We start from the raw sequence: 144179 nt of genomic DNA on the forward strand, positions 1-144179 counted from the left end.
GTCCTGTGTTGTCAAAGTGTTTCACAGTGTCCCGTGGAAGCACACGAATAATCAGAGTAGGTGAGCTATAGGGCATCCAGGTGACCCATCTCCAGTGATCCAGGTGTTCTTTTAATACAATTACAATGTTATATCTTTACAAATCTGTGCTAGTTGTGTTTGCACTCAACTCAGGACATTTTTCTGACATTTGCTGGCAGTGCTGACAACTGCAAGTTACTGTTACTGTTTATTTAAGAAAGGGACAGTGCAACTTCATAGAACACATGATTACACATGGTTAAAAAAGCCAGAATTAGGCAGAAGGCTAATTTTCATCTGTAGTCCCCTGGCCATGATGTAAAAAAGGCAATAAGAAGCACACAATACATGTACAGTATAATACAAAATACATATACAAACACTTACTGTACAATTAAGAAAAAATACAACATCACACATGACATTTTATCATAGCATCAAAACATCACAGCATCACAACAGGCTTATCTTTTAGTGTTGGCAGCTGTAGGTGTTGATAAGCCACATTTTAAATTTTTAACAGTACTTTAAATTGAATAGGAGTTAGTGTCATCTTGGACTGCTGAAGTAATTAGACAATACTCTAATTACGAGCAAATGAAACATTACTGATTACAACAATAACTCAAACACCAAGGTGTTTCTTATTTATGGCACACATCTCTGAATGATATGTGTGGAGATTTAGTCTGAGAGATTTTGAAACCAGCAGATGTTCCGATACTTCCCGATACCGATTCTTATGCCTGACCTTTGCGTATTGGCCGGTCCCGTGCACTGATCTGATCACAGTGTCTTACTAAACTAATCAAACAACAACAAAGCAAACCCAAACTGATACAGTAATGCTACGAAATAATAATTTGTCTACAACAACCACAATTTAGTAAATTAAAAGATATTTAAAGCTGTAAATAGTGTAGTTTAAATGTGTTTTCCAACATTTGTAGCTCCAGTTTATATTGTTTTCCCCCCCTTGGCTTTGAGGATGTATGCCGTTTCACATGCTCTATAAGACTGTTGCTGTTGAAATTTGTGTCTTCGGAGTTTGAAATCTACAGCCTTGCATGCTGCTAGCTCTAGCTGACATTACATGGGAAGCAAGTTGCGCTGTTGTCACCGTCGACAACAATTTAAGAGATGTGAAGAAGTGCTGATTTCCGGTAGTGTAACGTCCACCAGAGCTAGCAAAATGTCAATTATTGACAATATTTTACATTACACCTGATTGGTGTATATGATGGTGCATGAGCTGATTCCCGGTCGTATGGGATGATCATAGTATCAGAGCAACTCTGGCTGGCATAATCAAAAATCACAATGATTGAGTTAGAGTATACATTGACATATAAGTCTATTTTAGTATTAAATATGGGTCAGATTGTTGTTAGTTGTGCTTTGCACATACAATGGGTCTAGAGCGTCTTTCAGCCATAATGTCTGACCGCTTTACTTCACTCCCACTGCTTTCAGCATTTTAAATACATCCTCTGTTTCTGCCCAGCTCCAAATGACAAAAAAAGATGGCCTAAACAACATTGATCATATAAAGTTCAGTCGGTTGATCTCCAATTTATGAATCCACTCATATGGCTGGTGTCTGTTAACAACCCAATACACTTACCTAATAGATAATGCTGTTGACACTAACCTCTACAAGACGGCTCAGCTGCCTTTGTTTCAGTTTTTTTAATTTTTTAGTTATACTGTAACCTGGATGACTAAGAATCTTCGCAAACATTTAGGCCAATTGTTATGCCACAAATTAAATTCCATGGCGGGGGACAGGTGGCTTACAGTGGGCTGCAAAGATGTACCTGTTGCTACAGGGAACAGGTTTACAGAGGGTGGAGCTGGTGGGCTGTAAAATCAAAACGGCAAATGAAAAGAAATGAGTGTATTCTGCTATGCAACACTGAAACATTTGCATGTTAAATATTGATTTATGCACCTTTAAATAAAACTAAACTTGCTAATGTGGCCACTCCATGCCCGCCTCCTTGGATGCCGCGTGAGTCTACCGTTAACTTGAAAATTTCTTCACACTTTGCATGAACTTGCACAAAGTACACTCAAACTTTTTCTTGTCTCCTGTGAGAAGATGCTGCCGCAAGTGCACTCACGAATAAAACTCCAACAAAGAAAGTTCCCATACTCAAACAAATACTCACAGTTACAATTATTCTGCCCAGAGATCGCATCCTGCCCGTGAGGAACACGTCCTTTCTCCAAATGGGAAAGTAATTGCAGTCTTTGCCACCTATACTCCCACATAATAGCACTTAGACCCTGTAATTTTGTTTTCACTCTTCCTCACGTCTCCATCTGCATATGTTAAGTCTAGCAATTACACTGGGAAATTGCTTCTAACTACATGGGGTTTATAGGATGGACAGTTTCTTTTCTTGGTAAGAGCATAAAAGGAAACAAGGGTTGGTACAGTTACATTGTTCTGTCTGCATTCAGCCATCCTAACTGAGTGTTTTGATTTTTTTGTATTGTTTTTTATATTAAACATATGTAAACAAATTGAAAAAAAAAAAATGTTGAATTTCACCTTTGATATATTAGCACGTTTCTTTGAAAGATACACAAAAGATGTTCTTGTAATTTGATGATGCATTTCATGCTTGCTTTAGGAAATGTTTCCGCTTGATGCTAAAAGGAAGCCGAGTCATTTACATACAGGTATCTATGGTTCAGTTTCCAGCTTTATACATGCAATGTGTCACAATATGGTATTATATGAATTTAATGCTGTTTCCTGACTGATTGATTCAGCCAATTTTCAAACTCTCTCCGTCTGCACGCACATTTCCCGGGCACATTACATAAGTCTCATACCTTGCCTCTGGTACAGAGTTCTGGTTTTATCTGCGGAGGTTTTGGGATATCCGTCTCTGAGATTTTGTCCGCTGCCTCTGCATAATGGAGCTGAGTGGAATTCGATTAAGGAACTCAGTCCACTGAAGAAAAAAATCCTTCTTGAAACAGAGTCACTTTTAATTTAGTCCTTACTTTTAACACGTTTCATGAAAACTACTTTCCGCCAAAATATATTTTGTCTGCGAACGCTGTCATTGCATTGCGGTGGGTATATTTCACAGTCTGCACAATTAAAACCTTAACTGTTAGCTGTATACTGCTGGAGGTCTGTTTGCTGGGCTGTATTGATTTTATAGATTTGTGCTGACGCTGCACATGTGACTATGCTCTCTCGCCCCTCTTTACTGCTTTTATGACTGCTACCGTTCATTGATTGCTGCTGCAGGACCTCCAGGCCTTTAGGACATTCTCCTTTTTGCGTCTCCAGTCTCTCTCTCGCGCGGTTGGTCTCTCCACCCCTCTGTGACCTGGGGATGAACGCACCAATGAGGAGCCTCACAGTGAGTCCCCCTGGTCCTCTTCCACCCCATCCTCTTCCTCCACAACACCTCAGTCACTCACTCACTCACAGAGTGTGTCGCATATATGCCTTGATGTCAGATGTGGTGGGCATTCCTGTCTCTATGAGCGTACTGTAGATGTGGGTAGTGTACTGTACACCATATAAGCCATGATGTTGACTAACTGTTGTGTGTTATTTACAGGGTATGCCTGATCGCATGTTATGTGCAGTGCTGGAGCAATTTCAGCTTTACTTTTCCCTTTGGTATGTGCGCTTTGTCTCCATTCAGAGTGTCATTTCTTCTTGTGTTCTTATGTTGAAACGGCCTGTACAGTTTTCTTTTTTCTGCATACACACGTTCATAAAAAGAAACACGTACACACAGCCACCGAAATGCACAGGTAACCGTGCAAGTCACACCTGCTCAGCATATTCTAGCGGCATCTTGGTGCTAAATACGATGAAGATCATGTACGATCTTTTGAAATGGTAAGTTACTGGAGCTGTTCCAAGTACACTTGTTCTGTGTTCCATGTGTGCTACGTTGTGTATCACGGTGGCCATTCAACAGTGCAACGCGTTTAATTTTAAACTACACTCATCTGCTCTGGCAATTCAAGTCAGGGAAGTTTACTTTGAGGAATAAACATCACAGTAGAGCAATATGCAACTACAACCAGAAGCCACTATTGATACACATCTTTTTAAACACTATACAGATTGGTTAACGTAAGATTTGTACTTGTGTTCATGTTAAAGGAGTGCAGTCCTATTTTGACGTCAGTTTTTATAGTCGGTTTCTTTGCAGTTAATTTATTTAGATCATAGTCCACGTGATTGGAGTTACAAAGTTGTACTGCCACTGCCCAGACTTGGATGCAGCCAGAGTGCTCCCCTGTTCCTCATTTAGCTTTGGTCACTGTGCCGTCCGCCTCCTTCTCTCCGTCAGATCCACTCTCTGTATAGCACGGCAAGCCCCAGCATGCTGAAGAGGAAACAGAGCTCACGGGTCGAGGCCCAGCCCATGACCGACTTTGGGCCCGATGAGACCCTTGCGGACAGCGCTGACATCTTCTGGATCAACAAACCAGTGGGTGCACTCGATTGTGGGTAGCTAATGATTATAATAGGATAGAAAAGAATATTGCCTCATTTCTTTTTTCTTTTTCCGTCCTCTTCCTGCAGTGGGTGCACTCCTTGCTGCGAGCCTGTGCCATAATCAGCGTCATCTCTGTGTGTATGAACACCCCGAAGACATTTGAGCATTACCCTCCACTGCAGTATGTGACATTCACGCTGGACACGCTGCTCATGTTTCTCTACACCGCCGAGATGATCGCCAAGATGCACATCAGGGGAATCATTAAGGTAGCTAATGGCTGAGTCTGTATGCAGTTTTCCCAGGAAGGTCACAAGAAGCACAAAACCCTTGATGATAGGAAAAAAGAAAAAAGATACATGATTGTATTTTTAAATTACATTCTTTTTTTTGTCAGTTTTCTATGCCACAAAATGGAAATATTTAATCAACTTTACCAACAAAGGTAGCTTAAACTGATTTAGAGAGTATTTACTGTAGAGGGTAAACTCCAAGTGAAACTAAAGTTAAGTGTGATGTGTAAAAAATGAGTTTTCCACTCTATCTCTCTATGTTTCTGTTAGTATGAAACTGGGCCCTGTGTTTCTGCTAATCTTCTGAACAAATTAACAGAATGCCCTCAAAGTATACACCAATCAGACATAACATTATGACCACCTTCCTAATATTGTGTAGGTCTCCCTTGTGCCTCCAAAACAGTTGTGACTCATCAGAGAATAAATATGTGCCTTCTAAGGGTGTCCTGTGGTGTCTGGCTACAGAATTTTGTTAGTGGGGGGTCTTTGGGTCCTATGGGTTGAGGGGTGGGGCTTCTGTGGATCATCACACAGATACTTGATCAGTTTGGAATCTAGTGAATTTGGAGGCCAGGTCAACACCTTGTGCTGTTCTTCATGTTTTTTTAAGTTGTTCCTAAGTTGTCCGTCTTTGTGTGTGTGTCTGTGTCAGGCTGCATCCTGCTGGGGATGGCTGCTGCCATCAAGGAGTGTCATTGCTATGGGGTGGGGGTGCCTGGTCTGGTCTCGGTGGGTGGTACATGTGTAAGTAACATCCACATGAATGAATGCCAGGTCCAGAAGTTTCCCAGCAGAACACTGTATTGTCGCAAGATGGTCAATGTTATTTACTTCTCCTGTCAGTGGTCATAATGTTATGCCTGATCGGTGTATATGCCTTTCAGAAGACAAAAAAATGGAGGACAAAGAAACTCTCTGCCTCTCTGACTTTTATGTTCTCTTTACTGCAAATTTCAAAATGTGTGAATATAGCAAGTGGATGAAGGTCAATCATCAAGACACCGAACAAAGAGAGTCCTGATTGGCCACATGTTGTTGCCATAATTCTCTAAAATGCTCCAATTTGGGTAAAATGCCAACTGGTTTATACTGTATTGTGTTCACTTTTAGATAAGGTCATACAAAAATGACTTCACCTCAATTGATTAAGCTGACAATGGATAATAAACATAATGTAAGTTTGTCAGCTTTGGATGTCAGGGTTGGAGTTAGGATTGTAGTTGTATTTTTTTTCTTCTTCTTTTTCTTCTTAAAAAGTTAGGAGAACACAACAATAATAAATGCTCTTCAAATTACAAGTTAGCCTTTCTTTTTGTTTTCTTACCATTTTGCAGAGTGGCCCACCGGGTTTGTTCTCTTTTGTCTGCCCATCATCTCAGCCGGTGCTGTTCAAACGCGTGCTAAGACTTTTGTCAGACTTGACGTTCGGCCTCACCGGCTATACTGAGATCTGAATTCACGCGAATCCGCACAATTCAAACTTGAGGTAGACCGACAATGTTCTGTAGCGGCACCCAGGAACAGACAGCTGGCAGATGAAAGGACCGTAATTACTGCCATAAAAAAGTGTGGACAGCTTAATTGGCAAATCAAGGATAACAAACAGGGTGGCACCGGAGGACACAGAATTAGAACCACCGGGGAAGGAAATCGGTATGAAACTGGAGAATATTTTCATCTTTCTTGTAGAGTTTCCTTTAGTTCTTTATTGCCCATAAAACCCATCTTTGTCTGTAAAAATGGGATGCTAGTTGACTTTAAATGAGGCATGTATGATGTATTTCATTTGAAAATGATTTAGATTTAAAGCTCCCCTGAGGAGATATATTCAGGGTACCTGTAATTTGATTTATTGATACTGAAAAGTTGTGTACCTAGTTGTTGAAAGTCCCCGTCCAAAACAAATGATCCTGATGAAGTAGAAAAGTAATTGTACGATTTTGTTCTTGTCAGTGTGGGTAATCAAACATGGTCCTTATCTGGAGAGTGTTTCAGAGCACACCCTCCTATTTGCAGCCTTTCTTCCTGTGGAAGACTGACCCCTTAAGAGCTTCTTACAGACTCTCTCTCTTCCTGTAAGTGGTAATTAAGTCTGCCCATTTTTTTTTTCTGGCCCCTTGACATTTCAGTTTGTTCACACAGCAGGGGCTTTTTTTTATTATTATTTTTTGGTGTTATCATGTTGAAAACAGGCTATTTGGATGTTGTGGTCAAGCTGTCAGAACGGGCACAGCAATTTAACTTTCTGTTTGTTGTTTTTTTTCTTTCTCGAATATTGCTCTACCATTAGTTTAAGTCACGCAAAGACTTTCTATCACAATAAAAGCTTTCTCTGTCAGATTTTCAGACGGATAAACAGAAGCTTTCGCAAATAAACGTCACCGAAGGCTTTGCGTGTGATAGAATACGTGGAATTTAAAACAGTAAAATGTGTTTAATCACGATTATAATCATTATGATTCACTGCTGATGTCTCTTCTGTCTCTGTTTTCTGTCGGCACAGGGGGATAACTCCTACGTGAAGGACCGCTGGTGTATGTTTGATGGATTCATGGTGTTTTTCATCTGGGTCTCCCTGGTGTTGCAGGTATGTAACAACATTTACGATTCTGTATTTTCTTTGCATTTGCTATAAATCCAATTTTTTCCCCTGCACTGATTTGCATAAGGAAAATTATTGGCTGCTTCAGTATAGTGTAATTTTAGTGTTATAATAATCAGCTTGTCTTTGTTTTAGGTGTTTGAAATAGCAGAGCTCGTGGATCAGATGTCTCCATGGGGGATGTTGAGAATCCCCCGAGCGCTAATTATGATCCGGGCCTTCAGGATCTACTTCCGCTTTGAGCTGCCCCGCTCCCGCATCACCAACATCCTGAAGTACAATACCATCATGAGCATTTATCTTAAATATGGTTTCTGCAATTAATGCACAGGGACACGTACGATATGACTCTTACTGTCCTGTTCTGTTCTGTTCTGTGCTTCCCCGCAGACGATCCGGGGAACAGATCTGGAGTGTGTCAATCTTCCTGCTGTTTTTTCTCCTGCTCTATGGAATTCTGGGAGTTCAGATGTTTGGAACGTTCAATCATCACTGCGTTACTAATGATACAGAAGAAGGGTAAGAAAGAAGTATAAATAAATTTAACTTTGAATGCTGTATGTCGGGATGGTTAGCACTGATGCCTCGCAGCAAGAAGGTCCCGGCTTCGAATCCATGGGCCGACTGGGCCTTTCTGTGTGGAGTTTGCGTGTTCTCCCTGTGTCTGCGTGGGTTCTCTCCGGATACTCTGGCTTCCTCCCACCATCCAAAGACATGCTGGTTAGGTTAATTGGTGATTCTAAATTGGCCGTAGGTGTGAATGTGAGTGTGAATGGTTGTCTGTCGCTCTGTGTTAGCCCTGCGATAGACTGACGACCTGTCCAGGGTGTACCCCCGCCTCTCGCCCGACGACGAAGCTGGGATAGGCTCCAGCAGAGCCCGCGACCCTTCACAGGAACAAGCGGTTACAGAAGATGAACGAATGAATGAATGAATGTTGTACGTTTCAGATCAGTATCTCTGCTGTGAACCTCTTTAACTGAGCAATTTTACTGATGGAAGCTATATTTTCCAGTACAAATCAGTCGTAAGGGTAGGAGATACATACATGCATCTCTCTGACCTAACACTGCGTAAGTAAAGTGATTGTCGGTCAAACCGGGGCCAGATGACATTTTTTGGGGCGCTACAAGCAGCTGCAGGCTTGTTCCAGGTGTTACGATAGCAAGACATGACTAATTTGTTGTTAGCCTGTGACAAATATTGGCATACAGATGGTTCATCCAATCACCTTCCATGGTTCCAGTGATGATTTCTCAGATGGCTCCACTTTAAAAACCACCTGGTGCCTCAGACAGATGTAAAGCTAAAGTCTATTTTATATATAATTGACACAATAATATATAATTTAACACAAAGACTCCTTAATTGTCTTCACTGTGTTCTCATCAATCAGAGTTGAAATGCTGTAGAAATTCCTAGTTACCAGCACACGTAGGTGTGGCAGTGTTCCAGTATTTAAGATCATTTGTGAAAGAGTTTGAATGCAATCACTCACTTGATGGTGATAATGATAATATGCAGAGAATAGAAATCCTCGTGGAGACAAAAGAGAGGAGGCAGCTATCATGGTTAAAGCACCAGGCTGCAGCCAGAGTTAACACTGATTATAATAATTAAAATTTCCTTCATTGTACAGCCTTTGTGTCGGGCTCATCTATTTGTCCTGACTGAAATTCGCCTAAATACAGTATATATATGCCGTTAGCAGCAGAAAAGAGAAGCACAGAACATTCTCATATTTATGTATAGCTCAGGCACCCCTCCCCAACGTCACATCAAAAGGGGTGTGCCAGCTGTGCATCTAATTTGATTGCTACTGTGCTCCTTTTACCAAATCCCTCATACAGTATATGGCCTAATGGTGTTTTTTTAAATATGTCACATGTGGGCTGATGTGTATAATCTCCATCCACCATATGCCCTTGGCACAAAACCAAAGCTCTATAGGTTTTCACGCACAAGGGATTTCATGGAATATAGCAGGGGGAGACCTTTGATATGGATATTAGGAGAAGAGGGTTTTGGATTTGTGAACAATGTAGAGTTTCCTCTTCTGAATGACCTCAGAGCTGTTCCTCCTTAACATGATTAACTTGCCTACATTTGTGACTTATTTCCTGTAGATTAATTTAAAAGTCAGTAGGTTGTTTGTATATGTTTGTGGGTTCGAGTGTTATCCTAAAGTTAAAGTCTTCTTACAAATATCAACAGTAAGCATCCATTAGACTGTTCCATTATGTGTTGAGCTACTTGTTTTTTTGTGATTAAGTGCCAACAGTGGATATTTGTTAGCTCAGGTGGGCGGAGGATGTTTGACAGGACCTCAATTATACAAAGTTTTATTATGAGGTGTAGTGTGATGAAATTACAGATGTAGAAAATCAATCATGAATCATTTCCTATTGCAAATATGTTTAGAGTTTCATTTGCCTCACACAGCTATCAGTATTGTCACTGTATTGCTTATTTGAGGCTTTATTTCCCTCCCCGCTGTCAACAAGTAAAGTGACTTTGTTGATAAGGCAGTATTATTCAGCTCGGCATAATTAGCTTTATCAGGATTCACCACTAGGCCTCTGATTGCTCTTTGTGATAGGGCAATAAATTATCCCTTCTGATCCCTTACCCCTTAATAAACAATTTGGATGAATGTCTGGGCAGGCAATTTGAAGACATTAATTTTCATTAGTGAAATCAAGCAGCTCCTGGTAACACCTGTGGCTACAAGACAAGGAGGCAGAGAATGTTATTCACACATGTCCCTCTTGCCACACACACCGCGCATATTACATGTGATTTATGAATGATTTTTTCTTCTTCTTCTTCTTTTTTTCCGGTTAGTAATGTGTCCTGGAACAGCTTCGCCATCCCAGACACTCATTGCTCGCCCGATGGAGAAGGCTATCAGTGTCCTCATGGCTTCAAGTGCGTGGACCTGGAAAAGCTGGGGCTTAGTCGTCAGGAGCTCGGTTATAGTGGATTCAATGAGCTGGGTATGAGCTGTACACATTCACTGATGCCTTCAAACAAAGACAAGCGTTCACAAACGTTCATTACGTGTGCATTTGTGATTTTTAATACAGTTTTGCAATTTACGTTTCACACACAGTCGGAGCATTTCGCCTGTATCTACAATATACAGTATTTTCCAGCTGCTGCGTAGCGTAAGGGCACAGTAGAATTGATGCTCCTTTCCTGATGAAACCATCTCTGGCCACATCCTAACAGTTCATTTGAGAACACATTAACGAGAAAAAAGCCGCGACTTTCATTTCGTAGATTGGCCGACTTACAACATTTATGTTAATTAGCTACATGAGATGGAATTTGTCAGCGACGGAGACATGCGTCGGAGATCAGTTCGTCAGGTTAATGAGTCTGCGAAAGAGCTAGAATTGTAAATCTTGTCATCATAACCGCTCTGAGGATACCCGCTTCTGCATTTTTAACTCTGTGAGCTGTCAGAACGTACATTCATTATAGATAAAAAGAGAAACTCGAGCTATTGTCTCTCTGAAACATCTAGTCTTAGGGGAGATGTAATAATTGGTGTGAGGATCACAGGCATCACTGTGTTCAGCAAAAGGCCCGATGCTGACATTTTGGTTCAATAACAATCTGAATCCCTTTAATCTGGCTTCCTCTCTGACTGTTTGCTTCTGTTTAGGTACGAGTATCTTTACCGTGTACGAGGCTGCGTCACAGGAGGGCTGGGTGTTCCTCATGTACAGAGCCATTGACAGTTTCCCTCGCTGGCGCTCCTACTTCTACTTTATAACTCTCATTTTCTTCTTGGCTTGGCTCGTCAAGGTTAGCACCAGTTGTTTGCATAATAATCTCAAGACGCAACAAAAGATTTTGCTTAATTGATCTAATTTAATATTTCATTGACAGATACGATGATTTCCTTGTTAGCGGCATGTCTTTATTTCACCCCCTCCGCTCTTCTCTTTTACAGAATGTGTTCATTGCAGTCATCATTGAGACATTTGCCGAGATCAGAGTGCAGTTTCAGCAGATGTGGGGGTCAAGGAGCAGCACCACCTCTACTGCTACAACACAGGTACAGCTGTCACACTCGCGGAGAGAAAACTGACAGAGCGGAACCTGCATCTGACCTGATTTAAAATATTTACTAGGACCTGTCTTTCTTTAAAGCGGCTCGTCTCGGTTGTTGAGTGCACAAAGTTGCTCATGCATCAAAGTTTAGTTCATCAAAGTTGCATGCATTCTGATAAATCAAAGGGATTAAAATGCAAATGCATTTTGACAGGGGTGGCTTTCTTGGTCGTGTACAATCAGATGTCTGCTTTTTTTAATGGATTTGGCTTCAATTACAACATGATCAAAGCAGTTTGATCACAAACAGTCCAGATAAAGATTACCTTCTTTCCACTGGAGACATTTATTTGGCCACGTGAGAAGTCGTCTCTCTGTAACAGGCAAAGGTTTGCGCTTTGCACTTGGCTTTTGGCTGTGTGAAATGCCAATTCTGTGTGAAATGAGGCTAAAGGATTTACCTTAATTCATAGTATTTACTCTGCAGTCACTCTCGGAGAAGGGAGGGACTCTCTTTTTTTTCTATTTTTGATAGAATTGTGTTTTGATCATGCAGCTCTTCAGGTAGAGAAATATATATTTTGGGGGGCCAGATAGATTCTTAAAGGAGATTCAGAAAAGAAAAGCAGGGTCTTGCCCATGTTGAGCCATAGCTGAATGGCTGCTTACTGTTTGTCTGAATTTGTGGAAGGTTTTCAGACAGGTTTTCAGTGGGAGTTTGTCTCATCCAAGATTATGCGTTTTCACCAATCCTGTTTGTGTTTTATCCAGTGGTGCATCTAAACACAAAATCTAGCAGCATATCTGTTATCTCTCCTCTCTTACTATTTCAAAAAGTGGTTGTCAATCCAGAGCTAGCGGCTTCTCATTTTTAGCCGCACGGACCTCTGTATTAACAGATTAAAATGACAAAGGCCACTGGTTGTTAATCATGTCAGCTGTCTCCGACTAGAGTTTGAGTGACTCACTAAAAATATGCGGCTGTTGTCAGGTTTGTGTGCTCTTTGCGAGCCAGTGACTGTACTTTGCCAAAGATTGCTTTATGAGATGAAAGAAAACGCCACACAAATGTGATTGGTCTGAGTGGTTCTGCAGCTCCGACAAATTCTCGGGACGAAGCTATAAATGGTTGAAATTATTTAATGTCACAGGATGTCTGGCTGTCTCTCTCCGGGAAAAGGCAAAGAGGCTGGGCCTCTGGAAATAGCTTGGAGGAGAACTGAGTCTCTTTGGCAGTGAAAGGGAGGTAGTTTGGGGATCAGATCAGCATGACTCCAGGACACATTCCTTTGGTCCAGAACATATGGAGGTATTATTCCACTGGGATCCATCACCAAGAGGTGGACAGAATATTTGGGGAGAAGGACTGCATACTTTAGCTTGACATTACATAGCTTCATTCTGCATTTGTAGCAGTGTGTGGAGTGGTGATTCAATTAAATGTCTTTGTGAAGAAGTCTTTCGTTTTTAGTTTAATTTATCCTCTTAAGAATTATAGCTGTGGGGCCACCCCCTTCTCCTTATAACAGATGCTGCTGCTGCTGACGATGATACAATAACAGCGGGTGGTGCATCTTGCATCTTTCTCTCATTTCCTGTCCAGTGTTGCTGTCTAGTAAATGCCCCCCACAATAATTGGATGCACCAAGATAGCCATGGTTGCAAATATTCGGGTTGTAATAAATCAACACGAAGCAAGTGACAACCCCAGTGGTAGAGTCATTGTGGGTTTATTATTAATTCTAAAATAACAACTTGGGTTTTTACTCGTTTCGACCAATATGGATGTTGGAATGAAAATTACAGAACCTCAAGTGTGTTGTGCTTGTGTTTCCCCTCATACTCATACTTTAAAGGGAAATGAAGATGGAAATTTGCAGACTTTAAGGCCCAAAAAACATTCACTCCCATCCACATATGATTTTAAAAGTATGATTTGAAGACAAAACCAACAATAATAAAACAATTGGGTAGTTTGTGGATTCCATAGTCAATGCAGACCACAGTCATTTACGTTAGCATTGACCTGGCTTTTTTAATCTGACAGAAATTTGATCACAGTATCTTTTCCATACATACAACAGTCTGGTAGAGAAACAGCAGAAAGGTTATTTGTTTTCGAGGTTAATGTCTTGAAAAAAATATATAAAAGATACATAAAGAGTTATGAGAGTTAAGAGTTATGACAAGGGTCTATTGAATCACTAATGAATTCAACAATATTTGCAACTATGTTCATGTGTTTTGCAGTATTGTGGCTTATAAAGAAAACCTTTCATCAGACTATTTCTGAACTATTTCTATTTTCTTTAGACATAATATTTTGATTAGAATAGAATCAGCTTGACAAGCAGTCATAATTTGCCTGTTGTTATTCCCTCTCAGTCTTTAAAACAATACATCCTGGAAAATCATGAAACTAAAACCTCTCTTACTTCGTGATGGAAAACAGGCTAATGACACCGGCGTACCGCAATGACCTTGAAAACAATTAGCCTTTCTTGCCATTATCCAAATTAAATGTAATCACACCGTCATGCCCCAATCTTTATCTTAGAGGGGGAAAAACTAATTAGCTACGGTGTAACACTTAACTGTCAATCACGGAGGCTGAAACAATATGATCCTTTCTTCGTGTTCCCGGGAGAGGAAGGCTGGTATAAGGTGGCCCTGGGAGACCCAGCCAAGCCACGTTCCCCATTCCCCTGACTTTGCTATACTGTCTCCAGATTATTGAGGCTTTTAACAGAGATTATGCTGTCAGGCTGGCTATGTTGATAAAAGAATAAATCCACCTTTGTTTTACAAAATCAGGCTTATCTTCTCTATTCTGGTGAGCAGAATAGACATAAAAAGCAGTGAGCATTTTAATTGAGCTTTTCCACTTAGTCTTATATTGTTGTTGCCTGCTCTGTGTGCCCTTAATTGCCCTCTGGGAACAAATAAAGTTTTTTTGAAGCTTTAATTAAGGAATGAACATGATGATAAATTTCATTGAACTATGCCTTGACTTGATTGAAGTCGACTGATATCAACCCTGTAACTTTGACACTGAGGCTGTAGACAGCATTGTCTTTGCTAGTCACATATAATATAATTATTTAATATGATAAAATAATAAAGACAAGATGATAACATCTGTGGACATCACAGGCTTGCTTAGGATCTTATCATGCAGTGATGCTTACTGTATGTGACAGGTTGAAGACAAAGCTGAAACTGTGTGGGAAGAAGGTATATAATGGAAGAGTGAAATGATTAATGAAGCAGGGAGGTTGAGGGATTCCTATATGTAAGAAGAAATCAGCAGCTCTCTGGATTGGTTGTCAGAGGCAAAAGGAATTTTAAATTTGGAAACTTCACAACTTCAGACACGGTTAATGATACACAGTGATTCAACCCACCGCCTTGAGCACTGAGAGTCGTTAAGTAAATCTTTAAGGACATTCATCCAAAGTAGTTCTGGTTTTCAGTGTCTACTAACCCACCAAACCTTAACGTTCCAGTTTACGTGGAGTTAGTTAAATTATTTAGTTAACATCCTATTGTCTGTTGGTTTCCCTTTGGGTTAGTCAGTGCTACACTTTGGACCAGCATTTTATTACAGACTTGATGATGTTCTATCTTTTTCTTGCTAGTGCCACCGGCTGGTAATTTGTGTTTCGTTGGATTGATTGACGGCACTTTGTACATTCATGGTTTTCATATGATGAATCCTAAGCTCATTTATGTGTTGTTGTTTTTTTAGGGTCTGTACTGTTGGATGACTTGATATTTGATACACATGCTTTGCTTTCCACAAGTTTTTCTTTAAGTTTTCCTCTTGCGCCACCATCTGGTAAACATGCTTGGACTAAATACCTGTAAAATTATCGACATATCCACCCTCCTGTAGTAACATATCTGCAACATATCCTCATTGTAAATTGAACCAAGTTGGTATGTTTACAGTAGCATTAAGCTCACAGTACTGCTGTCCTACTGTAAGTATAATGTCTGATTGAGCCGCTAGCATGGCTGTCTTAAGCTACGTTAATGCTTCTGCATTGGATCTATGTTGTGGCTACGGCACAGCTCTATACCCTACGCTGTGGTCTGAAGGGTTTTTCAACATTTCTTAGGTCCAACTCCAACATGAGTCTTCATAGTTTGAAGTACACAGAGAAACTCAGCAGTGTGGCAGTACAATTACACAGTTACTGGTGTTTTATGCATTATTACAGAATGATGCCAGCACACAAGTTGCATAGATTTCTCATGACTTATCTCACAAGTTTAGCATTCATGTTTTGCAAGACTGATATTATTGAGCGAGCCAGCTGTCTTGTGAATTTGAAGGTTCCTGCTGTGATACTGGTTTGTTTCTATTTCTAGCGTCACGTCCTTAGGCCTGCGTACTGTATTTAGCTGCTACCATGCTGTTTGTGTGTGCGTGTACACGTCTGTGGATAATGCCGTTAGCTCTATCGGGGCCACAGATGTTTTATGAAGATGTTGCCAACGGGTTGATTTTGTGTGTTTTGTCCAGTACTTTGAATGCTATTTAAGATTTTTTTTTTTTGTTGTTGTCTGTGTTGTGCCACTTATGTGCTGTCCTTGTGCCACAGATGTTCCATGAAGACGCTGCTGGGGGATGGCAGCTTGTAGCTGTGGACGTCAACAAACCACATGGTCGAGCGCCTGCCTGCCTCCAGGTAAACACACCACATAATAAATATGCTGCTTGTGTAAGCTGTTACTTTCTCTGTCTCCCTCGTATACGCGCATAATTTTGTGTATTAACAAAGAAGCAGTAAACCTCATCCATTTACCAATTGGCCACAGACGCATGCAGTATCACCTCATTGTTTTCACATTTGTCTCTGTCTTCAATGGCTGTGTCAAATGGCTAAGTGATGGGATTTTAAATGAGGGTAGGCTCATGTTTGATGTGTAGAGCTGCACTAATGATGTCGCTCAAGTGATAGATGAGTTTTAAATGACTTCTACATGATGGACGCTGCTGTTGCCTTGTGGTTGGTGTGATCCAAATGGTTGGGCTTTAAAGATAAGCTGAAAGCAGCGGGCACGGTTTACAGCTGGCTCACTGTTGATAGTGGTGTGGTGTGGTGTAAAAGGCCGGGCCCTTGCTGTGAGAGACTGCCAATGGAGTTAGCGGCTGTAAGAGGCAGGATAGCTGTCAACACAACCTCATGGAATAAATACTGCTCCAGAGCTAAGCTTTGCAGAGACACATGCACACAAACAGAGCGAGGAAGAGAACACAAATAGAAATGGAGAAATTAGGTAGAGAAGAAAAGGGAAGAAAATGTGAAATATGCAGTCTTCCCCTTAAAGCAGCATCTCCCCCAGAGCCTCATCATCACTAGGAGGAAAGATTTAGATAGAGGGATAACCAGAGGGATAAACACGGCTGGTTTCCCTCTGAGCCCTGTGCTGCATTACATGGAACACCAAACACTTCATTTGCCTTGTTCTTTCAGCACCAAATATCTATGATAGTCATCATGTGCTAACAAGAAGATTTTTGACAGTAGGCTGACAGAGAGCGGCGTTATGTCATGTTGAGAATGTCAGTAGTGTTCGGCCCAAAAACAGATATTCCGTTTCAGTGAAGCAGGGGGTCCCAAAGCACTGGGCTGCAGCAAAACAATGAAAATAGTTAAACCTTGCTTAACGCCAGTGTTAAAATTTTGTAAATTTTGTTTCTCCTTTCTGGCAGCAAGTGTAGTTACACACCCACGACTGCGACGAGGCTGTCAATTCATAGAACCCTTGTTACATTCATAACTCTCGTTCTTCCACCATAGGCTCTCCATACTCCTAGCAGGTATAGGCCGCCTGGCATTCATGTGGATGTTACTTAGACATGTAGCACCCACCTAGACCAGACCAGACACCCCCACCCCATAGCAATGACACTCCTTGATGTCATCAGCCGTCCCCAGCAGGATGCAGCCTGACACAGACACACACACAAAAACAGTTTAGGAACAACTAAAAAAAAAAACATGAAGAACAGCACAAGGTGTTGACCTGGCCTCCAAATTCACTAGATCCCAAACCGATTAAGTATCTGTGGGATGATCCACAGAGGCCCCTCTCTTCAACCCATAGGACCAAACAGCCCCCACTAACAACATTGTGTAGCCAGACACCACAGGACACCCTTAGAAGGCCCATGTCCATTCTCTGATGAGTTTTTGGGATTCAAGGGAGACCTACACAATATTAGGAAGGTGGTTATAATATTATGCCTGATCGGTGTATTTGTGTACATTTCAGAAAAATGAAACTCACTTATTTTAAACCCAAAACTAAAACTTATAGTGTGTTGACTCCTGCTGACCACTGGTACCACATCTCACAAAAACAAAGGAAGCATGCCTCATAATTTGTACTGGGAAATGTGAATACTCTTGAGACAGAGTATGTTGTCTTTTCTGCTCTAAAAATGCATAAAATAAAATGTAAAAGAACTGAATATTGTTGGTTGAGCAATGAAAATCCAAATCTCTTTGTTTGTCTGCTATTATTTAAATTTCCTCCAGCATTCGAAGCGTCAAACAAAGAAGCAAACAATAATCAAGAAGTCTATTTGTTGAATGGTACTGATTGACTTTGACATAGTGGCATCACACAGTGCCCAATTTCAAAAAGTCATCCATTGTTTTCCGTTGCCAGTCACACGCTGACAGCATTTTGTGGCATGTCAAGTTGTCAAAGCGCTCTGAAAATGTTTTTATTTTTTTTTTATTTATTTTTTTGATGTCTTCAAGAACGTTGTTAAGCAGCTGTTCAAACCAAAGCACGAAGGCCTAATCCGAGATCACAGTTTTTGGAAGTGAGGTAGTGTTTTACAGTTTTTGCAGATGATTTGTTTGAAGATTTTCATCTCATGTGAAACACAATTACGCAAAATGTTCACCGATAATTACATCGCTTTAATCCTACTGTGTTCCCGTGCATCAATCCACGTGAGCTTAACCACTAATTAACAACACAGACAACAAAAATCTGAGTAAAATGACTTCAAGGAACAGGAAATGGAAAGGTTTCAGTGACTAGACTACTATAAGAACACTGCATATGTAACTTCTCATTGTAGATGTTGCTGTGGGCTGTTATATTGTAATTTCTCATGTTGTTGTTAGATAGAATAGACCGTGTGTGAAGGCAAGCCATATTAAGTCAGTATCATATTTGATTAATGATTGATATCCCCTGCTCTCTTTCTCTAACGCGTTGCCAAACACCTTGTTTCACTGCTTTTTCACCCATATCAGAAGCACCGCTAGCTGACTAGAAAGGTAGAGTGAAGACAGGCAGTGAAGATCCAGCCTGAAGGGCCATCTGTGTGTGCTGGGGAAGTGAAGTGTGAGTTTCTGTTCTGCTCTGCCTGGCTCCAGAGTAATTGGCCGTCAAATGATTAAAATGTTTCAGGGCTGGCAGGTGGGTCTACAGATAGGCGGCCAGCGCGTGTCCCTCTGTTCATCTGCTGTTAGCGTTCCCATACCTGCCTTTTAAACCACCTTTATGTGTCTGGTCAGGCCTCTGGGCTTCCGATTGTCAGCCCGTCGATCTGCCTGTTGACGTCTGTCTGTCTGTCTGTCTGTCTGTGCCTGTGTGTCAGTCTGGGTCTGTCTGAGTCCAACTGGCGGCAGCAGTCGGAGATAGCACATAATTGATTAACCACCTGCTCTTTTTGGAGACAGAGAGGAACCGGCAGCTTTCTCTCCTGAGGGGCTACAAACCAAAATAGCCCTTAAAGCAGGGAGCGTCTCAGTTTTCTTCACTCTACTCTGACAGTTGTTTTTTAATGTTTCGATTAATCTTACAAGACTATAGACTTCATTTGTCCTCAGTGTTCCAGTTAGGTTGGACTGTGCTTGTCAGTAATTATGGCCACTGCTGTGACCCTGATAATTTTACTTTGTGCTTTATGATGATTCAGTGTAAGTGGTTCTCTTTTCTCATTCTTATTGCATCCATGGCGGCTGCCCGCAAAATCTACCTACAGTGAACTTGTAACTGCCGCCAACAACATTAATTCTATCTTTGGACCGTAGCGTTGGAATGAGCCAGGTTACCTGTTTCCCCTTCTTCTAGTACTTATGGGCAGCTGAGATAAGGATTTATTGGCTCTAGCTTCTTATTTAATTATCGACTTCATGTGATCTTCTCATCTGCAAGAAACTAAACATATTTTCCAAAATCTGTAAAGCCAAAATTACATCTAAAATTAAATCAGAAAAGTTCTAGAGACCTATATGTTTCTATGTACAGTACTTTGGCATTTATGCCCAGAAACTAAAATCTGCAGCAGAGTTTAGAATCAAAGCCAGCGAGACTGAACTACGTGATAACATGGAACGGTGGATAAATAGCTCGCGACTTCTGGCGCATTTCGAGTTTCATGGCTCATATGAGATGGGCAAGAGTAGGCGTCCCTTCATCGAGATCACATGGCACCAAATAACACAAAATGCATATTAATAGGCGACTTGGCTTGGCGTGTTACTCATACAGTGTTAGATGATACCAGGCTGGACTCAAATTATGGCTTTTTCATTTGAGTTATATTAGTAATATTGTCCTGTACGCCCCAGCTTGAATTCATAAGGTTAATTCATAGTGTGTTCCTATCAAAATGTATATAATGTTCCACTTTGCTATATTTGAATCCCATTTGCTTGTCTGCATTTATTCATAGTAAACAGTTCTAAGGGTATTCAGTGTTAACAGTGGGTTTGCTCACATGGAGGAAGTACTGTATAGACCAGTTGAGGTTAATGAAGCATCCTGCGTCTTTCCCCACAGACCTGCTCTCCTAATTAGCCCCCAGTGCTCCACTATTCCATAATTACACTCCAGATTGGTGCTTTGGCTACAATAAGCAAAACAGAGAATGGCTCTCTCTCTCTACAGGTGTATCCCGCTGGATTAAAAAAAATTAAGTATCTAAAATGCAACAGTGGCTAATTCCAGCTATGGAATTTCAGTTTCAGAATAATTAGGAGTGCTTCAAAATGTCCACGAAGGGAGGGAAGGGAAGACGTGATAAATGTTACCTGCTTCTGGTAATCCGGGAGGATCGTGTGATTAATTTTTCATTGTCTCTTTGGCGTGAACATCTGATGTTGCTCGCTCCCCTCCTCGTCCTAGTCCGCTGTCTGCGGAGCTAAATACAGAGTGATGGATAACCCGGTTGTTCACCAGAGGGGGGGTGCTGAGGTCCAATGAATTGAACACCTTTCTGACCTCCCCCTCCAGAGCCAGAGGTTATTGATTCTCTGGAACCTTCCTTTTCCTCCTGCCGCTGATCTTTACCCTCTGGAACTTCCCGGTGACACCACTTTAAGCTCAGGCTAACACACACTCACACCGCGTGTCAAGGTTAAGGTCAGTGTGGAAGGAGATGGGCGCCCGGAAAAAGGGGAAATTGGCTGGGGAGAGGATAACATGGGAGGAGGAAAATAATAACGAAAGAGATTATTGTCAGCGAAGAGCTGGGAGCATGGAGGCATCGTAAAGTAGACGTACTGTACGTGCATAATGTAAAATAAAATCGTCTGCAAAAAGAGAGCGATCAAGATGCCATAGGTCCTGCGAGATCAACATCGGATTTATTTTGTCTAGACTGCAATCAGCCTGATGTGCGAAGATATATGCTGTGGAGATGAGTTAAACCAAAAACTTCATGGGGAAGAATCAGACAGGAAATGGGACACAGAGGTGGCAGAGCATGGCAGATATTATTAAGAGTAGGAGGGTGCAGACGGGCAGACCATCATGTTTTATTAAGACCTGTTTTCCAGCCAGAGACATGAGTCAGCCTGCTCCAGTCGAGGCCGTAATAAGTCAAGGGGCTCCCACTTCACTTGTTCCCCAGCCCAGCAAGATTTTACACTCCCACTCCTCCAGCCAAAAGCTTTAGATTAAAATAAATCTGTGTTGATACCACATTTTGACATGAGGTTTCTCAATTGTGATGCCAGCTCTGCTCAGAGCTGTATAGTAGTATGCTGTAGTGGGAAAAAAAAAATAAAAAAGAAGCCTCCGATTATCACCATTTGTTTATTTGTCGTCAACAAATTTCAGTGCAGCGACTGAAGAGATCACTCAAGCGAAGCAGCCTGTAATACCACTGAGTTCCTTGTTAATCTCAGTAAACAGGAGAGAGAAGACTGTAGCGGGAGAAGGTGCCAGAACACGGCCCAGTCTGTTGGTGACAGTTCCTGTGTGAATACTGCTATATCCTGCCAGCTATGTGTACATGCGCTACACTCGTCTCATGTACCAGTGGAAAGAGCATTTGTCCTCCTTGGCAGTCTGGGAGAACAGACACACCACAAGGAAGCAGTCAGTCTGCTTCTTCTCTGTCTTGATTGTGTTACAGTTGCAGCCTCTGGAAATGTTCCAGGTGTGATGGATGTATCCCCGTCATCCAGAGAGTTAGCTAGCACGCTTATTTACCGACAACGGATCAGCGATGCAGGGACATCTCTCTCATAAGCATAGCTGAAAGATGTCTCACATCTTTGCTTCAATGTTTAAATTGAGTGGACATAATTTAGGTGATGGAGAACAGAAGTACTCAAGCCAGAATGTTTCGTCTTATTTTTAATAGTGTTTTTCATTTTTCACTGCAGGAAAGCACACCCAGGGTGCACTGTTTCCCCAAATACCAATTTGCATGCCACTTGAAATATCTTTTTCTCCACAACACTATTTGCATACATAATTTTTATCATGCACAGTCCGTTGCAGTTGCAGAAAACGAGAGCCGAGTACATGTTGTATTTTGTAGATGTACGGTGTATGTATAATATATCAGAAATTAAGCTTTGCTTAATACGGAATGATGCCAGGGTTCCCTGGATAAATGCCAAAGCCGCAACTTAATGTGTGGTTTCTGCATGCAGTACTTGACTTCAGCTTGTGTGTGTGTGTTTGTGTATGCTTGTGCCTGTGCACAGAGAGCACCTGGTGTTTCAAAGACTCCGCCAGAAGCAACACAAATAAATAGCATCCATCAAACAAGTGGGAAAGGATTTCAGAGACATCCAAGCTGAGAAACATCAAACGGCAGGGGAGAGCCATCTTGTCCCGCAGTTGATGCTCTTAAATTGATTCTGACATCTTGAGGCCATATACGCTATGCCAGTGCCATCAGCTGTATCCAGCAAACTAGGTTATTTTGCCTTTGGAACGACGTGGGGAGCGTTATCTGGTGAAATGCACCAAATCTTTAGCCGGTCTAGAAAGAAAGGGGAATATGAGGGAAAAGATGAAAATGTTATAGTGTGGCAGAGCCAGACGGGCAGACTGTATCTCCGTATGACAGAGGTTACAAATGCACATTGCTCCCCAGCTTTTCTTAGCAGTGTGATTTCCAACAACTGACAGAGAATATGGGCAAAGTCAGGACCTTGAGAAAAATCATCTGTTTCATACACACAAGCATGTACTTTCTGGTCTCTGTCAGGCTGCCTCTGTCTGTCTTGCTCCTTCTCTCACACACACACACACATACACACTATCACGCACACACACACACAGCTCCATTCAGCCAAAACACCCATGGGGGAGAGCGTCTGGTTGCTGGAAATGTCAAACTGCTTTGTCACGTCCAATCTCAGTCAGGGAGGCTAACCACTGCGTGTGCAGAGTGGGCATGTGTGTGTGTATGTTCTGCAAAAACACCCATCCCCAAGGCTTGGAGCTTTATCGGCTCGGGTATTAGCAAGAAACACATTTGTGACAAAAATAAAGAGTGAATTAAGAGGAAGAATTGGAAAGATGCAAGCAGATTTGGCTAGCCAGAGGCGCTCGCAGCCAGTGGTTTAACTTCCCACATTCTTGTGTCAGTCCATGTTCTTGGGAGTTGACGCAGGTCCAATAGTACACTTCTGATCACATGCAACACAGCAGCTGGATACAAAGAGGTAAAACCAAAGAGGACAGCCACATACTACAGCTATGCTAGCTGTATTAATTGAGGGAAAAGACTTAAAAAAGTGGAAGTGGGCGGCTGTGGCTGAATTGTCCTCTAATCACATGGTTGGAGGTTTGATCCCTGCTTCCTCCATAGGCATCCACCTGTCAAAGTGTCGTAGGGCAAGACACTGAACCAGGAGTTGTTGCCAGTGTTAGGGAAGCATGGTGGTTTGAGTATGGATGGCTGAATGGGAAACACTGTGAAGGACTCTTGAATGCTGCTATGGTTGAAAAGCGCAGTGCAAGCACAGACTGGTTACCACGTGTCAGCATGTGTGGTTTGCTATAAATGTGACTCCTTCCAACAACATTTTACAGTGGTAGAACAACCGTTGTCAGGACCACGTAGTGTTTGTTATTTTTTTCAGTTCAGTTGTCCGTCCCTTTTGTCACTTCCTGTTTTATTTTGTAGTGTGAGTCTCATGAAGTCTGTCTTCCTGTCTAGTTCTGTCTCTGATTGCTTTCCCCGCCCTCATGTGTTTCACCTGTGTCTCGTTGTCTCCCTCTCCCTCATGTGTTTAAGCTGTGTTCCCCTCTCCTTCTATGTCAGATCGTCTTTTTGGTTTTCCTGAAGCGTTTGAGCCCTTTTCTTCGAAGTTTTCTCTAGTTGTGACCTTAGCCTGTCTTTTTTACCTGAGTTTTTGCCTGCGGATAATTGTACCTTTGCCAGTATCCCGACTTCCTGGTTTTGACCCTGTTACTGAAATAAACGACCTCCGAGCTTGCCTGATACCTGACTCCTCCTTTTGTCCACCTGGTCTGTACCTGATAACCGTGTTACTTCTGCCTTACCTCAAGTACGTAATAAGAGTTGTGTTCATCAGTCTCGTCTCTTCTTTGAGCGCTCTCCAACAAATAAATCAATGTTTGTCCCCGCCATCAGTCTTTCTTTGTAGATTATAATTCTGTCTTTTGTATCTGGAGCATCAGACACGTTTCTTGGACGCCACTGACTTCACCATACCCTTGTTGCTCTAGGTTATTCCACCTCTATCACTACAAATTACTCCCCTCTTTAGCTCTGGCAAGCAGTAATTTCCGGTTGATGTAAAAGACCTCGCTTTTGATGTCCCATATTTAAAGCTCTGGTATTCTGCAAAATACAGAGAGATTTACCTGGCACGGAAAGCCTTACTCAGCATTTCGTGGACTCATTCGTCAAGGGCTTGAATGCCACAGATGTTCATTTATAAGTTAAAAGTCCTCCACTCTGGCTTTAAAACAGCCAGGAATAAATACTTCACGTAATTAACCCAAACATTTAAAGTTCAGCTGGATTATTTTATCCACTAACGCCATCAGTATCACTTGTTTCTAAAGCACTAAACCTGATTGCAGATCGGGCTTTCTAGACTTTAAAGAGTCTGTACTGTAAGTGCATTCGTGTGTGGGAGGATGGATGGCAGTGGTCCCGTTTTCCTGGGGCGAATTTGATTTTTCCAGCAATGCTGCAAACATTCTTCAACTGTCTTAAAGTCTTCCTCTCGTTTTTCACTTTTCCTTTCAGTCCTTCCTATTGCCAATCTCACATGCAAGTCTTTTTTTAGGGTGAGTGCTTCTACCCACTCACAAGCTGTGCGTTCTGCCATATATGTGCAGTTCAGGGCTGCGATCACATCTGTCACATTGTTTCCAAAAGAATGCATAGTTACCGCGTTTGTCTCGAAGAAGATTGTCTGTTTTGTCTCACTTTTTTCACATTCTTTTATGGCGTGATTGTTTCCATCATGCGATGTTGCTCAGCGCCACAACTATTCCAGGAACAGGAAATTGCATACATTTATTGCCCCTCTCCTTTCTTGTCTCTGGCTGTCTGAATACACGTTGATTCTGCTGCCTGGTTGGATGTTCCTCGCGGTAACTAATGAAAGGCTCCTGATTGCTTTGGATTTCATGCAGTTTAGCTGCTGGACCATTTGATCTGTTTCCACATCTTTATATACAGTATATAGTACAGTCCCAGGTTGGCGCATCCATTGAAAGGATCCACGCTCATGACTCTACCACGTGTATACGCTTGTTCTGTTTTAGAATACCTCATGTCTCATTATTTGTCATTCAATCTGTTCTCAGGGACACTTTCATTATGATACACCGATCAGGCATAACATTATGACCACCTTCCTAATATTGTGTAGGTCTTAAGGCCTTTTTGTGTTATTTCAAATCCACCAATAGAGTTGGACTAATGGATTGTATGTTATATCAAAGTCCATTGTGCTACTGCTAATAATTTGTTTTTATCAAATGTTATTTAGCCTGTTTGCAATATATAAAAGAAACAAATTCAATATATTATTATTCCATTATTCCATTATTAAGTTCACATTGCAACACTACTGCCTAAGCACTATTGCTTTCTGTGTTATTTTCATTGAATGCTTGAAGCAGGAGAGAAAACATGGTGAAAAGTCGTTTCTAAGTGAAGGAAATTAATAGAATAATCTGTCAGTAATAATCGTCTGTCAGTCTCATTGTTACCACCGTATTGCTGTCTGAAAACCAAAATTTTCATCGGACCGTTGGGAAACAAACGCAGAATGGCTTTTTTTTTCTATGCACTTTCTCTTTTTCCCGTCGCGTGCAGTTTACATTGGACACTGCTCTGTTTCCACAGCAACTGATGCGGTCGTCTGTGTTCCACATGTTCATCTTGAGCATGGTCGCCGTGGACGTCATTGTGGCCGCCAGCAACTACTACAAAGGCGAGAACCACCGCAGACACTACGATGAGTTTTACCTGGCGGAGGTGAGATGTTTTCTTATATCCCGCTATTTATTACAATTCCAAATAACCGCCCCAAATCGATTGCATCCGATAGCTTATTATTTAATTACCTATACATGACATTTTCTCAGTAGATGTATTTATCGGGAATCTCTGGGTAATGTTATTGAGTGATTTTAGGGTATGTGTACTAGTTTATAACACATACATGCACATAAACGGTCTGTATTTCTGTGTGTTAATGGGTACTTTATTTTTTCATTATTAGCATATGTGTGGCATTGCTTTGATTTCATCAGTATGCAGGCGGTAGAGTGTGCCCACTTCCCCTCTCTACGTATCTCACACACAGCTGAATGGAGGAGATAAGAAAAGGGGGAGAAAAAAAACATCCATATCATCCAGCCATCGATCTGTCGATTTTTTTCCAATCTGCGAACGCTGGGAGGGGAAAATAGGATATGGAGGCGCTGGGTTTAGAGTTGAATGAGGAAACACCCGTCTTATTGGTGTGCCAATGTTTTTCTCTCCCCCTTACAGTGCCTTCATTGGTATTCAGAGAAGTCCACTCTCATCTGATTTACTCTTAGATAAAGTTTGGAAATCAGAAGAGACAAATTTAGAAGGGAAAGAGGAAAAATCGTTGCAACAGGACCCGAGGTATTGTTTAGCGCCTACTGTAGGTTGAGTCCAAGAGCCTACATTTCCCATAAGGCAACATACTGTACAAGTAATGGTCTTTGACTGGTAAATCATTAAAGTCTTGACGTCATGTTTCTAAAACTGACTTTCCATTGAAAATCCCAACCAAGATTGGAGGCTGCAGTGCACAGTGCATTAGAATGTACAATTCACATTTATCATTAGCAGGTATTAACAGTACTCATCAAGCAGAGTGTTATATTATTAAATATATCATTGGTTTATGATCCTTCAAACTGGGGAATTTAAAGTTTCTTTATGGATCTCAGGCTGGTGTAATTTTTGTCTAATATCCATGTTAAATCATAATATAAAACGTTAAAAGCAACAGATAAATCTAGTGCAGTAAAAGATTAAAGAAGCAGGTCACATTTTTAGCCCAAAGCATAAACGTATTATGTGACTGGAAATACTGTATATACCGACTAGAAGTTGGTTCCAACATTGATATTTATTTTCCTCCTCCCATTCCAGGTGGCCTTTACTGTGTTGTTTGACCTGGAAGCTCTTCTGAAGATCTGGTGTCTCGGTTTCACTGGCTACATCAGCTCCTCTTTGCACAAGTTTGAGTCTCTGCTGGTGGTGGGCACCACGCTGCACATCTACCCCGACCTCTATCACTCACAGTTCACCTACTTCCAGGTATGGATGCACAAGGGAACGCATGCACATTCGCATGCCCTTTGCACAGATGCACGTCTGCACAAACATATTTCAGTCCCGTGCTGAACGTGAAAATGAATCACCAGCAATTTAGGAGCGGAAGCTATGAATCACTTTGTGATGTTTCTTTCCTGTTACTATGCATTAATGAGTTCAAATCAATCATATAACCGTTTTGTGTTTAGAAGCCTTCCTCTTTTCATGTAAAATGCTTTAAATGTACAGCCAACACAAATATTATATGTCGATCCAGCATTGGTGGTCCACAGTATTTTTGCAAACCCTGTTTTCTTCAGCCTTAGTGTGGGTGTGTTGTGACATCTTTCAAAGTGTTTTTCAGGTTATTTCACTTTGCAGTTTTCAGGTTACAAATGTGCATTAAGACCCATGTTGCCACAGCGCCTTGTTGCTCGAACAGAGCCTTTAAATATTAGATTCAGACCAAACGTGAACCCAGTAACCTTTCTGTGGTTCGTATAATGTAGCTCATGGAAGGCTCTGAGGATGATCTGATAGGAAGGGGCTCTTCAATGGGTTTTTAATGAGCCTTGACTATATAAGCTGCTCAGATCCCGTCAGACACTTTCAATAGCTGCCATCCACACATGTGCATAATGCATGAAGACGTTCATTGTAGCCGTAATGCACTAAAAAAATACAACAGACTTGACGTTTCTGTGATAGTTTTGAATTTTTATTTTTTTTGACGTATTGTGTATTACTGCAATTTTCCAAAACATACAGCAGTGCTTCTCTATAAGTATGATTTCCTTCCTTTCAAGCAGTCAATTAATTTTGCCGAGGTTTAAACCTTGCTTCAGGGATGTAACCAATTCCAGGTAGAATGCCTAAACCTTACTGCCCTTTTCCAGGTTACAATACCTTATTTTCTGTGCTGTTTTGAAAAGGTTTATGCTTTTATGTAGTACTATGGTGCATCCACGGGCTTGTGAGGAGCTCTGTTGTCCTAAGACGTTAGCGTTGGTTGCTGAACGGTGTTGTGTTCATGAGCTGTGGAGGGGTTTCAGGAATTTAGGAAACAGTTGAAGTGGATATGGGAGATGTGAATGAAATTGCTAATACTTTAATAGCATTTGCCAGCTAGATCTTTCACTTCTTACCCCGTGTCAATAACTGCAGGTGTACTACTGATCTTGCAGTTTCAGAATGGCATTTGACTTGATACTGAAAACCATTCATCTGTCTTCCTTCCAGCTACATTGTAAAATAGAATCATACCCTGAACACACACAATAATCAAGGGTTCATTGATGCAAAATCTATAACTGCATTTAACACCTTCTTGTCTAAAACTGTCTGGTGTTCAAGTACAAGCAATTGCGTCTCTAATTTTTTTAATAATGATAATACTGTTGGAACCAAACTTTGTCTGTTTTAACAAATACAAGGAACAGGCTCAGATGCGCAGATGGATATCGTATATGTTTTACAGCCTACATAATGTCATTACAATGTTGAGTCACAGCAATGGCCTTGTGTGCTAGCTGTGCACATTCGCTGCACTTTTTCCAAATGCAGTCGGCCTTCTGCTTTTGACTAATGAGCAGATTTTGAGAACGTCTGGGATTTGAGAGCCTTACTTATGCCTCTCTCACTGGAAGTTTCCAATATAAACAGGTGACATTTGGTCACAAGTTTTTATGCAGGAATCTGATGTGTGTCGAGGCATAGCGGAAAGAACCAGGCAAAGCAATATTTGTCTTTTGTTTCTTTTTTTAATTTTTTTTTATTTAGTAGTTATTCAACCAAGGGGTATCGACCAGCTAAAGGTTAGTTTGAGTGTGACAAAATGTCACATGCTTTAGAGCCCTACTTCCAGCTTTGAGACACACACATTATTTTGGCCGAATGATTTTTAAGCAGCACAATAGAACCCACCTTGACACTTGCTCTTTGTGTGTGCACCATTGAAATGACATCAGTAGCAGCACGCTTGAACAATTCAGTCACTTAATTCATTCAGAAAGGAAGGCCATTGTGTAATTTCTGGACCTTTTTACTAGGGATGCTGTGATCCAATTCCAGTTACTGGTATTTGGCCAATATGGGCTTAAAATTCTGGACTGGATATCTGTGACAACGACAATGTGACACACTACGCAATTCAATTTCATGTTAAGCATTGTTTTGTCTTCCAAGAGGCTGCAGCCAGAAGGGCTCACAGACAACACAGCTGGAGAGCCATTCTCTGAGTGTCGTTTCTGGTTAATCATTGATATTAGACACACAATATTCTTTGGGGAACAAAAACATGGTTTCGCTCACAGCCAGCAGCTGGAGCTCTGTTTGAAATAGCCTCAAGTAAAAGTGATTTGTTTCACATATTTTAAGATTGTTGCTCATGTTATGTCATTTAGGTGTAATTGAAATAGTAAAACAAAAAAATGTAATGTAGATACGCAAACAGCAAAGAGACCCTAAGTAAATAAAATACACCATATATACACCGATCAGCCACAACATTAAAACCACTGACAAGAGAAGTGAATAATATTGACCATAATGTGACAATCCAATGTTCTGCTGGGAAACTTTTGGACCTGGCATTCATTCATGTGGATCTTACTCAGACATGTACCACCCACCTAGACCAAACCAGGCACCCCAACCCTATAGCAATGACACTCCTTGATGGCAGCAGCTATCACCAGCAGGATGCAGCCTGACACAAACACACACTCAGAAGTGGTTTAGGAACAACTAAAAAAAAAAAACGTGAAAAACATCATAAGATGTTGACCTGGCCTCCAAATTCACAAGATCTGAAACTGATCAAGTATCTGTGGGACGATCCACAGAGGCCCCTCCCCTCAGGGAGGACGGGTGCTCGGTTCAGACTGTGTATAATAATGGACAAACTCTGTGAAGCTTGGTGTGGTGGCTCCGGCCTTTGCTGTCAATCCCGAAATGGGCAAAGAGACGCCTTGGCAGACAGCTAGTGACCTGTGACGGCGCCCGCCTGTCACTGAAAGCTGTCGCACCCTTAATTAAGCATAACTTGTTTAATCTTTAATGCAATTTAAACGTCTAAGTGATACAGTTGTCATGAACGGAGCAATCACTGTAAACATGTCTGTTTCTGCTGTAAAGTCGGGCATTTTAACGTAAAGGTCTTTGGGGACTGACTTTCAGTACAATCTGGAGTTTAAAGTAGTATCTTTCGATCCCATCTGTCCGTCATGCTGTGAGCATTGTTACAGTATTTATTCACTATATGTTTCCTTGTAGACCCGTATTCTGTGTCTTTCCTCTTTCCTCAGGGAACGGGAGATAGCCATTCATTTGGTTTAGCGTGGGGTTTTAAAAGAAAAATCTTTGGCCAGTGGCATCACATAGAGGGGCTCAATCAATAGCTACTCTCTGGATCCCCGATCAAAGCCTGACCAAGATACATTACCTTTTGCGGTTTGTTGTCACCACAAGCAATTTAGTGACTGAGCCCATTGACGGAGCACAGTATCACCACGGTGTAGCCACTGGATCAAGATCAATGCTCTTTCTCTTAAAATCAATGTATAATCGATACGCCACTATGTTTGCTTTTGATAACTCTGGTATTTATTTTCGACTAAAATACCTCCATTGTCTTTGGAAACTATGGATCCTATGGACTAGAGTATGAACTTTTTCACAAAACTCTCACAAGCAGCAGCCTTACACTCGCATTTTTTTTTCCTTTCCTGCAGGTGCTACGCGTGGTGCGTTTGATAAAGATTTCCCCAGCTCTGGAGGACTTTGTCTACAAGATATTTGGTCCAGGTAAAAAACTAGGCAGCCTGGTGGTGTTCACAGCTAGCCTACTTATTGTCATGTCGGCCATCAGCTTGCAGATGTTCTGCTTTGTGGAGGAGCTGGACCACTTCACCACTTTCCCCAGGGTAAGCAACCCCTTCACACCCACCCTGTCACCAAGATTGGTTGAAAACGCAGATTATAATCATTTCTTTGCATTTTTGCCTGATTTACAATTGTACACCAATGAACGAACCTTGAATTTTCATGCAATCTCAGTTTGATATATAAAGGTGTGTAGCCTTTTTCTCTAAAAAACAAAAACAAAACAAAAAAACACGCTAGGGAGTGCTTAATGATGGTGCTTTATCAAACAAATGCTGCCGTCCTGCCCATTGGTTTTGTTTCTATGACAACACTATCACGAAAATATAACGGCACTCACCAGAACGTTCATCGTCTGCTCCAGCAAATGGACTTCTATCGCTTTTGTTGTGGTAATTTCTGTCTGACACAGCCACGGCCAGGATAAGCTTCTCCTCCATGTTCCTGGCTGCCGTGGTGACGAATCAAACCAACATGATTGATAGCCTGAAAAACAGATGCAGTTACGGCACCTGGAAAGAAGTTTTCAATCAGAAGAGCTAGGAGGGTTTGCGGAAAAAGCACCCTTAAAAAAAAACATAAAAATGCCGTGCAGTAAGGCAGCAACCTAAGAAAAACACTGGCACTTACAAAAATGCTGCATTGACACCGTATCAAACCAGTAAACCTTCTAAAATGTTAGCAACTGGATGTTTATTGTCAACGAAACACAAAGTGTGCAATAAACTGAAAGATTTGGGTGTCTGAAATACACTAAATGGAAATTTAGAAAGTTCAATCGGGTACAAAAGGACACCTTTGACAATTAATAAGCAGGCCTGCAGATGCTGATGATGGGTCGACAGATGTGCTATTTCCTTTGATTTCTAAGCGCTCCTGAGCTCCTCGCTCTCTCATTACCAACATCTTTCCATCCTCTGTTTTTTTCCCTCTCCCTTCCAACATTTCACTGATCTCAGGCACAGCGGGACATGAAGGGCTCCTCGTAAACAGATGCCACTTGTATGCTGTGTTAGCCGTCCCTCTCTCATTTTCTCTCTGCTGTTGCTTCTGTTTCGCGCGCACGAATCTGCACCCGGACGCATCATAGTTAATGATGTTTGGCTGCGTTCCCTATGGGCAGACCTGTTGCTAGGTTTATCTTTATCCGCAGTGACTCGGACATGGTGGCGGGCGGGTGGGTGGGGCCGGCTGGGTTGGGGAGGCTGCTGTCTGGAAGAGAGATGCTAAGAAGAAAGTGCGTGCGTGCCATTTGACTCCAGGGGCCACTGTGTCGCAGCTGTCTCATCCCTACACCTTCATTTGACCTCTACCAAGTACATGAGAGGACGGCAGAACACAGTCCCTCACTTCTTCTCTTCTCTCCTTTGCTTATGTTTTAAAAAATCCCACTCGAAAGCAGGTGGAAGATGGTCTGAAGGGGATACATGCATCAGCCGTGTGATATTTGCTCTCCTGTGAAAAAGCATGTTTCAAATGTCAAATCTGTCGGCCTCTCCGTGCAATTTTCAGTCCTGTCTCTGTCTTTCCTTCCCTCCCTGCTTCCACTTGTGCACTCTGTTGTTCCCTTTAGCCTTTAGCCTCTCTCACTTTCTCTTATCCTTTGCTTTCCTCCCTTTAGGCATTCATGTCCATGTTCCAGATCCTGACCCAGGAGGGCTGGGTAGATGTCATGGACCAGACTCTGGTGGCTGTAGGTCTTATGTGGGCTCCAGTAGTGGCCATTTACTTCATCCTCTACCATCTGTTCGCTACCCTGGTGAGGAACGCACTGCGCTGCTTTAGTTGGATTTGTCAAACCAGTTGAAGAGGCAATTCATTCTGTGCTGTTAGGACATTATATATGTATGGTATAGTATTTTATTCAAGCTTCTCTTATATTTGTCAGCAAAACGATTAGGGGACAAAAGTGGCAAAAGGATACATGAATTTCTTTCTTAATGCATTCATTTAGAGCCCTGCCCCTTCATTGTTCTCTCAAGTGGCACATCTAATCACAGTTAATCAGACTTACAGGCGTAAGAAATGCTGACATTTCAGTGTTTGGCCTTCTGATACGGGGAGCCATCAGACAGCACGGATAGTCTCAGGATGACTCATGCCTCACTCCAGACAGGAAGGATGTTTTCTTGGACAGAACAAGCAACAAATACAATCAGGGAGCGGACTTTTGTACTTCGGAAAAGTCCTATTTTTATGATTATGGTAATAATGACATTAAAGCAAGGTGACGTGTTCACAAACATTCTTTCGCACTGCCTCCTGTTACATTTTAGATTCTGCTCAGTCTTTTTGTGGCTGTTATCTTGGACAATCTGGAGCTTGATGAGGACTTGAAGAAGCTAAAACAGGTAAGCTCATGTAACACTCAGGTTCATTCTAAGACACTTGAAAGTAGTCACTGACTTCTACAAGTAGTTCAGTTATTATATATAAGTATTGTCAGTAGTTGTATGCATGAATAATTCTGGTCGCAATGTCACATCTTGCAACTTTCACCACATGATCCCAGTTTCAGCGCAGTCAAATACAGTAAGTACAGACCAGTTCACAAATGTTTTGATGACATTCTTGGGCAGTTTGTGTCGCTGAACACAATGCTGCAACTGCAAGGCCTAATTTTCTCCTGTTCATGTCACTATATACCAACGGTTAAGAGAAATTTGATGTGCTTTCTAGACATTTCATGTTTTCCAAAGAGTATAGAGAGAATAATCCTGACTAATGACAGCTAAACAAGTGATGTGTATATGCTGTGTGAACTCCAGGACCATTTGTCTGTTCTAGAAAGGAGGACAATGGAAAACTGGCTTTTTTGCCAGTTTTCCACCAATTAAAGAAAAATGATTTCTTTCTCAATCCTTCATGGTCTTTCCAGGCTACAGCAAACAAAGCTGAACTGGTGATGTGGCCTGGCTATGTTACCGTGATTTGGTGGTCAAATCGTAACGCTCCTGTGTTTTGTCATGTCAAAGCGTTGTGCTGTATGTCCGGGAGACACTTTCAGCTTTGTAAGCAGATTTTTAGAGTTGTGTGGTTTCATGGTCGTTAAAAAGAAATTCAGCCGTTTTTGAAAAGTAATCAATGTCAGAATTCCATTTGAGGGCAGCAATTGTTTCAGTATGTTGCTGTGAACAATATAACTCTCATTATGTACTGGAGTCTTTTACTGTTTATGTTGGTGTACGCGACCTGCTTCAGATGGTTGGTTGCTGTGATTCAAATAACTTGGTAAGATATCCTGATTCTTGTATTTTTAGTTGTGTTTAATATTCATACAGACTGCTGATTCTAGCCTCTTAAAACAAAGAAGTGCCATCAGGATCAACCAAACTCTTATTTTTTAAGGCTAATTGCCCTTAATGGCTTGGTAAAAGCATAGACTGTATAAAGATGGAAGGCGGAACAGCTCCTCAGAAGTGAAGCCATAGCAAGTAGAGCTCCCCCTGGTGACTGGCTGCAGTATATGTCATAAGCTCCACCTCCTCCATGTTAGTACTTGGACCGAACTAAAACACTAAAATCCACGTCAACATTATTTTTTCGAGGACGGTATCTGTCAATTTAGGCAGTTAATATAATGCTGATGCATACTCAAGTGTCCATTTTTTGGATAAGTTTCGTTTTAGTTAATTATTTGACGCTGTAGTAACATGATGTGATATCATGATGACTACCAGTTGCCATGCCAACTGCTCTTTGAAGCGCGAGAGTTGGAAAAAATAAAAATAAAACAATTAATACAGTGTATAATCCAACATTTCTTTGTAACTGTTGGAGATAGAGCAGAGCGCAGTATTAATTAAACAAGAACGCGAGTGAGTCTGGCGGAAGTGTGGTCTTCGATAACGCAGATCCGCGTGTCTCCACTCTCGGACCGTACTACGCAGACTCTGGCTACACAGTCAATGGTGTGGAGATATACTGAACAACTCCACTGGGCCAACAGTCACTTTTCTTTTTTTTACTTTTTTTTACTTTGATCCTTTGACTTTGAACACCTTCAGCATACATTCTTCTTGGATTTAGAAAGTCAGTTTGGCCAATGCAATGAAGTGTGGACATGTTGTCCATATTATATGCAGACAATGGTGTGGAGATATACAGCTCCACTGGGGCCGATAGTCACTTTTCTTTTTATACTTTTTTTTGCTTGCATCCTTTAACTTTGAGCGCCTACAGCACACATTCTTCTTGGATTTAGGAAGTCAGAATGGGTGTGATTTACAAAATTGCCCTTTCATTAATCACAGCAAAATGGACTAAACCACTTAGACATTAAGGTGAGTAAGTATTCCTGTACAAAACCTCCAATTTATTACACATTCTGACCAGAATAATTTGAATACGAAGCACACAATGCACTACGTTTTAAAAAGCGACATTTTCTCCCTCTCTGCGTGATCTGAAGGGCTTTCTGATTGGTGTGATGCTTGACATTTCTGCTTGTTTTTGCTGCTGCATAGAAAAAATATGTAATAATAATTATATGCCCACTTCTGAGTAATTTCTTCCCTCTTACCTATTTGGGGATCTACTCCAGGTGATTGAGTAAATAACTAAATAATAAAAAAAAAAAAGGAATGGCACTGTACATCGGCCTTGATGCTGGTCACTGAACAATGGGTGGTCTTTAATAAGTAGTTTCTGTCATCGAATGCAAATTAAGTACAGTGGCGGAAACGCTAACTTCTCTAGGGTAATTGCACGAATGCTCACCTGTTGTTACTGTTTGCATCCGTACAATGCATTAACAAATGTTAATTCATCTATAGGATGGTCGACTGGAACCGCGTCATGCACACTGCGCGCTGTTTGCCCTCATAAATGGCAGGCAGGCAGGTCTCAGCCTGCTTGGACAGGTTATTTCCCACCCACGGCTGAGTGATTAGGTGCAGCGACTGTAAAATTGCCTATTTTACAGGTGCTTCAATCATGGATACAGGGGTGACTATAAATAAACCGTAGATGGTAATCACCCTCCCACAAGAGAAAGCTTCTGCAAACATTTGGCAAGAGCCCAATGACATGTCCAGCCTATCTATAAGAAATACACATGTGGCCCGTGAGGGATGAGAAACCAATTACAGTGCACGCGATGAATCATTTTCGCCTGCCGCTTGATGAATGACTTCGTTGACTCTCTAATGTTTGTTATTTATCATCAGCGTGGCTTCATGGCGAGCTCTTTAAAAAAGAAACAAATGGCCGCACAAAGAAATTGCCGAACTATATCTCTTTTCGGCTCAAGAGTGTTTTTGTTCCAGTGAGCGTCGTTATTATGCAATGGATACCGATCAATATTTAGAGTGAAGGTGTGACGCAAAAAAAAAAAAAAGAAAACACTTGTGTGTTCACTTCCCCGGGACATTTTTAATCCTTTCTTCTTCACAGTTCATGGAGCACACTTGACAGTTGCTGTGTTCAAATTAATTGGAAATAATGGAACAACAAATTGAAGCAGAATAAACTATTCAAGGAGTGAGTTCATGCAAATCATAGTATTTTTCTCTTGTATATTATTTGAATTCATTCATATCAAACAGGGCTACGTGTGTGTGTGTGTGTGTGTGTGTGTGTTTTCAGGGCCATAGGTTTCTCTGGTGGCACCTGGCTCGTAATTGGCGGCGTAAATAATAAATAAGCGGGTTACATTTAGTGGAAAACGGAATATTGTGTTTGCAATTTCTAAGCAGGAAACTGTGTTTTTGAACGTAGCTGGTGACAGCGAATCTCCCCCGCCGTCATGCTCCATGTGTGTCAGTCATATCAGTTGAAAAACATGTCAGCTCCCCTTAGACGCCATTGTGTTTTCCATCCGCCTGTGAAAAATGTCAGGCATCCAGGACGTGTGTGGTTGCAGGCTGGCCAGCAGTATCTTTGTGTGCTTTTCGAAAGGCTTCACCTTCACGGCCCAACTATGCACGACGCCTTGTTTCCTATACAAGTCAATGGCATGTTCTATATAACATTGGCATGTCCTATTAATCATTGTCAGCATGTGCGTTTTTTTGTTTCTCAGTGTGATTTAACACTGATGTAACGTAAAGTTCTTCGCAGTCTTCTTCTGCTCGTTAACTTCAGGGAGCACTGGCTGGCTACCTTTTCCCTGAACCCTTTCCTGCAGATATTAACAATGTTGTTAAGTCAGCTAAAAATTTTGACTGCCTCGTCTTGGGAATTTTACTTTCAAGCATCATAGGTCAGCAGCATCCTGTTTGAAGCAGACCCGTGTTACTGCAGCGTCAGTAGAAGAATATAGACAAGGAAATACCTTTGAGTCCTAATGTATAAGGAAACACACGCCCAAGAGGCCAAACAGTCTGTTTTGCAGTTGGCATGCGAATCTCCTCGTGACTGAGAGTTGAGAATAGAACTAATGCTTTTAACAACTCCATAAAAGTATAGCAACTGTGACATACTGCGACATAAACATAAACATTCTGTAGGCTCTATAAGCCCATACTTTAACAGCTGTTACTTTGAGCTTCAACTGTGTGAAAGTAGCGGCTCTTCCCCCTAACTCCCACCTATTTACTAAAATTTGCTCCATTGCTGCTTTATATCTGTGCTCAGCGGAGCGTTAATGAAGTAAATCAGAATGGATGGAGTTGCCAGGCAACACTTTTTGGTCATGTCCCTCCGTCTATTAACTGTCGGCGTGTCCACGTGCGTTTTGTGTGGGTGCGCGAGGCAGCGGGACTGCTGCGCCTGGCCGTGCTGCTGATTTGATAGTGACATCATCAATAAGGCGTGTAGGTGAAAACATCTGTCATCGTTTGTATGTTGATTGCAGCCAGGCCTTTCAGGGCAATGACTTGCATCTGTCAGCCTCAACAGACCATTCGTCCTGATTTGAGTTTTTCATCCGAGAGTCGGAGCCAGAAGCGCAGAGGCTTGTGAGCGCTGCGAGTCGCGCTGTGATCAAGCACGTCAGCCGCTCTCTGCTGCAATGTCAGGTTGCTTTAATGTTGCATGAGCCGTTCGACCGTCCTGAATAACTGCGTTGAAAAGGAATTACACTTATTAGCTTTCAACGTATCTGCAAATCTCCCCACACACGGGTACACGCGTGCACACGGGAACACACATGTACACATAAAGAGATCATTAATAAAGAGAGTAAGCAGGGCTGCAGCTAATGGACAACTGGTTTATTTCTACATACTGATGAGCCGGGAGCACAGACGTAGCAGCGATTTCCTCGTGCCTCATGCACATATGTGTGTGTACGCCCGTGCATTTCCACCTCATCAGTGTTGATTAGGATAATGCATTTACTGCGTGAAATTAGGTTTGCTAGAAAATTTTAATGAAATGCAGCTCGAGACAGGAGAAAGGTAGGCAGCAGAGGAAAACAGAAGTGAAGGGAGGAAGTGGACTGCCCCTCCTACACAGATATAAACACACACACACAGACACACACACATATACACACATAAACAATTGCCTTATCAACCTCCCAGGTGTTTTTGCACATAGCTGATGTGAAACTTGTGAGACTGCCAAACAACTCATTAAATCATTTATTTATAATATTCAGCAGAAATAAATTTGAAACTCAGAAAGGGTAATCTTTAGGTTAGTTTGTGTTGTGTACTTGTCTTATTGCAATTCCAGTGAAGCCACAGTGAAAGCTTAACACATTTGCACAAAGTCCTAACATAAATATCCACTACTGTATATGTACACCGATCAGGCATAACATTATGACCACTGATAGGAGAACTAAATAACATTGACCATCTTGCGACAATGTAATGTTTTGCTGGGAAACTTTTGGACCTGGCATTCGTGTGGATGTTACTTAGACATGTAGCACCCACCTAGACCAGACCAGGCACCTCCACCCCATAGCAATGACACTCCTTGATGGCAGCAGACATCCCCAGCAGGATGCAGCCTGACACAGACACACACACAAACACACTTTAGGAACAACTAAAAAAAAAACATGAGAAACAGCACAACATGACCTGGCCTCTAAATCCACTAGACCCCAAACTGATCAAGTATCTGTGGGATGATCCACAGAGGCCCCTCCCCTCAACCCATAGGACCCAAAGGCCCCCACTAACAACATCCTGTTGCCAGACACCACCACCTGATGAGTCACAACTGTTTTAGAGACACAAGGGAGACCTACACAATATTAGGAAGGGGGTCATAATGTTATGCATGATTGCTGTATCTACACAATGTTTTTAGTCCTGTTTCTAAATTTTTGACTGAGTGACAGTCTAGGAATGACAGAAAGTCATGTATGCAAGACATCTACTGAGGCCACTGATGGAATACCATGTTTATGGTGACATCTGTACTAGATTGATGTTAAACTACTTTCTTTTCCGAGAATAAATGCAAGGAATGTTTTTTTTTTTTTCTTGTAGCAGATCATTAGTTATTTTATTAGACAAACCCTACACAGCGACTTCTAAACCGACCTTTTAAGTCAGAGGCAGGGAAGAATGAGCAAACGGCTATGTGTGTTTTGAATCACAAATTAATCTGTTGGACATTGTTGCTGCCTGTTTTAGCTCTACCCTTGTGTACACTGTCACACGGTGGTGGACTTTGTGATGGGAGAGACCGATAGCCCACCATCTTAACAGATCATTCCTGGCCACAGAGCAACGCAGAACCAGGGGGAGATGCAGAGAAAGGGGAGAATGTTTATCCCGTGCCGCAAGGTATCAGACAAATAGAAAAAGGTGTTTACCCCTAAGGGCAGTGATGATGATGATGATGATAATGTGTGCGCATGGTACGAATTGTCAGCAGTGATAAATCTGCGTGCGTGTTTTTTGCCCACACGCTGATTTATTTATTTTATTTTTTTTTGCATATCTCCGTGTGTGTTTGTGCGAGAGCAGAAATGTCTGGCAATCAAACAGGTCCTCGGGCCAGGTAGATGAGTCATGAGGAACACATTTGGGAAATTGCTAAAAAGGAGCAAGTAAAAGCTAGCGAGAGAATGGGGGGAAACTAAAAGCGTTACCATGTTCCCTTCATTAACTGTCTGTGTACATATGCAGACAAATCCACATTTGAATTCTTATCACACTGAGTTCTCATTCTGTCGTTTGACATTTTCTCTTTCTGTCTTCCCAAATGTGCCAGGTTTTTATGAGAAAGTAGGAGAGGTGTAGTTCTGTGCGAATCAGGCTGGGGCTTTGTACTGTGCTTATTTTATCTGACAAAGTTTCAGAGCCAAATAGGCAGATATTAGCTTTTTGCACGTAATATGCACGTAGGTATCAGCATGTTATTGTAAGTGCGTTGGTCACAATGGCTTAAAAAGCAAATTATCACCTAACATCTTGTTTTTGCTGCAGTAATGTAGAGGTGCACAACAGGATGCGTTCAGCACAGTGTCATATAACTGCGGGGTTGTTATTAGGTTCCGCTCTTGTCACTGGAATTTCTTTAAATTGTCAAAGAAGAAAAACAAATGTAAGAGAATAACTTAAAGCCACAGCGCGGCAACATTTGTCTCCCCCTTTTGGCAGAGTAATTTCACAAGCATTGTCAGTGAATTTCCTTCCTTCTTTCTGTGCTCTCCAACAAATAATCTCTGTTTCTCCTCACCACCAGTACCAATGATTTTCTTTTTAATCCTTTATTCCTTCCTCTGCACAAAGTTTCTTTTTTAACTTGAAGTTCAGAAACTTTTTTTTTTTTTTCTTTTTTGGATGCTTCCTGGGTTTTATATCTTCCGGAGAATTCACAGAACCCAAGTTACATTCATAACTCTCGTTTCTCCACAATACATTCTGCCATACTCCTAGGTGCTGTAGTCGATTTCCTCTCTCTCGCTACAGTTGCTCCCCTCTTCAGCTCTGGCAACCAGTCACTGGTGTTTGGCGTATCATCGTGTTAACATCCCAACTGAAAATTGATTTAAAACTCGAGGGTGCTACAATCTGTTTGGCGACCGTGACGTTAAAAGTCCGCCACTATAGCTTTAACCTTTGACAATCCTAGCTTCTTGCTGCTCTGGTATTTCACACTCTTATGCATCATTATATGTACCGTAAACAGCATGGGTCAAGGATACAGTATCAACCTGTGTTTTATCAGGAAGGGAAGGTGCAGCAATCAAAGCAGAACAACTGCAAAAAGGAGAATTCTGTTTTGGTTCATAAGAGGACACCGTCTTATAGATTAAATTCTTTTTACGTTTTGCAACCTGAGCCCTTGAACTGTGTTCATGTGTATTAAGTACCCAGTAGCCTCCGGCCTTCATTGTCTTTTCGTACCAGAATTGCCTTCGGGAAGGATTTCTCTCATATACACAGACTGGAGGAAAATCGCTGCAGTATATATAAGATTCCCACATTATCTGACCATGTGAGGTTCAGTTAAAAGCTGCAGAGTTGAATAAACATGTGCTGTTATTCACGGCTCCTACCATCTAACCATACTGCCATCTAGTGCAAGGCATACACATGCAAAATTCGAATTATAGCCCGTTATTCTTCAAGGATTTATGGCATGACTATACAAATGGATACATGTGCATTTATAATTGTGCGTCTCTGTAGAGGCCTACGCGGGCATCTGTTGTGGTTTGACAGATGATGATATATGACTACCCTCTGAGATCCCCAAGATATCATCAGTTCACCACCAGATGTACATCCTTAAAGAAACTCTGTGGGGACTTGAAGAGACCACAGGCCGCTGGTGTGTTGTGGCATATAGTTAATTACACTGCTGTCCCGAGTGTGTCAGGGCTGTCAGAATTGGTACGGAGCCATGGCGCTGACAGTGTGTGGTCGTCAGTTGAGCTGCATCCGTCGTCTTGTTCCATATTTGTCAGATGGGTAAAGTATGGTTTGGCATTGACAGGGAGACATCAAACAGGGAAGGAGAGGAAGATGTAGGAGGAGATAAACATGTTGGAGGGGAGGGAGAGGAAGGAAAACAAGGGAAACATAGATGTTTTCATGGGGTTTAAATCAGGTATAGGATGGATTTTCACTCTTCCACAGCTGTGACAGGATATAATGCCACCGTGGCAATAGAAATAGAGTATAGTAAGACCTCTGTGCATTCCCCTCTGCTCTCAGAATCAGCTTCACAAAATACCCAACACTGAATATGCATTTTGTTCGGGAGACTTCAGTTTGATCAAACGTGTTATGGGGTGAGTGTGTTAAGGCTTCCCACCAAGGATTTCATTATTTATGAATTAAACTAAAAGCCTGTCCTCCATTTACGTGATTTAATAGACCAAGGACTTATTTGGGGATTTAGTGGAGGAGAAGAAAAGGCGAGGAAGACCGAGGGAGCCGGGAAGAAAAGAGCATATCCCTTGGAGAATCCCAATACAATGTGTTCTTATCTTTTCAATGTCACTTTCAGTTTTCTATTGGAAGACACTCCAGGCTCCGCGCCCCTGCCCTGTTCTAAAACTAGCATCAGCACACGCTATAAATCACTCAAGTCTTGACACGTGCGTGAAATAGTTCTGAAAAAGACGAATTGTAGGTCTTTTTTTTTTTTTTTTAAGGATTTTCTATGTTTGCTCTGGGATGTAATCACACAATATCCTCAGATCACTAAAATATAGGATGACAAGGGAGACTACTAAGTTGTTTAGCCTAATTTCGTTCTCAGATATGTTTAGCGTAATGTCTCGGTTAAGTACCTGTTAGAAAACCACATTTTTAGGCATGGGCAGCATGTTTTAACACCAGGATTTACACAAACAACACTCAATGTTGCATTTAAGCAGTCATTTTAGCCTTTATTGTGTCCAGTGAAGGCAGGCAGGAAACATGGGGTAAGAGAAGGGAGTGAAATCCATCAAATCTGCCAAACTGGGCATGTTGTGACTGCATGGTGTGAGCCTTAACAACTACATGTACTGTAGGTTATCAGAATATTCCCCAACAACAACTCAAGACCTGCAACCAAAGCCACACAGCTGAAAATAATATAGTTTGGGTTACTGATATAAGAGCATTAATGGCACATGCAGTTGTTTTTGGTGTTGGGGGTGGCTATTAGAAGTTTATGGGCTGTGTGGCTTTACAGCAGCTCCTCAGCACGGCTCATTACACAGCTAATGTGAGGAGACGGTGACCCTGCTAACTCGAGCTCCTTCTTCTGGGTATTACAGCTGGACTGGCCCCTAGGCCTGGGGAAGACTGTGACGGAATGTGGAGTGCAAATGTGTTATCATGTATTACAGGGGCCGCACGTGTTTTGAGACGTTTTGATATCCGCTCACATCACGGATAAAACCGTCGAGGAGGGATTCATAGAGAAACGCGCTACATGTTGTTTCTTCTTGCCAGTAGGTATGTGACACTGATGCGCTGAATAATGAATAACACGGCATGTAAGGCTGTGCATTAGCACTGAAACGCGGGGCCTATGATCACACACGTGCACACACTGTCGCACATGCACAGCTGTTGTCTGGTGAATGGCAGGCTGTGACTGCTGAATGGTAAAACGCAGAAGACGTACGTATGTACTCCCACAGGCGTTCGACGGGCGTGTGTGGGCAGCAGCTCTGTGGGCGGCTGTTCATCAATTTGCCATTGTTCCACGGGTTACTCTCGCAAATATTCGTACTCCGTGTTTGTGTGTCTCGGAAGCATTTTCAGAAGACCGCTACTTTCGCGTACACGTGTGCCCGTCTGAGTCAGTAATTAGTGTTTATGCTCTTTTGTTCCAAGTTGCACTAACAGCCAGAATGCTTGTGAGAAATGCAAGATTCTGACAATCTTTGTTCTGCAATGCAATGTATTTCATTTTGTTTTCAAGCAGTTGAAAGCAGCTGATGGATTTTCTTCTTCTTATTGAATGTCTTTAAAGGTAGCTAAGACGAACCTTTTCCAGCCTCTATAGCACTTTAGTAAGTGCAAGAGAAATGCAGTAAACTTCATCACTGATAAGTCTGGGCTCTTAGATCCAGCGTGCTCTACCTCTGCATTTAAGGATTTTAAAGTATTAGTACCGGATAGAATTATAAATAGTGTTGTTATTCAGGGTTTTATGTCTTTGTCCAAGCAAAAGACATTTTCAAAAGTGTTTACTCCCAATTGGTTTTCACTCTGTCAGACCTTTCAGCCTCTTGTTCATGACCATTTTGATCCTGACTACTTTTATCTTCTCCCCCAAAGCTCTCCCTGAACTATGGCTATAACCGAATTTAGTCTAATGCTAATGGTCTGTATTAGGTTTCCTCCTCTCGAGGAACCTGTGGAAATCCCGGATGGAAAGTTCCTTAGTTCAGCGGAGCCTGAAATTGGCTTGAATGGAGGGGGAAGCAGTGGCAAGTCACCTGAATGGGTCTCAAGGCCAAACGCATTAGTCTTGGCTCCATTGTTGCACCGCCGTACACTAAATCTCATCAGCGGCTGACCGAGTAGTAGTTTTGATTTATCAGACATTCACTGTGACACGGAGAGAAAAACTGAGCCGCGTTTTTTTACCTACACACGTGAATCCAGACATACAGTACAGGTGGAATGCACATACTACACACTTGTCACATGTGTTACACATATACACCCTCAATGCTTATTCTTTAAGGCTTAAACATAATGGATCTTTGCTTTCGAGCTGTAAGTATGACACCGATACATCCTCCCTCTATTAAGTTAAATGTACTTGTTCCATGCAGCTGATACAGAGCAAGGTTAACATTTATTTGTATTTGTCTTCAGACGAAGAATAAATTGGGCAACCTTTTCGCTTTGCTTGTGTTGCAGCTACCCTGAGGAGACTTATTGACCTTTTAGCTGCTAACTTCCACACTCTTCACCAGCCTATTAACTAACTTGATGCTGTTTTTCTTTTCTGTGCAGCTACTACACAGTCAGTTAGAGATTTCTTGGCTTGATGAGCGCACAAGACAAACCAAATCCCAAAGTTCTGGCGTGTAACAGCAAAACAAACAGCTGAAACGTGCTAAGATACTGCTAAATGATATTGATCATCACCGTTTTAAGTGCACTGACAGATAGAGAATACATACAAATGAACACACAAATGTTTATCTGCATATCATACCGGAGACGGTTTCGGTTATACGAATAACCAATGATTAACAGGCAACAGATTTTGCCTAGAAACACTCTGTTCCTGCATTCTTGCTTCTCCGTGTCCGCTTTATTGATTCTATGTATTGAACAGACTAAAGGTCCTCTGTATATGTACAGTTATTAGTGATCTATTGGTGCACCCACTCACCAGGTGAACCTTTTACGGAACAGCCTTACACAGTGTCAATAACTAAGGAAACCATATATTACTGTAGCTGAAAACCATGCCCTCTGAACTAGTCCTTCCCCAAACACAGGAGTCTAGATGGTCCATGGTACAGTGGATTTGTTTTTCCCAGGGTAAATTCTAATTAAATCCAGTGCACCATTTGCTTTTTTATCTCCAGAGTTGGTGTGTCCCCAGATGCAGTGTACAATAAATAAACTGAAGTATGTGAATAAGTGTTTCTGACTCACTCTACAGTGCTCGGGTTTGTGTCAAACTATTTTGACGGCAGTTCTTTTTGAACTCATCACTCTCCCCGAAGCACTTCTTTTCCTCATGTGTGGAAAAAACAAGAGAGGAGTGAGCAACTGAAGATCATGGGACTGATGGAGGCAACGAACTGAATCCGAAGCTAAGGCTGAGATGCAGATTTTTATAAAGAAGCATAAATGTAAGCTGACGTTGATAGCGGAGAACATATGCTCTGAGAGGTCGATAAGGCCAGATGGACTCAGAGAGAGGTTTTGCTGTACTGGGGGGATGCTGCTGCATAGAAGTGTGCAGAGCCTTGGTTAAACCATACATCTCGCTGAGCTGGCCCAATTGATTGGGACCTTTGGGAGCAGTGGGGTCCATATTAATTCTGCACTGTACTGTATGTGTCTGTGCATGTGTGAATGTTTGTTCCGCTTCAGCATTCAAGTATACAGGTACTACTTGAGATGACTGCAGCACTTTCTACAAGTTTCACCAACAGAACTGCAACGTGTTTTTTTCTATTCTATTCTGCTGCAGCAGATACAGTATAAAAAATCTATATGTGAAGTTGTTTTTCCGTCTTTAAATCTTTTTGTATCTGTGTTCATCACTTAAGTTTCATGTCGTTATTATTTATTTATTTATTTTGCCCGTTTCCATCTGAGATTTTGTAGGTTTTACCCATCTGAGTCATTGCTTCCGCCTCTTTTTACCCGATGTCTATCTTGGGAGACAGAATATAGACAGAAAGCCTAGGCAAGCAAATGCTGGTGCATAATTCCGTCTTCACAGCACGCCACTCAACCGCTCACTCACTCAGGGTGAAAAGGAAGCTCCCGTATTTTAGTCTGCTAGGTAAAAGAAAGTGGATAGACAGATTTCCATTCCCTCCTCTGTCAGGTCTCTGCCTCACCCGGCTGTTATCCCTCACACACCAGAGGCTGCTCTAGTCATTCCGTTGCTCAGAGTCAGACAAGCGCTGGCAGAAATACCAATACGCACCAGCGGACTGGAGGGACATTTTTATCGGTAGACAGACAGACAGACAGACAAACGCCGTGACTGACAAACACTAAGCCCAGTCAATATATTTCACGGCGGTTACCATCTCTGAATGATAAGCTGCCATTCACCGTTGCTCCAAACGCACTTCACTTCCAGGCCTAATCTGCAATGCATCAAGGGTTATCTCCAGACAGAGAATACCTGCAAGCGAATTTCAATCAGCCTCCCACATATGTAATTAAATGGAAATAATTGCTTCCATTCCCTTTGTCATCTTTTTATTTCGCCGGTCTGTGCCACAGTGCTTAAGCCTGCACCCATGCACATTATTCTGTCGCCACCTTTTCTTTTCTTCATTAACCACTCCAAAGTAATCTTTCTTTTTTCTTTTGTTGCCTTCTCCGTTCTTTTGTTAAAAAAAAAAAAAAAAAAAAAAAAAAAAAGTAAGTGGGATCTCATCGTACATGTGGCTGTCTGTACTGTATGTGCCGTGTGTGTATGTGTGTGTGTGTTGTAGGTAAGTGTGTTGCTGCCATCATCAGGCGGAAACATAAAGCTGCACTCCTAAAGCTCAGATAAAACCAGTTTCCTCTGGAAATACCAGCCTCAGTCTCGTGCCTTTTCCTCGTGAACGCCAAGGGTTCCCCAGCAGTTTTCAAACTCCCAAACGTTTCCACAACCCAGTCTCGCATTAACTGTGTTCCTCTTTCCTTTTGTGTCTTATTTGAATCCCTCTTCATTCTCATCGCTCCGCCAAGGCTGACCTTACCCTTTTACACTATCTTGCTGTTCTGTTCTGTGCCTGAACTGCCTCTCCTCCTCCCCCTGACAGCTCAAGCAAAGTGAAGCGAATGCTGACACCAAAGAGAAGCTCCCTCTACGACTCAGGATCTTTGAAAAGTTCCCAAACAGACCCCAGATGGTGAAGATCTCCAAGCTCCCCTCTGATTTCACTGTGCCCAGGATCAGGTACACAACCGCCAGCAGACACATACGTCAGTTGTGTATCTACAGATCTGAATGTCTGCTTTGCTGTTGAGAAATACATCCAGTCAGAGATCTCTGTATAAAGTGTTGCATTTTATATTTTGAGCACCAGTAAGTTATTTATTTGGCTTAAAGAGAACTGAGCCCAATCCTCATAAGCTGCAAGTCAAAGGGAAAACACGATCTTATTCAAGCTCTGAAAAAAAGCCTTTGGATGTTGCCACCCGTTTGCAGACGTTTTGCATCACTGACATGATGTAAAGAAAGAGCAAGAGAAAAAAATAAGTCATATCTGCTCCTTTTTGTTAGTAACCAATAATGATTTTATATTACGCAGCTTTTAGCAGGAGAGCTGAACTATATCCCACACAACGGACCTCATAATCAATTTTACAATTTAGTTGCTGATTAGCGCACAGCTGGGTCCTTCTCTCCCCAGAAATCCCCCTCTGCAGCCCATCTGCTGAGCCGCTGCAGCTTCCACCGACACATTTTGCAGAGATGATTTAGCCTTGGAACAAAATTGCGAATGTTTCATCTACCTTTCTTGGGGAAACCGTAGATTAGAATTCATCAGACTTGAGGGTAATGTTTGTGTGTGTTGTTGTGCACTGTAGGGAGAGTTTTATGAAGCAGTTTATCGATCGCCAGCAGCAGGATACCAGTTGTTTGTTCCGGCGTCTGCCCTCCGCCTCATCCTCCTCTTGTGACCACTCCAAACGCTCGGCTATTGAAGACAACAAGTATATTGACCAGAAGGTACTTTCGCAGACTTTTACTTACTCACTTAATCACGGTGTTTCCCCCTCGCACACACGGAGTGCGGAGACAAAAGTGATAGCGCTGTCTCCGTGGCTGTAAATGCGGAAGAGGAACAGTAGCAATAAGCAGTGCAGTAGCTCTAGCCACTTTTAACCTAATGTTCAAATTTCTGCGTGTGCTTAGATGGTACACTGACGAAACAACCAGCTAATTGACTTTCACCATGTTCTCTGTCAGCTTCGCAGGTCAATATTTAGCATTCGAGCTCGCAATCTCCTGGAAAAAGAAACTACAATCAATAAAATCCTCCGGTAAGACACATAAACACTTACGCAGTAAGCAAGGTTTGCAGGTTAGACATCTGTGTTAAAAATGGTTTCAACAATATTTCAGCGACCCTGTGTTAGGACCTGCTCTACGATGAAATGCAGCTGTTTAAATACGGCTGAAACAACGTTTATTCATAACCTACATGACTGAAAAGCTTTCACTTTTCAACTAGCTGTCGCCTAATTTTAAGAAGGACATGCTGACGTCTTTTGGCCTGCAATTGTAAAGATAAATTGTTTGTGTTAATTCGTCCGTACCCAGGACGTCACACGATTTCGGCTTTACCCCTTTCCTCTGCGACGCCGGCTAGATGTGTTTAGTATGCATCATCTACAGTCATAAAAATACATCCCAGTCTTTGTGTGGGTGAAACTAATAATGCGTGTGCGTATTAGATGTAGATCTACAGCAACAGCCCTCTTGCATTGTTAACGTTTCTCTCTTTTTGCACACACGCACAGAAACACACACACACACACACACACACACACATCACACACACACACACACCAGACCTACTTCTGACTCATTTACTGTCGCGATGAAGTAAATGGATAATTTGCTGTTCAGCATGGCAGAGCTGGCACTAAGTGCAGATTAGCTTGCCGGCACCGTGTCCAATCTGCCCCCCCTTCACCCCTCTTATTCTGTCGGCCCGAAAGATAGACAGCATATCAGCAGTCATAACACGTTCTGTCTGGCCTGCCATCTTCCACACAAACACACAATTAGGCTCACATACCATCGTAGACAAATGCACACGCTCACACACAGTTCGGCATACGCGGGCATTCAGGCGTACTTATTGCCAATAAACAAGTAATCTCTCAGAGTCTCTACAAATGATTAAAAAACACACACTGCTGGTGCCCACAATGTCATTAGCTACGTTCTGGTACATGGCTCTGCTGTTGTACCAGAAAAGACAGGCATACCCCACACACACACACACACACACGCACGCACACACATGCTGACTAATAGAAGCTATTTCACAATGACAGTCTGGGTCGGTACTCTTACGGGTCCAGACGGAGGCAGGCCAAAGGTAGCTTGTTAGGCAGAAAAATGCAGTGGATGCAGCTGTGTTGGTGGTGACCTCGCGCACTGACATTGTTCAGTTGTCATTGTATTGATCAAGAACAAACATTTTCATCTCTGTTTTTCCCAGGGCTTGTACCAGACAGCGTATGCTAAGTGGATCCTTTGAAGGCCAGCCAGCCAAAGAACGCTCCATACTCAGCGTTCAGCATCATATACGGCAGGAGCGCAGGTCTGGTACACACACACACACGCGCACGAATAACACAAACAGGTTGCTTGCTTGTGCTTTGTTATGTGAAGCATCAAGGTATTTTCTTCTTATAGTCTGCCTATTGTGTCTGCAGATCTCTGCGACATGGTTCCACGAGTCAGAGGATCAGCCGTGGGAAGTCGCTGGAGACTCTCACCCAAGATGTGAGGACAAAATCACACTTTAAAAACTCTCAGACTTGGTTAATGTCATCTATTCCTTCAGACTGACTCAAAGTATGCAAGGAAAATAGAAAGGCATGTGGAAAATGTGCCTTACGCTGTGCCTTGGTCTCTTTTCCCAGCACTCCAGCACGGTACGCTACCGTAACGCCCAGAGAGAGGACAGCGAGATCAAGATGATCCAAGAGAAGAAAGAACAAGCAGAAATGAAAAGGTATTAACGCCACGTTATGCAAGTATAGAAAATTCCCATTCAGTCAGCTGTGGTTGTAATCCCTTCTGTTCAGTTGACATAAATGAATCGGTATTTGCCCCGTGTCTGGGTTTGTGTGCAGAAAAGTTCAGGAGGAGGAGCTGAGGGAGAACCATCCATACTTCGATAAGCCTCTTTTCATCGTGGGTCGTGAGCACCGTTTCAGGAACTTCTGCAGGGTGATCGTTCGAGCTCGCTTCAATGCGTAAGATTGGCCTTGCAGTTTAATCAACATGTAACATAGCTGTTCTTAGCTGACTCCAAATGGCTCCAGATTGTTGTAACCATCGACCATTGACTATATATATATATATAGATGAATGAACCCTATGTGGCATCACTCATAGGATTTCCATAGGCTATTGCCTTCTTGGCTGTGTCTGACTCCACCTAATACAAGAATGGACAAAAGATAGAGTGTTAATTTAGCTAAGGCGGACGGAGTTAACAACCTGAGATGGGACCCAACTGTCACTCAAAGCAGCCATGCCCTAAATTAAGCATAACTTTAAGTCTTAATAGAAAATAAACGCACATACAAGTATAAAGTTGTGCGTGTTAACACGGAGGTCTGTGGGGATTGATTCCCCTTTGGAGCCGTGAATGAGGACGTTTTTTGGAAGAAGAAATGGCCATTTGACTACTTTTTTTTATTCCCTTTGAATTCTTATCTAGATCCAAAACCGACCCAATAACGGGAGCAGTCAAGAACACCAAATACCACCAACTGTAGTAAGTGTGATGAATTATTGATTCCTTTACTACTTGATGTTCATTCTACGCGAGTGGAATACTCATTAATCCTGTAGCTGATTACCTGCGTGTTGTGCTTCCCCAAACTGTGGCAAGGAATGAAAATTTGAAATGAGGAGCTGTTGAAATATAATTCACTCATTATGCAACCTGATAGTAATGCAGCCAAGCAGAGCGACTGATTATTAAAGTGAGAGGCAGTCCTTTGAATCAGATACCATTGGTGCCTGGGGATTTTCACTGACATCCTGCTGTAGAACAGATCGGGCTGCTCACATGCACAAAGATTTATTCTCTCTCAGTTGCTGGTACCTCTCCTCTCTCTTTGTCTTCCCCTAGCTCTTTGTATAGAATTATCCCTGGGTGTTTTGCATGTTTGCAAGCAAACTAGCTTTCCTGACCTACTTACACTGTACGTACTGTTTCTCTGTGTAACCCTGAAAAGAAATGTGTTTTTTTTTTTGGTCTATATTATATGTGTGTGTCCTTGCAGCGATCTCCTGGGCTTGGTCACCTATCTGGATTGGGTTATGATTGTGGTGACCATCTGCTCCTGCATCTCCATGATGTTTGAATCACCCTTCACCAGGGTCATGCACGTCCCCACGCTCCAGGTATTCGAACCAGATTTCACTGAAAAAGAAACTGGTATATGAACGAAGAGATTTTTAAAACCGCGATGTCTGTTTCAGATCGGGGAGTACGTGTTCGTGATATTCATGAGCATAGAGCTCAACCTGAAGATCATGGCTGACGGCCTGTTCTTCACCCCCACAGCTGTCATCAGAGACTTCGGAGGAGTTATGGACATTTTCATCTATCTCGTAAGAAATCTAATATAAAGGCTGCTCCCTTTAACCGTGATCAGTGATATGACTCTGGTAGAAAAATCTTGAGGGTAGATACATGCAGACAGTATGGGGCGAGGGCACAGGGACAGGAGTAGACTGAAGAAGCACTCATTCAGGCACTCATATTACCTGAATACAGTCACATAAATACAAATAAAACTTCCTTATTATCTCTGCCTTGGTCCTTGCAGTTTTGACTAAAGAAAAACAAACGTATGTCATCTAGTTATGCCTGCTGGAATCCAAAACTATTTGCATGTACCAATAAAAGATCCCTTACTCCTTGCTGATACTACATGCACTATGGGTACGTGACCATAAATGTGCAAAAATATAGCTCTCTCTTCTCAAACGTACAACGTCATCCAGTCATTTGATGTGGTAAAATATTCTAGTAAATCAGAAAAAGAAGTGACCGTAAAATGAAGACATGATTCTGTTTTCTGGTTACACAGATGAACTACAACACTGAAACACTAACAATCATCAAGTCCCCTCGCCAGAATAGCTGTGACCTGTCGAACGGAATGTAATCATAAAAAGGCTCATAAAATAGGATATATGCTGCCTGCATACCTGTCTGCTCAAAGTTTCTTCCTATTGAAAGGGAGTTTTTTTTCTTGCTACCGCCTTTGGCGCTAGGCTCCTAGCTCTCAGGGTCCTGAGCTAAGGTTACGTGTGAAGCACAAACAAAATTTTGTCAGCCTCTCTTCCTCCCGCCTTTTCATTTCTGAAATAACAAAACCAACCCATGTTGCACTATTATACCCAGTGGCTACCAAACAATTTTCCAAATACATTTGTCACCAGGTACAATTGTTGTCAGCGACTAGAAAGTATCTTAGTTGCCAGAGTCAACCACTATATTACACTTTAAAATACCTTACAGCCTCTTGTTTTGGACTGTTATGAACTTTTTTGCTGAATTTTGACTTGTACTTGTGTAAAAGCATAGCTAAATATAAACTATAAATCATTTTTCCCATTTTATTGGCTTCACCAAAACACGCCAGCCTAACTTCAATTACCTATAATTTGTATGCATAGTATAGAATAGTATTTCTATGAAATAGCTTTTCAATAACGCGTATAGTATTTATTGTTAAACGTTTTTCAGGAATATGACATTAAACTCTTGGCTTGCTTGCAATAGAGTGTGTCTGATCAAGGCTAGCACTAAAAGGATGGAGCAGTTATAATTTATTTAATGAAAATTGTAATTTGAAGCCACGACATGAGCATCTGTACAATCTGCAGGATGCTTTAATTGCCCCTCACCGTTCCCGTGCTGTATTCACTGTAGGTGAGTCTGATCTTTCTGTGCTGGCTGCCTCCTGACGTCCCTCCTGAGTCTGGGGCTCAGCTGCTGATGATGCTGCGCTGCCTGCGTCCGCTCAGGATCTTCAAGCTGGTACCCCAGATGAGGAAGGTGGTGCGGGAGGTTCTCAAAGGATTCAAGGAGATTTTCCTGGTTAGTGGTCATGTACAGCTTCTCTAATTGCCAGACTTTAGGTAACATCTTTTAGATATTTTATTTTAATTAAGCAATCCTGTCACTCCCTGTTGTATACTGCATGCACGGTGGGTGATAATAACTATGATAAATATAGCTCAGTCTTAAGGCTACCTCAAACCATTTAATTAGGGGGAGAAAATATAAAAAAAACCTAAGTAACCATAAAATTAAGATTTGCTGCTGTTTTCAGGCAAGTGGTTACTTCTTTACAGCCATTAGCCACAGGCACTGAGACGTTGGCAGTGGGATCCTTTGGGTCCTGTTGGCTGCGGGGTGAAGCCTCTGTGGATTGCATTGGGATCTAGGGACCTTGGGCCCTTTCTCGTGTTCCTCAAGCTATTCCTGAGCAGTTTCTGTGGGAGTGCTCTTGCCACCGGGGAGTCTGTGCCTGTTTCATGTCAGAGTAACATTCACATGAATGTCAGGACCCATTGCCCATGGGCTTTTCTTACCTTAGAAATGTATGATATTTTCATTCTGTTAATATTCTATTACCAGGAGCATGCAATAGTTACAGATTTTCATTGGGTCTGACGTATTCCTCTCACTGGGTTTCTACGTCCTCAGATGTCTGACATCCTTAGATTCGCACTCTAGTCTCTGAGACTTGGATTACATTGCTCTGTCTGCCTTAACCTCTTGATTGATTCTCCCGCAGGTTTCCATTCTGCTCCTCACACTAATGTTGGTGTTCGCAAGCTTCGGAGTTCAGCTGTTTGCCGGAAAGCTCGCCAAGTGCAACGACCCCCATATCCTTAAACGGGTACAGCAAGGAGCATAATCTCATCTCTAAACCATTTCCTCCCTTTCTACGCTCCCCGCAGAGACTCGCTAAGTAGAAAACGGTTTCCCCAGTCAAATCGATAATCCGGAGCTTCCTTTTAACCTACTTTCTTAAGAACTGTGTTTTTATAGTTAAACACTAAAATAGGTCTTGAAATGGGAGTGTGTTAATTTCGGTCATAGTCTACAGTCTTATCCCTTCACAAACAGTCTTCATTTTATGTTTTACTGTGTGGTCTCTTTCAGGAGGATTGCCACGGTATATTCAGAATAAATGTCAGCGTTTCCAAAAACCTCAACTTGAGGCTGAAGCCTGGGGAGAAGAAGCCAGGTTTCTGGGTACCAAGAGTCTGGTAAGACTTTTTAATGCCGTGATTTAGGACTGTTTTTCACAGTCAGTGATTAATGTATCCATTTTGTCCTTTTCCAGGGCCAACCCTCGCAATTTTAACTTTGACAATGTGGGAAATGCCATGTTGGCTCTGTTTGAAGTGCTGTCGCTGAAAGGCTGGGTGGAGGTCCGGGATGTCATCATTCACCGCGTTGGACCGGTACTGATACGACCTAACCTTTCTAATATCTTCCATGAAAGTTTTTTTCTCTGTACTTTCTCCTGCGCTGTAACAGAGTGACTCTTACTCAGCTCAGTTTATACATCTCCGTGTCTACAGATCCACGGCATCTACATCCATGTCTTTGTGTTTCTGGGGTGCATGATCGGACTCACTCTGTTTGTCGGAGTGGTCATTGCAAACTTCAATGAGAACAAGGTAAGAATCACACTTTTAGCCACTGCTACTTATACCCTGACACCATGAGAGGCAATGTGTGTGGCATTATGCTGTCAGGCTGGTGTCTCACTCCGACTCTGTTGTATTTGTTGAACCATTCTTATGAACATAATAACTCAAAAGAAATATATAACAGTGTGTTTAACTGACAATCTGATTAGCTTTTTTGCATTAATGTGCACATCAATGAAGAAGCATGAAAAACACGAGAGCATATACACCGATCAGCCACAACATTATGACCGGACAGGAGAAGTAAATAACACTGACCATCTTGTGACAAGTCAAAGTTCTGCTGGGAAACTGTTGGACCTGGTATTCATGTGGCTGTTGCTTAGACATGTAGCACCCACCTAGACCAGACCAGGCACCCCCACCCCATAGCAATGACACTCCTTGATGGCAGCAGCCATCCCCGGCATCCCCCACTAACGACATTCTGTTGCCAGAAGCCACAGGACACCCTCAGAAGGCCCATGTCCATTCTCTGATGACTGTTTTAGAGGCACAAGGGAGACCTACACAATATTAGGAAGTGGTCATAATGTTATGCTTGTTCGGTGTATCTATATATAATATAAAGTCAGCCATGTTAGCATTAAAACATTTAATTAATGTATAAATTGGCCTAATTATGAGGAAACTTTTTCTCATGAACATGATAACTCTAAGAATAAACTTCATACCGACACCGCAGGTTGCCCACATGGAGTAGGGGATCTGATTAGACTTTAATGTGCCTTGCTCCGTAGATTTACATATTAATGAGTGCGAAGTTACGTTGGCATTCTTGACACACTATTAATACTGTGAGCATACTTCTCTTTTTGCCATGGAGACCATAGACGAAGACATAAGACATAAGACTATTCAAATGCCTGTCTTCAAAGACTATTTTAGAGCTGTCTGTAACTTTATTTTAACCACAGTTTAAACATCTTTTCCTATGTCAGGGTACCGCCCTCCTGACGGTAGACCAGAGAAGATGGGAGGACCTGAAGAGCCGACTCAAAATAGCCCAGCCTCTCCATCTACCCCCACGGCCAGGTAGGATCACACACTGAAACATGTTCAAGAAATGCTTCGGACGTTATTCTGCAACATAGTACAGAGCTAGAGCATCAAGCTCAACATCATGACAGTCACGTCTTCACCGCTCTCTCTTGACTGTGAGGTGTGTGTGTGTGTATTTGTCCGTTGTTGTGCAGCACCTGCATGATTAATCCATATTTAATAGTCCTTGTTTTTCACTGAGGATTGATGCATCGGGGGATTCATCATGACACCCAGTTGATTACTAGCAGCGGTAATCTGAATATTAAGACAGACAATGCAAATGGCTCAGACGCTGAATCACACATGTCCCTGCCTTCAACAGGAAATGTATTTACTAAATTTCACACCTCTGTTAAAGTGAACGACTCTGTTCACGCTGAATGTATATTTATGGGCAGGTGCTGACAAGTTCTACACTGAGTCTGTTTAAATTTTACGCACAGTCAAACGCCATACTCTTATTGACCAGTTTTTACCAGGGGAATTTGAACCGTTGCTCTCCCATCTGTGATTAGAGTCATGAGAACAGCTGAAGTACCTCGGAGGCAGTGTGGGAAATTGCCTGTTAGTACAGTAGAGGCTGAGAACGAACAGAAAATCAATGGCTTCAGTTTTAGTCAGCAGTGCCGCTTACACCAGCGGTATCAACCCAACTTTGATCCACATCCAAAGGCCTTCAGCCCCGGCAGCACTCTCTACTGGCACATCATTACAGCGCGGAGCTGGCCTTCACTCCTGTGGTCCTGGTCGAAGCGCTTGCAATTTGTCAGCATTCATATGTCCACCAATCAGGCATAACATTATGACCACTTTCCTAATAGTGTGTAGGTCTCGCTTGTGCCTCCAAAACAGTTGTGACTCTGTGGATCATCCCACAGATCCTTGATCAGTTTGAGATCTAGTGAATTTGGAGGCCAGGTCAACACCTTGTGCTGTTCTTCATGTTTTTTTTTTTAGTTATTCCTAAACCGTTTTTGTGTGTGTGCCTGTCTCAGGCTGCATCGTAGATGATGGCCAATGTTATTCACTTTTCCTCTCGGTGGTTTTAATGTCGTGGCTGATCGGTGCCTGCAACTGATTCTAATGCTGTTTATTTCCCCACTTTGACATAGACATTAGAACCAGTGACAAAAGTGATTTGCAACAAAAATATTCTCTGAGACGGATTTGTTGTGAGAAGGATAAAATATCAAATAGTTTGTCAGTTTTAAATGTAGAATGCTGACAAATTAAACAAGAAGTAAAGTTAAAGTGCATGTGGATAGGGCCAACTAATCTTTTAAACCACAGGGTAGTTAGAGCCAGAAGTGGCCAATGAAAAATGGTAATATTAGGCAGAGTTAGGATGGGGTTCAACAATGGCCGACAAAATTGGCACCTCCTGAACTACTTAATAACTTAAAAAACTTTTCTGTCTAGGAAATTTACGACATCCAAAATATGACGACATTGTTCCTTAAATGTGATTATACTGCCTCAGATAAGGTTATGTAGCTTTCCAAATATGCCTATTAATAGAGATGATGTCATCCGAGCTATCTCTCTGTGGGCCGTCTTGCCAAAATCCAAAGAATATTTACGCTGTTTGCATTCATTTGCTACCCTTTGCTTGACACCAGTGTATTTACTTGAATAAATGTGTGTAAAACCTGCAGCATTGAAAAGTCTAAAAGCATGCAATCCATGAGTGCCATCTGCTGGACAGTTAAGGACACTACCCCGGATTCAAGCATCCGACAGCTTGACAGAGAGGTTTTAGACGTTGAAATCTAATCGCTGACTCGATCACAACTGCCCGAAAATGTGAAATGCCCACAAAGAGTTTTTAATCACTGCGCAGGTTTCAGTGAATCTCCGGTTTCCTGTCTGTCTTGCAGAGAATGGGGGTTTCCGAGCCAAGATGTATGACATTACTCAACACCCTTTCTTCAAACGTGGCATTGCTGTGCTGGTCTTGGCGCAATCTGTCCTGCTGTCAGTCAAGGTTAGGCCTCAATTTAAAATGCATCATGTATTTTTCACCTCATTTTAGGAGTAATGTATGCAGACTGACTTTAACATGAATCTCCTCTTCTGTAGTGGGACGTAGATGATAAAGTTACATTCCCCCTTGCCACCATGTCCGTAGTCTTCACCTTTATATTTGTGCTGGAGGTAAGTAAGTTTTTCTGCGTATACAGCCATCATTTGAAGTTTACTTCGATCACTTCCTCTGATACAGACTAGTGTTTCCTAGGTGACAATGAAGCTGATCGCCATGTCGCCAGCGGGTTACTGGCAGAGCCGGCGGAATCGCTACGACCTGCTAGTCACATCACTGGGTGTCATCTGGATAGTCCTGCACTTTTCACTACTGGTTAGAAAAATGACAGTTTCATTGAGGGAATTCTGATTAAGTGCATACGAATAGAAAATAACACTATAACCCCACCCCCCATAGAATGCATATACCTACATGATGGGCACGTGTGTGATAGTCTTCAGGTTCTTCACAATATGTGGGAAACATGTAAGTATTTTTTTAAGAAAAAGCGCTTTGCCAAAAAAATATTTTCTACTCTAGTGATAAAATAATAATCCAAACGTTCGTGTACGACCTGTGAAGGTGACGCTGAAGATGCTGCTGCTGACCGTAGTGGTGAGCATGTACAAGAGCTTCTTCATCATCGTGGGGATGTTCCTCCTCCTCCTCTGCTATGCATTTGCTGGAGTCGTTCTCTTTGGGACTGTCAAATATGGAGAGAACATAAACCGGTAATAATTTAACTTCCTGATGTTCTTATTTTTATTTTTCTTCTAATGAACACTGCAGCCTGTAAGACATGACATCGTGGAGTCGTCTCACTCTGTTTGTCTCCTCCAATCACAGGCATGCCAACTTCTCCACAGCGGGCAAAGCTATCACCGTTCTCTTCCGTATTGTCACAGGGGAAGATTGGAATAAAATCATGCATGATTGCATGGTAAGATGGGCCGCAGGTCTAGCACACGTAGGAACATCTAGACAAAGGAACAGACCTTGCATTCTCAATCTGGAAGAATTATGCATATTGTTTACATTACATTTTGTTTTGCAAGGGTTGCTTCACCTCAATTTTCCGCTGCCCCTCCAGTACAATAGGATTTGTAGTGCTCACAAGAGTTACCGGGGTTACATATTACTGTGGCACTGACTTCACTGTCAGCAGTTTTGCTGGAGCTACTTTATACAAAAGAACTAGTGCCAGTGGAAACTGTTGACATGGCGATCTGCATGGTTAGTTATCTCCATGTAAACAGGAAAACATGCTTTTCGTAATTCAGGTCAACCGACCACTTAACTCACTTTCATGGAACATTTAACGTGTTTAATGCCCCATTGGTTGATGCGAATTATATTTAGTTTTCTGTTTTTTTTCTGTCCCCAGGTGCAGCCTCCGTTCTGCACACCGGATAAACTTCGCTACTGGGAGACTGACTGTGGCAACTATGCTGGAGCACTTATCTACTTCTGCTCTTTCTATGTCATTATAGCCTACATCATGCTCAACTTACTTGTAGGTCAGTGTGTGTATATGTGACGCGTTACTAACTTCTTGCCTTTAATTCTGGGGCCGAAAGCAGTTTCCTAGAAAGTTGCATAATAGGGTTTGATCAAAGTAAATTTCAGTTTTGTTTCGGTGATTTAGCTGTTACATAAAGAAAGTGCAGACAAAATAACAAAATCTGTCCTGTCAAAATATGTAGGACCTAACTGTAAGTCAACATAGAGACCTGAGTAACAGTGAGCATATATAAAAATGCGTCACAATTTGTGCTTCCCGACCAAAGCCTCTGTTTCTTTTTCTTCTTCTTTAAGTTTTGCAGTACTGCAAAGCCATTTAAGGTCGCCTACATATGGCTTAGTCATCTTTCTAAAGAAACAACAAACATTTTCTTTAGAGACAGTATTAATTTGTTACATTCATGTAAACATAATTTGTCCCCCCTGTCAGAGAGTGCTGCACAAGCTTAAGGAAAGAGGTACAATGTAAGAGGCAGAAAAATACACAACTTAAAATCACGCACAAATGAAGTAATGCATTAAAAATAAAAAAAGCAAGAAATGCAAGAGCGACTGTAGTAAGTTAGTCCTAATGATATGGATTTGTCCTCTTGTTTGAGCTTCAAGTATTCAATCGATGAAATGTTATTTATACAGCACTTTATAACAATTCAAACAAAATTCAAGGGATTGACACAAATTAAAGCCATAAAAACTCTAACTCTTACAGAAAATTGATTGATTGCAATAAAACACAAAGCAAGTGATTTAAAACATATAGTACAGCAAAACAACTTGCATTCATTGTTCTGCAAATATGGATGACCGATGCGTCTTGCAATGTAAACTACTGAGACATCTCATTAAATAATATCTGTATCTATTAGCATTAATATCCATTTCTGTCGCTGCAGCCATCATTGTGGAGAACTTCTCTCTGTTCTACTCCACCGAGGAGGACCAGCTGCTGAGTTATAATGACCTGAGGCACTTCCAGATCATCTGGAACATGGTGGACGACAAACGAGAGGTGAGAAATTAGCGATGGGAGAGAGGATGAGAAGGCTGCAGCGGACCATGTGGGACGACGGGAGAAGATAAAAGCTGCACAAGTGCTAATGAGAATGGACGATGGCATTGAGTGATGGGAGTGAACATAATGAGAACAGCGGGTGCTGGAATAAAAATGTGGACCCCCCCTTCCTATCTATCTGTGATGTCATCCAGATATAGCCGTTTTCAATTATTTGTGCAGGCGTGTGCAATTGACACTATCCCTATTTGTGATCTGACACCCCACCCCAAAGACAAGGCTCTACTTTCCACTGCCTCTCACACAAGCCTGTAAAAAGTTCATTAAAAGTTAATACTCTTAAAAATAGTACCACAATTGTCATCTGCAGCTCAGCAAAGATCAGTTCTGAAACACACTTCGAAGTCACAGTATCACAGGGATCAGGTCGTCGTCTCCTTATTAACGCTGAGGCCTGTGTGCCTGTCCCTCCAGGGCGTGATCCCGACGTCCAGGGTGAAGTTTCTGCTTCGTCTGCTCAGAGGCAGGCTGGAGGTGGACCTGGACAAAGACAAGCTGCTGTTCAAGCACATGTGCTACGAGATGGAGCGGCTTCACAGCGGAGGAGATGTGACCTTCCATGATGTGCTCAGGTGAATTTGGACTCTTAATCCCTCAAATGCCTGACACTGCAGACTTATTGTTATATTAAATCAAGTGCTCAACAGTATGTCTTATAGTTATAACTAATGGCTGAAGTAGGATTTCTGCACAAGCCCTGTGATCAACTGGTTGGATGAATTAGTAGCACGAGTTAGCATCATTTAATTGTTTTTTTTGCTTTAACGCTATGGAAGTCTTTACTTCTACTCACTCCCTTAAATGTGTCCCTCTTGTGTCCTTATGTCTTGTGTGCGTGTTGTATGTAATCACACAGCATGCTGTCCTATCGCTCAGTGGACATTAGAAAGTCTCTCCAGCTGGAGGAGCTGTTGGCCAGGGAACAGCTGGAGTACACCATTGAAGAAGAGGTTGCCAAGCAGACCATACGCATGTGGCTCAAGAAATGCCTCAAACGCATCCGGGCGGTTAGTCTCTCCACCGAAAACTGGATTTTTACCGCAGTGCTGCCAGTTTCACGCGATACATCTCTTTACGTGACCACAAATGCATATGTGTTTGCGTGCAGAAGCAGCAGCAGTCCTGCAGCATCATTCACAGCCTGAGGGAGAGCCAGAAGCAGGAGTTGAGCCACTTCCTCAACCCTCCCAGCATAGAGACCACAGTGCCAAGTGAAGACCACAACACTAACAACCCAGACAACCCCTCGCAGCCTGAGGTGGAGCCCCACTTCCATACCTCCACTGCATACACACTCTTACATGCGCACAGCTTGACATACAGCAAACTCATCATATAATCTGCAGGTGTGCGCTTGCAGTGGTGAAACTGAGGATATCTCTTTCTTTGTTCAGATGAGTGGCCTCCAGCAGCTACTGAGCCCCACGTTGTCAGACAGAGGAGGGTACAGGCAGGACTCCTCAGACCTGGGGAGACCACAGAGGAAGATGGGACAGTGGCGGTTGCCTGCAGGTTTGTATTCCTCTGTGTGTTGTATGTATACTGCAAGTTTTATTTAGAGGACGTTATGTAAAAGTTTTACTCTGCTTTGGAAAACTGGGCAGTTAGTTTATGTCACCTGATATTTATAGGGAAGGAATCTGGAGAAGTCAGTGGAAAACAAAGGCTCACTTATTACATAAAAAAAAAAACATTAAAACCACTGACAGGAGAAGTAAATAACATTGACCATCTTGCGATAATTCAGTGATCTGCTGGGAAACTTTTGGACCTGTTATTCATGTGGATGTTACTTAGACATGTAGCACCCACTTAGACCAGAGCAGGCACCCCCACCCCATAGCAATTACACATCCCCAGCAGGATGCAGCCTGATACAGGCACACAAACAAAACTGGTTTTGGAACAACTAAAAAAACTAAAACTAAAACAGCACAAGGTGTTGACCTGGCCTCTAAATTCACTAGATCCCAAACTGATCAAGTATCTGTGGGATCCACTGGAACAAGCCTGGTCAACTCATAGGACCCAAAGGCCCCCCACTAACAACATCCTGTTGCCAGGCACCAAAGGACACCCTCAGAAGGCCCATGTCCACTCTCTGATGAGTCACAAGGGAGACCTACACGATATTAGGAAGGTGGTCATAATGTTATGCCTGATTGGTGTACAAACAACTTGCCCTCATTAATACAGCTGTGCTTTCCTTATTGTGACACGGTCATAATGTTATGCCTGATCGGTGTATCTTGTTTTGTATTTGGAGGTATAAGGGACAAAACACAGGCTGACACTATGAGTTTCTCTTGTATGTGTCTGGGTCTGTGTTGTTCTAGGTCGCACAAGTGTCAAGTCCATTGTTTGCAAGATGAATCCCGTCAACGATGAGGCGTCTTCAGGATCAGAGGTGAAGAAGTGGTGGACCCGACAGCTGACCGTTGAGAGCGACGAGAGCGGCGACGACCTCATTGACATTTAGAGATGAGTTGCGGTGTATCCTGCAGTGTTTTACAGATGAGCTGGGAGGCTTGCTGCTTGACTCGAGCTGTTTCACTTCCTCTTGATCGCTGAAAACTTTACTGTTTCTGATCTTTCTACCGCTGCGAACTGTTCAGAACGGTCAATAGGAATAGAATAGTGTGTGGAGGCCGTCGAGGAGACGTTTATTAAGCGGCCATTTTGCTGTGCAGTTACGATTTCATACCTCTGGGATATGTTTTATTTTTCCCCTGTGGTTTCCACTGAGTTTTCCTCCTCTGAGTTTTTTTCTATGCAGGCACAGGTTAATGACTGAGGCCGAGATGTATACATCGACAAACCAAGAAGCTGCTGCTGTTTGTGTTTTCTACTGTTTTAATGTTAATATTCAAAACTGTCAACTGTGCTGACGCAGCTCCAATCATTTCTAACGTCCTTTCATGTTGATCTCTGTTCGTATCTCTTCTTTAGTCAGTGTTGATGATGATGTCTCTTGTGGTTTTCAGTATTAGTCACATAAATGTCCCTTTTTCTTATAGTCACTTTATACTTAAACCAGGCTTCTTGTTCTCGTTGGCAGAACAAGCAAATTAAATACATTTTTAGATTTATGACTGTGAATGTACTTAAAAGTTAAATCTATCTGTATTCGTGCAGCATTAATACATAAACTATTTTGTAAATTATTATAAATCTTTAGCTTTATCAAGTATTCAATTATTCTAATAAAGGCCTAATCTGTTTAGGCATTTATGAGCACAAAGATGGTGAGATTGATTTAATAACTTTTACATTTCACATTTTCACCAATAATGAAATGTGAACCATAATGTAAGAGATCTTTGCTGTCAGATGAAGTGAATAACGTTGATGATCGTGTTGCGGTGGAACTTGTCAACGGGTGGGATATTTTAGGCAGCAAGTGGACAATGATATTTAAAGTTTATGCTTTGGAAGCAGGAAAAATGCAACGATCTCAGCGACTTTGCGGAGGATCGGATTTTGATGGCTTGACGTCTGGGTCAGAGTTTTTTTTTTTTAAACTGCAGGCCTTATGGGATGTTCCCTGTACGCACTGTGCCAAGGAAGCACAATTGGTTGAGAATATACAGACTCATGGTTTCCCGATGCTTCGCTGACGCACATGTTGAGCTAAGGCTTGCTACCAGTGTGGCATCAAGCTACTGTACCACAAATGGCTGTTAACAGCCACGAGGATGGAATAGGATAGAAAAGGCTCTTCTTACTATTTACTACATCACTTCTGGTGCTTTTTTCTTTCGGGCGATCATTTCTTAAAGCGGTTGTATGTTGTTGTTGTTTTTTACCTGAATGAATGAGGCAAAACTCACTGACGCAGGAGTCTAGATGGTCTTTAATGTGGTCTTTAATGTGTTCACACTACCAGAGGAATGCAGACACGAACGACCCAGACCACCTCTCAAATGCGATCTCAATGTGTCCTTTACGTGATCGGATGGCCCAGACTGGGTCTTAAGGCAAGGTCTGAGCAGGCCCTTTAATGCTGGCTGTGGTAGCTGTTTGTGAACCAGTCAGAATTCCCACGATGACCTCTGTCTACAGCCAAAAGCACCATGGAGCTGGACCATGGAGAAATGGAACAAGGATGGCCTGGTCACATTTTCTTTTCCAACCTACGGACAACCGTATGCGTCATTTACCTTGGGAAGATATGGCACCACCATGGGAAGACGGCAAACTGGTGGAGGAAGCGTGATTCTCTGGGCAATATTTTTGGCAACCCTTCAAGGCAACAGTACTACCTTATGGCTGTTTCCTGTTACAGCAGGGCAACGCGCCCTGTCACAGTGCGGAAATTCTTCAGGAATGGTTTCAGAAACATGAGAAATACTTCAGGAGGCTGACTTTGTCCCCAAATCCCCCAGATCTCAATCTGACGGAGCATCTGTATGGGTTACGGAAGCAAATATTATCTCGATCCAAAAAAAATAAAAAATGCCACCAAGAAGCTTCTCAACTCGTAGAAGCCCTCGCTGCCTAACGATGAGTCCTCATGGATCATTAAACTAAAGATGAGATTCTGCAGACTGATAATTGAAAACCCAGCCAAGAAGACATAACGCAAAATGCAGCAGCCAGCATGTCTGCTTACTGAGGCATGTGGACTGATCTGCCACAACATTATGACCACTGACCATCTTGTAACAATACAATGTTCTGCTGGGAATCCTTTTGGACCTGGCATTCATTCATGTGGATGTTACTTAGGCATGTAGCACCCACCTAGACCTGACCAGGCACCCCCACCCCATAGCAATGACACTCCTTGATGGCAGCAGTCATCCCCACACACTAAAAAAACATGAAGAACAGCACAAGGTGTTGACCTGGCCTCCATATTCACTAGATCGCAAACTGATCAAGTATCCGTGGGATGATCCACAGAGGCCCCACCCCTCAACCCATAGGACCCAAAGGCCCCCCACTAATAACCATGTCCATCCTCTGATGAGTCACAACTGTTTTGGAGGGACAAGGGAGACCTACACAATATTAGGAAGGCGGTCATAATGTTATGCCTCAGCTAACGCATCTCCTTTAACAGCTGGTCTACAGTATGAGATTGTTAGATATCCAGATTGTACGCATCTCTAAATGTATAGATGGCAGAAAGACAAAAGTCCTTCATCCTTGATTATCATGACTTGTTTTACACGTTCATTCATTGCAGTTCATGGGAAAATGTAATTACCTTTCTATCCAAACATACGATTAGACAAAACACAAGAGTGTAACTGAGTGGACAGATGCTGTTTAATGATTCTCCTCACACACACATCTGCTCAGATCAAACAGTCTCAACCCCGTCTGTGGATAACACCGCCCTCTCCTGGCTACACGCTGAGCTTCCCCTGATAAGCTGCTCACCAGTTTTTTTCTCATTATGCTACCCAAAACCTCTGTTCCTTTACATTATTTTTGCAGTGTATGATGTGCAGCTCAGAGGAACAGTGAGTCAGCCGTGGTCACGCCTGCCGCTGGGGTTCAGGTTTGACGGAAACACATCGAGCGTTTCCCTTTTTTCTTCCCTTCTTAACATATTCCCCGTTGAGTCGTTTCTTATCCCGGTGCCCGGCTCTTTCTCTCTTTCACAGCGATGAGCGATGATGACAGTCCTGTGTCGTGTGCTACGAGGAGCTTGCTGTGGATCTCAGATGAGCTCAGTTCCCGGCCGGCCGCCCGGGTCAGTGTGAGTCTGCCCCGTCCGCCCAATGAAATGTAGCTGACCCGGGTAGACGGGCGCTGTGCTGTGAGTGCTGCTGCACACAAACAAACACATAAACAGACGTGTTGTGTTTAAGCCTCTCGTTTCATTCCGTGCGTTCCTTGATGAAGCATTTATTTCCAGTCAATTCATCAGACAATCACTCTGGGTCAGATTGGATCTAATTGACTAATGCGCTCACATTCATGCTGCTGGCTGCAACTAAAGCATTTCCCCCCTTAACAAGGGCCCTTGTTAGACACAGAATTAGCCCATTAAAAGAAACAGGGTCTTCATTTGTCCATTCAAAAGCCTGATAAGTTTCACAGTTGATGGAGTGTGTATGGGGTTGGCCGGATAATGAATGCGGTGGGGGGTGGGGGGGAGGGAAGCGGGGAGAGTGCAGAGAATCAGCTGCCTGTGGGACGTCCGCTCGCTCTATAGAAATCATGACTTACTCACACATTCCAGCCTCTCGGTGACTGAGTGCTCTCGCCGACATATGGTCCTGTAGGGAAACAGTGTGACATCAGCCCTCTTGCCAATCAACTGTCTTTAATTTGTCTTTTCTCACTCTTTCTTCTCTTCAACCATCGCCTCTTAAGCTCCACTTAGCCGAGGACTAGCTCATCAAAGGGCTTTTTCTCCCTTTTTTTCTTATTTTCGCCCTGCGTGGCAGAACACTTTTTTTGTCTTTTAATTGCCTCTGCATCACACTGGCTCTTACGGGGCCTGTTGTTTTTACCCTCTCCATTGTAATTTGCCCGCCTCTCCCTCGTGCATGTCCACTGCTTATTTAGGGGCCTAATTGAGGCACTTTGGTAATTGAGGAGGAAGTTCTTAAGAGCAGAGGGAGTGGAAGAGTGTCTTTGAGTCGCGATTACCTGTAATTAAAGTACATGATGGCTTTGATAGCTTGGTTCCCTCCCGTTGAGATGTCTCATTCAAAACCCTGGTGGTGGTGGCGGCGGCAGTGGCGGCGGCGGCGGCGCCATCACATAGACTATGAAATGCCTTCTCTGCTTATGCTGCGATGCAAGACCATGGCAGGCACACGGATGCAAGGGCCGCATGCATGGCAGAGCTGCTGAGGATTAGATAAAAGGCGCATACTGTACAACCCCAGTGCAGATGTTGATGACTCTCCACGGCTAATTAAAAACTGGAAGAGGAAGCTTTGGAAATTTGGAATTAGAGTGCACTCCAGAAAAAGTCTAAATTTTTATTGCTTGCGACCGACCTGATGATTAACCAGAAATGAGCCGTGATCGCCCGAGACGTAAATGATTAGATACATCATAAACCTTTGACCCCGTATGTCGCTGGCCAAACAGTCTCAACAAACTTCCGGTAATCTGAGCAATATGAGTCAGAATCCTGGGCTTTATAACTTGATCTTGACGGATCACAGTTTCCTTAAATGCACTACCTCCATCAAAAAAAGCAAAAAAAAAAAAGCACATTATAAATCATCACAGGCACTGGGCCAAGACCGGAGACCAGACCAAAGAGATGAGCAGTCCAAACATCCAGCCGCATGAGCCTCAACAGTAAGACTGATTAGAGTAAATATGAGGTGAAGCAGGGTAAAAGCTCTCCCTCCCCGGATCTCCTCGTGGCTATTGTCCCTTTTAGACATTAGCGAAAGTGTCCGTCTGGAACCATCTGCAATTAAAGGGACACAGACAAGGGGTTAAAGCAGCCTCATAAGGAGACCATTGTTCCTCAAGGCCAAACTGTCTCTTTCAAAAGACGCACAAGAAAATCAGGCTCGCACATACGCGTGCAGTGGTGACTAGTCATTTGTGCTTTCGGTGCAGAACAAAAACATGTGCTTTTTCTCTGAAGATTAATAATCTATTTTCATACGTTTTGTTCTTTTTATTATTGTTGCCATCTCCTCATCTTAGATCCATGTTGCGAAGCCTTCCCTCCTTCTCCGGCACATTCTTAGCCTCATAAATAAGGTGGCGGCGGTGCAAATTAGCCGCTCCGTATCTCGTGTCAACATCCACCCCAGGTCTGGGTCTGATCCCGTCCCTGTGTTTTGAAACAGATGGCTACTACTACAATAAAAAAAGTAGCAAATTATTTTAGCAGCAGGCGGCAAAAGCAATTAACAACTGGCATAATGTGTTGATTAAAATCTATTCCAGTCTCGATGAAGGAAGGAGAAAAAAAATAAAAATATCTATTCAGACATTTGGCGTCCATCCACCCCCCATCTCAAAAGTATGCTGACCTCGACCTGGCCACAGCTGTTGTTCACTTCGGACCAACAAATGATTCTTTGACCAGAATCCTTTTGCAACTGGTGTGAGTTTTCAGTAAAAGTCTGTTTTTGTACAAAAAGACTAGTTAAATTTATATTTTTGGAACTTAAAGATGTTAGTTTTTGGCGTCACACTGTGTAAAGAAGCTGCCTGGTATATAATGCATTAAAAATAAAAATAAAATAATGTTGAAAAAAGGCAAAAAAATTAAATTCTAGTTTTTGAAATTTGTATTTTCTCGTTTCTGTCCCCTCAAACGATCCGGAAAGAGTCAGTTTTCTGCCTAATTAGAACAAAAATCTTTTATTTTTCCACAAAAGTTACATTCAAAAGGCTGTTTCATGCTTAGATTTGCACTCCTACTCCGGCGCCGCGGCTCCTTTGTAAATATGATGAATGCAGAAAGTCATTTTCAGGCCTTTACCTCATGCACCTCATCAACAGCAGTCAATTGCCACCCCACCGAACGCCGAGCACCGAGTGAGAGGCTTTACTTTGTCTTTGAGCCAGAAAATCTCATTTTCACTAAACACCTAATCAGGCCCATTCATCTGGCTTTGGTTCCCCAGTTCCCCGGTTCTACACCTGGCTATGGTGTCTTTAATTACTGGGAGACAGGCTTTGTCTGATCCGGAGCCAAGATTAGAATATGAGTGGTAAATTCGGAAGAAAATCATACAGGCTCGAACCAAGTCAATTACCCACCAATCAAAGTAGAAAGGCCTGTAATTGCAGGGTAACAATGAGAGCCTCTGCTCCAGTCCAAGCATCCAGGGTATTATTAGCAAGAAATAATGCCTGCCTGCAGGGGGTGCTATGCTCAAACTATTAAATCTCGCTGCAAGCAAGCAATCTTACAGATCGCTGGAGAAAAAAAATAACATTTTCTTAAATGTGACTATAGCCCTTAGTGAGACGTTACCTTATAATTTGATGTTTTTACTCTGCTATTATGTCAAATTGTGCATATGGCGTTTTTGTGAGGAAGGGAGCGGGAGAATGGATGAATCATTATGAAGAGGCAAAAGCATTTACACTGCAATATAAAGAGTGGTCAGGTTAGAAAAGAAAAAAATAGAGAATGTAGTGAGAAATGACTTTTGTAAAGTGTGTCTGCAGGAAGAGATGAAGTAGCATCGCAGAGGAAGCTCTGTTGCAAGATGTCCTGAAAGGCAGATGTGACTACACCTCTTTTTTTAAATCAAAATCTGTCGTGTCAAGGCATTCTGGTGAGTTTTATCTGAAAGTCTTCAAAACAAGAAACAAATAGCAATACAGCATCACATGCCACGGCAGGTCAAGCCGAAGAAGTCCCGGGCTCGCCGAGCACCGAGGCGTTCACACAAAAGAACAAACCCGCTTCCTCTTCATCCATATGAGGATCTTCAGCTGAGATCAAAAGCTGACTCTAATTTGAGTAAGTAGCCACCTGCTCACATCCCCCCTTCCCTTCCTCTGGAAATTATGAATGATTTCAATGTATGTATTTGTCGTCTGCCCCCTCCCTCCCAGTGTGTCCAACCAAGTCATTTCAAGAACCCAGACCCAGATATGTATAAAAGCCCAGACAGAGAAATGGAATGGCAATGACAGAGGCTGAGAAGTACAGACGCCGCTGCCAGCTGACAGAAACCCCCACCAGGCTGCAGAATGGGATAGTTTGGGACAACTCAGGTACAAACTGACAACTTCAATTTTGCCTTTCCTTTGGTTTTGTTATTTTTTTTTTCTCCTCTTCCTTTTTTTTCCCCCTTCTTTGTTTGGTCGCATTTGAAGATTGCCAATCACAATATCAAAAGAGGGCCGCCGTTGTCATATAGTTTGTTTTCCAAATGTAACCTTTTGCCGCTCCGCAGTCACACCCCATTTTTTTTTAGTTTTCAGATTCCGACAATTCCAACTCGTGTGCGAGACACAAAACACGCCGGCGCGTGGACGCAGGGCCTCGCAAAGCAGACAACCAAAAATCAAACGACATCAAACGGTATCAAAGTGAAAATCAGTGTCCTTCACAGATTGTGTGATGTTACAGATTATTTTCTGCTCGGCTCGACGCAGCTCTGATTTTTTAAGACAGTGTAGATCTGATTCACGAAATAAGATTTTTTGATATTCGGCGTGACAACTTCACAGCAATTATTGTCACGCTGGGGACAGGACTTGCCAGGAAGTGGAACGCCTAAATAGCTGGTCACCGACGTTGCTGGGAAGAAACACTTATTTGACTTCCTTTAATTACTTAAGCAAACGTAATTATCTCAGCTTATTTGGCTGCAGTCCTCAACATCTGCGTGCCGTTTAATCTGAATGCATGTTCCGTGCTTCTGACTGGAAACAGTTAAGAAAGCCAAACTGTCTGCGAGCGTACCGTCAAATGCTTTGTTAAGCCTGACCCAATCCTTGAGGGTGAAGTCACAGTAGTCTTCACTCTGCCAGAAATGAGCCCCCCCCCCCCTCCCCTCCCCAAGTCTCCACACAACTCATAATTACTGATGTAAGTCCGCAGAGGATAACAAAATTGCAGGATTACCAGAACGTTGTGTGAGTTTGCCGACTTAGGGCGCGCTGTATCTGAATGACTGGACTTACCATAAAGCTGTGCAGGGGTAATGGAGGCCGAGGGATTCAGACTCACTGGAGCGCAGACACAGACGTTTGTTGTGCCAGTCTCTGGGTGGGTGAGGGTGATGCATCTTGGAGTTCTGGCTGGCTTTTTTTTATTGTTTTACAACTTTGAATCACAAAGGAATGATTGCGCCGGCACCAATCCTGCCAGAAAAAAAAAAAAAAAAAAGGATTGCGCATGGATTGACTCTCTATGATTCACTTAAATCCTCAATGGTGTGGCCATTTATTTTTTTATTTTTCTCAGATCGTGTATGTTCAACAAAAAGACTCTAAAGAGCAAAAACAGCAGTCTGTAGGTTTGGGCGGCCAACTCATCGCAGGTTTGACGTGCATGGACACTTTTCTTGAAGAAGAAAGTCTATTGCTTCATTTTCTTTCTATATCTGAGTTACTACAGGCTTAAATGTTGCATATTTAGTGAGGGCATCATTAGTCATAATGAAGCTCTAAAGCTGAAAGGTGAAACAGACAGAATCACGGTTGAAACGTGCATGACTTGTGCAGGTATTCCTCCTGATATATATATATTTTTTTTTAGCTCTTCAGAAATAGTCGGGCCTTGTTAATCAAGAGATGCAAATTGAGGATGGTTGTGTTTTCTTAGAGAGGAGGGTTAAACGAATGTTGCTATCTTTGGCTGCAGGGGGCTATCAACACAGCAAGTAAACATAGCCCAGATGCTTTTTTGATGGTGACCGTCGACCGTGTCACATGGGAACATAAAATCATATGGGTCAGATATCAAAATAAAAAAAGGTGGGTGAAAATCGTACGTGGTTTCGTTCAAAACGTGATTTTTTTTTCCGTGTTTCAAGGTGAACAGCTGTTGCCAAAATTCGAATCATCCAATGCACCCGTTGCCACACAAAGAAACAGCGCGCGGTGTGAGGTTGATTAACTGTAATTATCAACATTTTCCACATGATCTTATTCTGCATGCTTTGCAGAATGCTCGGCGTCTTTTCACTGTGAACTGGATGCACTTGAGTAAATCGTGAAATAATGTGAGGGAAGACGCTATGAGCTCTTAGATAGCTCCAGGTTTGTTTGAAGATGAGTTTGAGCATCCAAAAAAACTTATTTCATCCTCCAGTATCACTAATAAATTAACAAAAAATCTGTATCAACAATGTCCAGAAAAAAACTCATACACATAAATCTTTCAAACAATTATGGACCATATCTTTTTTTTAAATAAAACATTCTCGCTACGATGGAATCCTTTGTCGCTTAGGTTGAAGATGGAGGAAATGTCAAGGGTTTCCTTGGACCAGAGACGGTGACAGCTGTGGGGTTATTTGCTGACCCACATTATGAAATAGTTGGTTTAAATCTTCAAAATCGTTTCAATAATAGGCATCTTTTTTCATTTCCACATGGCCTAAAACACCTGTTTATGGATGTACAGCATGTAACTTGGGTTTGATTGTGCGTGGCCTCCCGACAGAAGAGCAAACTTGACGGCACTGTGTCTACACACTATGGGAATTTGAGAGAAGGTGCCAGTTTTGCATTGTCAGAACAGGCACCACTGCAAATGTTTCGGAAGCAACGTAGAGAGTAAGAAGCTGGACAAGGGTACTCCAAAACTTGGACTGGATTTGGAGAGAGCATCGGAATAAGCCTGCAAGACAGATGCAGACGTGGCCTTCTTGCTTTTGGACTGATAATTTATAGTATTAGCTGGGTGTTGTTGTCAACCGAGTCAGCACGGTTTGACAGAGGTTTAGCTGCTAGCTTGATATCTTACACCATGGCGTAAAAGTCAAAGGCACTCTACAACTGTAGGTGCGCTCGGTTGCAAAGCATTACATTTCTGTAGGAACTTTGCTTTCCTTGTTCTCTCCTCATCTATTTATGAATGTCTAGTTTAAGAGAAATGCTCTGCACACTGGCGGTGAAAATGTGCTGCGGAGATGGAGCACTGAATCCTTTTTATTGATGCTACACATGACTGTTGTTCTTTTATGCTCACTGTACTCTAATTTCAGAACAAATATGCACTTTCAAATTTCCAGCAACAACAAGCAACAAGGGCCTAACAGTCAAAAAGGTAATTTGAAGGTAACCCCACACGTTGCTAGCTATTGCATCAACTGTATATCGGCTGCAGCATATTTGGCTCTAGAATATTGACTGATGCTTTTGTGGAAAACCCTGTCTTACAATTCAAGCATGGTATACGGTACTCTAAGCATCCTTTGTAAAGCTAAGCATATTTTTTAATCTCTCCTTTTCCCCTCGTCCTACAACAACTGGAGGAGCCGTACATCCGCAGCAGGACTTCTTTTTGACTGTATCAGGGAAGGGCGTGACATGTGCAACATCTATCACTCAGCATGGGCTAAAGTTGCTTCAGTAATTTTTCCCCTGATCCTGAGCTTTGTTTTTTTTTTTTTTTTCATTTCCTCCTTAGAAATATAAGATTTCAGCTTCTTGAGTCTTTCTTTATCTATGGTGGCAGAGTAATGCGGGAAAAAAATGGTTTATTTACTTTGACGCTTAAGCTAGATTTGTGCTTCTACGTCAGGTTCTAAGCCGCAGGTACGCCTTAGCTGTGTACGCCGTAGCTTGACGTGCTCTTTCCCAGAAAAGTCACCACATGTCGCAGTGACCGCATCGGCTGTAGTTAGTCCAACGTGAATTTTCTCAACGAGTGTCCCAGCGATTTCGGTAAATTTACACACATAGCCTGCACCGGTGTAAGCCATTTATACTTACGCGCTCGTCAGTCTGGCTCGCCCTGTAGCAACGCCACCCAAACGCTAGTCGGCGCTGTGTCTTTTTTGCCAGTCGGGTTAATTCTTTGTTTCTACTTCCTGCTTCACTTTCAACAATGGCGACTGAAACCTTCGCTGAAATTTTACCAAACACGAGTCATACAAATGTTTGTATCTCCCCCAGTTAACCTCTCCTTGATGTGTTCCATCTTTATTGAACCAAAACAATCAATTCGAAAATTGCGGAGATGGAGACGCAGCCGGAAATACTAAATCGGAAATGCGTAACAACCAAGCAGACCAATCACGGCTCGTGCGGTCTGCAGCACTGAGGTGCGTAGTTACATTTTCCTGGGGAGGTGCTTGTCAGTTACGGCGCTAGGGTCTGCACTGTCACCGTAGCTTCCGCATCAACATAACACAGAAGTCTAAACCGCCTTTAACTGTTAGCTTGATGCTCACAAGCATTTTAGCAGCATAGTTACAGGACAATGCACAAATATAAATGCTTATAACGTCATAGGCCACGTGCTTGTGCTTTGCATAGATCTGTTGTGGAAGAATAAACCGTGCATTATTCTTAAAAGGTGAAAAGAACAGGATCGGTGTTACCCATCTATCTTTTCACGTTATGCAGCAGTTATTTGGTGATCTGATGTGCAGTCATAGACGACTGTGGGCAACTCTCAGCTGTACGCTGAACACTAATGACTCATAAAGCCTCACTGCCACCTCAACTTGACAAATGGCAAATGTCAGCGGCATATTCTCCTGGTAGGCATAATTTTATTAAGTGCAAATATCACTGTGCTCCTTAGGAGACACTCAAAGGTTAGACCAACAGCTGTAGCAGTTTCATGTGTATTAGCTGGGATTTTTTTTTGCAGCGAGCCAGGCTCCCCTGAGTTGATGGACACAACCAGTGAAGCATGAGGACGGATGCTCTAACTAAATGCAATAAGGAGAAGCTCGGGCTAAGATCATGTTTATTTAAAAGCCTGAGACAATAACCTAATGGAGGACAGTAAGGTAAAGGGGTGGTGGGGGGGAGAAGAGAAAGGGAAAATAAAAGAGACTGGTGGTATATAGAGGGGCAGATCATTTTTCCCCCATTTATTGGCTGTGGTAATTTGTTGACTCACTCATCCATGCAGAGTCTTTATGTTTAATGCAGGCCTCCAGAGGGGAAAGGAGGGGAGAGGAGGGGTGAGGGAAGTGGAAAGACAGGCAATAGGGGGTTACGGGGGTACCCTGAGAGATTAGCCTCCACCTCTCAGTGTGAGAGACGGAGGTGGGTGAATATCAACCCTTAAAGTGGGCCTCAGATGCTAATCAGGCCCTCATATCGGCCTGAGTCTGCTCAATACACCTGCCACATAATTGATGGAAATGCTTGAAAAATTAATGTCCAGATTTTCTGTCAGGGACCGGCTTGACCTTTCAAGTGGTGTGGATGAAAGAAATAAACTTAAACAAAGTTAGTCTGTGATACATACAACAGTGAAGATACAAAAACAGAAGGGTCTATAGAAACAATACAGTCAGTTCTCGTAACTTCTCCGATTCCCCTTAACTTCCAGTTCAATGTCATCCAGCTGTCAGATGTACGTCTGCTCTTTGACATGTGCTGTGGTCTGACACCCATCATCCTCGCCCAGCTGTTACCGGCATGCCCGCCCTGACCCGGCTCTCAAAAGGGTCATACCCATGTGGACAAACATTGGTGGCCCACTGCTGGCATCGGCACCCTGTGAGCCCCATATACAGAAAGGTAAGTTAGCACTGTCTGTTCTGCTTAGACAAATGGTAACGTCAACCTTGACGAATACTGACGAAGACCGAAGCCCTCAGAACATCAGCTTTTGTGTGATTGTATTTTAGTGGACACTCACACCGTGAGGTTTCACGGTAAATAAGCGTTAAGATAAGTTAGTTTCTGAAAACTGTGTGGCAGATGTTTGAATCTTTAAAAAGATGCAAAACTGAGGAGGATGTTGGTGTGAGATGGACTGGAGTAGAGTTTAGGCCTGAGGGTTGAACATCTTCACTGTGGCAAAGTGTTTGGAGAAGCCTGGACATCGATTTCACACAGAGCAAACTTGGAAAACCTCGGTTTATACTTCTGCAACAGATCAATACATAGCCTAAGTCTTGGCCTATTTCACCAGCCTGTGCCACTGTAAGAGTTTAAACTTGTTTCTGTGCTTGTCCGGCCACTGAAATGAGTCAGTGTATACTGTTGTCCAAGTGTCCATCTCTTCTCGGAGTAGAAACATTTCCGGGAAGGTGCATATCAGGCTACGGCTGGAAGCTAAACTGCACTTGCAGCATAGTTCTGATGCAGAAACATCAAAATCTTGCTTAAAGTCATTTCAGTGCATTGGTCCTTTGTGTTTCTACCTCGTCAGCAGAAACGTGACAATGAAATATAAAAAAGAACAGCTTTTTTTGAGATGCATACAAGTTTTGTAAATGTGTGATGTTGGATTGAATGTTGAGAATTATATACAACATGGTTTACGGAGCGACGGGAGACTGAATATGCCACAATGACAAGAAGCCCGTCTGTGAAGTATACATCAACTAGTGAGTGTTTTCTAGTTATTTTTTCTTTCCTCAAGCTTTTACAAAGGTTCCTGGAAAATAATTAGCATTAGTAGTTGTGCTATGACTACTACAACAGAGTTCAGCATTGATGGGAACAGGAACATGCTTTCACAAGCAGCAAAACCTCAATAACACTTCAAAAATAATGATATCTAAGGTGAAATATCTTAAATCAGGGCAAAATGGGCTTGTGTTTGTCTTCCAAGAAAATTCTTCTTAGTGTTAGCGTTAGAGCATTTGACTTGCTTTAAGTGTCTTAAGAAAGTATCTTTCTTATTTCAAGCTTCTGATCCTTTTCATCTCTTGAAAAATAGTATATCATCAAATGTTATTCATTGATTTATCGTCAGTCTTACAACACAGAACAGTAATTATATATGCCCTGAGATAAAAAACAGTATAGAGAAATGACAGAACTTAAAGTCCCAACTATTGCTACTGACTAAACTGTTCTGTTCAACCTTTTCTCACATCGTATTAACTTTTAAACAAAGTTCAACGTTCAACTCTCCTTGCTTGACTTTCATCTATTTTAGGCGTCTTTGCTGATGTATCAGTCCGTGGTAGGTTTGCCGGGGATGTTACATTACTACGAGACAACATCTCTTGGGTGTGGAATGACATAAATAACGGCCTGAAGCTACCTCCAGCTATAGAAACCGATGCTCATGAAGGAATCAGTGGATTGTTCCATACACCCTGCTGCCTAAAATAGCAGGTCTCTGGAGCATGATGTACACGATGTGCAAAACATCTGCGGCCCTGTATGAACCTTCCCTAGTGTTCGGCGAATTCTGCCTCTAGAGTATGAGCACGCGCGCGCACACACGCATGCATGAAGACCGAGATGTGTTTCCATTACCCAGCTGGTGTGTGTTGGAGCTCCTTAGGGTGTGTTTCCGTCTACTGTATTCGTGTGCGCCCGCGTGGATGCGTGCAACCATGTGTGCGTCTGCGCCTGTGTGCGAGTCCCCAGCCACTTCCCAGTATCACTCCTCAGCACTCTCTCTCCACCAGCGCTGTCGTAAGATAATGTGACAAGGTGTCAATCACGCCGGGGCCTGGGGTACCATGGCGACAAGAGGGTTTTTGGCAGAACACTTTTGTGAGCAACACCGGGAAAGGGGCAACAGCAGGGACCACAGCACAGAACAAATCAACCTAACCACTGCCTGGTCTCACACATCCCTCGTTTTTTTTTTTTTTCCTCTCACAATGCCCCTCTGGCCACTCAATTCATCCAACCATTCTCATGGTCTGAATCCTGACCCCTGTAAGAAGGAACCTGGTGGGAGTCACATGCAGACAAAATGTTCTGCCATGCCCTGAGAGAGCCATCCCTGGCATCAAGCGGATGATTTGATCCATCCCATCTCCATGCCCAGGGGCCTACGCTGTACAGTAAACTGGCTGGGTGCTGCCACTCTTCCACTCTGAGCCGTGATATGTTATGATGGCTCCGTCACTCTGCGAGCCAGGGCTGCAGACACCTGTGGAGGCACTGGATAAACTTGATGGAATTGGACAGGACTTAATCTCTGTGTCTGTAGAGGAGTTGCTGATTACTGCAAGTGTTAAAAAAAAACTGTGGCAGTGGTTGAATGTGTGGAGTATAATATTATTGCTGCTTCTTACAGTTTTGGTAATATGGTCTTTGTTACAAGAGGCGGGGTACCCCACACTGACATGCACATCTACGGCCAATTTAGACTCACCAATGAACCTAACGAGCATGTCTTTGGACGGTGGGAAGAAGCCGGAGTACCCGGAGAGAACCCACGCAGACACAGGGAGAACATACAAACTCCACACAGAAAGGCAGCTGTTTTTCAGTCTATTTGTTCTGGATTTGATAACTCTGTATCATTTTCTAGATGCCACTGTGGTGCACAGTCTATATCCAGGGTGTTCGTGGTCCCTGGAAATCTGACTTACTTTGGTCCGAGCCAATGATCCACTCTGCCGCTTGCTCGCTGCTTGCATCAGTCATCAGACAAACGGACAAAGTTAGCAGCTAAACAGTTAAAGGTTAGCAGCTTTCTTTTCTCAGTTGAGCCGCAACGTGAGTATGTTGAGATTTTTTGTGAAACTACTGTTTTTTACAACCTGGACCTTATTTCTATCATAAAATACGATCGTTTACTCACCCATATAACTTTTGTGTCATTTGCACTCGCATAGGAAATAATTAGATCTGCGTATATCCATATAGTGGGAGTGACTGGGGTACCGAGACACAGCCTCTAAATAACACATTATCTGCCGCGAAACTCGTTCATTTCACCAATATTTTGTTATGATATGCTAGTGCTATTCCCCGTTGAGTCCGGAGTTACCTGTTATCATCATCTGGGGTCTGTAGATTGACCTACAGACCCCGAATGATGTCTTCTGACCTGGACGATGTCATCTCTGAGCGGCTCGTGCACCCGCGACGGTCGGCTTGTTTACCTGCAATTTGCTACTGCTATTTTTTTGCAACGTGGTTGAATATTTTTCCGATTCTGAGGTTGTGGACGAACCAACGAGTTTCGCGGCAGATAATGCGAGGCTGCATCTCGGTTCCCTATCATTCCCGCTTTATGGATTTACTAATTATTTCCTAAACGAGTGCAAATGGCACAAAAGTTATGTGGGTGAGTAAACGACCGTATTTTATGCTAGAAATAAGGTCCAGGCTGTAAAAAACAGCAGTTCCCCTTTAAGAGTCTCCTTGAAACAGCTGGTGCATTGCAAAAGAAATTAATAAAAAAAGCATCCATACATGCCAGAACCGGAAGCCAAAGCTGACAGTGGTGCTGCTGGTGAAGGAGAGACTCTGGAAGGTGAGAAATCAGAGCTGGCAAAAGTGTGTTACTGCAAAACATAAATGATATACGCCTCTAAGTGCAGGATACATCATCAGTACCACAAAGAATACCCACCAAACTTCTTTTTTTTGTCAATGTTGGGCCAGAGGCTGGAGTGCAGATGATATACAGTGGAAAATACGTCCAAAAAAACACTAAATCACAAATTCTCATTTGGCATGCATGTGGACAAACACAGAATCATACTTCTGCAAAAGGAATGAAGGAATGATTGGATGAATTACTGGCACAAAAGTGAAAGATTTCACAGGAGGTAGACAAAAATGTATGAGGAAGGCAACACAATGTATGTCACACAGTTTTTACATCTTTGTCTGCACAGCCTGATAGAAACAGCATGCTTTGTTCCCAGACCATGAGCATCTGACACCTGTGCCACGTATACAGTGATATCGAACGGAGTAATCTGTGTATGGAGCACACTCAGCACAAACGCGCGGTTGTGCCATCACAGCGAATTCTAAACATGATAAGAATGGACGCCCGCCCGCAGGTGCCCCTGATGGTGACTCGGCCGCGGACGCCGGCCTCCTGGTCCGCATCTTGACGCGAAACCCCTTATCACGGTGGTCCACCGTTCACCCCCTGGTTGTCCTGTGGCTTCACGTGGAGAACAAAGGCGGAAACGAGCGAAAGTGCGCGGAGCCACACTGACAAAGACGGAACGGTAGAACACAGTGTGTGGGAAGAAGCTGTAATCTGTCTCAGCTCGGATGTAGCTCAGGTTAAGCTACAAGCCATGGATGGATGTTAACAATCTTTTCTTTCAGGAACACACTGTTTAACAATTAACCCTTTCCAAAATGCCCTGTCATAACATGAAAGCCAACTGGGTTTACAGTGTCTGAACTTTGCAGAATATTCATCTACATTTGTTGCTGAAAAGGAGAAGTTTAGAATAAAAGAAACTAGAGCGGACAATTCTTTTGCAGTCTTTTAAAAGTATGAAGATGTGTCTGACGCTGGCATTCTAATAACGAAGCTGCAAACTTTTCAGCAGAAGAAAAAAAAGCAGTTCTGTCGCACATATCCTTTAAGATCAAATTGACTTTGTTTTACCGTAAAACGCTTGCTTTGCACTTATGCATCATTATTAAAATATGTCATCTCATCCCTTTTCCTTCCGTAGGCCATATTATATTAGCCACCGTCCTGGCTCTTTAAGTGATAGTTTCTTTGCTCCTGCCCGCTGCGTTTCCCCTCATTAATGCAAGCTGTTCTCCATCACCGTCCTCTATGAAGGGACTCTCCTCACGCGGGCCACGGCACTCTGACAAAGGATGAAATTACTGTACGTTTTCGCGCCTAATTAAAGTGTGGACGGTTCACCTTCGGTAGAATTTACCGTATTGATGTCACTCTTTCGCGAGACAGCACTGGAAGTAGCTGCACTTAGCGGATCGCGCGACGGACCCCGTAAATGTTTGCTTTGAGGATGTTTCTCGGGGAGTCTTCCAGCTGCATCCGTCAGAAAAGGGCCCAGCTGTTTCCCACTCAGCTGTGGAAAAACATGCAAATTAATAAATTTAAACAATTTGATTCAGAGAGTAATTCTACTTCTATTTCAAGACATCTTCAGAATCATTTCAAGAAAATCGATAAAATCTTGTAGTTTTCTACGGTTTTTACTGTATAACCCTAACCCTAACATTAAGAGGGGAACATTCTGCCTCTCACCTGTTTGCAAGACAGGTTTTCCCACTTTTCCATCCACATTTGTAAAAGAAAAGAAAACAGGTGTAGAAGAAAATTTTAAAAGAAGCATAGATGGTTAGCACTGATGCCTCACAGCGAGAAGGTCCCGGGATCGAATCCATGGGCCAACTGGGCCTTTCTGTGTGGAGTTTGGATGTTCTCCCTGTGTCTGCATGGGTTCTCTCCGGGTACTCCGGCTTCCTCCCACCGTCCAAAGACATGCTCATTAGGTTAATTGGTGATTCTAAATTGGCCGTAGGTGTGAGTGTGAATGGTTGTCTGTCTCTCTGTGTTAGCCCTGAGATAGACTGGTGACCTGTCCAAGGTGTACCCCGCCTCTCGCCCGATGACAGCTGGGATAGGCTCCAGCACCCCGTGACCCTTCACAGGACAAGCCTTTACAGAAGATGAATGAATGAATGAAAAAAATGCTGGAAGTTGATTTTCAAAAGTAAATGCATGTTTAGTGTTAGGGTGCATGAGAACATACTGTATATTCAAGTCACTGAACTGAAGGATATGCGAAGAATATTGAGTTCCCACAACTGAGAAACGAACACTTAGGTATGCTAGAGAATAGTTCTTATAGTTTCTTATTTAAAGTCCATTTTAAACTGGATGTTTTGTCAGATTTTACACATGCTAATGTGTGTGTCTGTTTTTTTTTTTTTTTTTTATCTAAGCCAGTGACAAAGGGTGAGCAAATTAAGAGATCTTACGTGCGCATTGGCAGGGGGAGCTTTAGAAGAGCCTTGAACATCAGCAGCTCCCGACGAAGAGCTTGGAAGTGGTTGAAACGCCGTTTGATTTTCCAAGTGAAGGCCCCGTGGCTCGGCTCAGTTGCGCAGAGATTTGGACTCGGCACCTTTGAGGTGAGCGTTTCAAAAGGAGACAGTTCAGCTCCCTCGCATCAATAGTCGCTTGCAAGAAGTTTAGAGATGAAACGCGTACAGGCGATGCGGTACTGTCTTTAAGGATAAGTTTCGGGGGGATTGTGATAATGTGGAACTTTTGATCAGAAAAGGTGAGGCCTGCAGCGTTATCAAAATAATGAGTGAAGAGCGCCTGTTAAAGAGGTTCAGACGGACCATGTGACAAGTGATGACTCGGTACCTGATTTAAAGTCAATTAAATCTCACTCACCTTTGTTGTAGATGTCTGTTCCACTTCCTGTAACCAGACAAAAATAGTAATGTTTTCCAGGAGTTCAGTGACAGGGAGAGGATGTAGAAAAGGAATGGTTCTGTTTTTTCTTTTTGTTTTGCCTACAAAACTAAGGTTTTTCCAAGCAGACTATGGAATGGACTTTATGTTACAAACTTAATTAGTTAGAATGTGAACCTATGTCTTGTCTATTTTTATTCTCTGCAGTAGTATTTAGTAGCAGTTGATCCTCGACTTTCCACAGAACACAGTTAGTTATTCAGAGCACTGTACTAATAACCGCTAGGACCTTCCTTAGCTCCAAAAAAAGCTTTAACACTTTTTGGCACGTGTTCCACCAGATATTGGAAACATTCCTCTGAGATAGACCTTTTTCACAGCGGACATTTTGACATGTCTTAGCAGGAAAAGGCACAGGTGTATTAATGATGGTTGCATTCCACTTAAGGGATTTCCAGCTGTGCATGCTGTGGCTCACTATCGTGGCTTACTGGGACACTTAAAGGAACTGAGCCATTGTTAATGAAATTTGTTTCACCTGCGGTTTTCCTGCCATGACGACTCAAAATGTCTGGGGAAAAAAAGAAGCTCTTTTCTGGTCAGTGTTGGCATGATTGCACCACATAGTTTTAATAGACTTGTCGGCTGCACTTTCACGCCGTGAACCTCCCGTTCTCCCGCATCCCAAAGCTGTTCCACTGGATTCAGATCTGTAGTTAGAGGTTGTCACCTGGGCTCTGACCTCATCACTCCATGCAGAATACATTGACACAGAGATACCGAGGAGTGATGAGTAAATATCATTTCACCCTGTCAGAGCTGGCAGGTTGATGCTGGGGTTATGGCGGGGCGATGGGGCTCAGCTGGCTGCGGTGGTACGGTGCAAAGCTGGCAGGGCAGAGGGAGAGGTGGAACATATTGCAGCTTAAAGAGGGAGGATATGTTTGTTGGCGATGTCTGTCGTGTTGTAGCTTGAGTTGATTGCCTGGACTATTGCGCCGGCTTTGCTCCAGGTTTGATGGGCCTGTGCCCACTGTATCTCCAACTGTCTTTCGTTGGCTGATAGGAGTGAAACCTATAGCCAATAAGGGAATGAAAATACCAACACCTACACGGATCAGCCACAACATTAAAACCACAGACAGGAGAAGTAAATAACATTGACTACCTTGTTGCAATACAATGTTCTGCTGGGAAACTTTTGGATCTGGCATTCGTGTGGATGTTACTTACACATGTAGCACCCACCTAGACCAGATCAGACACACCCACCCCATTGCAATAACACTCCTTGATGGCAGCAGCCATCCCCAGCAGGATGCAGCCTGACACAGACACACACACAAAAACTGTTTGGGAACAACTCAAAAAAAAGATGAAAAACAGCACAAGGTGTTGATCTGGCCTCCAAATTCACTAGATCCTGAACTGATCAAGTATCTGTGGGATGATCCACAGTGGCCCCCTCCCCACAGGACACCACAGGACACCCTCAGAAGGTCCATGTCCATTCTTTGATGAGTCACAACTGTTTTAGAGGCACAAGGGAGACCTACACAATATTAGGAAGGCGGTCATAATGCTATGCCTGATTGGTGTACAAACGCAGGACTTGCAGCTGTGCTTTCCTTATTGTGACAAGCAAAAATCCACGCCAGGCAAAAGTATCTGACCTATCCTCAGCCTGACGTTTCCGTCCACATAAAGAACTCAAGGGAGTGTTGTTTTGTAAAATCTCAGGAGATCCACAATCAGAACCCAACCATCCAACCATCCAACCATCAACCCACAGTCAAGGCCACTGAGATCACATTTTATTTCCCATTCTAGTGGTAATTGCCGCTCATTAACTGCATCTGCATGGTTTTACTGCATGCATTGCTGACTGATCGGGTAGTTGTGTGAATAAGGTGTACAGGTATTCCTAATAAAGCTCTTGGTGAGTGTATATTTGGCTGACCTTGCGATTTGCTATTACAGCAAATTCCATGGCAGCAGAACCCTTTGTCCCCAGTGTCACTGGCAGATCATACCAGTCTAGATTACCGGAGAAAGGGCTTATGGCAGAGTCTGTGCACTGCAGGGCACGAGTGCTCTGTTTGACTCTCAAAATGGCCATTCTCCAATGCACCACATAAAAAGTAATAAAAACTTCCTCAGACCAGATATTTCCCTCCTCCTATATTGAGGCAAAATAAAAAGTTATTTTACATAATTTCTATTAGATTTTATGTCTGCTACAGTGGATGTCACGGTTGAGGAAGTGAAGAATTAGTCTGTGGTTACTACATGCAGCATTTATACAGCATATTACAGTTCGCTCATTTTTCAGAAAATGTTTTAATAATATTTTTGTTTTTAAAATGCAAGACGTTCTCCTTGTGTTTCCAACAAAGGTTTATTTTTTTCAGCCGAAGATTTGAAAAAGGAATTTAATGTATTAAACTTGGATACTGTTTCTATTGTCGTACCTCAGTCTTTATCATAGACTGTATATAAATATGGACAATCACCACTTCCCTGCATTGGCCAAACTGATGCTATTTTCCCGGGGATACGGGCAGCGCCATCTTGCGACTTTGCAGCCAGAGTCTGTGCAGTACAGTCCAAGACTGGATACGCGATATCGACCCGGCCACGCTTCCGCCAGACTCACCTCTACCTCCACCAGTTACAAGGAAAAGTTGGATTATACACTGTACTTGTTTTTAAAGATTGTTTTCACAACTCCCGTAAAGCAGTTGGCATGGCGACTGGAGGTCACTGTTATTTCACATCCTGTTTCCATAGCGTCAAATAACTAAAATGAAACTTATCCAGAAAAACTGACATCAACATTGTATTAACTACCTAAAATGACTGAAACCATCCTTGAAAAAAATTATTTGACGTGTATTTTTAAGTCCACTAACATGGAGGGGGTGGAGCTTATGACCTATACTGCAGCCAGCCACCAGGGGGAGCTCTACTTGCTTGTGAGGCATTTTTATTGTTTGAAACCAATGCATTTTTGATATCTAAGCCCAAGAGATTTTTTTCTTGGGTGCAAAAGTATTTCAGTCTTTTTTTTTTTGTGCATGTTGTTACACATCTAACCTTTGATAAAAATTGGAAATATCAATGCGTGTTACCCACTGCGACCAGAGAAAAGAAAACAGTGGCAACTGCGATTAACAGTTAATGATGAAGAACACATGCAGGCTTCATTCATCCAAAGACATTGCGTGATGCTTAGTCATTTCTTCACTTTCACGCCATTTGACCCTGACCTTTTGTCTCCGCTGTGTCTATGTCAGACTGCACACAATCAATGTCTGTCACCTTCTCCGTGATCACAAAAAACAGCGGACCCTCCCCTGACAGGGTCTCCACTGGCAGCCCTGTCTCCCTGCATTTGGGCAACTACATCTTCCATCGATGGTACAAGGACATCCCCCCTCATTATCTGCTTTGCCCCGCCTAGGCCATCCCTTTGGAAGTGATGCTAATAACATGAATTCCAACTGACTGACACTGAAGAACCAAGAGATGAAATCCATACTTCATGCATTTTGCATGTAATGGTAATTAGGAGATTTTGGTGCAGTAAATGTTTCTTCTGAAGTATCCATATTCACTTAGGAGTTATGAGAGTCCTCTGAACTCATGTCAGCATCTGTAGTTGTGGAGAAAAGATACTAGAGAAGGTAGAGTAAGCTTCCTGGTATATCCTTCACTGGTAGCAGCCATAAAAATTGTTTTCAAACATAGCCTTAATTATGTCTGCCTTCTTGCTGAATAAGTGTCTGCATCTCTAACCATCCCCGAGACCCCATTTTAAAGGTCTGAGAATGTGCCCATGACAATCTTTTCCCCCCTCTCGTCGCCCTGGGCCCCTGAATCTGGCCATTAGGGAGATTCCGTGTCTTCCCTAAGCAATGACAGGTGAAATGGAGCACAAAATCCCAAAGCCTGCCATGGGCCTCTCCGCGATCTCGGCACCTCTAATTCTTACAGACACTCATCTTTCCGTTAACTTACATGAAATGATTTCATGGCGAACAGCAGATTACCAAGGTTTTCGAGGAGGAATATGTGCTGCTATGTGAGCAACGTAGTCAAATGTACACCTCTCACCAAACAGGAAACCTTTAGTTTAGACATCCTAAGAAAAACACGAGATATTGTCACATCCCATGGCTTTTTTTCTGAGACTAAGCTTCACATTTTTCTTCCCCACCTTTAGCCTAAGGACCACAATATCACAGGGTTAAATGATTGCACAGATTGTTGTTGTGTTTCATTCTTCTTCATTTTGATTCTGGAAAATAACAGAACAGCTTCTATAGGCTATTACTATTCTGTCTCAACATTAAAGGGGATTTACCGTTTGTTACAACCTGGACCTTATTTCTGGCATAAAATACGATCGTTTACTCACCCATGTAACTTTGGTGTCATTTGGAGTCGTTCGGGTGATATTTAGATCTGCGTATATCCATATAGTGGGAGTGACTGGGGCACCGAAACGCAGCCTCTAAATAACGCATTATCTGCCACGAATAGATAACAGGTAGCTCCAGACTCAACGGGGAATAGCAATAGCTTATCATAGCAAAATATTGGTGAAATGAATGAGTTTCACGGCAGATAATGCGTTATTTAGAGGCTGCTTTTCGGTGCCCCAATCACTCCCACTATATGGATATACGCAGATCTAAATATCGTCCGAACGACTCCAAATGACACCAAAGTTATATGGGTGAGTAAACGATCCTATTTTAGGCCAGAAATAAGGTCCAGGTTGTAAAAAGAACTGTAATTCTAAGTAATTCATTCTCCTTCAAACTGTTGATCTGTCTGTTGTAGCATTGCATTACCAAATAATCCGTCTAAGTCGTACGGTAACAAACATTTGCATAACCTTGCAGTCTCGTGCTTTTAATACATGACAATTTAAGGTAGTACACTCTGAGATGGGGTTAATAAATTACAGATGAAAGACTGATTGTAACTTTGTTTAATGCCACTGTTTTGCGATGCTCTCTGATCTAATGTTTTCAGGTACAGAGCTCAAACAGGCATTGACAATCAATGTCTGGATTACAACATTATGTCAGGACCTGAGCCAGCTAGAGGTGGGCAAATTCAAAAAGAGTGAAAATCGGCAGCGACAGAGATCAGTTACAAAGCCTGCTTTACAAAAAAAAGAAAAGAAAAATGATAACAGTAGAGGGAAATTAACTGATTTCTTTTCAAACAGAAGAAAAGCGCACATAATATGTAATAATGCTGACAATTGTTCTGCTGTTTTCTAGTGTGCCATTAACAAATCATTGTAACAAAGAGCCAGAAACAATACTATCTGGATGCTGAAACTGAAGCAGCTTAATCAGATTCAACCCTGCTTTTCTTAATGTAACATATATGATGGGTGGTGTCCTTCATATGCGGTATGAAGAGTTCCCCGCCTGTGGCTGCAGCAGGTGTCTCCAATTACCAGGCGAGTGCTTCCTCTTCAAAGACGCTCATGATCATACCTTTCTTTGTGTGTGAACATGGAAGAGTTTGGTGTGGCGGAAAAGAGCCGTTCCTGGCAGCAGCCTGGATACTTTTATACTAATCTAATTATTGTGAGGTGTTGTGCTGTGTGGAGCTGGTCTGCTTCCCGTCAGCTAAGTCCCCAAGGCAGTGACCACATTAGGAGAAAATATAAAGTAGCCTGAGCTGTAAAGAGGGCCGCAAACGTTTGAGCACTCATTCATGAAACTGAGGCTAAATAATCGTTAAAAACATGTAACACCTGCATTTGTTTATATGATGTATTTTGTTTTTCACCCTTAAAAATTTTGCATTGAATTCATATCGTCACGTCTACTGGAATAACTTGAATTACATGAGAAGGAACAACAACTTTACAGGGACATGGGACATATTTTAAGTAAATCTTCTTTGTTGTGCTGCAGCTTGGAGTTATATGACACTTCTAGGGGAAAAAAAGGTTATAATTATTTGCTCCAGCTTCTTGTTCTTGTGGTCACATTTAATATAACTATTGCAGAGGTGCGGCCTGTATTGAAGTTTATAGTTGCATGCATGGTGTTTTGAGCATGTGAAACCTCCCTGTGTAGATTTATGTTTTCTTTTTAATTTACTCTGGTCAAAAAAATATTATACTTTTTTTTTTACTTAATAAATATTTACATGTATTAATTAGATTTAGATTAATTAAAAAAAAAAAATAAAAATCTTCAAGAGATCTATTCCAGGAGGATAGAGGACTTCAATATCATATCCACTGTAGAAAACTCAATATAACAACTACCAGATATCATTGGTAGATGTTTAAAAGGGAAGTTAAGAGTTTCCCAAAGAGAAACATTACTGACAGTCAATATTTGTCTCCTCCAAGATCAATAAAAGGATAAAATGATCTGAGAATCCAGTTTACATCAGTTGATCTTCTGGTAGAGAGCTCCCACATCCTCACTTCACTGTAGACTGGGCAGCCTCCATTCGGCGTCAGCTATTGGCTGAAAATGAACACGTGGCAGTGACGTGACCCAGGAAGCGTTGAAGCCCGAGTGTGTATATTTGTTTACAGCCCCTCTGCCTGTACCTCGCCAGGTCTGTTTTATGTGACTGAAAGTCTTTACGCCTTACGACAAGAAATAAAAAAATAAAATTGGGTAACGGGTGATATTAATATAGCGACCACCGCGCGTACGTCGCGTGTGATAACGAGGAAAGCAGACGCTAACGACACAAGCTAAAGTCACGCTTAATTAGCTTGCTGCATGTATGGTACCCTGTACGTTACACCGTCATGTGCCGGTGACAGCGTTATTATCTCACCTCTACAGCTAAGTGCAAAGCGAGTCGCCGCTTCTGTTTGCAGGTACGAGTGTTTGCTGCTGTCAGTGGGTTTGCTAGTTAGCTAGCCGCCGGAGAAGCTAACATGGGGGTCAGACGGCACAGAGTGACCTCTCACAGGATGTCTCTGGAAATAAGATAAGGTATGACTGCACACTGTGAGTGAAAGCTTTTTTTAATGAGCCGGTTATCGGTCTTTACAACCCGTGATGTGTTTTTTTACATTTATTGTCTGCGCTCTGACCCTTGCACCTGCCTGCACCCGTCCTCTTCCCCCTCAGGGACTTGATACAGAATGACCAAAGAGCTGCCTGGTGCATAATGGCATTGACTGAAGTGTACTGGGACCACCACATACCCCTGCCGAAGCTCGCTCCGGTCCGGGCCAAAGTCACTGTGGCCCTGGTGGCACTCCTGTGCTTCATCAACAGCTATGACGGGGAGTTTGTGTTTGATGATTCAGAAGCAATTGTCAACAACAAAGTAAGTGTTCAACATGGGAAACAATCATGTGGCGACTCCCCCCGGGGTCAGTGTTGCAGGAATCAGTCTAAGTTTATGTTTGTGTTGCAGGACTTAAAGCCGGAGACTCCCCTGAGCAACATCTGGAGAAATGACTTCTGGGGAAGCAACCTGAGTAGCAACACTAGTCACAAATCCTACAGACCTCTCACTGTCTTTACATTTAGGTAAATTAATGTCTGAGCTCACATTAATACCCGCTGTTCTGTTTCATCATCTAACAGGACACTGCAGTATACAGTAGTACCTGCCACATCACGTTATTCTGCTTCTTTGTCTCCTCCTTGCTTCAGGACACCTGAGGCTGTGTCTTTGTGCTCGCCACACCTAACCCTATAATAGATTATTGATGAGCCTGCCCATGTGGGAAACGCACAATATCTCTTCCAGTGGCATCATTATATCACATTACCCCCAATAATTAGCCTCCGCCCCTCACAGTCGTACACTCGCACCTGCACGTTCCCACACGTGCCATGCATTAAACAACAGATTTTTTTCTCTCTCTTGCTGCTGCAGGCTGAACTACCTCATAGCGGGAGGCCTGCACCCTGTCGGCTTCCATGTGCTGAACATCGTCCTCCATGCTGTCATATCCGCCCTTATGATCGACGTGTTTGCGATACTGATTGGTGGACTGGCCTATGATGAGAAAGGCAGGATACGGAACCATGCTCCCAAGACCTCTCTGCTTGCTGCTGTCTTCTTTGCTGCGCACCCAGTTCACACAGAAAGCGTAAGTATATGTTCGCGCACTGTACGTTAAGTGATTACATGCATTGTATTATTAGTAAATAAAGTGCTTCAGTGCATATTAATATAATAGAACAGACAATATGTATGTCACATTATTTTGGGCATGACTACAGAGAATGCGACAGTGCGTGGAAAAAAAAAAATCCTGTATGAGGATATCACGAGTAGAGTTTAAGATATAACCTGCATCATTTTGGACGTGCTTCAAAGCTCATATTGAACTGTGCAGTACAGCGTAACAGACCATCACGTTGTCCAGCATCAACACTGTGCAACCGTTGCCCCTACATAGATCTTCCCCCCATAGACTCAATCATTATATATCTTTTAGTAGTTTTGCGAAAAGTTGGGATGTCCCGATTAAGTTTCTTTGCCCTGATCCGATCGAACTTTTGTGGCCCTTTATGAACTTGCATCACCTCCCTTGGTGAATCGTATCCTAGATCTCGTGGGCACTCTACAGTTGTATTACTTCAAAATCAATCCCCATGTAGGCCTGCATGCTTGAAAGCTGAATAGCTCTGCAGTGCATTAAGAAACAAAAACCTCCTTCTAAGTTATTCTTTAAAGATTTTCCACAAACAAACTAATTTAAATATCTTTATGAATAGTAAGGTATAGCTTAACATTTACACTATCACAATAAAAACTAAATCGTACTGTATTCTGCCAGAATAGGCCAGAACGATTAAACTATACAACAGAAATCTCTTCTCATGCAGGCAGTGTTAGTCACGTTATTTAAAGTTTGGTTTCGGTTTGATCGGGCTTGGCTACGTGCTCAGTCCGATCAGATCAATTTCAAAATGCCTTGATTCACCCCATTACCAGTCCCCCGACACCAATCAGGACATCCCTAGTTAAAAGAAAGAAAATTGTGGGAAGAGCATCAGCAAAAAGATTTGGCCGCTTCTTCACTGAATTTGCACAAAAACTGCTGCTGTTGCGGACTTAAACAGCCCATTGCTGTATTGTACTTGTTGTGATTTTTATGCTGCACGTAAACTTCTCTCAACAATGTGAATTCTCTACAGCGGTGCATTGTGGCATCTTGACTTTCCCTTCCTGATGTTTTAATACTAAACATCCAGTGGTTCCTTGCCAAGAACAAAAGCCCCGTCTCAGCTGAGAGCGCAGGGGCAAGGTGTGTGCGCGGCTGCGCGGCCTCACTATTAGCTGTGTTGGGATGCTTATTGACCCGCCGGCTTATGTGTTTTTGCTGGAAAGCTTGGCTGGAAGGCAGCAATTCCCCTTCTCCATTCTCTTTAATCATGCAGGGCAAGGACTGGGTAAGACCTGGGGGGTGGGAGGGAGGAAGGCAGTTGGCTTAGGCCTGCTGTATGTATCAAAGCAGGCAACCCCAGGATGCCAACCATACTGTACCCACACACTGTATAGGACACACACACCAACAGGCCACGCTGGTAATGAGAGATTCTTCCTACCTCTGTTAATAAGCAGTTCCAGTTCAAACTGAATGCATCATGCAAAGCAGAATTGTGATGTGGTGTATATATATAATATATATATATTAAAATGCAGTCATTTATGATGTCTAATTCTCTTTCTCCTCTGCATCTCAATAAGGTGGCTGGAATCGTGGGCCGAGCAGACCTTTTATGCGCTCTGTTCTTCCAGCTCTCTTTCCTCACCTACTGTAAAGCTTTTAACAAAGGTAAGTGTCCAACACCTAATACCCTCTGGTGGGTGCACTGTCCATATGTACTGATAAATGTATCCCCACATCATCACGGTGCTAGTTTTTGAATGCATCTATTTAAAATGTATTTTTTAAGCCTTAACCGTTTCTAACAGACTCGTCTTGGCTTTGTGTTCTCAGGGAGTGACAGAGATGACAGGTTTTCTGTCCAGTGGGTTGTGGTCAGCCTCTTGCTGTGTGCTGCAGCGATGCTCTGTAAAGAACAAGGCATCACCGTCTTGGTATGAAGTTTTTTTTTTTTTTTTTTTAAATCCATTTTTAGAGTTGATGATTTCATCACATCCAGCAGTAACAATGTAAAAAAAAAAAGAAACCTCATAACACTGTAAAGACATACTCACTTGTCCTCCTGTAATTTTTGCTTACACAAAAAAAAATTTTTTACACATGTTAAACGAGCTAAAAAATCCACTTTGTTGCTGACCTATATAAATTTCAAATGCCATTTCTCTTCCTTCTCCATGTATCTTCCTCCAGGGCGTAAACGCAGCCTTTGATGTCCTCCTGATCTGTAATGTTAATGTGTATGAACTCAGCCAGAGGCTACTCCTTAGGAAGAATCCACTTGATGTGAGTTCCATCTTATATACCCTCCCCTTCCTTCCCGTTATAAATTATGTACCCCCTTATATGATTAATGTCACATCACATACATTGTATATGTAAGCCAGAATGAGTTGCAGTACATTGCTGAGGACACGTTGCTCGACATTAGGGCGCTCCCCGTTAAGCTTTTCTGCCCCGATCTTATCCCGATCATTTTAATATTGAGTACCAAGCTATTCCTTTTTCATTTTATTTAACAGTATAGCCTTCCTTGCTGTGCAAAATAAATAACAGTAAAGAAACTAAAAGTATGTTTGCTTTTGCACCTGCTCACAAAAACATAAAAATAAAAAGCAAAAACACTTAGAGCTTAATGGATGGATTTAACAAAATAAATGACCAATTGCCAAACTTAAATATCTTCATAAGTGGCTCTGTGGCATTCAGCTTTACTCGAGGCTGCATGGAATCTGCAGAAGTCATTAGCCTCGGATGATTCGCTCTACCACTACTTTGCGAAACATCCACGTTGCTTCGTTTTCCAGTTGTTATCATCCCAGATTCATGGCTTCTGTACCGCCGTAGAGATACCTCTGATGTTTTTAAAAATGCCTTGATTGGTCCTCCAGATGCAGATCAAAAAGTCTGGATTTGAACCCTTCCCTACTTTAGAGTAGCTTACAAGCATTGATTTTTAATTCCCTGTGACTGGAAGTGGTAATATTTTTCTCTCACAGGTAAGTGAGATGTTGCGTATGGGATTGCTTACCCGATTGGCTCTTATGGGTCTTGGAGGATTCCTAATGCTGTATGCACGCTGGAGGATCATGGGAACGGGACCGCCAGCATTCACTGAAGTAGACAACCCTGCCTCTTTTGCAGAAAATATATTTCTTAGAGTGAGTATGATTTGTTTGTGGAGTATTTCATCTTTGAATAATGCAAAATGTCCCTAATCACTTATGCTGTATGCTAGGTTGTATACAGTGCTATGAATGTGCTCTGATGTACAATATTTCATTTATAAGTTAATTAAATAGTGACTTTTTGACCTTTTTGTTCATATAAATGCTGTTCTTTCCTCATATCTCCCTGCCCTCTCCCATTCTGCACCCCTCTTGTTCCCTTTTTGATTGGCAGATAGTCAACTATAATTACTACTACTCTCTTAATGCCTGGCTGCTGCTGTGTCCCTGGTGGCTGTGTTTCGATTGGTCCATGGGCTGTGTGCCTCTCATTAAGTCGGCCGCCGATTGGAGGATGGTGTGGCTGCTGCTGCTCTGGTGCCTCCTGATAGGCTTGATAGGCCAAGCCTTATGCTCGCAGGACAGTCAGAGGAGGAGGTACGCGAGCGCGGCCATCTCACACTCGCTGTAGATGAAAGGAAGTACACGTTGGCCTCTGTAGACCTTCACATGATTGTGATCGTACTTTAACATCCACTGTGACCAGAGTACCACATCTGGATTGCTGTAAAAGGCACACGATCAGTGTTATTGAGCCTACATCTCATGTCTGTACAAATTGTCTTTTCTGAATATCAGTATGAGTCCTTTCACGTTCTGTGTCCTCTTTCTCTCTCTCTACCAGGACACTGACCTTGGGTCTGGTTCTGCTCGTAGTCCCGTTTCTGCCCGCCTGCAACATATTTTTTAGAGTGGGCTTTGTCATTGCTGAGAGAGTGCTCTACCTGTCCTCGGCTGGCTACTGCCTACTGCTGGCCTACTCCCTGGGACACTGCTGCTGCCGCTGGTCCAAATACAGGGTAGGGTAAAAGTAAAGGACACTTAATGAACCCCGTTTCCAGGCGAGGATTGACTTTTTCTAAAGCCACCAGGTCACACTGTCCTGCTCCCTTTAATTTCACCACCTGTTTATGCGGCTTTGATGATTCAGTAACTGGATGCAGAGCAGGGACACTCATGAGAAATGACTAATGACTTACCTATAAAGGGATGGTAGCAGCAGGTGGTGTCCATGTGTTACAGAGATACATTTGCAGGCTGTTAACTTGCAGTCGCAGATGCATTTTTATTTTATTTTCTAAGCTTAATGCTGTAATGAGGTTGTGAAATGCTTCCTTATATCTTTCTTCTTTTCACAGAAGTTGCTGTCTGCCATGGCGCTCGCACTGTTATGCATGTATGTGGTTCGCTGTGCTCTCCGCAGTCACCAGTGGCGGTCGGAGCAAAGCCTCTTCATCAGTGCCCTGTCTGTCTGTCCGCTCAATGCCAAGGTAGATTAAAAAATCAAAAATCAGTGATTTGTCTTTTCCTGCAGCTCTAAATTGATTTTATTCACATGCATGTGTTATAGCCCAACTATTTAAGCCGCACTCTGATGTCTTACGTGCTGACTACTGGTTCCTCAGGTGCATTACAATGTTGGTAAGAACCTGGCTGACAGAGGGAACACAAGTGCTGCTGTTGGATATTACAGAGAGGCAGTCAGGTATGTCTCAGACACAATCTTACCTGCTTCTATCTTGGGCTTGGCGATGTCAGCCCCAAAAAAAGGTGGTTTCGATGTAAATTATTTGTTAAAAATAGAAATTCTTTCAAGTTAAATAAAGTGCCACTGCTGGGCAATGAGGGGAGAAACGCTGACAATGAATATAATACAACAAACAGGTTGTTTCTTTGAATTTGAGTTTGTCGAAAAGGTCCCTTCCATCGCAGTGTGTTTGTGTAGCAGTGCACCAGTTTAAGTGAACATTCTTGTATCATAAAAGAGACGGAGCTTCACTTCAGTCAGGCTCATGCTCATGCAACATAGTTCTGCTGGTAAAGAGGTCTCAGCCAGCTGTACCACCACCTTCTCCCGTGGTTCATTGTAGAGGACGGTTTCAGTGCCACCTCTTCAAAATATTCGCGGCTCGATGTTTAATGACTTAGGTAGATTGTTTTCAACATCTGAACAGACCCAAGCTTTTCGACTGTGCAAGTGAGAACCAGGGAGAGTGTCTTTCCTGATATGATATGCTGACACTTCAGTAATTTCCTTCCATCTGTTCCCTTGTCTTGTCATACAGGATGTCGCTTGACAATAAAGCTGCCTTTTAGTTGTGGTTTCGGTCGGTAGCTAGCATCAAAATCTCACTTTCCGCTGCATTTTTAACAACCTTTACACAGCACAGTGATCGGACACTGTAAAACAGAGCCATTTCCTTTTCAGTGACATAATGCGACTACCTTTATTTGGCATTAATTGATCATCAGCAGCAGTTCCAGCTGCCATTAGTTATGCTTATTGTGTATTTATGATCAGACATACCAGCAAATCAAAGGAAACGTCACTACAGAGACACTACAGCTTAAGCGTTTTTCATATCATTTAAATACTTGATGTATGTACATGTAACAAATAAATAAGTTTATTTCTTACATTGCATGTTGTTTATGGCTTTCAGGCTGCATCCTACCTACGTCCACGCAATGAACAACCTGGGGAATATCCTGAAGGAGAAGAATGAACTCGTAGAGGCAGAGGAGCTGTTGTCTAAAGCTGTGTCCATTCAGTATGTTGTCCAGAATAAAAGAATACACAACTCACTAAACTAGGGATGCACCGAATATTCGGCCACCGGAAATTTTCTTTTCAGTGATAAAAGTCTTTCGAAAATTTTCAGCCGGAAATGGCCCAAAAGTGCATTTTCGGTTTTCGGCCAAAAATTTTCGAAAGACTTTTATCACTGAAACAACGCGGCCGAAACAGGATGTTATGATGACACAAGCAAAACCCGCAGTCAGCACAGGCATGTCGTGTTTCAGTATATAAAGTATTATATATATGTTATATAAATACCCACTGATAGCGATTTGCATTTAATATAGCACCTTCATTTTTGGTTTTCGGTTTCGGCCAAGAATTTTCATTTCGGTGCATCCCTACACTAAACGCAAAAATAATTGTTATTTCCTTGAGTGATTGCTTCATTTGTTTTTCCTCCGTGCAGGCCTGATTTCGCCGCAGCCTGGATGAATCTGGGTATAGTCCAGAACAGCCTGCAGAAGTTTGAGGAGGCAGAGCAGAGTTACTGGAACGCCATCCGCTTCCGGAGAAAATACCCCGACTGCTACTATAACCTGGGACGCTTGGTGAGGTTCAAGGATGTGAATGCTGTTGCTAAGGGGATTAAGGTTTACACTTAAGGTGGTGTTCCTCTTTTAACTTGAATCCTAAATTTAATCTCTGTAAAAAATACTCTCTTTTTGTTCCAGTATGCCGACCAGAACAGACACGTGGATGCCCTGAACGCTTGGAGGAACGCAACTGTGCTAAAGCCCGAACACAGTCTGGCTTGGAACAACATGGTTATTCTCCTGGACAACACTGGTAGCGGCCAAATGCACACACTCATACACAAACACACAACTGTACACATCATTTAAAGCATCTGTTATCTTGTGGTGTTTGCAGAAAAGTTTGTTATTGCTAAAAAAAAAAATCTAGATAATATTCACTCATTTGAGAAAATCAGTCAATTTCTGAATCACTTCACTGTCAAAAAAAAGACTCTCTTCTTATGTGGATGCAGATTGTTACAGTATTAGCAGCCAAAAAACACAGCGTTGTTATTTTGGAAAAGCAGGAAATCTAAATGGCCAACAAGATTAGACCGGAAGAGCAGGAATCAGCAATGCTTGAAATTTATGTATTAAAGCTTTGTGTAGTGAGTTTTGAAGGCACTCTTCCCTGCCGTGTGGAGAATGCTCTGATTTCCAAACGCTCGAGCCGTTTTGTCAGAAGCTGCTCCCGTGAGGGCGGAGTCTCCCAGGAGGGCACTGGAACTGTCCAATCAGGGCCCAGTGTGTTCCTGATCAAACGTGGGCAAGCACAGCCAGAACAGCGCCCCCTCAGAGTTCCCCCACCGCATTTGTTCCCCCAAATCTGACAGAAATAATTCTACCCCGCTCCCCACCAAAGACAAAAAAAACAAAAAACAAAAAAACACACAGAAAAGAAGAACAATAGGTGTCGTTTTGAAATGGTGAGGAATTGGGAATATTGTTTTCTCTTTTGGCGTCCCCCCCCCCACCCCCTCCTCTTTTGTTTCGATCGTTACACAAACAAAAGAGCGAATCAGTGTAAATTCAGGCAGACGCACACAGTCGCACATGCAGCCGCATGTCGGCAAGCTGTGTCTGAAGGGCACAGGCCATGACTCAGGACATGACGGCCATTGTTTGGCGCCTCTGTCTGTCTGTCTCTCTTTCTCCCTTTCTGGCCAGGCATCAGACAGATCTGTGACAGAGATCAATAACCCAGTGGGCCTTGTGTTCAACCTTAATTAGGAGACTAAACCACTCCTCCGTGTGTGGAGAGGGGAAAAACTCTGCTCTGGATACCACTGACAAATAACAGTCAGATTCTGTATCTCTCACAAATATGTCTCTGGATTTGTGATTTTAACAAACGCACTAATGTTAACTAGTGTTATTTTTTTTTTTTTACAATATCTCCATGACTTGAGCTGATAACGGTCCTCGCTGTATAAATGTTATCTGCCCCGTTGCATAGATTACACTTTGAATGTGAGGATTTGAAGCCGTAGCTATGCTGTGGGGATCATTTAATATTAATGTCTGACATTTTTGGTAATTTTTCCGGTCCGTCTTCAAGGTAACTTGGGTCAAGCAGAGCTGATCGGCCGAGAGGCTCTGAGGATCCTCCCCAACGACTACACCATCATGTTCTCCCTGGCTAACGTGCTGGGGAAATTACAAAAATACAAGGTCAGTCAACATGGCATACAAAAAAAAAAAGAAAAGAAAACCAACTCAGATTATATTTCATGCATGTTAAAGATTTTATTCCTTCCAGGGTTCTCTCTGTGTGTCTGCTCTCGGTCAGCGGAGTGGTGTGGGAAATTGTCTCTGACTTCTCTCTGACTAGTAAAGATAATTCACTGTGTTGTTTTTTTTTCTTGTGTTTTGTGTGTGTGTCTTTTTTTTTTCTTTCCTCAGGAGTCAGAGGGCTTTTTTCTTCACGCCCTTCGGATCAACCCAAATGCTGCTAGTTGCCATGGCAATTTAGGTAAGGCGAGCGCAATTTTGATTGCTGACACTTATTTTACAGTGTTGCCGAGAGATTCTCGAAAGCAAAAAAAAAGGGGGGGGGGGAATTTAAGCATGCTTCCAGGAGAAATATCTTGCGGCATACCTGTATTGAACGGATGAATAGAATTGTTGCAGCTTCTCCGTTTAAAGAAGGTTTTTTCTTTTTTGCCTCAGCTGTGTTGTATCACCGCTGGGGGAAGCTGGAGCTGGCAAAGAAACACTATGAGCTGTCTCTAAAGTTGGACCCCGAGGCTCCTGGGACCAGAGACAACTACAACATGCTGCGACGTAAACTGGACCAGCTTAAGCGCAGCACGCCCTGAGGGAGCCCACTGGGACCCCTGCTCGCTGTAAAACAAATTTTTCCATTGTTCCACTTGGTATTGTTTTATCTCAATAATTCTGGCTTTGAAACAATTCGGATTAAAGACCATGATCTGTGTATCGGGCTGTGGTTTTGTTCTTTAGAAAAACAAACAAGAAGGGAAAAGCAACACGTTTCACAGTTGCAAATGCCATTTTCTAGTTTTTAACTAGCGGTGTAGACTTTTTTTTTTTTTCCTCCACGTTGCGAGACTGTGTCGAGTATCTAATTCGATTTCATGGGCGTGAGATGTGTCTGGGGCAGCGGTGTCAGATGCCTGCGCTCGTTACATGGTCGGCTGCACCGTGCCGTTTTCTTGCCCCGTTTGAAGGCCATGTGGACCTGATCACGGCTGAACCCCGTCCTCTTTTCATCTCTGACCCTGTGTTGTGTCAGCTGGACGGAGCACCGTTGCACATGTGGACCCGGAGAATCTGCCGCACAATTTATTTGGGTTGGCTCTCCTTCAGGGGTTCCAAATGTTCCTATACTTGAAAGCTGCGAGGGTTTGGGCCGAGGGTGCACGTTGTCGCGGCGTAGTCTTCCCTCGAGCGGGGCGGAGTCGCGTCAGCTGGGGGAGAGTTGACCACTGGTGGAGTTTTTCTTTCTAATGCCCTCTCTTTGTTCTTGAGTGGGATGGCACTTGGAGGTCCAAAACCCCCTTTGCCTCCCCGCTCCTCCTCGCCTCTGTAGTTAATGGGAGAAAGGTGTCTGCGCTGAGTAGTTTTTCTCAAGTATCCAATAGAAGACGAGGGGTCAGCTGCGACAGGAAACCCGCGGCCGGTGCTGTATGAAAACAGCTCTATAGCACAGAGCCTTCAAAGGAGACGGGGATGATCTCCCGGGGGACTATACATACATACATGCACGCACAAACATACGCACACTGGCCTCTTGAAGAACGCTGCAAAGAGGAGGGGGGGGGAGGCAACCCCGGTGTGAAACATCAGTCAACAAGTGTGCACCCGGGGTCAAAGTTCAACACACTTCTATTTTTTCACCTGCTTCCTACGGCTTGCAGGAAACTTTTGAAGCGGCGGCGGGCTGGTATGGCTTTGCTTTAGGGGCCGCTTAGTTTGTTTACACATACAGTACAATACACCAGTTGACGCTTTGATGCTTGGAAGATGTTACTGATACTCGCATCGGAGGAGGAGGAGGAGGAGTGGTGGGGGAGCCGGCACGGCACACACGACCATCAGCGTCCTCTGTACGCGACCTCCTAAACAACTAACGCCACATGATGAAACTTCCTCGTTGCCGGCGTCTGTTTTTATTTTCGCCGCTTTGATGTAAAGACTCTACAAATGGCCTGTATACACACGGCACACACTCCCAAGTATAGTTTACATGGAACCAGTTTCAACGAGACTCGTGTAAAGGTCAGTATGGTGAAAAGGCTTCATGCTATGGAGTGAATGCAGACAGAATGAGATCAAAAAGCGCTCGGGTTGGCGCCGTTCAAGATTGAAAGCTTTCCCCTAATATTATTTTCCGTCACGCGGTGAAACACGCGGCGCCGCCGATGTACGATTGGCCACGAAAACCATTCGTGTGCTTATGGATCCTTCTCTTTACTTTCCGCGCGAGCCTTTCATTCGGTGCCTGCAGCTGACTGTCTAGCTGCACAGCTGTGCTGGCACACCAGTGGGGGGGCCCCACTTTTATCATAATCATTCTTTGAATACCTTTCATTATCATAAAATATGTGAGTATTAAAGGGATGGATTCACCGGCCCCGCCAACATCTTCATTATCCATTCTGACTGACAAAAACCGGCTGTCCTAGGGAGTGACATTAATAAAAGATGGGATACTACAGCCCCTATGAAGTCCTCTCCTTGTTCTCTGGATTTTTTTTTTTTCCACCGTGCACCTTTTACCTGCTTGGATGCTCCGTCACAATGATATAATGAAATCAGCTCCCAGGTGGGGTTCTTTTATTGTGTGCTATTAATCACACTGATGACTTTTGATCATTATAATCAATGGATTAGGGAGCGTCGTGTCTGATTGTTCGCAGCCAAAACCACTCGAAAATCTGTAATGCTGAATCCGACGGGGCATTTTGTTATGATTGCCACGAAGAAGAAGAAAAAAAAAAAACATTGTCATCCTTTTGTTGCGGCAGCATATTCAACAGAAAAACAAGAAGCAGGGGAGCACTAATTTGAACCCACTGAGGGTGTTTTGGAACAGCAGGTGTGCTATTTTGCATCTGATAAGCACCAACAGCAACCTCCTCCCCCCTCTGCACCCCCCTCAACAAAATAAAGACACACAAGGCTTCTCAAAACCACTGCATGGAAATGCCCTGAGATATTAAATAAAGCAGGAGAACGGAACACGTGCGATGGTCATCCTGAAATTGAGCGAGTGCAAGATGGGCATTTTAATTGCAGTATCTTATAGATGTGTGCAACATTAGTCGTGTCGTTGCGTATCGTGGTGTGCAGGGAAAGTGATCCTGGCAGCTTGAAGAAGTGCACACATGCACGCACAAACACAGTGTAGACGTAAGAGTGGCTTTGACAGAGTTCTCATCAATGTGACAGGATGTGATCAAGGGCAGTCCTGTGATGTGTCCGCTGGGCCTCCGTAGGGCCCTCACTGTCCTTCCCTCTCGCCCCCCTTCCCCCTCCCACAAACCACAACAATCCTAATGGGCTCTGATGGGCACCTCCATCTTGCCCGTCTAATTGATGTAAATACTGCGCATTTGAACCCGCGCTCCTTCCCACCATCCCAGCCCGGCCCCTCCCTCTGTTTCTTATAACAGTAAGGGTCAGGGGTCAGGCTGACTGAGTGATCATTAGAATGGCAGTCCTTATTAGAGGAGCAGCTTGTCTGACACCCCGTCCGCATCCCAGAGAGAGGACCCACCCTGTCCGCTTCATCTAGATCATATTACATGACACGACCTCAGAACAGATACTACCAGCGCACTACAACACTGTAGGCCACTAGGGCACGGTGGCATTTTGCAGAGGGGTCCCCTCGCCTGTCACAGCGCCTCCCTGACGCCGCTCTGTCCGTCTGGCTCGGATGCGCTCTGTCATTTTAAGGAGGGCCACTGTCAGCGGGTATTGGGACCGTCTCGTCTACATGCCCTGGCATTTCCAGCGGTGCTCTCGCTAACCGAGCATTCGAGTCGCCCTCTCTCGAGAGTCTCGCGATGTCGCGGCCAATGATTAATAGTTAGAGATGGGCTATAGAGTGTCCAGCGTGGCCAGATGCTAGTCAGGGCTTTGTTGAACTGATATAATGGACATAGTCTGCCAATTTGGCTCCCTTACAAAGCCTGGAAGTTCCCCAAGATTGATTCTGTTTCTATGTAGTGGTGCCCTGGGGGCTTGAATTTTGAGGATGCACTCTGGTGAAAAATGTTGTGGTGTATTATCTTCAGCTGAGGAAAGCACCGCGAACGGTCATGGGTGTAACAGAACGGTCAATACGCTCGCTGACATTTGCATGCAACAGTGAAAACTTAAGCCGGTGTAGGATCATTTTATCATTTCTTAAGTCAAAGAAGGCCTCTCTGGCTGCGGATGAAAAGAGGAGGAGGTGGAGGGGGGGGAGCTGGGATAATTTGCAGCAGGAGCCCTATGAGGCTGTTTTGCAAAACAAAACGAAGCAGCTAGACCCTTATTGAAAAATATAGTGCAGTGAGACGGAAATTTATTAACTGGCACCAGTTAATGTGTGCATTATTCATTTCTGGTGAGCATGAAAAATGATCTAAAGAGGTTTGAAATTGCAGCCGCGCAGGCTGACTGCACAGTGGCTGGGCTCGCTGGTTCGTTTCATCCTCTTGCAGGGGCGTTTGGGCGGAGAGGAGGAGAGGACTGGAGGGACAGAGGGATGGAGGACGGAGGGGAGGAGTGCGGGCCCCTTTCTGGACAGTAGGGCTTTCCAGTAACAGCTGTGCTTCTCTCACGAGGGGGCGGCAGCAGCACCGGGAGAGAGGCTGCTTGGGACAGATGGACCAGCACCACCTCCTCTCTAACCTCCCACCACCACTCCTCTTATTAAAAAATCTCCAGCACTAGTGCATGTGTGCTCGCGTTGTACGGGGCGGCGTCAAAGTATTCGATTTTGTATCTTTACGTAGGACTTTTATTTCACTTTAGGAGAGGCTTTGTTAGTTTTTCCTTTCTCGGTGCTTATTTTCCTCTCGCTCCGGTCTCTCTCTCATCCCGCCGTTCTCTCTTGACTTTCTTCTTCTCGTTTCTCCGCCACTGCTACAGTAGGTGGTGGTGGGCAGGAGTTGGTGCCAGTGGCATATGGCTTTCCACTGTGCTAAACATTCATACAAAAGACAGGCCCATCAGTCATGGCTGTGGCCGGATGAGGGGAGAGAGCAGGCCTCTGATGAATGGTGTTTAGGACTTACCTGCTGTTAAAACATTACCTCCCAAACACCACCTCCCCAAAGCTCACTGAACATTAGGATCTGTATAATATTATAAAATACCACCCTCGTGAGCACACATCATGTACGCCAGGTTATAGCAAATAATAAATATGCTTCCTAAACCCCTCGCACCGAACCCCAGGTCAGGCCTTCATAGACCAATTAATGCAGAGCATCTGCTGTATAGAGGCAGCGCGGTAAAGAACTTTTGAGCCATTTTAGCCGGTTTAATAAGGAGGAGAGCTGCTTCCTGCTTGCTCCAATAGCTCCTCATTGCTAGAGCGAGCGTGGAATGGGTCTCCTCGATTAGACCAAATTAATCCATTCTTCAGGGATTCTTTTTCTGGTTCTATGGCGAAACCAGCGCGCCTTTGTTCTTCCTCGAGCCCCGGTGTTTTTTCTGCCAAATTTAACAGAAGGCTCGGAGGGTAACAGGGGTCCAACCCAGTATCACCTTCTGGAGCAGAGCAACTAGCAGAGAAAGACAATCAGCCTGAACCCTGCTGTCTCCAGCACAAAGTGAAAAGACTCTAATTGGGCTTTTTTACGCTGCATTTTCCTGCAGGATTGCTGGATCATGAAAAAGCAATTAAACCTCAGAGCCGCAATTCATTCATTCTCATTTTTTTTACCCTTTCATTGGAAAGAGGCAAATTTGAAATCATTTATGTGAATCAAGACTTATGGTGTTATTTCTTTTTGTTTTGACGTTAATGTGCGAGAGGGAGTGAGACAAGCCATTAGATTAAAGGATCTCATCACATATTTAGATAAAGAGAAGTATGGTTAATTCACAAGAAAAGGAAGGTTCTTCAGTTACAGTCCTTGTTTACTCTCTTTAATATTTAAGGTGCAGCTTATTCACATTAAACGTCCTTAAATCTTTTTTTAAATTCTGTTAGAAATTCAGACAGGACTGTAGTTCTCAACATCACACCTAGAGGCAGTGCTGCCCACAAAACCTTGACCTCAGGACCGCAGTCAAGAAAAAAAAAAAAAAAAGTCCCAGAACATCCAGCATGTAAAATCTTCATCAAATATCCTTCATGTTTTTTTTGTTGTTTTTTTTTTGCTGCTGAAGGGGATAAATGCGCCTGTCACTGAGCAAGTTAGGAATGAAAGATAAATACATCAAAGCGTGCCTCACATTTACATTTTTAATTTAAGGGGAGCGCAACCTCTTTGAATAAACAGCATTTAGTTTTCATTTTTCTGGCAGTCATGGTGTTTGAGTGAAGGAGCCATCACTGAGGTTTTTAGACTTGACACAAACGTGCAGTACGCCTCATGAAGAGCACAGATTTGTCCATGTTAAAAATATATAAATGTTTTTGCCCATTTGGCTGCATGTCACTTATAATTTCCTTCCATAATAATTGAGAATCTTTTTTATTTTTTTTAAAAAAAAAACACATCATCTGAGTTAATATTTTACAGACTCTTTTAATTCAGGGGAGACCTAGCTGAAGTTTTGCTTGCAGTGTTGTAATTAATTAGATAAATCCAGAGTGCTTCTTCATCAAGGAGAAGAATCCAAAATGCTTTTAATGGGGGGCGTCTAGTATTTTGCTTGGAATCTGTTGAAACAAATAAATAAAATAAACAAAATTATAAAAATAAATGTGTTCATCTCAAATATTAATACTCATTAAAAAGAATATGTAGTGCAGAATTATGTTGATAATTAAAAATATACACATTTAGCAAAAAATACTAAAAAATAATACTATTTTAATAAATAAATAAAGTTTAAATATATTTAAAAATTCAAATTAATGTGCTTTTATGTCAAAGCATTTACATTAAAAAGTATTCATATTAATATAAATAATTGTAATTATTATTCCACTTCACTAACATACAGTTTTTTTCACAAATTAATTTCTAAGGCATTTCTCTCTGTTGATTTTAAAACCCCCTCAGTAATCACTCATAATGAGGCACACGGTGACCATCAGCCACTCGCCTTATTTCCAGCCCAAGCATTGTTAACCAAGCGCTTAACTATCTCATAACTCCGAATGTTCCAGTCTGCAGAGTCCATACATTGTAAATTAGGTCTGTTAATGTACTCCGCTCCGCTCGCAGACACAGAGAGGAACAGTGGTGGGTGTAACTGCGCACACGAACGCAGGCACGCTCGCAGGGGCTGTTCTGTGCTGTGCTGTGGGGCTGGCCTCGCATGCACTTTGGTTTTCCCACCATGCAAAAAGTGATCAACTATCACACCCCAGACGGTGAGATGTCAACATGAAATACCTTCATTTGCATCAGCTTTAAAAAAGTGCCTGACTTCTTGTTATGCCAGCGTCCCACCAGTGTCTCCATAAAATTCACTTTAGCCGCAGGGGTCCTGAGACCTTGCTAAATACTGCCCCAATACTGCTGTCAACAGTCCGTCAATCACATGACAAATCCTTCTGATTAAACAGAGCTTCACTGGCTGCTTCACAATGGACTGGAATCTGCTGAATTAAGCCTGAGCATGTCTGTAGCTGCACAATTATGTCATTGTGTTAAGACGTTTCTGCGCGGTGGGCCCATTTTAGCATCCGGAATTTAAAAAAAAAAATCAAACTTTAAATATTTGTTAAAATGTGCATGTGTCAGTTTGTAATTTTATTATTTTATTTTTGGCTTCTTAAATTTTGTTCTTGCAAAAGTAATGTTTCACACGACACACATAAACCTGAGAGCAAACACATACATACGTTTTATGTTTTCATTTTTAATAAAGAAGCTGACATGTTTACAACTTCTTGGTGTGTTTTCTACTGTTTCATTTAATAAGTGACAAAAAAAAAAAAGAGACGCTGAATTATTGTTGAAGGAAGCAATGAGTGGACTCATCATGCAAATCAAGCTACCGGGCTAAGAGCATCTAAGCAGCCTGCAAAAGCCTCAGACAGACAGCTGAATAAAAGGCTGCTCAAAAGACAGGCTGTGGCAAGATAAGAGACAACATCTAATCTGACTCGGATAGCTGATACAGCCCAGCCACGTCTAAATCCTGGAGGTTTGGGCTGAAGAGGAAGGATTTAACTTAAACCCCTTTCAACGTGCTAAATGTGTTTTTGTAATTAAACCCATACAATTAACACTGACAAGCGCGGGTCAAAAAGAGCACAGCCCCTCTGTTCAAACGAACCTCGGCAAGTGAAAAGGGACGGAGAGGGAGCGAGGACAAGGGAGATGAAGAGGGAAAGATAGAGGGAGAGGGAGCACACGCTGCCGCACCACACAAAGTTACAAAAGCTGCTTCGAAAGCAGCGAATGAACGAAGGCCGAGGTGGGGAGAAGAGTGAGAGAGGGACTTCACTGAAGCGGTATGGATTTCAGCATTCGGGCTATATGGTGCTCTGCAAGTTAACCTCCAGACCACAGTGTTTACTCTGAGACTGTGTTCCAGATCTGGGGGGATATCCAGTTCCCTCACATCAAAGACGCAGAGCTGTTGGAACAAAGCTTTTAGCTGCTCCTTAAAGCCCGACATTAAGCGAATTGGAGCAGCTGTGGCAATGTGTGACAATATTTTTACTGTAAACACAGCTCCACATGGCTTCGGGGTAATGGATTACCAACAGCAGGATTACTGTAGTTTTAATACAGAAAACTATTTGCATTGGGACAAAAACAACAAAAAATAAATAAGAATTCAAATGCACGACTTGAGAAAGAAAAACGGGCCAATGCACGGTGACATTTAGACTGAAACAAATGCAAGCCCCTTTTTTAAAAAAAGGGAATAAAATCTAATTAATAATAAATTAATGATTGTGAATATAGAAAGGCATGCAGCTGTTCAATAATTCAGGATGTTAAAATTAATGACTGATTACAGGTTCGAGCAGATATGAAGCAGTCTTGCTTCCATATAAACCACTTTTCCACCCATGAGGTAATTTTTCTTTACTGCTTTAATGAAAAATGACCGCCACTTACACTTATTAGAATATTGCAAAAGAGTTTATAAATTAAATACCTTGGTCAAGTGCATTCCAAATTTAATTTTAAAACCAATTTGCTTTGATTTGTTCAGCCTATTTCCATGTCTTTTGTAATTTAATTTAAGTTTTAAAACCTTGGTGCTGCAAGACAACACTGGATCGCGTATTAATAGACATGTAAATGCTTGCATGTTTATTAATAAGCAATAAAAAAAATATTGTTTTTTTTTTTTCTTGTCAGCGATTGTTTAAATCAATCAAAAAAAAAAAAATGTCGGATTAGATTTTAAATTATCCTTTTATGCAGTTTCTTCTTTCGGGCATTTTTCCACGTGTAGCACACAATAAAAGCGAAATTCTAAGTGAAGCTGACAACAGCTTCTTAGGCAGAACGCAGTTAAAAACTCTGCCCAACCAGCCATGAAATCACAGAGGATCTCATTCAGGGGCGACTATGATGGTCACTCATTATTAGCCGTTCAAAACGCTGCCACTCCTGCTCGCTGCCAGCGCCACAATAAGGCATTTAGCGAGGAGTGAAAGGAGGCCCAGCATTTTACTAAAAGTAAATGAAACGTAACCTTTCTTCAGTCTCTGTGTTGCCCAGTCTGCCCTTACATTTTAATTTCCAAATGTTTCTAAGCAGTCATCCTCTTTTGGACAAATGCTGTGGCGCGATGCATGTCTGTTCAGTCAAGAAGTAGAAATATTATTAATTTTGCAGACTCAACACTTGGCAAAATCCTATTGTGTTAAAATGAGTATATTTTCTTCTATTTTTAAATCACTGAGAACAGAATTTTTCACTGTTTGCGTGGAGGGGGGGTCACGAGGGAGCGCATCTCCTCCCTGAACAAACAGCCAGAAGAGGGGCTCCACTGCAATGATCTTAGTGGGTTCTTAGCGTGTGACCTGTGTCACGGGCATCTCGGCCTGATGGACACAGCTGTCTTGCCGCAGGCAAAAAACGGAGCAAGGAGGGATAGTGGGAAAAAAGAGAGAAAAAAAAAAAAGAGAAACAGGAAGGGCAATAGATTGTGTGTGTGTTTGAGTGCGTTTGAGCGTGTGTGTGTATTTGGCGCAATGTTGATTGTCCTCTGGCACTTTCTGGGGCATGTGCCCACTCAGCGTGGCATCCCGCTTATTCAGCACCCCACGCCGACCCCACCAAAAACTCCCCACAATGGACAGCAAAGCAGCACAAGTCATGTCACACAAACGCTTTTGACACAGACGGAAACCGTGTCTCTCTTGTGGCTGACCATCGCGCCACGTAGAGACACACTCGAAACGAAAACACGCCACAGGTAACACAGAGAAACACCACACACAGGTACAAGGCCTGGACACCGCATGGCAACGTGATGAAACGTAGCTGGTGAAGGTACCGGACGCCATAAAGGAAGGCACACAGCTAATCCCATGAGACATCTTTGTACTGAACAATAGAGTGAACACAAATACCACAGAACTTGGCTGAGAAAGTCTGGGAAACACAGCAATGATCCTCAGTATAGAGTAGGATTCTCAACAGAGATTAATACTTGGCCAGATTTCAGTTGGGACCAGGAAAAATGTTGACTTTCCTGATTTTTACAGCGTAGAACAACTGAAAATACAATACTTTCGTAATGGAAGAGAGGGGATTAAACACAACTGACAAAACAGTGATTTGTAATATTGATTAATTATTCTGATATGGACATATATGGGAAATCACATGTAAAATAATAAAAGCAATGCAGCCGTAGTAACTGTTTGTTGCTTGACATCCTTACTTTAAGTGAATGCTCCAAAAGAATAAGATGTCATGATCACATCCTGATCACACGGTCATCCGCAGAGTCAATAAATTCACATTTTGATTTATTGTTTGAGAACCTAATAAACTCTCCTCTAGCCTCGGTAAATGGCCGGCCTCCTGTGAGGCCCTCCCAGCCACACACAGGGCCTCACAGAGCCAAGCGGGTCTGGACGGGGATGGGGAGGCACAGAGCGCATGTTAGGAACAGAGGAAAGAGCCACGCAGACTGGAGGAGAGCCACATGTGCCGGGCCACGGAGAGAGACTCCGACACCGCTCACGCTGTCAACATGCTGACATATACATACAGGAGCGTTTGCGCGGAGGTGCGGACGCAGACGCACGCACGCTGGCGCACGTACACACCGCAGGGCCGAGCCAATTAACACCCTGCCACAGCACAGATCATATTGGGAGCAGTGGTGAACCAGGAGGGCATGTGTGGATGATCATACATGCAAATTAGGAAAACAAGAAGGGAATCTGAATTCTGCAACTTATGGCAACACGTCAAAGTAGATGCTCCAATCAGAAATGTGCGTTTTAAGATCACCTCAGGAATAAGATGTTTTTATGAGCATAACATTTAGATTATAGTTAAACTTGAATGAATAAAGGCTGCTGTTCTGTGGCTTTTTGTTAAATGTTTGCGTGAAATCAAGAAAGTAAAAAGGTGAAACTCATCTCATCTCACGTTGAAAAAATATGAACGATGGAGCGCTGAATGATCTGAGGGGGGAAATAAAATAAAAAATTGTTGCTTTCCCTGAAGTTTGACTCCAAAACCAGAAGATGGCAACATACCTCTGGCTGAGGCGCCAGCCACGACTCCCTGCTCCTTAAGATTTTCGTGCATTTACATGTTCACCCACTGCTTCATTTATTTATTTATTCATTTACTCTGCGCCGCAACACAAACATTATAAGTCTCGAGGAGAGGAGCAGGTAAATATAGTGAATTATTCACCGGGTTCTTGACTCGACTATTGGTGGTTAGGCAAGATAAAAGCCAGACACACAAATCCCAAAGGTTGGCTTTGAGCGTGTGCTCTACATGTGTTTGTGGGCTCTACACGTGTGTGTCTTTGTGCTTATACTCACAGCCCGTAGGTAAAAAAAAAAAAAAAAGGAGATGGACAGATTGGCGATGCACGGACGGCGTGGTAGTTTTTAAAACATTCTTACTTGCGAATTCTTCACTGTCATTCACTGTTTTGCTTTTGCTCTTCCTCTCCTCCTCCTCCTCCTCCTCCTCCTCTTTCTCTTCACTGTATGACGTTTGTTACATAAGCAAACGGAAAGAGACCACTACGGGGTTCCACCATTAACACCCAAAAGCAAAGAAATCAGAGTCAGTCCTGACTAATGCAGAGCGGGTGCCTTGCCAACGAGAGCGTGTGAGAAAGAGACACAACCAAGTGAATGGTAAATAAGCCTCTCAGTTACAGTAGTAGGTCCCCACTATACCACAAGGGCTGTTCCACTTTACCCACTACTCACAGCACTGACTGTCACTTCAAACAGACTGAGCGAAGATGAGTCTATTTGCCATGGTAAACAATTTAATATTTGATGTACAGTACAGTAAGCAATCCTCCCCTCGTGTTTTTCTCCCCTCTCCTCAGCTTGTGTGTGTGTGTGTGTGTGTGTGTGCGTGCAGCCGGGTGGGGTGGGGGTTTGGCGCCGGCGTAGTCAGCAAGGCTACATAAGGCTACGAGAGTATTTGAGTGCATGCATAATCTCTCTCCGCTCAGAGATGACGATGGAGAAAATAAGCCGGCTGCTGAGGAAACACATATACGTGGCGGTAGTCGCCGCGTCTAAACGCACGTGCAGAACACACCAATTTTCTGCATTAACTTTTTATCCGGCAGTGTAGCATTTAATATACCCAGCCGTCGACAGCTTTCAGTGGAGCGGTTTCCCGGGACAAATCTGGGACGTTGTTGCCCCAAAGAGGCTTTTAATTTAAAAACACGTTCACATTTTAATTAAACGAGTTTAAATATATTTTTAAATGCAATGCAAAATCATGATTTGGCGTGCCAGCAGAAATCTTAATCTGCACCGCTAGATTCCTTTTTTTTTTTTCAACTAAAATTTTAGCTATTTTCAACGCTTCATGATTGAATTGCCACCAGGAATAGAGTTCTGTGATAATCAATGGGCATTTATCAGAAAGAAATTCCGCATCAGCATCAAACTGTGCAGTTGTATTAAATCTCCGCGTTTTGGGGGAAGGAGGAGGGTGGGTGTGGCGGGGCGGGACGGGACGGGATGGGATGGGGGGGCCTGCGGGTGCATGCCAAGATGGCCCATGAGGGCAATGTGGCACGACCAGGAGGTAGGAGCCAGTTGGACGGCTGAAGAGTAAGAGCTACAAGCAGAACAATTACAGCAGTCACTTACCATCACAGTGTCTGGTTGAGGCAATGGCACAGCAGGATGCCGCGGGGCAAGAATGAAGCTTTCATCCAGCTGGTATCATAAGATCAAGCTGGTCATGCCAGAAATGACAAAACAATATGCTGAGCCCAGTAAAAAGGTTTTACTATGTTTTTTTTTTCTTGCTCCCTTTTTTTTTTTTTAAATAAATAAAACTTGTAAAATTAGAGATGAAATGGATTAATCCATGGTTAGATTGGTTACCAGTTACGTGAAGTATAAAAATGACAATTATTCTTGTATTTCTTTTTCTTTTTCCATCTCCTCTCTCTCTCCATCTTGATTTCCTCCGCTCAGCTTCAACGTGCGTCTTGTGGCATCTGTCACAGTTTTTCGGGAAGGTCCAACTACAGGCGTGTCAAACATTAAGAGTCAAACGCTGCTGATATTTTGTCAGCTTTCAAAGCAAAACGGAATATCATGCAGCTAATGAAATACTTTGGGTCCAGATGGAGAATGTGACTGGAGTGAAAAACTAAAAAAAAATAAATAAATAAATAAAAAAAGACCGCATGTGCCAAAATAACCACCCACTGACGCGGCCATTCAAAGGCAAGCGCTTACACACACGCATGAACGTATCTGCATGCAAACATACATGCACGCACGCGCGCGCGCACAGAGCCGAGGCAGCTGACCGCGTCTGCCCCTCGTCCTCAGGTTCAGTGGTGGCCACTCCTGCAGCCGCACCTCCCCCTGTCACTTCTGATTCTCCTGGTAGGATCCATCATCTGGTTGGCAGTCTGGGTGCCAGTCAGCTGCATCCCAGGGGACTCCCAGGCAATGGGAGCCTGGAGGCAGTGGGCTGAAGCCTCCCCAGCCTCGGCAGCAGCTGTGTGGGAGACGGCGAGAGGTGCGGCACAGATGTGGGAGTCTGGAGCCAACAGAAGGTATGGCTGATTTCAGCGTCGGCCATGTTTGTTATTCCACCTTTTCCTGGGAGGAAGAAGCCGGCCCTTGATCTGGCTCACAGTTAAACACTTAGCTTTTGTTCCCGAGATGAATAACTTGCAAGGAGAACGAGGCATTAGGGAAAAAAGAGAGAGAAAATGAAATAAGACTTGGGGCCAGAGCAGAAATCCGGTGACCATGTGCCGAGTGAGTTTGGATATCCAGTTAAAACTGAAACCCTATTATAGAACAAGAGTCAGAGCAAAGAAACACCTTTCCGTTTTGTGCAGTTTCATTAAGCTACTGTCAGACACTCATGCTCCATCATAATGCATGCACAGCACAACATGACAGAGCAAATATTTCCATTTTCCCCTTTACACTTAACTATACATCTTCATTTTTGAACATTATATAAACATATTCTAGTTTTCATTCTATATATTCCCAGAAAAGTGAAGTCAGCGTTCCATTACATTTCATATAAAGCGCTAAAAGATTTCTGCTTTAATGACAAATCCCTCCCGTACATTTACAAACGGGTGGGAAGGGATTCAGCCCACCATCAACAAACTTGCTCCGCTGACTCTCGGAGGACCCGTGTGATGAATAGTACCAGTCAAAATCACTGCTAATGCTCGTAACCAGATTTTCACAGGGAATTTTGCACAACTTCGTTTCGTAGTAACACTATCCACCTTGTAAAAATGAACACCCTCTTCCAACAGCACAAGTGAGAAATGGGATAGTTTTCCCACTGAGTTCCCAGATGTAGGATTGCCATTGTATTCACACACCCGGTGTTAGCCCAAGACGGCACCCTCAAATACAGCTCTGTCTTGGCTTTGCAGGAAAAACAAGGCTGTGATATAGAAGAGGTGGCAGTGTGAAGCTGTCAGAACAAAATGCTTGTTTATACTAGAACAACCCCAAAAGCAAAATTTGATTTGAAATTTGACAGCCTGTTCTCGTATTGCATCTAAAAACCGTTGTCCTAATAAATATTTGAGTTCCCATGACGTGCCTAATGCTAGAAAATACCATGCGTGTGTGTGCGAGTGTGTGTGTGTGTGTGCAGTACAGCGGAGCAGAGTACATCTGCAGTGGTAAGGAAACAGTCTGTTAGCATACAGCTTTGACAACTCCATCAGGCCAGTCTCAAGGTAGCTGTCAATCACAACAAATCATCTCATCCCTCAGCGCCGCGAGGACCTCTCTCCACTACTACACACATGACAGGCCCCTACAGCTCTATTTACCCATGCACACCCTCCCAGTGCCAGCGGGTTTGTAATTAGAAAACAGGGAAAGAGAAAAGGAAAAAAGGGGGTTGCGGTAAAAGTAAGTCAGTAACAAGTTTGGATACAAAGCGAAGTGAATGGTGCCTTTTCAACAGCTCCATTGGCATTTGGAGAGCGGCTTGGCACTTGCGTGGTGCAAAAGTAGCAGTGAAAAGAAAGCAAAGGCATTCTCATTCATTCTCCCATTTAGGGGACATTGTAAGCGTGTGTGTGTGTGTTGGGGGTGGAGGGTGGAGGGTAGGGGTGTCGCACGCAGTCTCGATTTGCAAGACTCATTTTCAGCTATCTATAATTAGATTAATGTGGTGATGGCATAGCACAAAGCCAGGCTCACTCCACTTCCATCCCGGAGCATGTGAATTAGGGACTAAACACATCTCCATTCCAGGCAGAGAAAGTGGTGGCGGCGGCGGTGGCGGCGGTGCGAGTGTTTAGCATACCCTTTATGATGGGGAAAGATGTTAATTGTGTGCCATTACCTCTAAACTGTTTGCTTGTTGTATTAATCACTGCGCTAATTGATGCAGAAATAAAATTGTTGCCACAGGCGAGGAAGGGAGTGAACCAGAGTCGGGGAACGGCGGATAAAAGATTATCGTGGCGAACATATGGAGATGGCACCGCTTTGAGAGTCTGCTCTATATGCCCACCAGCACCACATGGGCCGACGAGTGGAGTGCCAACGACAAAACCTAATGTAAGGCTCAAACGTAAGGAAACCAAATAGATAATGGAGCAACTTCTATCTAAATATCATCTGGAGTTTTTTTTATTGAATTTTACACGAATAAACATTCATATGCCAGATCTCCGTTATATATTGAATGCTTTATGATTCATAAAGACTGTGGTCAGTTTCAATTACATTACAGGAAAGCTGTAATTATTGACACAGCCATTGCTTTGCACACGTGGCCTGTTTGAACAGGTACGTTTAATACGTATAATTACCACTCTGCTCAGTTTTCTGCGCTGAGCATCAATCTAATATATGATGGAACCGGTAATCGGTGGCATTTTCATCATGAATCAAAACATGGAATAGTACTTGTTATCCCGCTGGTTTAATGAACAATATTGATGACCAACACAAGAGATCTATATAGCAGCGTGGAGAGTCATCATAACAAACGTCATAACCTGTGAATTTGGAGCCAGGCGCCATAATGTGAGATATGAAAGTGCAACAGATAGGCCGGGAATTACAAACTTTGGCATCTTTTTGGCTCCTGAGGGTCCTTACCTCTAGGTCAGATTGTGATATAGTTGATCACAAAATGCAGTAAATGTGCTGATGGTTATAATGCATTGTCCAAACTACAATCTTCTAAAAAAAAATCAAGAAAAGCAAGCTAGTTTACATGCAATTATTGTTTTGAGGACTGGCCTTTTAGCATTTAAACTGGATTTATTGGAGCAATTGTTAACATAATGATAAATTAAACAACATTGCTCTCATTTGCAGAAAATGCTTGCAGCCCACTCACGATGAAATAACAAAAAAATACATCATGGAATCAATTTTGAATAATGTTCTTGAGTGTTCAAAGTACGTGTCACACTGTAATTGTGCCGCATATCAAGAAAATATGGCGGAAGTGTGACAAGATTTGGGATTATGCAGACTAGAGCTGACATTTTGTGCGTTGTGTGATTTTTATTGCTCTCATAACCACTAAACGTTTGACTTTCAGAGTTCACTATCCAAGAAGAGTCGGCCTTCCTCTTGATTTTGCACTTAAACATCTTTCTGCGTGCGATTCGGCAGCAGGTCAAAGGATGTGCAGGTGCCAGCCGCTAGCACAGAGGATTTAATGTGCGGCCGTACACGCCTCGCCGCTTCGCTAACCTCCAGCGTGAACGGGGGGAATAAACACAGGCGGGCCATTTAAAGAACCGTAAGTCCATAAGGAGCAGCCGATGAATGAGGATATTCAGAGAGAGCTTCAGAGAGCCGCTGCCTCCGAACCTGCTGTGTTTTTGTATGCAGATTCCCCTTGTCAAAATTCATTTTATTCAAAGGGAGTTATCTGAGAGTGCGCGTTATGAGACGAAAATAGTCGCATTCACATTCGTCTCGGAAAACATTTGGAATGCAAATGCCATGAGAACATGCCATTTATGTGCTTGTGTTTGCGTAAGAATCTGATCCAGCGCTCCCTTGGCTTGCTGGCTGAGCGGCGCAGTTCACATAGACAGGAGAGCACTGATAACACTTACAGGGTTCAATAGTCTAAATCTGCTCTGGGAACACTTTTTATATCGCCAGGAACATTTACCATTGGCACTCACTGTATGGAGCAGTTTGATCCACAAGTGAAAGCCAAAAAAAATCCATACTGGTTCTTTTTTTATTTTTTTTAAAGGTCATTAGATCATTCTGTTCACAGCCAATGTCCATACAACTGCACCTTTGTTTATCAAAATAGATGTCCTCGGTGATGATGACAAAATTGCTCGCCCCTAAAATAAGAAACGATAAGACTCCGGCGTTTCACAATAGCTCGAACCCCGGCGTCACAATCTCGCTCTCGCTGTCTGTTTCGCGTTCCTCCCCGTGTTTCTCTCCCTCTCCCCGGCTCTCTCTTGCTCTGCACAGGTGGTAAGGGCTTCCTGGTAGAGTCTTTCTCATTCCTTTTTGTTCCCCTCCAATTGCTCTGATCGGGAGCTGTTGATGGTGATGACAGTGCTGGCCGGCCATTGATTTGCTGTGGCCCCTAGTTGCGAGTTCACACCAGATGACACTCTTCCTTTGGCTTTAATTAGAGCTGCCCCCATTGTCTCTTCTTTGTGCCCTGGATGTGGTTCGACACATGAACACAAAAAGCTCATATACACAAAACTCCCCGCTAGGAAATAGCCAACCCTCGCCTGGCGCAGCTAGTATTTAGTGCCTGGACTTATAAACCTGTATAGTCAAGACAGAGGTTGTGCTGTTCTTGTACTGTAAATAAAAGAGATATCACACAGTGAGCACATGCACACTTTCCAGTGAAATACACGAATGAACAAAAGACATATAAATGCACATGCATCTACTCATGAGGGAATTTAACTTGCATGATGGCAAATTTTGCTCATCCTTATATCACCCACGAGGCTTTGTCCTACCTCCTCATCTGCCATGAGAAAACAAGGGCCTCAACTCGCCATCTGTCCTGGACGCGAGCCACTCCGAACCTGGGTGGGAGTGGAGCGGCGGTGAGAGTGGACAGAGAATCCACGGTCCGGGCGACGGGCTATTATCTCAGTGGTCACGGGTCCTTGCACATATTTCATGGCTGCTCCCGGGGTGTCTTCTCGCAGCTATTAGCGCACACTGTATTCATTTAGAGCACTTGCGGGGTCACTCGTGGCCCCGGCATAACGCTCCTCCGCTGCTGAAAAACAATTGAGATAAGAAACGCACGAGATGAGATCTGAAGGGCCGTCATAATACACAGAACATTCAATTACATTCGGTGCAGCTCGGGCTCGCACGCAATTTATCACGGTCATCTCCCTGTTTCTTTTTTTCATTCCCTCTGTGGAGGGATAGTGGGAGTTCCTCAACTACTAACGTGGAGACAAGTAACACACAGAGTGATGGTGGATAGCAGTCTGCCTTACTTTTTACGGAGTGTAAAGAGCAAACTTACGATTTAAAACAAGAAAAAAGTGGTTTCTTCTGTGTCTAATATTCTGTTTGACTTGAACGAGCAAAGATCAGCGATGTGACGACACCACGGCAAAGCTAAATGTTGCAGTCTGTGCTGCAACTGTTTAGCAGACGTGTTCTTAATTTGTATTCGAAGCACGGACCACGCAATTAGTGGAGTTGGCGTAAATGTTTTGCTAGTACGCTTAGTATGCCGCCGTTGCCTGTCTATTAAATGTTTGTTTTTAAGATCGCATGCTATTTATTTGCTCTCACTGGGCTGTGGTTCATATGTGCATGTCAGGGGTCAGCTAGCTGTCACCTGATTATAGTCTTTGTGCTGCGTTCCTGTATAGAAGTGCCATATCCTTTCCTGAAGATCCTGAAGGTACTCCTCATTGTAAGATGAAGCTAAAGCTAACAAAAAGAAGAGCTATCTTACCTCCTCGTGATCCTCCTGTGAAGTTAGGTTCCTGTCAAACATCCTGAAAATGTCAGCATGACGACTTTGGCCATGCCAGAAGCACATTTGCACACACACAGCTCTAAAAAAAAAAAAAATAATAATGCTAAAATGCACATGCTTGACTGCATGCTAGCAGACAAGCACATAATCAATGCAGTCTTACAGCAGGGATGACCAGTAGGGGGGCATGACCTGCCAGGTGACCCATGCATGTCTCCACTAGTGCCAGTGCATGGCTGTGAGTGCGTATGTGTCTATTAGCGTGGAAGTCACCTGTTCATCCAAGCGAAAATTGTATATTTCGGTTTACAAGTTTGGAGCAGTACTGCGTGTCACCACATAATGAACCTGCAGCACGGACACAGCGCTGTGGGCCGCTCTGACAACGTGCCATACACTGCTAACTTGTTCACAACTCGTTCTGCTTCCACACTAATCAAACCTCTCAACACTTCTCCCCCAAGTGACCGTTCGCCGCAGCCGACGTTTTAGAGTTTAAGACATCCTGACGACATTAGTCGAGTGGAAGTCTGTGTCATAAAGCCAATCAGGGGAGCCCTCATTGCACCTCGTAAATCTTCTATTTTGTAGGGTTACTGGGAGGTCTGGGAAGTGGAGATTTCCCACCTATTATTCTCAGGAAACCTCAGACAACCTCCCCCCTGAACTCAGGTCAGACAAGGTTATGACCTTGGGAAGATCATCATTGTTGTTTCAGTAACTATGGCAATCAAGCGACCACGGACAAGAAATTCACAACATTTGAGGTTATCAATTAATATATATATATATATATATAGAACATATGGAATATCGCATCCCACCACACGGTTGATTATAATAGTACATTTCAGTGGCTTTGCAGAAGCTTTTCAGAGCATTATTTGATCCACATCCACCCACATGCCCACTTGGTGAAGGCCCTTGAGAGGTCTGATCTGCATTAGGAGTCATTTCTGAGCAAACAATTTCACAAAGTTCTTCTTTCGGTTTAGTTTGTGAAATAAAAAGGTGGAGAGCATTAAGTGCATTCTTATTTGCAGTGTCAGCCGTAAGTGTGCAAGACATCTCATTTGTCAAGGAGTCACCACGCAGGGCATAAATGTCGACACACACACACACACGCAAATTTACAGTAAAAAGTAATTTTGAACAATTTCTGTAATGCTTTTGAGATTACATAATATAATAAACATAAATAAATATATTTCTCTATATTTCTCATTGCCAGAGATAATGTAAGGCTGTCTAGTTGAGTGGATGCTTTGAATTTATTGCCATTTGCCATTTTCACTGTGTCTGTGTTCCTCCTCCGGGGGGTTTTCGTTCCAAACCCGACCCACAGAGACCCTTGTGCCAAAGAGTCCAGACACTTTTAACAGGCATGAGACACATTTCCAGTGGGACGCCAACCATCTCTTACTAAGAGCGCTGCTCCGGTGCCAGCCTGGTGGCATCGGCGCGGGGATAAGCTTTCTGACAGAACACCGGCCGGCTTTCAGAGTCTCCCAAGGCCGTTTCAGACCATGAGAGGATCAGCAGGCTTCCAACAAGTGGTCTTCGGGGCAGCGCAGGCTTCCATACTGTGCGGGTCTGAACCATGAGAAAGTGAGGGACAGGAACTAAAAGAGCAGTTGCACTGTATTAAAGTCTCCATCCACCCTGCCATATAGTCTATCCACTACAGTTTCTTCATCTATCTTGTCTATTTAATGGTATCTTTTCAATTTTGTGCCATTTAAAGAAAGGAAGAAGTAAAAACAGCAAGTAATATACATTCTGATGGTTACAAGAAGTTTTACAGATACATGCCACTTTGTTTTTATCAAACAAACAAATAATTTTCCACATTTATCACAAAATCTAAAGCACAAATAAATAAATAAATGCATAAATAAAATAAAGAACACCTTCCGCTTCCAGCATTTAAAAAGTTTCCCCCCCAATACATCACAACGCCTTTTTATGACTTCTGTTCCACTTCTAGTTCTTGTAACAGCCATGTAGGCCATGCCAAATGTGCCCAGAAATAAGCTGGGCCTCCCCACTGTCTCTGAGATTGCCCACCCAGGAGTCTGGCACACGCCACGGTGAGCAGGAGGCCCTCTGGATTACAGTAATACACACTATCTTATAATGGAAAGCTGCCGTGCACATTTCCCTCTCTCCGCCCTCATTGTCCACACTACCAACTGCACAATCAGGATATGAGACTGTGATTGCACCCGTTAGCATGTGTGAACCCCAACCCCGCTCCCCAACCCCACTTTTTCTGGGCTAAGCTCGAAAAATAAGTAAAAACTACACTCTGTGTACTGACACGTAGAAATTACCCTCATCACACCACAAACTCTGAAGTAAAAAACAGCTCAGAAGCTACTCGAACCCTTCGACATAAATAGCTTGATTAATGTCAGGCAGCAGGAGTCATGGGTCACGAGGAAACAATGGCATGAACATACTTAACCTGAGATACTAACGTGGTTAAATAAACAGCCCAGACAGCCCCGTTCGGACCCGCCACACGCTAGACAAACTTTGCCACTTTCCCTCTCACCCCGTAATCACCAGAAGCTGTAATTAATGGGGAGGCTGACCTACAGTTTAGGGCAGTGGAGAGGAAAGCCAGAGAAAGTTGAAAGCCATTAAAAGGAAGGGGAGGTTAAGGGGAAGACAGCCACAGGCGTAGAGGGACTTTGTTAGTCGAGCTTCCCTGAGCGTGCTAACAAAGGTGCAGGTGGGCCAAGGGGAGCAGAGGTGCATTCTGAGTTTAGACCAACAGGTTACCACAGCCTGTACATAATTACACCACAGAGGTCATTTACTCTACTAAGTGGCTTGCCCACCACCCCTGTTGGTGAGTGCACGCTAATCAGGCTGGTGCCCCAAACAATGGACCATGTGTGCCTCTGAGTGTTGTGGGAGGAGCAGGGATAACCAGCAGAACGCCACGGATCAACATGGGCGAGAAGTTTCAAAAGGAGACGGGGAGCTCTGGAAAGGGGAGAGCGCGAGGAGAGGCCGGGGGCAGACAGACGGACGGGGAAGGTTCCGCTAAAGTTGCAGACTGGCATGTCTTCAAACCTATATTTATCCAGGAGGTTCAACAGGATAAAGGCGGATACAGTGACACTTAGGACAAGCGTCGAACAGATGCTTTCTCACTCAAGGACAAAGAGGATTTCAAGACTTTAATAAAGCGCTAGTCTCAGATATCCGCTCGATCAAATTGTTTTCGGCCTTTCACTTTTAGGAGCCGCTGCTGCTCGGGTTACTGCATCGTATTTCAGCGACGCATCCCTGTAAACTAAAACTTACCAAAATGCACGTAAAAATAAATAAATAAAATAAATAAAGGCATTATTGCAATAATGTCAGAGAGCATTAGAAATCCTCTTTGCCAACAGGTGTCTGCATTGCCCATAAGCACATCTGAATTCCGATGTGGCATAAATGAAGAACAGGATTGCAGCCTGTTGTGCGAGAAGAGTGCACTGATTTACTGCTACTAAATACTTTCTGCATTTTTGGGCCCAGTTGCTCTTCATCGAACAAAAATGGAGAATGACAATATACTGCACGAGCAGCCTCTAAGAGAATCTCTGTCGCCGTTGAAGGTGAACTTTGTGACCACTCTGCTAACTGGTAACATCTACCGATCCTGTATGAAATAATAGCACAACATTACGATTATCTGTCCTTATTAGAAGTGGGTTGTCTGCACTACACCAGTGTCACACAGGAGATTTACACTTCCCTGTGATGTATATATTGCTAACAAGCCAATCAGTCCTGCCAACAGAAGCAGTGGAAGCCCGGAGAGCCATTAAAAGGCCCGGCCCCAGCTACAACAACAAAATCTATCCACCTGAGACCACAGAGGGACAGGATGCGGGCTACTTATAGCAACCCAAAACCAGCCCACAAGAATAGCAGGAAAAAACGGCTCGGTACGGGAGCTGCACTGAGCCTTTTGAAGTGCGCCACCTCTAAACTATTCTGATAAGCCAGCCCAGCATCTTTGAAGGCAGGTTATCCTCCGAGGCCTCGTGTCCTGTTGTGGACGAATTGTTTCCTCTTTCACTTTGTCTCTATTTTCCTGCAGAAACTGACACTGTTTTATTGTTCTCCCGGGCCGTGCTGTTCTTCTCTCGTGGAGCGCCAGGGACTGGACGCCCCGCCGCTGTGCTGTCGGCGAGGGAGGACAGTAAGTTACGGACAGGTGACGCAGGAGTGGCCATCCCGAAGAATCGGCAGAAGGATGACCCCCCGCTTATGGCTACCGTTTCCTCTATCCCCAAGGTCGTGACCTTACAATGCCCTCTTGCCTGAGAATGGACCATTAGAGTAATTAATCAGTCAGTGGTCAGTGATGTCATTGCACAAACATGGCACAAGAATAGGGAGAACAGTGACATACTTTGTTGTTTTTGGTGCAGCTCTAATGGGTCTCCTTGTAAACACAACAGATTTACGGTTTTCCTAGGAAGGAGGAATATGCACCTGTCACTCTGGACAAACAAACAAAAAAAAACAGGTCGAAACACGCACATACTGAACCGTTTTCAGACTTTTACAAGTTATTGCAAAGCAACATCTCACGGCTGAATCCGAACAATAACTCACAGATAATTCATTAGATAATCCAGTGGATTTATCTCAGACAGACAAGGCCCTAAAATGCTATCAAATGTTTCTTTTATCACACAATAAAATATCTCATACTCCTCGCGAATGTGACAGAATTGATGTTGCGAGCTTTACAAGGTATGTGTAAATACGCTGTATTAATATAAAGAAAAATGTTTCCCCCCTTCTCAGCGTTGTACCGAGTATTATCTGTGTAATCTTATCTGAGACACAGGTACGTTACACGTGCTTCCCCGGACTCCTGTGGAGCGGGAGAGCTCACTTTAACGCTCTCTATCAGGGAATCTAATTGCACTTACAAATTGTTCCTTTTGCTTGCTTCCCTGAGAGAAGTCTACGGCAAATAGTGTATTATCACAGCCCTATCAAGCTGTAATGTGCCTGATCAGGTTGGAACAAGTTCAGAGGCTCAGAAATACAACTGACAGTCTGATTTAAAATGTGACCTGAAGTAGATTTGGGACTTTTTTTTCTTTCCAAAAAACATAATTAAATAGATAAAATTAAATGTCATCATCTTTATCCCACTTCCCATTTTTTTTATTTGAATACTGGCATCCAGTATGTTTTTTTTAATTTTTTTAACATGCTTCATGAATTGTTTTATTGTGCATATTGCACTGTACCTATAGAAATCTCAAGCATTTCCTCTGAGGAGTCAGCAAACGTGCAGATCTGCACTCGTTCTCCTCGGTGCATTGGGCATCGGATCAAAGAGCGGCCTGAACGCTCACCAGGGCTAAAAATACCGTATTTGATTCAGGGGAGAGGTTAATATGTCCCACCTCTGGCAGCTACATTGTTTACATTAAACACAGGCACTGATTGGTCTATTTGATTGGTTTCCCTTGAATTGACCGAGCGGAGCCACTTTCACTCACATACGGGGTTGCAGGTTTTTTCTCCATTGTTAATTCAGAACTTCGGCCAGGAGTCACTGAAACTGAGCGCGGCAGCACGCTGATCGTAGCGGCAAGGGCGTTGATTTATTTATTGGGTTATGATTTCTGATTTTATTCATGCAGCTATTTTGTGAAACGGATGAACATTTAACACAGATGTTTGTTTTTGGAGTTGAAAAGCCAAGAGAGGACGTGAGGAAAGGGTAGCTGTGTTGTCCAGAGTCACTGTAAGGCGTGGAAAAGTTTAATTTTAAAGTGTTGCTATCTTAAACCAGAGGTGACAAGCCAGAAGGAATCTATCTATCACGATATATAAATGTGAGGGAAGATATCATCAGCATCCAAAATGAAATAAAAAAATCTACCCCCTAAATCTGTGTTACACACTTTTAGCCAACTTCTCCTCAACTAATGATTATACATATTGTATATTTCTCACTGCTTCCATAGGCAGTAGTCCACATTTACATCAAATTATGTGATAGGGAATCATTCGAGATGGGCAAATTTTACCTAGAGGACAATAGGAAGGTTAAACTTTTAGTTTAGTTTATTATTGCTTAATGATCTCTTATATTATATAAGTGCATATGTTGTTATAGATTTTTTTCTGTTTTTTACCGTAGTCAGTACGTATGTGTCATTATTTGGAGCACGCATTTGCTGTGTTGTAAACTGAATTACAGCTTTCCCTTTTTGACTCTCGTATTCTCAAAACTAAACACGTTTTAATACATCTGAACAATGGAGAACATCCGGCATCACGTGACTCAAGGCCTCGGTGCGTACAAATGTCCTTTTCCGTGCTCGACGGACAGCACATTGTCGTTTGTTTAAATGAAGAGAGCTAAACAACAGAACTTACACTAATGGAGTATTCCTTGTGGTAATGACAAGAGATGAGAATAATGGATTGTTAGTTCACTTCATAATGGCGCTAGATATCCAGGGAAGTGTAGATAGGCACATTAGAAGTCAGAGACTGTTCCAGAATAATAGGGAGGCTCAGAGATAATGTACTCTCACGAGGGGGCCGCGACATTAGCAACAGCCCAGCAGGACTCGGCTTGCACGTGTGCCAATGACGCATTAAATCTTTCAATGACAAAGGATACAAGAAAGGTATGTCTGTAGGCATATTGTTTTACCGCCATCGTACGCCATACTGTACACGTTCCTGTAACAGGGAGTTGTTGAGATGGTTAAGGTAGTTAGCAGCTGCATGCATCGGGGGAGAGCTAGAAACACGCGTTCGTCACGTGAAAGCTGGCCTCTGGATTGCCTAAATTAGTCCCGGGCTCTTTGCTGCTCTTAAAGGCAAAACACAAACACAAAACGTGATGGAAATCATTGCTCGTGATTTTGAAATAATTGTTTTTCAAAAAAAAGACTGCGCACAAGAGTCAAAAATCTTTAATCAGCCCACACTGTGATGAAAGCACAGATTCCAGCGTGAACCTCACTAGATGAAAACACAAATAAGACAAAAAAATGAAAGTACAGATGACATTAACTTCTGCTCAAATGAGCACAGTGGGAGAGCACGCAAAGTATTTAGCACCACTCTTTCTGTCTTTTGATGTTGTTTGTCAATTCACAGCATCCACTGCAGTATTTAGCGTCTTCAACCTCTAGCTTCCCTGATGGCATGAGTGCAGGGTGAGTGTAATGGTGGCCCTCTCCTTCATTAGATATTAATTTATTCATTACATGTTAACTCTGCGAGACCTTGGAGGGAGACGCCAGGTGACTCTTCTTCATTTGGTCCCCACCGCTCTCCACTGGGCCCGGGAAAACCACAGTAATGCCACGCAGTTGGGGAAGTACAGAGCAAATTATTCAGCTCCATAGAGAGGGACTCTTTGTGGTAAACACGCGGTGGGACACTTGTGCTGTCATAATTAAATCTGTAAATCCATAAGAGTGGGGGGGGGGGGGGCTTCATTTTGGTGCACAAATACGTGGTGTGGGAAACCCAACCAAGTAAAAACCCATATACAGTGATAACAATATAAATTTCTCAAAATTTGGCTTTATTGATTGCAATTTCTGTTATATTGTTAGTGTTGTTAGTGTTTTTGAAGCTTAGAAAGGATGTTGCACAAATAATAATAATCCTTTATTACAGAATGCAGAAAGAAATTGAGGGATGAGAAAAAAGGGAGACAGCAAAGGGTAAGGGCGGGGTGGCAGGACTTTTATAACTTCCTCATACAAGGGCAAAAGAGCTCTCAATCTCTCAACCAAGCCCCGGCAGATCAGACGGAGAGAGCGACGCCAGCGAGTATCAATCCCAGCTTCTCTCAGTGGCCCATCAATGGGGGAAAATCCCCAGTGAACAGGCAGCCTGGCTAATCCACAGCTAAATGACACCTCCAGACGCTAATGCCCAGACTGACCACAGAAGCAATCCTCGGCGACTCCTCCACACATGTACCCGCTGATGCTTTTCAGCCAAGGAAACTTGAAAGGGCCGGGGCCGTCTCTGTCTCTCTGTGTGCCACCTGCTTAGCATCCCCGCGCTGCAAGCTGCTATAGAGAGACATCTCCGGCGGAGGAGAAAGGCCCATTGTGTCCAGACGCCTTTGAGGGCATTGTTCTGCTTCACTGAGGCCAGGCCGACATCTGCACCATTCACGCTGAAGGAAGTTGTAATCACTCCCCTGCTCTTAGCTCTGTGGCTCCAACTTCATACCAAGAAGGTCTTGTGAAGTTGGGCCTGGTGGTAAACAACATGGCAAGGGGAGGGCGAGTGGTTCCATAGGATTTGGAAAGGGTGGCTGTTTTTGTTGAGAGGCATCAGTTTAAATGGAAACTCTTACATACCCCCATACAGGGCCCCTGATCCTCACCCTCCCTTCCAACCCCCAACTCGCCCAAGTGCTCCCAGTCTCCACAATACAAAGCTGAGAACCGATTTAGAGGGTTACCTCTCCATCAAAAGCTGCTGATTAATTGCTTGTCTTTCACAAGTAGGGGGGAAAAAAAGTTCAAATGTGTCCGTGTAAATAATAAGAAACGTCAGGCTGCCGCGCTTTCACTTTCTTTTCATTAGTAAAAATAAAGAAGAAGAAAAAAAAAACGGACGGCACTGAAAGCCAGGATTGCTTCGGTGGTCAACTTGCGAAAGGGGTTTTATGTAGTTTTCATTTACATATAATTACACTTTAATAGAAGTCTGACTAGTGTCAGGGTAAAAGACTGGCCGTGAAGACCCCCTATGATACGAGATGACAAGCTGTAGCGCTAGCTCCATCTCTGGCTAATTAAACGAATCAATTAAGAGACTATTGTTGTAGCTGTGTAACTGATGTTCTGTAGTGGCAAAAGTGGTCCCTTGGGGAGGCCTTCTAACCATATTCCACTATGTTTCTATCTGCTACCAATATAGACACTTATTTGCGCCTTGCTGTCATGTCATTGGAGGCGGGCACATTATGGAAATTGAAATGGAGGGGTTGAGGGGAGCAGGGCTGAGCCCAGTGTGAAGCGGCGGGGTTCACTTCCCATCACCCTCCAAGGAGAACTCGCTTTAGCAAACTCCGAAGTCCCTCAAAGTTCCCTAATAGCAAAGCTAGAGCCAGCACACCCAGCTGTGTGCATCCAGTCACTAGGTAAGGGTCGCGCAATTAGCATACTCCTCCCCGCCAGGCGAGTCGCGTTGATGCAGATAAATTATCATATTAGATTTACCCTCCTCAGTTCAACTGATTGGCTCCCAAATTGTTTTAGATGGCCGTCATTAATCCTTAGCATAGGCTAAGTGCTTTGGCTTCAGATCTGATTGCATAGAGGCGCCTGGGGTCAAATTAACAGAATACTAATGTCTGAACTCTATCTCATTTGCAGTTTCAAGATGCTGCTTCTATTATAGGAAACAGAAAAGAGTCAATTGCCATTTATCTAATATAGGATTTGGAAACTCTCGAGATGATAATTGAGGTCCAAGGTAGGAGCGGAGAAGATGTCATTGAGTGGGTTCCTCCTCAGTAATTTTTAAAAATATGTATGTATATGAGAGGCCAGTTTCAAAGGCATGAAATGGTTCATGCAGTAACCATTTTCTGTATATTCAAAAGTGATAACAAGAAAGAAAGACACTTTATAGCAAGCAAAGCTTTGATAAATCAAATGCTCCCGTCCTCACGCCCTCAACCCTAACCTCTGGTAGACTGACAGGTTTATGAATACAGCAAATCTGAGCACTCGACCAGGAGTCCAGTGGATCCATGTCTCTTCTTTGTCTTTGAAAGCTGACCCTGTTTGTTTAAGTGCTGGCACCACATGAGTGGAACGAGGCTCCCTCGGCGCCTGGGCTGTCCTGGCTCCTGTGGCCAAAGTCAGCATTGGCATGTCGCTAACCCTTCTGATGGAGATCAAGGCATTATCCCCACCTCACACACGCAGAATATTCAGCACACATATATAGTTCCATTAAGCCTGTAAAATGTCATACAACATGCGTTAAGAAAATACTTTTTGCGCAGTTGATCAGACATACCGTACCTGATAGTCCTGATGTACCATCGAGCCGTGCGGACTCCAGAGGAGAGTAGTCAGCATCAGATTCCTGAAGAAGCAGTTGAGGATGTCAGACCCTGGGAGCCTCTGAGACATCACTGACACCATATAGCTAAAATATCAGTCCTTAGATCCCCAGACCTCAGGCGAGAATACAGCAGGGGGCACGATACAATCTCTCTCACTGTTCTGGGATGGTCGTATAAACTAACAGATGTGGACAAAAGACAACATACAGTCTACTGTGCACAAATGTGACTCTTTATCACAGATAAAGACATTCCTGTGCTCTAAAAGGTTAAATCGGTTTCTGCCAGTCTTCTCCAAATGGTGTTTCACATATGTTGTTTATTTCATGATCTTAAGAAATACCAAACACTTACAAAATAATTGTGGTACGTAACTCTGTTCTCCTTGTAAATTATCAAAACTTCATGAGCTTGTTAGGGATCAAATGACTCATTAGACGTTTTAAGGCATGTGAAGAACTGTCATGAGGAATGATTAGCTGTTGACAGATTTCTGCAAACTCCTCTCACTCCTCATTACTCGGGGAAGCACTCAGCAAATGAGCAACTTGCAGAGGAGCTGAAAAGCCGGGGAAGAAGAAAGAAGGGCTTCTACTTTCCAATTTGAGAAAAAAAGTCACTATGACACGGGAATTAAAGGGAACTGTCTTGTGATACCGATATCACTTCAAAAGAGGAAGGTTCAGCTGACACAGCGTGGCTGCGCACCGGCATTAAAAGCAACAGTTGGATAAGCCAGGCCAGAGTCATTTTTGGAAACAAATACTCTAGACAGATTAAATTTGAATTATACAACAACAATAAGAAGAATTTGAAAAAAAAGATAAAAGCAGCAGCATCAGGCTTTACTCTGCTCACTGAGTGTGAGCCAGAGGCAAGGAAGACATTACACAAAAAGAAGGATAAAGGTGAAAGAGGTCAGCCAATACACTGAAACAGAATCATATCTAAATCTGAACCCACCCTGAACTACTTCAAGGAACACAAGCTGAAGCTGTGGTCCTCTCTGTCCTGTGACTGGAACTTAACTGAAAGTCTGTAGTATCTTAAACATCCTGCGTGTATGGCCTGAAGGAAGAGAGAGTGAGATTTCCTAATCAAGAATGGAAAGAGTCTTGGCTGCCTCCGAAAGGAATTTGCAGGCCATGATACCTGCCGAAGGGTTACTAAGTGTTGACTCAGTGTGGTGCGTAAACTACTACACATGTCTACTGTTTCTGTTCATGCAAAAAACAAAAACAAAGGCCATTTTCTTCACTTGGTGCATGCAATGGAAAGAAGGAGGGCTGGCAAGAAACAACCATATTAGCTAAATAAAAGAATTAAAAGACGACAAAGACTAAAAGTCACTTAGCACAACGTCTATACTAAAAAATGTGTGACAATGCTGGAACTCTAAAACTTCTTCTGCAACCGCTTGTCCTGTGAAGGGTCACGGGGGCCTGGAGCCTATCCCAGCTGTTATCGGGCGAGAGGCCGGGTACACCCCAGACAGGTCTCCAGTCTGTCGCAGGACTTGGAACTCTAAATGGTTAAACAAAAATAACAACGACAAAAAAAATGCTAAAATTTACCAAAACTGCAGTATTGAAATATCTGCAGGTCATGACCCTAAGACGCAGTCAGTTCTTACAAAAGTAAACTTTTAAATGGATTACACTTTGCCCTGTGTTTTTACTCTTTGATTAAAACATACCTCTCTCGAGGACGTTTATTCCCAGCTGTGTTTCTGAGGTCTGGACCCTATTAATTGTCCTTCAGCCGGCTATGTGTGTGTTTAGGTGTGCAGACGAAGCCAGCCCCGTGTTTCTTTCGTTTCGACTCTCTCTCTCCGCCTCCCTTTTTTACCTGTCATCTGGCAAGGCTAACCCCTGGTAGCTCCCCGCCAAATGCACACACATACACGCTCGCGCATACACACGCTGTAAATCCCCGCCAAGCGCCCGCCCTTCCAGCCCCCGCGCACGCCAGCCGGTGTCAGCGAATCAGCTGAACCGTCTCCGCCCCGAGAATAACCCCATGACAGACAGCCCTAGTGGCCTCCCCTTGTCAACGCAGCCTGCCTGGAAAGCTGACAGCCAGGGCACAAGGTGGACAGGCTACTGTAGTCAGGAGTTTGCACTGGGCTAGGCCTGAGGAGGACGGGCCCTGGGGATAAGAATGGGAGAGGGAATGGTGATATTTGTGTAGATGAGGCATGAGATGTAGCTTAATGGGGCTCGTCACACAGGGAGAGGAAAGCAAGAGGTCTTGAAACTTGTTAAAGCTAAGTTTTACACCATGTATCATGGAATAAGGAAAAAAAAAACAACAACAAAACAACCCCAATAAATCAGAATATAAGGATTATAATTGCAGAGGTCAGCCTCTGTCAAGGTTACTGCAGCACTTGGCTGGCAGAGTTGAGTGGTCAGTCCCTGCAGAGCAAAGATTGAAAGGTTTGGTTTGGCTTGTAGCCGGGAGATTGTCATTCTTCTATCCTCTCTACAACAATTCAGCTAAAAGTTACAATACCCTCCGAAGAAAAGTGAAGAACCTTTACTCACGGATTCAAAGCAAAGATCTACGTTGCACGAAGTTTTGCCGTGCCTTCGACAATCGGACCGCGTCCCATTTATATTTAACAGTTTGGCTCAGCTTGAAAATCAACCCTCGCTGAAATAAAAAAAAAAAAAAAAAAAAAAAGGCACGGAGCATTGTCACACATTTGTTTCCAAAGTGGGACAGGGAAGACATGCAGGAAGACAAAAATAAAGAACAATGACAGCAAGTCTTCACACGTCTCTCTCTGCCATGTGGATGATGATTCCCTTTCTAGATGTCGGCCTTTGAACTGAGCCGGAAAATCAGGGAAAATTAGGTTTAATTAAAAATGCTAAATTTGTGCGGTGCACGCGGTACACAAAGCAACACGAGAAATAACAACAACCGGGTAGTAAAAACAGAACTTTATGCTAATTGTATATTAGATCAGCGCTTTTGTTTTGGTGGCATTCTCCTATTTTCACTCCAGTTTGAAAGTGTCTCACCTATTGCTACGTTCCGTGCTTGTACAAATGTGCAGCTCCAGATGCTTTGAAGCCATTTAAGAACAAGAAAATCAAACAATATTCTGTTATCGTGTAACAATAACCTGGATAGGTGTAAACAAAAATAAGGAAATATCTTATGTGAGCTTGTAGCTTGGCTTTGCATTTAAGAATGACAACAGCCAAAGCTTCCTGTTTGATCAAGGTCACAGTATGTTTATTGCAAGCAGGCATCAGTTCTTGTTTATTGGGAGATCTTTCTGGTTTCTGAGAATTGCCACAGAACATAAGCAAGTGCTGTTTGAACCTATCAACAGCATTGTGAGAGACAGGGGCAGGAACTGTCACGAGCATAAATAAATGTAAAAGGCGGAGGCGGGGGAGGACAGCACTTCAAATACGATTCTCGAATCAAACAGAAAATCAATTACTGTGAGCTCTGACACAGTTTTTGACTGCAGAATACGGATGTGCACATTTTCGCTAAGCTAACTGCAAACCCGCAGCCCGGGAAACATAAAGATGGGAAGAGCGGGGGAGAGGGAGGGAGAGATGGTGATTCACTCCTTGTACGAGGCCACCGCACACACACACACACACACACACACACACACACACGAGCGCCGAAACACACACACACGTGCACACTTACTCACACTCGGACACGCACACACCAACTGTGTAGATAAAAAGGGATCATCACATGACAGATTCCCAGCAGATTGTACATGCAGAGATCTTAGGTTTTAGCTTCTGTGCCTTTTGACTTGAAGCATGCGCATCCTCAGAAAAACACTAGCTGCAGCTTAAATCAAAAATTCTGGATCAGGATAGGGCACTCAGTCGGACATATCGCAATATTCAAAAGATAAATTCTTCGGGGATGATTTGAGTTATATTTAAGGCTTATTGTAATGTTCATTGAAAGACTTTGAAGCCTTCCTTATCAGTGAGAGGACATTAATACAGATAGATAGATAGACAGATAGATAGATAGATAGATAGATAGATAGATAGTGTTTATGGGCTGCATCTTTAACAATAACTCTCTTCCCAGCACAAATTCTCCCAAGATTTCCCAATCTTGACACAGATCTTCTAATCTCTCAGATGTTTTTGTGTTGCTCACTGCTTAGGAAATAGTGCAGCAGCAGTGAAGTGATAAGACCTCCTAGACTCTTTCACTGTATTGTTTATTTGGCAAAAAAAATAAATGCTGTAACAACTATGGCATTTACCTGGATTTTATCTCGACAAACATGAAACATCCTGCTGTCGGCCCGGTGTGCAATCCCCCTGTAGCGGCAACCCATAACGGAAATTCTAGCATCAGTCATTCTTTTGTTCAGCTTTTTATGAATGTGCCCCGGGAAGTTGCATCCCTAACTTATGAAGGACTGACGAGCGAGAGGAGCATAAGGTTCGGGCAAGCGAGGCAGAGTCGGGAGCAGTGGGACTACACGGCTTAAGCCAAATACATATTTATGAGTAGCATCCACCCACAAGCATGACTTTTCAAACCTAGCCAAGCTCAGGCGGGTGCGCAGGCACACAAGCTGGGCCAGAACGGGGCAGGCTGATTGGGCCAGCATCGGCAGGGGTTTGGGTTTCTACTCTGCTTTTTTTTTTTTTTTTTTTTATCCGCTATTGTGTCCTCTCCTTTCATTGCTGCTTCGGTTATCGGGCCGTCCAAAAACAATATGCAGAAGTGTAAGAAATTAATATCAAAGATGCGGATGAAAGCTCAAATCCTGCAACCTTAACATGATGAGACAGAGGAACACCAGTGAAGAGGAAGATGAAAAAAGGATTGGTGGAGACTCTGAATACTGAATTTTGAAAGTGTTTTTCCTCCTTTGAATAATTTCTCGGAGTACCTTCCCCTTCTTCTTGGGGGTTCTCTTTCCTTTGCTTTCATGACTGTTACCTCCTCAAGGTCAACGCGAGTCCTTAAGATCCAGAAGCCCAAACATGGAAAAAGAGCTATCTGCGCAGATAGTAGCGACTTGGTGGAGTGGTGCAATGGGTCGGCTATCGACTGGTCCATCCAGTGTGGCTACAACAACTACAGTTTGGTCTCCTTCACCCAGTTCTTCAAGGCTGCCTTTAATCTCTCCCTGTGCCTCCCGATCCATGCCTTTTGATGTGGTGATGCCCTTCCTTCACTTACTCAATATTTGATCCATCTCCCTTCATACAGCTAAATCCAGCTGAAGTGGATTCACATAGATAGGATACTCCCTCTCTTCTTACACTTCTCCCTACTCTTCCCCCTTCTTGCTCTCCCCCTCTCATGTTCAGCAAAATGACCACCTAACCGACTACAAGAAATCACTTTTTCTTTCTCGTGTAACATGGAGCTGAAGCAAGTGCTCCATTGATAGGGCAGTCAATTGCATCTGCCTCCGCACGCGGTGCAAAGCCTTGTACGCTGAGATGGACGTGTAAACAGGTTGAAATGCGTGCCGTGATCGCGGGCGTGCACGCACGCTCACGCGCCGCGGCGTCTTAATAAAAGTCAACCAGCTGCTGTGCTCTCGCCCACCACGTTGAGCCAGAGGTGCGAGTATCAGCTATCACCTCCTCCCTTCCCCGCACCCACAGACGAGCCTACGAAGTAGAAACAAGATACAGAATTACTGCCTGTTTGCTTCAACTGGAGACCCAACACGTGTTGTGTAGGAAGGTAGACTTTATTGTCAGCGTGAAAAAAGCAGCGGCTGGATTTCCATAAACATCAACAACAGATGTTTCATTGTGGAGCAGACTGATTGCTGAAAGCGTACAGTCAGACCGTACAGTTCGCGGGCTACCTTTTTGACTGGCTGTGCGTATATAATTGCTGTCTCTTTATGGTGCGCTGTAGTTGATGTCAAAGCGTGACCCTGTGGCCCGTTCGTAAGTCTTCTCGGGATGGCGAGGAGACATCTACCATATGGCCTAGCCTTCTGCATCCTTGTCCCTGCATAATCGCAAGACCGTCTCGCAGAGCAACATTTCAACTGAAACAAAAAAATATAATGTAATCATAAAATAGGACCTCTAAAAATGCATGCAATGTAAAGGTGAGCGAGATTTCCTTTATGTTTTGATAAACCTGTTGAGTAACCTGTAATTCTCTTCCTATTAAATGAATAAAAGCCGAAACGGAGACCCCCAAACCGCAACGGCAAACAGACCCCAGATTTGTTTGAGACATGGCTTGGATCATTGAGGCGCTCTCCCTCCTACTTAACAGCAATCAGAGAGTCCTTATTACAGAGCAGAGGGTTTGTGTAACACTGAAGCCAAACCCTCTACTATTCTGTCCCACATTAGTTCCACTTAGTTGGGTCCCAATGACCTATTCAATGTAAATGCACTAAGCAGTAATGAGTGGCGGACTGCAGCGGCTCTTTAATGGGTGAGTACGTTCAGGGGGAGAGTGAAATGACAAGGCAGGAAGAGAGAGAGAGAAAGAGAGAGAGGGGTTCAAGGCCTTTCGGGATGGGGTTGTTTAAGCGGGGTAATGATGGGAAAGTAAATGACTTTAAAAGAATAATTAGGCCAAGATAGGAAGAGAGCCAACCGTGTCTCAACAGATACACCTCCGGATTCATTAAATAAAAGCAGTGTCAAGCTACCATTAGGAGCTCAGGGTCAACTCGTGTTTTTCCTAAACTCTGATTTCACCAAAGGGCAGCAGGGGAAGAAAAAAATACATCTGCGATACTGTAATGAGGTGGCCTCAAAGGTAAAGGACCCGCAAATCAGTCAGAGTCACACCTCAAAGCTATCCACACTGTTTTGATTTGAATGCTGTTTAAGCGAGAAAGGGGCCCAAATTAATGAGTGAGGTGAACAAATGAGTGCATCAGAGACATATTAATGCCTTATGTGTTAAGAGGAGTGCGACAGTCTCTTCTTTTCTTCATCTCAATTTGGCAAGTGGAGGTGTTGAGGGAAACAGGCTTTTGACATAGCGCCGTGTCGGCAGCCAGAGAGTGTTAGAAGAACTTGACTCAATCTGTCACGCTCTGGGACCGCCTCTCTTAATACTGCTTTAGCTTAATGGCCCGAGGTGTTTGTGTGTCTGCACCGTGTGTTGAAGAAGAGCGTGTGTCTTTTTTTTTTTTTTTTTTTTCGTCTTCGTGTTTGCGTATGCACTGTTTGCTGTGTGTGTTTTTTTCACTAGCGACGAGGGTGCACCTGTAGGTCCTTTGGGCGCTGTTTGATGCTAGGTGGCACATGCAGATGCCAAGTTAGGCTCGTCGGCGCCCCTCATTTATCCCCCCCCCTCTCTCTCTCTCATCCACGTCCCGTCTCTCTCTCCCCGTCAGAATTCCCTTGTAGAGGCGAGGAGACAGGACTGTTACCTCTGAGACAGACACCGAGCAGATCTCAGGTTGAGCTCCCTGTTACCATGCGGCAGCCATTGGAAACAGATGGTCTCCAAACAGCCTGTCATGTTTACTGCTGCTGCCATAAAAGACAAGAGTCCAACAACACACTCCCTCAGGAGCCCCACGGGATCGCACAGGGGCCCGCAAACAGCTGCCTTAAGGGGAGGAGAGGGGTGGGGAGGAGGGGGCAATGGACCTGCACCATCACACAAACACACACACTCAACACCTTGATCTGACTCCTACCTTAACTGCTATCCAAACACCTCTATTACCAAACACTGACACACACACACACACCTACACACCCAAATACCGACACAAGAACGGCCGGGCGCGCACTCCAAATGTCCTCCACCGAGCCGTCCGGACATGCTACATTTACTGCAATTAAACAAGCATGCCATTTGAATATCTGATGACACCTTGCAACCTGCTCCATGGGCTCTGAATATAATGGTGTCCCTGTGGAGCCCGGGAGAAATTGTCCATGTCACAGTTAATGAAGGGAATTTGCATTGTTATCTCAATTAAGGGCAGCGGAATAATGAAGCTCACTTCTGAATTAGTTAATCGACAAAAACTTGTACAAATGTGTTTGCATGGCCCATAGGTATGGCCCACAGCTAATGTATATTCTTCAGGGTTAGAAGGGTTACGTCAGCTCGAGTGGGGAGGGAGGTAATGAGGCAGGTGCTACTGGACACATCTCTCCCTCTCCTCGGGAGTCAAGATGCTACTCTGACCTCCCTACGCCTCATCCTCCGTCTCCTCCTTCCTGTCTCGCTCACGCCATGTCTCCCTCACCTCTTTTTCGATTAGAACCCCCCCCCATTCCCCAACTCCTCACGGCTATCTGCTCTTTCTCTTGCATGCCACATCTGCTACCCAAACCAGAGGCAGATAGCAGATTGAAGCTAAAAATCCAGGTGTTTTGCCCCAACTTCACCCCAGATCCTCCTCCTTCTCCTCATCCTCCTCCACCTCCATCAGGACATCAACACTGATGTTAGCTCAAGTTGGCGGATGCAAAACAGAAGAGGTTATAAGAGGCTATTCAGGAGAAAGAAAACATTTATTTGTTGAGCGTATTGCCAGGTGGGAAAAAACTCCCGGCTTTGACATGAGAGGATAATGTTGAGTTTAAGGCTTCCCATTGATCTGCTGTGACAGTTTAAGTGGCTGCTTTGGTGCGGTTTGAGAGGTGCATATTTGTGTGTGTGAGAACTGTTTAAGTGGGTATTTGTAAGGAGTAACTAAAGGCCATCACTAAAGACTCTCACAAGTGCTCCTCTGCTCTGGCCTCAAATGGCCAATGAATTATTTATAACAGCCAGGGCATGAGTTGATGTTGGGGTAGAGGAGCGGTGGCACACACACACACACACACACATTCACACACGCTTACTCACGAACACACAGCTGCACGCCCATGCACGTGCACACACACACACACGCACAATGTGGCCTCTTAAGGGGGTCAGTGTGCCAGACAGCCACGAGCTCAGCAGACAGCTCATGGCCAAAGTGCTCTGTGGGACAGTGGAGAGAGCGGGAGTGGTCAAAGGGGGAAACTGAGGGTTCGACTGCTGTTTTCTGCTCAATCTGGTAACTACTCGAGCTAAAGAAATTAGACAGAACAGAAAAACACAAATAAAATAACGTTATTTAGTGGACTTTGCGTGATGTATTTTCCTATTGTGTGTTCCAGTTGCATCCAGCTTGGTTTTATACATAACAATTGTTAGAAAAAAAAAAGTAAAAGGTGAGCTTGAATCATAATTTTCTCCTGGACTATTTCTTTCATATATATTATGCATGTAGAGGCAGCGTCAAAACGAAAGCGTCTATATAATTAACGTCGTGTCCAAGATGTTCCTAGCTGGCACTAAAAGCACATGGATACATAACTGAGAACAAAAACCTTTTCATACAATTACTGATAAAATACAGCAGATTAAGAGACCCTCAGAGCATTTATGTTGTGCTAATCCTTCAAGCTCAAGTCTATCATATCTGAATACGACTAGAGGGATTAAACTAAACTCCGATAAAGTCTCCCTAAAAGAGGCCTTGCAGTGTCTGGGCATGTGCACACCACCAACGCACACAGAATGATAACGGTAAAAAAAAAAGGAAACGCACACAAATCCCAAATTTGTGTGAGTGATTGCTTTTCCAAAATATAAAACGGTCCATCCAATAAAAAGGTTTTTGACATCTTCACCAAGATGAGCTCAGGCTCACTTTACACAAAGCTCTATCAGATCAGCTGCTGCAATCTTTGATTTGTTTTTCTAAAGGAGCGCTCAGTTAAAAGTTCATTGTCTTCTACTGGAAATCGGAGGTATTTCTCAGAGACTGCACTGTGTATCTGGCACTAATACTTTGCCGCTGCCTAAGGCTGGATTCTAGAGATAATCTGATCAGTAACTGCCCCGTTGTCCTCGCCTGGATAACAATCTCTTCATTGCAAATTCCTATGAATTACATGCAGTGGCAAAAACTATCACTGACAAGGTCATAAACACAGAGATTGCAGGTAAATAGCTGGCAGCTTAATAAATAATATAACACGAACAGAGTTGAACATCAGAAGCATTATACGCCGATCAGCCACAACATTAAAACCACTGACAGGAGAAGTAAATAACATTGACCATCTTTTGATAATACAATGTTCTGCTGGGAAACTTTCGGACCTGGGATTCATGTGGGTGCTACTTAGACATGTAGCACCCACCTAGACCAGACCAGGCACCCCCACCCCATAGCAATGAAACTCCTTGATGGCAACAGCCATCCCTAGCAGGATGCACACACAAAAATAGTTTAGGAACAACTAAAAAAAAAACATGAAGAGCAGCACAAGGTGTTGACCTGGCAAATTCACTAGATCCCAAACTGATCAAGTATCTGTGTGATGATCCACAGAGGCCCCTCCGCTCAACCCATGGGAACCAAAGGCCTCCACTAACAACATTCTGTTGCCAGACACCACAGGACACCCTCAGAAGACCCATGTTTATTCTCCGATGAGTCACAACTGTTTTGGAGGCACACGGGGGACCTACACAATATTAGGCAGGTGGTCATAATGTTATGCCTGGTCGGTGTGTAAGTTATATAAAAATATAAATTTTACGCATTATCATTAGGCACCATTATTCTCCAAACCAACTCCTCACAGGATTCCACTGTGTAAAATCTGACCTGACGGGTGAGACCTGTCCCTTAACCAAACAAAACAATAATCTTTCAACATGTCGAAGACACGAGAGAGAAAAGATAATAAGTGGGAGAAGAATAACTCCCGAGTAAGAAAAGAAAGAGGAAGAACATCAACTCTGAGGTTCAACAAAGGTTAAGTCCAAAACAAAACAAAGTGAACGTGGTTGTCAGTAATAAAAGCTTCATCAAAAGGTCAAAGGTTCGGGAGGTCACTTAGATGGATTCTCCCCACCTCTGAATTGTCTCCCTCATTCCCTGCAACACTAGAGTTGCGTCCCAGCAGCTCCTCTGCTCTGATGAAACATGGCATCTTAAAACAAGCAGTTTACATTGAAAGGTCAGCTGGGGGAGGGCACCACACCGAATCTGTGGCTCACGATGAAGAGCAGGGGCAATATTAAAGTACAAATACACACACACACACACTAAAACGTCTGTGTTTTTTCTTTTTCCCCCTCCATCAGCACACACACATACATACTGTAGGTATAAACATACATATTGAGCACACACAGGCAGTTTCGCTGTCTCTCTCTCACAAAGAACAAAAGGAACCCGAACACGTGCATAAATACCGGAGAAGCACAGGCTCGCCTCCAAAAGGTTAGCGAAATCCAAAAATCAACAAGACCAGAGTTTAAATGCCAAACAGTTTCAGATGCAGGCAAAGTTAGATTTCCATCGGTGTAAAGATGTCAAAAGGGAGCGTAATCTGAGACGATAAAAAACAAAAAAAATGTCTCTCCAGGCTAAAATAACATATTTTATGAGTCAAGCTGACCTGGAGTGTACTTGTAAAAAAAAAACAAAAAAAAAAAAACCTAAATGTAAAACTACGCCTTTTACTAATTAACTAAGTTTTAATGGATTTTTATAATGAGATGTATAAAACAGACGCAGGTGCAAGGTTGAATCTATATCTATATGTACTTTAATTACGCGTGAGTGTGCGTTCTTTTGGGTTATAAACTTCCTCCTCTGCCACGCGGAGCCACGGCGAGCGGCTGCTTGATTAATTCTGATCCACTTAATTAGAAAGCTGACGATTTCCCGCGTGAATACTGATAACGCGGGGAACTGCTGTCATTGACTGTTATTGACTGATGGGTTCATTAAGACTCGGGAACACGGTTGTTGAGCTGAAACTTTCTTGCCTGGGAAAAAAAAATAAAAAGAGAACAAACACAAACAGCAACAAAAGCTGCTAACCGTGAAATCCGCATGGTGTCACAGCTCAGGGTTTGGTTACATGACACACGCTAATATAAGCCATAACACTATAAAGCTATCATGTAAAGTGACATTACCACTGTAATGAAATAGACTTCTGACGAGGAGGCGTAGCTGCCATCCTCTTGAGAGCTTACGTGCTAAATCTGTGCGAGCGCAAAGGTTGGCGACACCGAAAATATGTGTGCGTGCTAAAATTTGCAGCGGAGCCGACGCAATGAACACGCTGTGCGCAACGTGTTTAAGTGTGACAATATCTGCTCACATGTATACCGAGAATATTCCTTCTGTCGAGGCAACACATTTGGATGTGTTCTCTAAAAAAACCTTATGTGAACATCAGCGGGGAAGTTCTGACAGCTGCAAATGTGCAGGTGTAACTTCTTTCTGTTTTTCACGGCTGTGGAGAAAAGAAAACATGTTCCCTCGCACCGCGGCGTACTGTAAATTTGACAGAAACACGCAGATCAACAAATAATCGGCGCGATTGCGGGCGCCGAAATAGCGTGACTCCTGTTTACTTTTATGTGCGCCGAGTTTGTCGAAACAACCGAACTGAGACGTGCGGAGACCTTTTTTTTTCTCTGATGTGAATGAAGACGTCAGCCAGAGATGGATTCAAACGGAGGCTGAATGAGAAGAAGATGGACAGGCCAATATTGAGGGTATGCAAGGAATGTGTGTGAGGGCTGTTGGGAGTGTCAGGGGGGGAACAGGGCACTCTTTCCCCCCGTGGAGATCTCCCCACTAGTGTAGACAGTGATAGTATGGACCCCTGATCTCCAGCCCCGCCAACAATCTCTGCATGTCCAACTCCTGCTGATTACAGGCGACTCTGCGAAACAATACCTTATTTCTCCACGTGCTTTCCCTCAGCCAGTCTCTGTCCTTCTCTCTTACACGACTGTTCTAACCCTTTTCACCATAAGTGCATACTTGCATTAAGGTTAGGAAGAACTGACAGCTCTGTTAGGGACTGGCGACATGTATTTATCTTCCCTAGACCCTAAGGTATGCTGACGTTGGCCCCGGCCCCCTGCAAGTCGAACAGGATTAAACCGTTGGAAAGAGTGAATGAGTGGCAGGTTATCTAAAATCTGTTGCTATTCTGAAGAGATGGATTCAGTAGAAACAGGACAATTCATCATTCAAATTTGAAAGTCTGTCTGCTTCACTATAGGGGCCCAAATGCATACATACTCCCTAAGTGAATTGGTTACAGACCTCCTTTCTCCTACTCTCCGCTCACACAAATCAACTTAGCCAATATTGAAAAGCCTCGATAATGTGTAATTCTGATATATTGCTTTGGTTTATTAGCAAAAAACACAGAAACCCGAAATATGATCTATTTCCAGCGTTGCTCCCTATGCCGTTTCGGCGGCTCCCACTCGCTTCCACAAAACCCATTAAATGTGAACCTTTGCACATAGACACACACGCTGCGATCCGTTCAGACAGACACACGCACTTCGTACACAAAATAAAACAGGCGAAAACTTTGGGGAGGTCAGGTTTGGCATCGGGTTCCCGCGTTATAAGTTTATGTTTGCCAAATTTAGGTCACATATCAATCTGAAGGAAGACAAAAAGGAAAACAAACTATTTTCACGGGAGACAAGCTGCATCGTTCCCATCTGAGAGAGGTCGTTTGCGTTGCTTGACATTCACTGTGCTTCCCACAACCCTACAGTTGCGCCCCAACCTCCTTTGAAGTCAGCTAGAATTACTTATGACACAATAAGCTGCAACAATGAAGCAACAAAAGAGGCTGGAATTTAAAGGGCATTCCACTTTACCGAACTCCACCCAAAAGACGCCACGGATTCCTTTTAGTTTACTGTAGCCGCGAAGGAGAGGCGAAGACTCACAAGAGCTCGCAGGTGGCAGACTCGCTGCAGCTGACATGCATGTTCAGTTTGAAAAAAACAAAAACAAAAACAAAAAAACGGAAAGTATATGATAATGTTTTTAATATGCTCTCCAATGATTAACATCTCAGTGTAATCCAGGCTTGGCAGAGGGACTTAACCAGAGCTTCCACACTGGCCATAAGCCAGACTGGCGCTGTGACTTGTCTTCCTACAGACAGAGGGATGAGCTCGGGACGAGAGATGGGAGATGCGGGGGCCTGGATGGACTGGCTGCAGACACAATACTGGCACTGTGACAACAGACACCGATCAGGACTAATCTCACACTCCCCACACACACACACACATGCACCCACACACATACTCTCTATATTTCTGAACTCAGTTTTTATGCTCATTGTAGTCTTAAATTGTGTTTGTGCTTTCAACAAAAAAAATAAACTTTTAAAAAGTCATTTTCTTTACCGAAAATCCAACATAACAAATTATAATATTTGGTGCTACAATCATCGTGATTTATGCACGCAAAAGTTGCAATTTTGCAAATTAAAAATTCATTTGGAGCCCAAAACTTGCACAGCCTACCCCTAACACGGGTTCATTTCAAATATCTTTGAATTTATTTAAAAGAAAAACAAGCAAAAGTCAATCAGCAGCTGCAGTCAAGTTCCCCTTAGGACCCCAAATCACTGCACTGTACCCTTTACTTGGCAATTATTGCCCTAATCAAACAGACTTATGTTTATTTTACCCAAAACCTTGTCGCTGCAGAGCCCCCAGTTTCTTCCTGTGTCTATATTTGACTGCTTGGTTAGGACGAGAGAGACGTTTGGACATAAAACACTGTTAATAGTCAGAGCATCATTAAGGGATCTTTCCTCATAACTGGCTTCATGGGGGGCAGAGGAATGATCAAGAATAATGTGCGGTGCTTTGTAGCCACCCAGGTCACAGCCTGCATACAAATCTGCAATAAGGAGGGGAGGCAGGGAGGGGAGGGAAAGCTAGGGACGAGGCAGGGGGATCTGAAACAGTGGGTGGGTTTGAGAGGGGAAGAGAGGGAGAGGCAGAGGGTGAGGATAACCGATCGCAATAAGGCGGGTCATTTCTGTGTAGCAAGTTCAGAGATTCTGCGGGCCCTTATGGGGAAGAGGTGGAGGGAGGTAAAGGGGAGGGGAGGCTATTTGGGAGAATGGGGGAGAGGTAACAGGGTGGAGGGGGAGTACTGCGCAGGCTGAGGCCCAGAGCTGTATTCAGTGGGGGTATAGGCTGCTCCAGCGCCAATACTACTACAAAGCTGGACTCCTAGGGTTCATGAATAAGGCGAGGAAATGATCAGAAAAAAAGGAAAAAGAACCCTGAGAGATGTTTAGACAGATGGCCCACTTAAAACGACGCAAGGACACAGACAGAGAAAAGTGATTTTAATGAAACTTCATATTCGGCAAATAATTGATCTTTACTCCCCCTCCCCCCCTTAAAATCCCAGCAGAAAGGTGAAAGTAAATTTAATGTGTTACAAGTGCCTGTCCAACAGACATTAAAAGATACTGGTCGCTTTAAATCCTTTAGATTGAATTAGATTGACATCATGAGAAGGGGGCTGGGAGAGAGGGAGAGGGAAGGGGAAAAAAGGAGAGGCACGGAATCAAATGGAAGACGTTCAGAAAAGAGCCGTGGCGCCAAAGAAAATAGATAGCAGGGGACTTCTCTCCTCCTCCAGTCGTTCTTAAAGGGCCACTGAGAGCCTTTGAGGGAGAACACGCTAGTCAGTATTTTTAGAAATTTCATTTGATGGGATTCTGGCAAACATCTCTGCTCTGGGCCTTAGATGTAATATC

At 43.2% G+C, this 144179-nt stretch overlaps 2 protein-coding genes across 4 annotated transcripts; both read left to right on the plus strand.

The window, feature by feature from the left end:
- The first annotated feature begins 3406 nt into the window (after window positions 1-3406).
- Window positions 3407-64180, plus strand: nalcn (sodium leak channel, non-selective). Its single transcript, XM_084544311.1, has 44 exons — window positions 3407-3673; window positions 4359-4499; window positions 4595-4777; window positions 7308-7391; window positions 7542-7681; window positions 7797-7925; window positions 10251-10402; window positions 11077-11219; window positions 11368-11472; window positions 16076-16162; window positions 26086-26217; window positions 27373-27540; window positions 31269-31460; window positions 33041-33178; window positions 33696-33770; window positions 47744-47880; window positions 48516-48657; window positions 48898-48971; window positions 50162-50263; window positions 50379-50448; window positions 50589-50680; window positions 50802-50924; window positions 51395-51451; window positions 51966-52086; window positions 52165-52296; window positions 53627-53794; window positions 54498-54602; window positions 54869-54975; window positions 55053-55173; window positions 55294-55392; window positions 56367-56460; window positions 58347-58453; window positions 58549-58623; window positions 58706-58825; window positions 58910-58978; window positions 59075-59223; window positions 59339-59432; window positions 59877-60009; window positions 60907-61022; window positions 61500-61657; window positions 61942-62092; window positions 62194-62343; window positions 62480-62597; window positions 63422-64180. Exons 1-44 carry the CDS (start codon window positions 3632-3634, stop codon window positions 63562-63564), a joined length of 5238 nt encoding a protein of 1745 aa, XP_084400437.1. The 5' UTR covers window positions 3407-3631; the 3' UTR covers window positions 63565-64180.
- A 25115-nt stretch (window positions 64181-89295) lies between these two features.
- tmtc4 (transmembrane O-mannosyltransferase targeting cadherins 4) lies at window positions 89296-99664 on the plus strand. Of its 3 annotated transcripts, none has more exons than XM_084544313.1 (19): window positions 89296-89545; window positions 89645-89762; window positions 89901-90102; window positions 90193-90308; window positions 90661-90877; window positions 92485-92572; window positions 92738-92838; window positions 93095-93187; window positions 93901-94062; window positions 94304-94506; window positions 94754-94928; window positions 95268-95399; window positions 95535-95614; window positions 96573-96680; window positions 97119-97260; window positions 97384-97498; window positions 98786-98898; window positions 99130-99199; window positions 99397-99664. In XM_084544313.1, the coding sequence occupies exons 3-19, from the start codon at window positions 89941-89943 to the stop codon at window positions 99543-99545; spliced, it is 2226 nt and encodes a 741-aa protein (XP_084400439.1). In that variant the 5' UTR covers window positions 89296-89545; window positions 89645-89762; window positions 89901-89940; the 3' UTR covers window positions 99546-99664. The 3 variants fall into 3 exon arrangements, with proteins under 3 accessions (XP_084400439.1, XP_084400438.1, XP_084400440.1); XM_084544314.1 differs by having other exon boundaries at window positions 89299-89373; XM_084544312.1 differs by having other exon boundaries at window positions 89296-89762.
- The last annotated feature ends 44515 nt before the right edge of the window (window positions 99665-144179 follow it).

Source organism: Chelon labrosus (genome assembly GCF_963514085.1).
Source record: "Chelon labrosus genome assembly, chromosome: 5".
Lineage (NCBI taxonomy): Eukaryota > Metazoa > Chordata > Actinopteri > Mugiliformes > Mugilidae > Chelon > Chelon labrosus.

What these genes read in the sequence shown, in the direction of transcription:
- nalcn (XM_084544311.1), top strand. Translation starts at nt 3,632, where the DNA reads ATGTGCAGTGCTGGAGCAATTTCAGCTTTACTTTTCCCTTTG. An exon ending in CAGCTTTACTTTTCCCTTTG is followed by an intron (nt 3,674 to 4,358) that starts GTATGTGCGCTT and finishes TCTCTCCGTCAG; the next exon opens with ATCCACTCTCTGTATAGCAC. An exon ending in ACCAAATACCACCAACTGTA is followed by an intron (nt 51,452 to 51,965) that starts GTAAGTGTGATG and finishes GTGTCCTTGCAG; the next exon opens with CGATCTCCTGGGCTTGGTCA.
- tmtc4 (XM_084544312.1), top strand. Translation starts at nt 89,941, where the DNA reads ATGGCATTGACTGAAGTGTACTGGGACCACCACATACCCCTGCCGAAG. An exon ending in TATTACAGAGAGGCAGTCAG is followed by an intron (nt 95,615 to 96,572) that starts GTATGTCTCAGA and finishes TATGGCTTTCAG; the next exon opens with GCTGCATCCTACCTACGTCC. An exon ending in TATTCTCCTGGACAACACTG is followed by an intron (nt 97,499 to 98,785) that starts GTAGCGGCCAAA and finishes TCCGTCTTCAAG; the next exon opens with GTAACTTGGGTCAAGCAGAG.